Source organism: Ananas comosus, linkage group 1 (assembly GCF_001540865.1).
Source record: "Ananas comosus cultivar F153 linkage group 1, ASM154086v1, whole genome shotgun sequence".
Classification (NCBI taxonomy): domain Eukaryota; kingdom Viridiplantae; phylum Streptophyta; class Magnoliopsida; order Poales; family Bromeliaceae; genus Ananas; species Ananas comosus.
Window position 1 is genome coordinate 10,137,090 of NC_033621.1, and position 124,811 is coordinate 10,261,900.

Consider the following 124,811-nt stretch of genomic DNA (forward strand, 5'->3'; position numbering starts at 1 on the left):
ACCAACTTTTCTTATGTGCCCTTAGGTACTGTAATTTTTTGTCAACTCTGATAGAAATTTAATCCGAATTTAATGTAATAATATAATTTAATAGGTACTAATAGTAAAATTATTTTTAAATAACGGAGATATATGTGGTATATATATTTAAAATAAACATATATATAGAAATACATAAAATATTTTAAAAATTTTTAGACGTATAAAGATTGTACCTTTTTTAAAGTAATTTTTTGAATGTCGGAATTAAATACTCCTTTCAAACAGGAGATTAATCATATCTACATTTTTATTTGACAAAAAAACAAAAAACACAACCGTAGAAAATTCATTGGTGGAAGAGTCATCCCAACATGCGACGACACATGTTGCGACTTTTTTTTTTTTTTTTCCACATGATGTGATGACTCAACTTTTTGTCCCTTTTTTTAAAAAAAAGTAATCCAACCTTATCTCGAATTATTTTAGATCCAAAGCCGCTGAAGCCGGCCGGCCTTTTCATAGTATTAAAAAGAAAAAACCAAGAGCTGTCAGACTAAAATATAGAATAGTTTGCTTTCGGCCGTATTCAGATAATTTGGATTTGATAAAAATTCGGTACAGATATAATAAATATAAAATTTATTTTTAATTTTTAAATTTGTTGAAAAATTTGGCTTAAAAAACGGATTCGATAATTATTCGGATATGTGATTTGTATGAAAATTGTACGTTCATCAATTAAAAATTCGGAATAAAAAATTCGCCTATTAAATTTGAATTTTTTTTCTAGATTTATACTACTATCGTAAACAGTTATAATTCTTAAAAATAAAAAGCTATAAAATAAAGTAGATTAATCCATTAATAATTGTAAAATATATATATAAATATTTTTTTTGGGAGGCGAATGAAGAGAGAACTCATATTTAAATATAAAATATAAGATAATCTATATTTAAACATAAAAATTATAAGTTTTTTATTCAGATTTTTAATAATTCGCGAATTATTCGGCTGGCCCAAAAATTCGCGAATAATTTTCTTTCTTTGGAAAAAATTCGTAGACAAACCGTTTAATTCGGATCTTCAATAATTCGCGAATAATTCACAAATTAAATAACAAAGCTTTTAGCTACCATATTATCATGTCAGGTGTTAATCTGTCTCTCGATTGGAGCTAAAATGTAGCACGTACTGGTATATTTGCGACGCCCCACTTCTAAGGGGTTATCTATTTTAGGATCCTAACAAATTTAACTCTTTTAATCTCTTGGTCCTAACCACCACCCAAAATACTATAATCGGGTTAAAAGTTTTTAGCCCTATTATATTCTATATATAAGATTATTTGGGGTCTTACACTCTCCCACCTTTTAAGCCTTAACGTTCCTGTCAGGTTCAAACTCACAAGTATTAGACGATATAAAACTCGTCTCGTTAGTCTTAACCGACCTTGTGGGGAAGCCGCACTCTGCCTACAGCAATCGTCAGCATAAGAGTCTCGCTCTCTCTGCTGTTTAATCTGGCTCAATTGAGATTCATTTTACACTTTCGGATAGTAATTTTCTTTGATACCAACTGTGACGTCCCACTTCCCAGAGGATTACTTATCATAGCACTACTCTAGTCCTAGCACGTTTAATTTTCTTACTCTCTTGGATCTATCTGCCTCCCAAAATGCTCTAGTCGGGTTAAGAGTTTTTAACCCTATTATATCTTATATATAGGACTATCTGGTGTCTCATAATTTTTATGTCGTACATCTTTGCTTCCCGGTTAGAGCTTTCACCCACCACGCCGTAGGGCGTTGGAAGCTCAGATATAGCAATCGACGAAATAGATATGTAGTATCAATTTTGTCCAACTTCTAATTAACCCAGCTTCTCCCGTGATAAAAGTTCTACTAAAAATGGCCATGTTTGTTAACACGGTGAGTAAAAATACTAGTTTTATATTATGAAAGTCCTAAAGAATTTTAAAAAAAAATTGTTATTTATAGGATTGTACATCTAACACACTTAGATTCAAAGGTTCACCAAACTTTTTTGAGATTTTACTAAAAGTAAATAAATATATTATAAGACAAGTGATTAGATCCACCACAAAAAGGATGGATGTAAACTTTACACCTATGTTATAGTTGTACCGATAGTATTATTCAAAATTTTAGAATAGTGCTTTTAGTCATTGTAATACAAAACGTACTACAATAGAATTAGATTATAGGGACACATTTTTAAGACACATTTATGTAAGTGTCCCATCTATTCCAGAACTTTTTCAAAAATCTATTAAGGCCTAAATATAAAGCTCAATTCAATAAAAAATAAAAAAATTTTCTACTCAATCAACCCCACCCAGCCCACTTGGCTAGATTAAAAAAAAAAAAAAAAAAAAAATTGATCACCATCTCCTCTTTTCCTCTTCTGCCGCCTCAGCCGACGAGGTAGGGTTCCGGCGGCTAGAGTTCGGTCGCGAGGATCTTGCAAGGTACGTAGAGGGCTACGGTCATCACGTGTCCCTCCGCCATAGGTCGCTAGAGGACTGGACGCCAAACATTAATGCAGCCCCACATATAGCGACCCCACTGTTACACCTGTCAAGTAGTAAAGGAGGATTAGGAGCAGTAGTAGGAGGTTTAGCTAGAATAATGAGAGGAGAGGAGGCTTAGCTTTTCTCTGCTTCAGGTCTCCGGTTGGGGGAAGCGTCGGCCGTTAGCTTGGGAGTGTGGAGAGCGTCGGTGGGGTGAAGGTCGCCGGTGGAGGAGAAAAGGGGTGAGAGAAGCGGGGAGCGAAGAGGTTGATCCGAGCAAGCCGACAAAGGACTTAGAGCGTTTGACGAGTCGACTCAAGTTCCAGACGGTTCTGGCGGATTCGGGCGTATGGCGGATTCGGGCACAAGGATGGGAGCGACTGATCCAATATGTCTTGGGAGCGGGCCGAGGAATAAGCCCATGTGGGAATTTGGGCAGCAGATAGTAGGTTTAGGGAGTTCAATTAGAATTAGGGTTTGCTTTAGGTGAATAAAAAGGGCAGCGTGTAACAGAAGGTTTTTTTGATGCGAATTAATGAAATTTTCTTCTTCCTCATCAACTCCTAATTTCTCTTAATCTTTCTTCTTCTTCTTAATTTCCCCATCCATCTCCTTCCCTCTGTCTTCCCCCCTCTATTCTCTCTTCATCTTCTTTATCGGAATAGCTCAATTCTGATCTGATTAATCCGAGTCAGGCAGTTACGGGAACCATCATCCTCGACGCCGTCCTTCGTCTCAGCGAGATTTCATCATCGACGGGTTGCGCCGAGTCAGGTATGTAACAATTGGTATCAGAGCGGTACGATCTCAGGGCGTTGTGTGGTGAATTCGCTTCCTAACTCCAATCAAGTATTGTCGAGTTTAATAGCGAGGGGATTTCTGCGCTGCCAAATCTGATACGAGATCGGGTTTGGACAAAAGAAACCACCACAGTAACATCCCTGAACTGTATCACGCTCTGACCGCTTTTAATCATCCTCGGATATTAGCAAGATTGGGGGCAAACGAGGCAACAAGTTTCGATTTAACCCAAAAGAATATCTGGATGAGATAGAGATGGCTGAGGGGACTAGGTTGAGAGACCTGAGTGATCATATACGTACGCTAGAAGAGCAGTTCCAAAAATTGGGAGCTGAGCATCAAGCCGAGATTGAGGTAATCAACCATCAGATTGCCGAAGTCAAGGAGTCCGGGCAGAGGCAATATGAAGCGATACAGGTCGAGGCAAATAAAAGGCACGAGGAGCTGCTCAAGCTGTTCGCAGCTCAGCCACCTCCACTCAAGAACCAGGCACCGGTAAGCCCACTGGAAGGGAAGCCTCCACATGCGGCAACCCTGGGATCAGTAGAACACCATTAATTACCAGAGCAGATAAAGGCAAAGGGATTCTACCAACGCCACCAAGACAAACAGAGGAGGAAGAGAGTCAGAGCTCACCATGGGTCAACAAGCATAATCATTATCAGTTACCTTACTCGAAGCTGGATTTCCCCTTTTTTAACGGAGACGACCCTCGAAGTTGGATCGAGAATTGCGAGCAATATTTTGAATTATATCAAATACCCCAGCATCAGTGGTTAAGTGTGGCAACCCTACACTTGATCGGCAAGGCAAGGACATGGAAACAAGGGTATTTTATCAACAAACAACTCGTTTCTTGGGACGAGTTCACTAAGGCCATATGTAGAAAATTTTCGCAAGCGGGCGAGAGGTATTTAATTCGAGAATTTAGTAACTTGAAGCATACGGGGACTTGTGAAAAGTACCAAGAAAGGTTCGAGGAGTTGAGGTTCCAACTGCTCCATTACAATCCTCATTTATCGGAAGAATATTTTATTGCTTGCTATATTAATGGACTGAAGAAGAGTTAGTTCCGTTTCTCGACATTGCTCACCCGAACACACTAGAGGAAGCATATGAGCAACCGCAGTTACATGAGAAGGCCATTGCTGTGATCAATCGGAAGAATAGATATATTCCCAAGACCTATCAATCCAACTCGCTGTATAAGAGTTCGGAGGGGAGCAAGTAGCCAACCCAAAGTCAGAACAAGACTCCGGTAAATCCCTATCCGATCAACAAATAATTAATTGAACAACGTCGAGCCGCTGGGTTATGCTTTCGGTGCGGCGACAAATACCATCCGGGACACGTGTGTTCCAACAAATCGTTAAACATCCTACAAGCTACTAACAATATTATGGAGGTTTATGATGAAGAATGTTTACAAACAGGACAAAGCGAAGGGGCAGCCAATGGAAGAGAAGGCAAGGAAACTGAAATCATACCTGGGGAAGAGGAGCAGCAGGAAATAGAGGTATCAGTGCGTGCCTTAAGTGGAGAAATACCCCAAGAGACCATTAAGATAAGGGGTGAAACCAACAATCGGACTCTTACCATCTTGATAGACACAGGAAGCACTCACAGTTTCATCGACCTGCTAGCAGCCCAGTGTAACGCACTGGACCTTGCAAATTGTAGGGTTCGAGTGATTGAGTGTATTCTGAACTTTTCCAGACTTTCTGGTAGGTCGTTGACTGTGTTCCGACCTATGGTTCGAGTCCCGAGAATTGTGGTTTAAAACCTTGCATCAAAATCTAAAAAGTTGGATTTTTGGTCAGCTCTCGGATAGCCTTCAGCAGGCCGTGTACCGGTACGGGTTCGCTTGCTGTACCGGTACGGGTTCGCTTGCTGTACCGGTACGAGGTTGATGGCTGTACCGGTACGGGCCCGCGTACCGGTAAACAGGCAGTTTTTCGGCCAAACCCGAGGCTCGGGTTTGCGTTTTCGTGGGTTGTGTACCGGTACACAAACCGGTGTACCGGTACGTAGTGCAGTTTGGGGCTGTTTCGTGGAGGGGTGTTTTTGCAATTGTTACAACACCTTTATATACCACCCCAGCCCCCTTGGCTGCTCTCCTTGAGCTCCAAACAGAGAGAAACAAGGTGAGTCTTCCCCTCTTGGTTTGATCTCCATTTTTTGGTGATTTTTATGGGTTTTGATCTTTTTCCCTTCTCTCCTTCTTGCTTTTGTGGGTTTTTTCACCATTGGAGAAGCTTGGGATCTTGGTTGGAGCTTGTTTGGAGATCAACCTTCAACCCTAGAGGACTTGGAGCTTGGTTTTGAGCATCTTGTGAGGTTAGTAAACTTAATCTCCCATTTGGATTAAGTTTTGAAGGTTTCTTTTGAATGAAACCCTAGATTTTGGATTCTAGGGCTAGAATTGGGGATTTTTGATTTGTAGCTTCTAGAACCAAATTGATTGGTTTAGAACTTTGATTTAGGTTGGATTTGAAGGAATCTAACTCCCTTTTGGAGTTCGTGGGGGATTCCTTAGCGTTCGGTGAGTTTTCTCCAACCTAGCTAGAGAAGCTTAATGTTTGAGCTTAGCTTTGTTCGTAAGCCTTGTTTGACACTTGTTCCTACATCCCTAGGGTACTAGGAGACTAGAAGACACCCTCGTTGGAGCAAACGAGGAGTTCCGTTGTCAACTGTGGGTTTGGCTTCTTTGACATAGGGGGAAAATGCCCCCTACGTGGTTAAACGTTTTCGTATACCATAAATGCATGCATATTTATGTTGAGTAGAATTATTATGAATTTTTGGATGCTTAAAACGCCACCATTATGTGTAATGAAAATTTCACTCTATGTAGTAGAGCCATGTGAATGACATACATGCATGAGCTATGTAATCTGTAATTGCAACTTGGAAATATGTCTCTTATGTGGGGAAATGACTAGAATCATGCAATCTTAAGCATAATTGCCATGTTATGACTTAGTGAGCAAAAGTGTCATAAAGGGGAACTTGAACTAGAAAACGGTTGAAACTGCAACTTAGAGACATAATGTTAAGCCATTGTACATCTGCTATATACTCCATGTAGAGACATGATGACATAGAGATAGACCTTTGGGACATTCGATACATTCCATGTTATTAGACATGAGAACTGGGTACTTGTGACAGGACATATGACTACTTGCTATTGTGCTCATTCGCACATGCTTGTGAGGGTCGCTCCCTACAAGTCGGCACTCCGGAGATGACCATCGCGATTTATATTCGCCGTGCGGGATTCGGCGCCAAAGTGGATTGCCGTGAGCCAGGCTCATTCCTAGGGTGGGGATGATGACTACCACGGGGCCACTAGGCTCGGCATCGGCCAGACAGCCTACGGGTGGGTCTCAGGGCCATAGACAGTCTTCGGGTGGGTCTCTTCGGATTTGACTTTGAGTATCCACTATGACATGTGGACAGATGATGACTTAGTATATTGACTGGACATCGACTAGAATAGTAAACAACGACATCTTTACTAATTGCATTGAGGACATCGCATTGGTTGCATACCTATGGGTATTCATGTATACACATCCATGTACATTTATGTTATAGTTGCTTACTATTATGCCTATCATGCTAAGTAGAGACATCTGGTTATAGTAAGTTATACTTTTACTTACCTTTCGCTTTATTGCTTTTATAGCTACTTACCACTTTCTTTGTAGCTTTGGGCCTTGTGGTGCATTCACTGAAGTCAGTAATTGCCCACTGGGAACTATTTTTAATAGTTCTCACGCCTTCTTTTTTGTGGTTTCTTTCAGAGCCTTCTGCACCGGCGGAGGCACGGGATCGCGGCAAGGGGATCGCATAACTAGCTAGCGAGGAGCGGTTCTTTGCCTAGATGGTTTGCTTTTTCTTTTTGTAGTTGAGAGAGTGAGAGATTTTGTATCCATGTATAGAGACCACCTATGTATCTACTTTTAGCACTTGTATTTGGAATTTTCTTTGTATTACTTTATGCTTTTATTAGTGGATTCCAGCTTTATGCTCTTTTCTCTATTGTAGAACTTAGTATTATATCATGCTCTGATACTCCTAGTTGTCTTTTATTACCGCTTTATTTATTGTTGTTTTTAGACGCCTTATATGTTTTAGACGTATGGCGGGTCTGGGCACGCGCTGGGCGGGCTTCCGCTGGGTCCCGGGGCGTGACACCCAGGAGGTAGGAGCACGGATGGAAGTAGCTCTACCCCTGATAGTGACAGTAGCAAACGGGCACAAGGTTTTGAGCAAATTAAGATGCCCTGGATTCACTTGGACTATGCAGGGACAAACTTTTCGAACGGACTTGAGAGTGATCAGGATCGAAGGCTCTAACATGGTACTTGGAATTGATTGGTTAAAGTCTTATGGAGTGGTGACTTTCGATTTCGTATCCAACTCGGTGGCGATCAGTAAAGATGGACAGAAGTTAGAGCTAAAGGGGATTGCGGAAGGGGCTAGATTAAGTCTAATATCTGCAGCTCAGTGGAGGCAAGAAGCAGAGAAAGGAGAATGTTATCTCCGCAGGCACCAATCAACACCAAAAGATAATGAACAGGATGCTGACCTACTTCCGGAGATCCAAAGGGTGCTGGATAAATTTCAGGATGTGTTCGAGGAGCCAAGGGAGTTACCTCCAATCCGCATTCAAGACCATAAAATTCCTCTACAGTCTAACACAGCTCCGATTAACGTTAGGCCCTATCGGTACTCGCATGATCAAAAAGAGGAGATCGAAAAACAAATAAAGGAGTTATTGAGCCACAAGATTATTCAGCGGAGCAATAGTCCTTTCGCCTCACCCGCTTTATTGGTTAAGAAAAAAGATGGGAGTTGGAGAATGTGTATAGATTATCGCCAGCTTAACAAATGCACGGTGAAGGACAAATTCCTTATACCAATTATAGATGACTTGCTTGATGAATTGGGCGGATCGAAGTATTTTTCCAAGATAGATCTCAGATCGGCATATCATCAGATCCGGATGAATCCGGGGGACATTCATAAAACGGCATTCCGGACGCATCAAGGGCATTATGAGTTTCGAGTCATGCCGTCCGGCCTAACGAACGCACCCGCGACGTTTCAAGCCGTAATGAACTATACCTTCGAGTCATACTTGAGGAAATTCATCCTGGTTTTCTTTGATGACATTCTAATCTACAGTAAGAACATTGAGGATCATGAACAACATCTGCGCATCGCTTTGGAAGAATTGAGAAAGAATAAATTTTACGCCAAACGAAGTAAGTGCTATTTTGGGCAGAACCAGGTGGAGTATTTAAGTCACATAATATCTGACGAAGGGGTAGCCACCGATCCATCCAAAATTGAAGCGATGATTAATTGGCCGGTACCAAAATCTATGAAGGAATTGCGTGGATTCTTTGGACTTACCGGATATTATCGAAAATGCATAAAGGGATATGGAAAGATTACCAAGCCTTTGACTGAGTTGTTGAGAAAGGATCAGTTCGACTAGAAGGAAGAAGCACAAGTAGCTTTTGAAGAATTAAAGTTGGCTATGACAATGGCTCCAGTACTCGCTATGCCTAACTTTGGTGAACCCTTCACGATAGAAGCGGATGCTTGCGGCATAGGGATAGGGGCAGTACTGTCCCAAGGAGGAAGACCCATTGCCTATTTGAGCAAGGCTATTAGCGGGAAGCACCTGGGATTATCAACTTACGAAAAAGAGTTCTTAGCGATACTCATGGCGGTTCAAAAGTGGAAGCATTATTTAGGTACAGGTACATTTGTGATTAAAACAGATCATGAAAGCCTAAAACACCTACTCGAGCAAAGGATATCCACCCCGATGCAGCAGAAGGGCATGCTTAAGATGATGGGGCTTAATTACACGATTCAGTATAGGAGGGGTAGAGAAAATGCGGCAGCCGATGCACTATCCAGAAGAGAAGAAGGGGGAGTTGTATTGGCAATCTCAGCGGCAGTACCAACTTGGGTACGACAGGTGGCGGAAAGTTACAAGGGGGATCCATATTGTGAGGGGATAATAAAAGAGCTAACGTTGCGGCCAGACACCCCAGGATATTACTCCTATGGCAATGAGTTGCTACGCTACAAAGGGAGGCTCTATGTTGGGCAGACTGGACCTATACGGAAGAAAGTTTTAGATCAAATGCATAATTCTGCCTTGGGAGGCCACTCCAGAATCCAGAACACCTATAGGAGAGTTAAGCAACATTTTTTTTGGCAAGGATTAAAAAAGGATGTGGAAGATTGGGTCAAGGGGTGCACTGTTTGTGCTCAGAACAAAGTGGATGGAACACCATACAGTGGATTGTTGCAGCCGTTGCCTATTCCTCACCAAATTTGGGAGGACGTAAGTTTGGATTTCATTGAATCATTACCTAAGTCAGAGGGGCGCGATACAATAATGGTTGTAGTTGACCGGCTCACCAAATATGCTCATTTCATATCTCTTAAACATCCCTTTTCAGCATCGGATGTTGCTAAGGCCTTTATGGGAACCATCTATAAACTGCACGATTGTCCCAAGAGTATCGTTTCCGATAGAGACAAGATATTCGTGAGTCAGTTTTGGAAGAAGCTTTTCCAATCCATAGGAACCAAACTGCACATGAGTTCGGCGTATCATCCGGAAACTGACGGGCAAACGGAGAGGGTCAACAGGTGCTTGGAAACCTATTTGAGGTGCTTATGTTTTCAGCACCCAAAAAAGTGGCATTCTTGGTTAGCGCTAGCCGAATGGTAGTATAATACAAACTTACACTCGTCATTGGGAATAACCCCATACGAGGCGTTATATGGGCAACCTCCGCCAAATTACCTGGTGGCCGCTGTGGATACAGCTACCTCGCAGGAGTTTAAAGGGTGGGCTACAGAGAGAAAGAAGCTGACTAGAGAATTAAGGGATCGATTGCAAATAGCACAGAGCAGGATGAAGCAACAGGCAGACAAGCATAGGGTGGAGAAGGAGTACTCGGTGGGAGATTGGGTTTACCTTAAACTACAGCCCTATCGGCAAACCACGGTGGTGATAAGGAAAAATATTAAGCTTTCTTCATGATTTTTTGGTCCCTTTAAGATACTGGAGCGTATCGGGCCAGTCGCGTATAGGCTAGAGTTACCAGAAGGGTCAAGGATTGACCCGGTGTTCCATGTTTCTCTGTTGAAGAAGAGTCCCCCATCTTCAATTCAGGCATCTCTGACGGCACCATCTATCGGGGAAGAGGATAAGTTGCGGGTCGAACCAGAGGAAATACTTGAGAGGCGGACGGTGACGCGCGGAAACATGGCCGCGACCGAAGTTTTGGTGAAATGGGCAAATCTTCCAAGGGAGCTCGCAACATGGGAAGATCGTGGGTTCCTCAAAAGCCAATATCCATCTTTTGATCCTTGAGGACAAGGATCGACTTAAGTAGGGGGGATTGTTACACTTGTCAAGTAGTAAAGGAGGATTAGGAGCAGTAGTAGGAGGTTTAGCTAAAATAATGAGAAGAAAGGAGGCTTAGCTTTTCTCTGCTTCAGGTCTCCGGTTGGGGGAAGCGTCGGCCGTCAGCTTGGGAGCGTGGAGGGCGTCGGTAGGGTGAAGGTCGCCGGTGGAGGAGAAAAGGGGTGAGAGAAGCGGGGAGCGAAGAGGTCGATCCGAGCAAGCCGACAAGGGACTTAGAGCGTTCGACGAGGCGACTCAAGTTCCAGACGGTTCTGGCGGATTCGGGCGTATGGCGGATTCGGGCACAAGGATGGGAGCGACTGATCCAATATGTCTTGGGAGCGGGCCGGAGAATAAGCCCATGTGGGAATTTGGGCAGCAGATAGTAGGTTTAGGGAGTTCAATTAGAATTAGGGTTTGTTTTAGGTGAATAAAAGGGGCAGCGTGTAACAGAAGGTTTTTTTTATGCGAATTAATGAAATTTTCTTCTTCCTCATCAACTCCTAATTTCTCTTAATCTTTCTTCTTCTTCTTAATTTCCCCATTCATCTCCTTCCCTCTGTCTTCCCCCCTCTATTCTCTCTTCATCTTCTTTATTAGAATAGCTCGATTCTGATCTGATTAATCCGAGTCAGGCAGTTACGGGAACCATCATCCTTGACGCCGTCCTTCGTCTCAGCGAGATTTCATCATCGACGGGTTGCGCCGAGTCAGGTACGTAACACCCACATATAGCGACACTTTCATATAGTGTCGCTAATTTAGCCAGCAACACTTTTTTTTATCTGTACCTATATTTAAAAGTGTCGCTATATAATATTTTTGTTATAGTGACGCGACCGCAAACAGTACTTTTACTAAATTAATTTTCAAACCAAATTAAGCATGCCCGCTAACTTGCCACTCCTTTTTTGCCCTATTTATACATCCCTATGTAGCGTGGACATATCACACACTCACACACACCCTCCCTCAATATTAGCTAAAGAGATTTATAACTAAAGGTGTCTGTGGACCGAGTCGGGTCGGGATAGTTAATATACTATATCCGTACCCTAAAAAAAATTGGTTAGAAAAAAAAATATATATATATACCCTATCCATTTAACTTCAGGTCGGATCCGGATCTGGATATTTAAGTTACTAATATACCCGTCGGGTCTATTTGGGCGGATCTAGGTAGTGACTACCCTCCGTATACTATCCCTTTAAGATCGGGTACTGGTCGGATCTAAATCGGGTACGGGTACCCGTATACATATATTTTTTTATAAACTTTATTAAATAGTATGTGGACAAACTATAAATCTTTCCTTATAAAGAGAATATAAGTTATAATAATTATTAATATTACATACTAACATTAAAAACAATAAAAAAATAAAGAAGAATTTGAAAATTTACTAAATAGAATATTCATTAGAAAAAACTAAGTTGTCGACTTTGATTGGAAAAGGAATTTGGAAAAAACTTACTTGTGCAATGCCTATGAGGAGTAATATCGCTAATGATGATAACGATGTAAATATTAGTTCATAAAAAACTCATAGGCGAAAATGAAACAAAAAAAATAATAAGTAAGAAATAAAGAGTAAAAAAAAAAAAGAAAAAAAAAGGAGTAAAAGAGCGGCTAATGTTTCATTGTTTCACTAAGATGAAAATTTTTAGAAACCCTTCATATATAAATTCTATTAAAATTGATCCTTCAACTTTAAAAGTTCAAATCTTTTTTATTTACTATCGGATATTTCATCGGGTCCGGATCCGAGTCCGGATTTGAAAACTATTCCGGACCCTACCCATTTAAAAGTTGGGTTCGGGTCGGGTCCAAATCGGGTATGGGTATAAAATATCCAGACCTATGCCCGAAACTTTAATGGGTAATTTTCTTTACCCGTATACTATCCATTTTTTATCGGGTCTGGTTCGGATCCGGATAGGGTCCGGATAGGGTCCGGATAGGATATGGTATATCGAATATTTTGGACAGCTTTACTTATAACAAAGATGTCTCACCCTCGTGCCACCGGCTTTGATACCACATGTGGATATAACCACAATTCCAAAAACACATGTGATAGAAAGAACACACCCATCACACTTAAGGGCTCAAGTATAGCGCTTACGAATTTCAATCTGACTCAATTCATCTGAACATTAGATCTATTATTGGGTCTTTTACCGTTAGGTTTATTGTGGACCGCAACCTCACTTAACTTATTTAGCTCACCCAATTCAACTTACTAATCTTCTAAGTATGTTGTTATGGTACAAAAAGCTGAATATATTTTAATCAACAATAAATAATCAACAGTAGGGACCGTGCGTAGTGGGTCCCTGCTAGAATTATTTAGCATGTGCTACAGGCACTTACTGACATGCCTAGCTAATTTAATAGCTGGTCCCCGTGTTAATGGTTTGGGCCAAATCATGTGCCTTCTAAACAATTGGAGAAGTCAAAAATGGGTTTTTATTGAATTGATTAACCAAAACCTAATCCATCAATTTTTTTTCTTAATTATATATAGAATATTATGTCGAAATGAGTCATGAGTTGTTAGCACAAACTTCTAATTTAATGCAAGATGACTTAATGGGTATTAAAAATAAGGTTATTTTTGAATAACGGAGATATATCCGAAGGTATATTGGAAATAAAAAATAGGATTAATTACATACAAGTTCCTATAAATATAGTAAATTGTAAATATATGTACAAAATTCAATTTTTATATATTGTCCCTACAAAAGTCCTAATTAATATTTTCAAAAATATTCTTACTGTTAAAATTTGTTAGAAAATTTTATTTAACTATAGGTTAAATACTTAACCCTGCTTAGTTTATGAGATAATTTGACATTTTTACTCCTTTTATATTATACTGTTGTGATGGCAAAATTGTAAATATAAATAGTTCTCTAATGGTGACAAATCAGAAGGTATATTTAAAAATATTAGAACTTTTGTAGGAATAATATATAAAAGTTGAATTTTTTTAAAATATATTTATAATTTAATATATTTGGAGGGACCTGCATGTATTCAAGCCTAAAAAATATAGAAGTATATAAAATATTTTAAAAATTTTTAGACGTATGTAGGTAGTTATACTTTTTTTTTAACTAAATTTTCAAAGGTCGGAATTAAATACTCCTTTCAAACAGGAGAGTAATCAAATCTACATTTTTATTTGATAAAAAAAAAACACAATTGTAGAAAAGTCATTGGTGGAAGAGTCATCCCAAAACATGCGAGTTCACATGGTGTGAATTCTCGATTTTTCCACGTGATGTTATGAGGCTTTCAATTTCTTTTTCACTTTTTTTTTTTAAAAAAAAATCCAATCCTTATCTCGAATTATTTACCATCCAAAGCCGTTGATCGAAGCCGGCCTTTTCATAGTCTTAAAAGGAAAAAACGAAGAGCTTTCAAACTAAAATATAAAATGTTGCTTTTAGCTACCATATTATCATATTAGGTTTTAATATGTCTCTAGTTAATTTGGAGTTAAAATGGGACACGTACTGATATATTTGTGACGTCCCACTTTTCAAGAGTTCATCCATTCTAGCTAGAACTATTACTGTAGTCCTAACACGCTTAATTCTTTTATTCATTTCTCGAATCTGACCATCACTCAAAATACTATAATCGGATTAACACTAGTTTTTAACCCTATTATATATTATATATAAGATTACCTGGGGCCGACCTTTTTAAGTCCTGACGTCTCCGTCAAGCTCAAACTCACAAATATTAGACGATTTGAAACTCATATCGCTAGTCTTAACCGACCTTGTGGGGAAACCGCACTCTGCTCATAACAGTCATTAGCATGAGAGACGTCTAGCTCTTCCTGCTGTTTAATCTGGCTCAACCGAGATTCATCTCGCACTTTCGGCTGGTAATTATTTCTGATACCAACTGTAACGCCCCCTTCCTATGGGATCACCCATTATAGAATTGCTCAAGTATTAGCACGCTTAACTTTCTTAATCTTTTAGATCTATCTACCATTCAAAATGTCATAGGTGGGTTAAAAATTTTAGTCCTATTATATTGTATATATAAAATTGTGGAAAAACTTCAAAAAAACCCCCTGTGGTTTCATTGTTTCTCACTTTAGTACCCTGTCGTTTAAAGTGTATCAATTTGCCCTCATGTGGTTTCGTTTTTATCTTTTCGGTAGCTTTTTCGTTAATATTTCATTAAATTATATACAAAAAACTTTATATACCCATCTAGATTTATCAAGTATTCACTTTAGTACCCTTTAATTTTAACTTTATCACTGATTTAAGAAAAAAAATAATAAAATTGATAAGAAAAAGAGAAAAAAGAAACCACAGGGGGGCAAATTGATACATTTTAAACAATAGAGGGGCAAAGTGAGAAACTACGAAACCACAGAGGGGTTTTTGAAGTTTTCCTTAAAATTATTTGGGTTCTCACAATTTTTATGTTGTACATCTTTGCTTCCTGGCCAGAGCTTTCGCTCCCCCACACAGTAGGGCGATGAAAGCTCAGATATAGCGATCGACAAAATAGATATGCAGTATCAATTTCGTCCAACTTCTAATTAATCCAGCTTCTCCCGTTGATAAAAAGATTCATAGTTTTTCTTGGATTAATTCTACAAAACTAAGATCTTCTAGTGAAGATCATGACCTAGCTTTCTAAAAGTTCTACTAAGTATGGCCTTGTTTGTTAACAAGGTGAGTAAAAATACTAATTAATTTTATATTATAAAGAATTTTTTAAAAAATGTTATCTATAGGATTATACATCTAATACACTTAGATTCAAAGGTTCATCATACTTCTTTAAGGTTTTAGTAAAAATAAACAAATTATAAGACAAGTGAACAGATCGGCCACAAAAAGAAGATCAGGCATAAATTTTACACCTATGTTATAGTTGTACAAGTAGTATTATTTAAAATATCATAAAACGATGTTTTTACCCATCGCATTACAAACCACGACGGTAAACAGTATTTGTACTAAATTTTTTGTTTTTTTTGAGAGATGTACTAAATTAATTTTCAAACCAAATATTAAGCATGCCCACTAACTTGCCACTGATCCTTTTTTGCCCTATATATACGTCCCTATGTCGTGTGGCCATCTCACACACACACACACACACACACCTCCACCTCAATATTAGCTAAAGAGAATTATAACAAAGATGTCTCACCCTCGTTATCTTCTACTGCCCTTGAATTTGATCACCATCACCTTAGCCTTGCTCTCTCAAAGATCTCAAGCCCAGCTGAGCCCCTCCTTCTACGACTGCACCTGCTCCGACGTGTCGGCGATCGTTCGCAGCACGGTGCAGCAGGCGCAGACCTCCGACCCCCGCATCTACGCCAGCCTCACTCGCCTCTTCTTCCACGATTGCTTCGTCCAAGTAACTTTCTTTTAGTTATATATATATGTATTTCACTTCTTTTCCTATTCTAATCTCAAAATCGAGAACTTATAAGTTGTACATGAAGAAACATCGAGTTAATGTCCTAATTTCGACATTAATATGCACCACATATAAGTTAGTTAGGATATATAGTACTCCCCGTACTATGCGTTTACTTTTTTTCTTTTTTTTTTTGAGAGAAATATAACATGCTACCGCTTTATTCAGTAAGAAAATGAATTTAGTAATAAAGTGAAGTATCGTGGCTTTGTAAGAGATCGAAAAAAAAAAAAAAATCACTAAACACAATAATTAATGATCCCATATATTCTTGAGTGCGTATACTAAACACAATAATGTCTATGCGTTACTTTTTATTTAAATATTTTGGTCTCTGAACTTGTATGCATATTGTGCTTTCAGTGGCAATAATCAAGAAGTTTTATTTTTATGAATTATTATTTTAATCCTTTTGTATGCCTAACTTAGTTTAGTTTGCTCTAATCAAGATTATGATGCTATCAATTTTACAACTAAAATCAAATATGTTCTTTTTAATATTCAAGAAATGAAAGTATAGCATGTGTGTACAGAAACTAAAGTGTGCAAATAATTAATGAAGGTTAGTACCAATTTGCAATATTCTACCCTAAAATTTTTTTAGGTTACTTATAGAAATACTGGATTTCTTCATCGACAAACTTGTTTGATCAACTTTTAGGGTTGCGACGGGTCGATTTTGCTGGTCGATAGTTCGACGATTCAGAGCGAACAGGATGCGCGACCAAACAAGAACTCGGCTCGAGGTTTCAACGTCGTCGACGACATCAAGACGGCCGTGGAAAATGCTTGCCCAGGAGTCGTCTCCTGCGCCGACATTCTCGCTCTCGCTGCTGAAGCTTCAGTTAACTTAGTAAGCCATTTTTTCCATCTCTCTCTCTCTCTCTTCGAGTCTCTATAATGGATTCTCAATATTCGTACAGATGTATCGATACGAAGTTTTATTTATCAAATATATTCCTCCGGAGGTGCATAGCCTACAAATATATTTCTCTGTTAGTTAACCAGTAAAAATTATTTTTTCTACAAAATATTTTTAATTATATTTTAACCTTATTTATCATTTTTGATATTTTTATTTTAACTTTCTTAATTTGTTGGATTTTGCACTGATGTACTAGTCACCATATCTCTCTATGGATCTCTGAAAACAAGTGGTAAGAAGGTGACAGGAAGTACTTCTCCTTAAAATGAGATATAATTCATTTTCAAAGCTGCAACCACTTTTTTATGAACTTGGTCTTGTTACTTTATTATCTTTTGACTGGTGAACAAGTGAAAAATTTATTATCGGAACTGTGAAGAGAATTGATAGTTCTAATAAACAGGCTAAATTATAAAATAATAAATTAATTTTTATCTTGTATCTTATTTCCATCTCAAAGAGATCCAATTTTAAAATAATTGTTTAATTCTGCTTTAAAATGTTATAGTTTTAGTAAAATTTACCTCTATCAACTTATTTTGGTAAAATTTTACAATCAAATATAAAAATTATATATTCCAACGTTTGGGATGTTTTGACACAACAATAAAGTGTAGGGGAAAGTTAATGCAATTTTTAATACAAGAAGGTATATTTAAGAAATGAGCTAAAGTGAACAAAAAGATTTCGTAATCTAGGGTAATAAATTAATATGCCGACATATATAGCTTGTAGACACTCAACTTCTTAATGAGGATTAGTTAGGAGAAGGTATTTTAATGAGGGTTAGTTAGGATAAGGTGATTTGACAAGTTCTTGGTGCAATTAATAGCACTAAGCACTTGGTGCTATCAAGTTTTCCGCCGTTAGATCTATCATTTTGACAATTTCCACCAATTAGATCATACTATTCAATAACCATCCACTCAATTCTAAGGCTTCGTTTGGTTCGCGGTTAAGTAAGAACTAGTTATTCTAGTGATAGGGTTAAGTTCAGGGTTAAACCTAGAATAGATCAATTTTGTTTTTGGATGATAATTAAGCTGTTCTTGGAATTAAGAAAAATAGAGTTTGGATAGATAAGGTGGAATAAAAAGAATAGTAGGTAGCTATAAATAAAAAATAATGATATTACCCCAATTATTATATTTGAATTTAAATTTTTTTTATTTCATATTTAATTTTCAAATTTAAATAGATAACTTTTACAATTAAAAATTTAAATTAATATCTATATTTTTAAATCTCAAATTTAAAAATTTAAAGTTATAAATTTTAATTTTAAATTTTAAATCAAATCTAACAAATATAAAATTACAAATATAAAATATCAAATTTAAAATTTAAATAATTAAAATAATAATTTAAACTTTAAAATTTCAATAATTAAAATAACAATTTAAATTTTAAAATTCAAAATTAAAATCTATATTTTTAAATCTCAAATTTAAAAATTTAAAGTTATAATTTTTAAATTTTAAAATTTAAATCAAATCTCAAGTTACAAATATAAAAAGTTAATTTTAAAATTTAAATAATTAAAAATAAAAATTTGAAACTTAAAATTTTAAAAAATCAATATAAATTTTAAAATTTAAAATTATATAATTTTAAAATTTAAAATTTAAAATTATATTTAAAAATTAAATAGGGGTGGGAACCCCTGTTCCAGGGGTGGGATAGGGTAACTCCACCCCAAATGGGTTATCGCGAATAATCCATTTGGGGTGACATTAACTAATCCCACCCCCTAAAAATTGTGTTTGGGGTTAAATAGGGGGATAACCCCTTCATCCCCCTCTTTAATCCCGAACCAAACGAGGACTAAGGGACCACTATCATACTAACCGAACATCCCTTCATCTAAATTAAGGGCTAAAACCTAATAGCACAAATGACTTGGTACTATTAATAGTATAGTAGTCTAATTCTAAATATATGTACATATATATAGCCCTGTGACCATTTCAACTCCTTAGATCATACTATTCCATCAGCCAATCACTAAACTCTGAGGAACCGCTGTCATCCTAGCTAACCGCATTTCTTCATCCACGAGGCGAAAACTTTCACCTCCCTACATCGTAATTGACTTCGACCTGCGATAAGCAGAAGTTTTTTATTTTTTATCTTTTTTTTTGAGAGATAGGTAGCACGCTAGCTGCTTCGTTTATTTCATTTAGAAATAAAACTTGGCTGGAATTGTGAATCAACTAGGATTCGAACTTGGGTCTCGGGTACCAACCTCCAAGCCCTTTGCCACTTGCTCTAGGGACGGTCGGTACGGGCCAAAAACCTTAATACCAATGACTTCGTGCTATTAGCAGTATTCTAGCCTAGTTCTACACACACATACACCTTGTTGTGTGCTATTATGAATATTTTTGTGAAACAAATATAGAAAGTGGAGAGCATAAGTTTTGAAGCCACTAAATGAATAACGGTTAAAAAAAATAACTTTTACCAGAACTTTAATTCGATTAAAAGTCATTTTCAACCTATAAAATAGTTACAAGCACAAACAACTTGGACCCTTCTAGTGGAGTTGAGCTTGAGCTAGGCTTATTGAACATCTGACCAACTTAGGCCCCCTATGGTACTGAGGGTTGTTTAATGCTATTGGATAAAAAAGATTGCTAGGGCAAAATCATATAAACATATGCTACCCCATTTTATACGGACAATGAAAATTATATATTGTATCTGGATCATTGCATTTACAGCGTGATATCTTTTATGCAAATAATGAATGATATATTTTTTCATCACACTTTCTGTCTGTACATAATGCATCGTCCATTTATTCCAAATAGAAACTTAGATGGTTAATGATCCAAGATAAAACGATTGTCTTTTTTAAAATTTGTTATTCTTTTTAATCCTTGGGTTGGAGTGCAACTAATTTGTATCATAATAATAATTGTAATAGGCCGGGGGACCGTCATGGACTGTGTTATTGGGGAGAAGGGATAGCACCACTGCAAACTTCACTGCAGCCGGCAATCTCCCCGGCCCCTTCGATAACCTAACCACTCTCCAAAAGAAGTTCTCCGACGTCGGCCTCCATGACATCGATCTCGTCACATTATCAGGTATCTGCATAATCATCAAATATCAACACTTTGTTCTATTACTGTCGTTGTTCTCATTCAATTTCTCTACTCGAAATGCAAAAGTTAAACGTTCTAAAACATACACACAAAACTGGAAGAAATTATGGTTTGTTTAGCTCCCAGTAAATTAAGCCCTAAAAAATTTTAGAACTTCTACTTTCGCCAAGTGGCATTGCTGGGTGTTGCCATATAGTAATGAGTTGTTTGCTTGATCATGTATTTAATAGACTCAAAATCAAGATCATGTCTTCTGAATTTCTTTACAACTCAGTGCATAAGAAAATTTTATGCACGAGACGAACCTGCCGCTCATCGAGGGTAGAATTTATAAACCTATTTTAAAGTGAGACATGAACTCCTAGCTAGCTCAATGTAGAATGCGTAGTTGCAACTATGACAGAACGAAAAAGTAAGTGGATTTTTCTTTCTTTTTCTTTCTATTCTTTGTAGGTAGTTAGTGATGTTCTCTTATGCATTCACTTTCGTCGATAACAGGAGCTCACACATTCGGCCGAGGCCAATGCCAGTTCTTCAGCAATAGTCGGCTCTACAATTTTAATGGCACCGGGAAACCAGACCCGACCCTAAACTCAACCTACCGAACTATACTGGAGCAAAACTGCCCCCAAGGTGGGAACGGATCGGTCCTGAACAATCTCGACCCGATCACACCGAACAAGTTCGATGGCAACTACTATATAAATCTACAGAACCACAGAGGGCTTTTCACATCCGACCAGGAACTCCTGTCGGATCCCAACGCGACGACGACCGCCTCGATTGTAAACAATTTCGCCGGCAACCAGCGCGCATTCTTCAATAGCTTCGTGCAGTCGATGATCAAAATGGGGAATATTAGTCCCTTGACAGGGAGCAGTGGGGAGATCAGAACCAACTGCAGTGTGGTGAATAGTGGATCCGGTTTGGAATTGCATATTCAGATTCGACACGATTCAGACACGGGTTCAGCTGCAGAATAAGAAATTAAAAGATAGGGTAAATTGCATGTTTGGTGCTCAACTATGAGGTGGGTGACTTTTTGGTCCTCGATCTTTAATTTGTTGCAATTTCTGTCACAAACTTTCCGAATTATCACAAGCAAGTCCTGCAACCCAATTTAATTAATTAAATATTCATATATCGCTAAAGTAGAAGTGATATAGCATTGATGTGATTGACAATACATCAATAATTAAGATGACACATCACTTTTACATCAGCGATACATCAACATTTAATTAACTAAATTAGATCGTAGAATTTGATTATAATAATTCTAAAGGTAGAAGCCAGAAATTACAACAAATTATAATTTGAGGACTAAATGGTCACCGGCTTCATAGTTTGAGGACAAACATGCAATTTATGGTAAGAAATATACATGGTTGCTGAACTTAAATCTAAATTTCGAACTCTTTGTGATCACAATAATATGATTTGAGACATATCCTCCTTTTTCTCTCTCTCTTCTATCTCTTGCTCTCTTTCGTATCTTACTTTTTCCTTATCCACAACTGTACTCTAATAATGCGAAAAAAAAGTCTAAAATAGAACAGTCGCATAGATAATGTGGTATTTGTTGGATTGTTCGTGCTAACCATTAATTCCAAAAGCACTACAACAGAATTAGGTTATAGGGACACATATTTAGGACACTTTTGAGTAAGTATCTCATTTATGCTAAAACTTAAAAACACATCTACTAATGCCTAAATATAAAGCCCAATCCAACCAAAAATAAAAGATTACTCTACTAAACCCACCACACCCAGTCCATTTGGCCCGATTACAAACAGAAAAGAAAAAAAAAAAAGAAAAATTAATTACCATCTTTTCTTCTCTCTTCACTTAATCCACTGAAATTCTAGACGAAGAGCCTTTACTGTCGTCCTCCTCCGCCACCGCAGCCAATGAGATAGAGTTTCGGTGGTTGCTAAATGCTTAAATAAGTATTGATAAATTAGCAGCACTCTTTTAGGTTATAGCGACACTCTTTAACTGTCACTATATACCTAGCGACCCCACATATAGCAACAATTTTTAAAAGTGTCGGTAATTTTAGCTAGCAGCACTTTTTTGACATGTACCTATATTTAAAAGTGTCGCTATAGACCATTTTTGTTGTAGTGAAGCTCGAACTGTTAGAAATACGCAATCAATTCACTTAAAGCGTACAGATACAGCGCCCATGGATCTCGATTGTGACTCGGTCCAACCAGCCTTATGTCATTTCGAACATGACTCCGCCTACATGACCTCCCGCCGTAGAATAGGATGCTGGCCCATTTAAACCAGCAATATTATCTTCAACCAATCACATTTGAACCCTAGAACTCACTCATGATTCGATCACGGGGTTTTAGAAAAATATTTTCTTTTGTATTTTTCAATAAAGTATGGTCTCACCTTGCTTTCAATAAAGTATGTTTTTCCTCAAGTACGAGTGCCCTCACCTTTCTTTCAATAAAGTATGGTCTCACCTTTCTTTCAATAAAGTATGTTTTTCCTCCAGTGCTAGAGTCCTCACTTTTCTTTCAATAAAGTATGTGTGTGTGTGTGTGTGTGTGTGTGTGTGTGTTTTATATATCGTTTCTCCCATTTCTTCTCACAATAAACAAGATGCATAGGCTTTCATCATGCTCTCTCGATCTCTTTCCATTATGGTGCCTTATCTTAATCTACTCGTTGTCCCCCGTTGATCGAAGCACTAGTTTGGTCATCATATTGTCGAGCACTAGTTTGGGCATCGTGATCAGTATTCTAATCATAGTGGTCCGCGGTGGATTCAATAAAAGTGATGTCGCTCACCAGCTGGGTGACTGCTTCCATGGGTGTGTTTGATTCGCTCATTTTTCACACTCTTAAATTAGAATTGGAATAAACGAATCTGTTTGTTCGTATTTGGTATATAAGATTTTCATTCTAATTTTTATTTCTCGGTGAATGCGAATCCCTTAATTACTTCTTTTTCCAATCCGGATCCGGACGGAATGGATTTGTTCGGATTAAATTTAATTTTTTTAAACTTATTTTTTAATTAAAATATAAGTTCAAGTTTAAAAATTATGTTTATAAATTTAAATTTAAATTTGAACTTAAATTAAAAATTAAAATTCAATCAAGTATTTCGAATCTAATTTATAAATTTGAATTTGAATTTAAATTTAATTTAAAATCTAAAATTTTCTTCCAATTTTATTTAAAATTTAAATTAAAATATATGAATTCAAATTGAAATTTAAATTATAATTTTAAGTTTGAATTTGAATAAATCGAAATTAAGTTTTATATTTTGAATTATCCGTTCAATTTCTAATTTTTATTTTTTAAAAAATATATTTAAAATTTTGACATTATTTTAAATATTTGAAGTAAATTATTAATATTTAATTTTTAGTTTGAATTTAAACTAATATATTATAAAAATAAAATTGACATATTAATTTGCTTACATTTTTGATATCATCTATCTGAACCAAACACCGACAATAGAAATGATTCATTCCGATTCTGATTCAGGTGGCAAACTATATAAAATAAGATAATGAATCATTCCAATTCTATTTCCAATTTATTCTCATACCGTTTTCGATACTAATTTCGATCTTGAATCAAACACACCCTTTATGTCCCAAGTTTGTCTTTATAGTTTTTTTTTCCTTTATTTCTCATGGGCTTTCACGATTATGCCTTTGATTGTTCTGTTAACTTAGTTGCTTAGATTTGGGAACTAATCTATATATCTTTCTCATCTCTATTTAAATTAGGTTTGGGGACTGTCTATTGTATCTTTCCATTTGTTTGGTTTTGGAATTTTATGTATGTTTTCTTTTTATATCTTTATTGTTCAGGACTCTGCTCAAAATTTTTCTTGAAAATTAATTATTGTCATAATCAAGTCCTACTTCAAGGGAATGCCTACGGTTTTTTTCTTTTAAAAAAATATATATCATTTTAGATATATATAACTCATATATATATTTTCCAAAGTGAACTATTTACAAACCCAAAAAAAGGTGAAATAAAAAGTTAGTAAATTTTTCCATTTTTTTTAAAAATTATTTGTTAAGTTCATTGAGGTTAAAAGCGTTAGGAATGGCTTCCATTTCGCTGTTAATTGTAGATTGTTTAAAACTTTGTAACTGTTTCGTGTCAAAAATTAATCAAGAGTACTATTTTTTGTTTTTTTGTTTTGAAAATAAGTTTGCAAACTTACAATAATATATAAAAAAGAGTATATAGAGAAGTCCATCTCTAGTTTCTTGAATAAAGTAGAACTTGAGCAAAGCAAAAATAATATACACAAACAAGGGCAAATACAACATTAGCTATTTAAAAAACAGGGGTTATTTTTATAAATTTTAAATTTTTTAATCAAAATACTAAATTAAATGGAAATAATTTATTATTATTATTTTTTAATTTTATATATTTTTAAAAAATTAAAAAATTAAAGGGCCGGCCTGGGGCATGGCCCGGCCCGGCATGGCCCGTGACTTCTGGGCTGCAGGGCTGTGCTGGGCTGGGAGCTGGTTAGCTCTGGCCCAGCACGGCTCGGCCCGAATTTGACGACGGGCTGGGCCGGGCCGCCCCATGGCTCATTTCAGCCCGACTAATGAGGGCCATGCCGGTCCGGCACGGCTCATATTACACCCCTATCCCTAATCTTTATTATTTTGTTCATTATGGCCTTTGCCATCTAAGCATTACACAGAGTAACTAACTCAACGCAACTTCTGTGTTTACGACCCAAAACTATGATGCTAGATAAAGTAAGTCTTGTGTGATAACCAAACTCGGTAATATCGATCAAAATGCTTTTGTTTAGTTATTAGTATCAGAATGTTTATTGCTTATATACTGGCAATAATTTCTTTTTATGCAATACGAAACTAGTTGAGTACTGTAGATTCTCCCTTTTTAAACTTTGACGGTTAAACTTTGACACTCAATCAATTTTACACACAGAGACTCTCTTCGTTGCAAATGGCGCCCTTGTGAATTCTAGCCGAACACATAGTCCAAAATAACTAGCTAGACATGAGTTCTTACTTTAAGCTTATAACTGCTTTGGTAACATCTGTTATACCCAGTCCACTAGATCCTAAGCAAGAACCATAAGCCAAGTTATTAATATTAGAGTGCTTGGTCCTTGCATACCCAGAGGAAGTTTCGTTTCAAGCCAATATGAAAATATTGGAGTGTCACATCTTAATAAGTGTCACGCATCTTGTTACCAAAACCTATGGCTTACCCCAAAAAAAAAAATTCTATAGATGAGATTTTTATCCATATATGTGAAAAAAACTACAGTTGCATATTGTTTCCTTTAAATTTGATATTAGCACATAAACTAGGCTGAGATTGCGACGCCCTAATAGTCCCACATTTTGTGGGAAGGAAATTATGCATGAAAATTTAAGGACCAATTAATGCTCTAATAGTAATAACTAAGCTTAAACATTTTAGGTTATGTTGGTTCATAATTGAAATATGGATAGAAAAAATAATTGGGTTGTATTGGAATAGAACATGAAATAGCAAATCATGCAAAAATATTTGTTTTATTATTGGAATAGATATTAAAATGGATATCTAGAATTAGGGTTTTGCTTAAGAGAGAAGGGAGTGAAAAGGGAAGAGAAGAGCGAAGTGTTTGAGAGAGACGGCTTTGAGTGATTTACTTTGGAATGGACCAATCCAGAATTGAAAGCCGGATAGAGCTATAAATGGATATGGTCATTCCCATTCCAAAATGGAGTGCAAATAGAAATTCTTTTTCTGTAAAACAAGTAACAATTATCAGAATCAATAAAAATCTCATTTTGATCCAAAGTCTAAAATACATAAACCAAACAAGTCTTTAGTTTCAGAGTCGGTATCGATATGCTAGTCGATAGTGTGAGATAAGATGACCTAATAGTCCCACATTGGATGAAAGAGAACTATGCATGGAAACTTAAGGACCAAGGCTTAGTACTAAAACTGGCCTTAAGCATTTTGGGCTAATGGTTTAGGCCGAATGAGTTATTAGTTTAGTGGATTTTAGTCGTTATAGAGATGTTGCTAGGCCTTGGTGCTATAGATTCATTTTTGACGATAGGGCTTTCGATTCAATAACCGACACGGCTAAAAATGGTTGAGGTACTTTGTAAATCGTATAAACAAATTTTGGAATAATTTGATGCCATTCATGTAGTGATCAAGCAACCTCAAAATTGAAAGTTTTTCATTTTTGTTTTATTATATTTTTAAGAATTTTTAAATTGGCCAATTTGCATAAAAAATCCACTACTTTTGTGATTTTTAAAAAGTGGGTCATTATTCTGATTTTGTAAATTCGGGCAAGATTTTCAGAAAATTAATCAAAATACCTTTATTCTCTTTTCTCTCTCTCTCTTTTTTTTCCTTTGTTCTTTTTTTTTTTTTTCTTTCAGACCCTCCTCTACCACCTCCGCGGCCCTCAACGATGGACGAGGGCAGCGCTGTCTCCTCTTCCTCCACCTCTGCCTACGCCGGTATCAACACCGAAGTCGGCGCCAGAGGAGAAGAACTCGGAGTCGCCTCTGCCTCTGCCTCCGTTGGCATCGGCATCAACACAGCGCTAGAGGCGAAGAACTCAGAGTGGGCGTGGATGAGGGCGAAGCAAATGGAAGCGATGAGCTCGTGGCCGATGAGGTGCTCACTGCCCGTGAGAATGAGGACGAAGACGTGTCCATCTCCAAGGAGCGAAAAAAGATATAGAGGGTAGAAAAAAAAAGTAAAAAAATAAGAAAAAATTTCTCCTTAAAAGACCATTATATATCATCGTATTACAGGAAAGGCCAAGAATCAGAGAAGAATGAAGAAGAAGATGATGGTTGCACTATTAATATAAAGTTACACTGTTTCACAAAAAAATACACTATTTAAGATGAATGTTGTACTCTTTGAAATGAAAATTGTATTCTTTAAAATAAATTTGCATTCTTTCGACAAAAGCTATATTATTTTAGAGAAAATTGCACCCTACTTTCTATGGCAACCACTCTCGCCAGTGCAAAAATGGGTTGTAGCTCGGCTTCTTCCTCTTTTCATAATCATTTTTGAACTACGAAACGCTTGGTTTCCATTTTGGTTGTAGGTGTAACCAACCTGCTATTAAAGATATAGTAGAAATAGAAAAGGACTTTCATTTCCAGTCTACCATTATTTAATATTTTATTTATGCAGTGATTTCAAATCCAGAAGCATCAAGTAAAATCATTCTATTCGGATTCAGCCTCCCCTACGCGAGGCTCGCCTTATTCCCACGCGGCAGCGGAGATCTGCTACCGCCACCGCCACTGCCACCACCGGCGTCGGAGCCATGTTCAACAAGATCATCAAGCACGGCGGCCGCAAGATGCCCAAATCCGAGTCCTCCTCCCTCGACCCCTCCTCCCCGCTCCCTCTGCTCTGCTCGTCTCCATCAACCACACCTCCCGCTCGACCACTGCCGTTGCCGCCGCATCCCCGCTCTCCCCGGGCTCTTCCTCCATCGCCAGCCGCCGCACGAGCTCATTGAGTTCATCCAATCCGACTCCTCGGGGCACGTCCCAGAGCCCCTCTAGGACGAGCTCCAACACGACGCACGGGGTGGAGAGGCTCGCGCTAGCAAGGGTGGTCGCCATGGACTGTAGAGTGCAATTTTCTCCAAAACATTATATCGTTTGTTGAAATAGTGCAACTTTCATTTAAAGAGTATAATTTTTATCTCAAAGAGTGTAACGTTCATCTCAAACTGTGCAATTTTCTTATGAAACAATATAATTTTATTTTAACAGTGCAATATTCATATTCTTCTTTCTTCTCTGATTCTTAGTCTTTTCTATAACAACGGCGATATATAATGGTCTTTTAAGGAAATTTTTTTTTATTTTTTATTCTTTTTTCTATCCTTTATATCTTTTTTCTCTTCTTGAATATCGGCACGTCTTCATCCTCACCCTTATAGGCGTCAAACACCTCCCCGGCCATGATCTCATCGCTTCCGTCCCCGCTGTCCTATTCACGCGCACTCCGAGTTCGCTTCCTCCAACACCGGTGTCGATACCGGCACCGGCGGAGGGGGAGGAAAAGAAGGCAGCACCGCCCTCATTACCATCGCCGAGGGCCGCGGAGGTGGTGGAGGAGGGTTTAAAAAAAAAAAAGAACGAAAGAAACAAAAATAAGAGAGAAAAGAGAATCATGGTATTTTAGTCAGTATTTTAAAGATTCGATCCGAATCTGCAAAATCTAGAATAATGGCCCACTTTTACAAAATGGCAAAACTAGTGAATTTTTTATGCAAATTGGCCTTTAACATTCTATACGAGGCGTTTTCTCTTTTAATAGAGTAGAAATGCATAACATGAGTTGAGTTGTGTATAAACAATCTTTTCACTATGGAAATTGAAATATGTTATTGTGAATTTTCCAATGAAAGAATTTAATCCTCTAATTTTAGAAGGTTATTGATTTTTGACTATTTATTTTATGACCTTTCGATGAACTAAATTAAAAATATTTTTTGAAAAATCATATAAAACATTTAATTAAAAAAATCAACTACTCAAAATTACTTAGATGATGCCCATGTCATTTCAACCACTCTAACCCTCTGACATTGAAAATGAGTTTATAGCATCAATAATGATAACTTAATTGTTAAAAAAAAAAAAAAAAAAAAAACTTCAAAAAACCCTATGTGGTTTCATTTTTTATCACTTTAGTACCCTATGGTTTAAAATGTATCAAGTTAGTACCATGTGATTTCTCACTTTATCACTTTAGTACCTAATGGTTTAAATTGTATCAAGTTAGTACTCTGTGTTTTGCACTTTATCACTTTAGTACCCTATGGGTTTAATTTTCTATCAAGTTAGTACCCTGCGGTTTTTAAACCACAGGGTACTAAAGTGAAAAAGTGCGAAACCACAATGTACTAAACTGATAAAGTGCAAAACCACAGGGTACTAACTTGATACACTTTAAACCACAGGGTACTAAAGTGATAAAGTGATAAATCATAGGTCCTAACTTGATACATTTTAAACCACATGATACTAAAGTGAAAAAAAGTATAACCACAAGTAGGGTTTTTGAAATTTTCCCTAAAAAAAAAAAAGACATATGCATTAATACCATTTTTTTTCAGGAATTAATACGCCTTTACATTGTTAAAATATTATCTTGAAACTTAAATCACAAGTATTAGGATTGTTTCCAATCTATATTGCTTAAAAGATCGATATCATAGAAAATAACTTAAAAATATATTTAACGAAAAAAAGCCTCAGAACCCAATTTAATTATGTCATTATAAACACTACCTATTTTTGTTTGCTCCTTGCGTAAAAGTCCAAAAAAAATAAATAAAAATTGTGAAATAACAAGTTCATGATTCAAACAAGCCCACAAATATAGCTCAAGAGGTCACCTTCACTTATCTATTAAACTCTACTTTGGTGCTATTTCAGTTGCCATATTATAGTGTTTGTTCTTTTCCAAACATGCATCATTAATCATCATTTTCTCATCAATCTATAGGGATATCTGTAATATCTCTGGAGTTCAGCATTTGGGACTTGACGACAGCTATGGAGAGTGTCGGGACAAATTCGAGTCATATTGGCGCGAAATAGATGTCAACTGGACTTAGTGGGATGCGAGGGCAGGAAATTAGCACTGAAATATGCAAAATAGCAGATTTTCTGCATTGAGAACCGGTGACAACCAGGGGTGTACCGGTACCCTGTGTAATATGCACGCAGACCTGCTCTCGGATTGCATTTTCTGTTGCGGGGTATTGGTACAACATCGACTTGGTACCGGTACTCCAGGGTAGGTGAGGGGCTGTTTGGTCTTTTGGCTATCTCGTTGTTTTCACCCTCTCTCCCACTCCTTCATATACGTGTAGAGAGGCCAGGAAGGGGTTTTGCTGATATTCTCTCCCTCTCTCTCTAAGATTGAGCCGTACGTGGAGGAGGCTTCGGGTGGAGTTCGGGTCTACATCGACATTGCGCCGCGGTGCCGTTCGAGCGTGCGTTCGTCGTGGTAACGTCGTTGGGAAGCCGGGCGAGCGTGTGGTTCTGCTTCTAGCGACTTCTCGCCGGTTTTGGAGTAGCTTTCGAGGTGGGTCAAAGTGATTCTTACCGGATTTCGTGGATTTCCTCCTAATTCTATATGTTGACAGCATGTGCTTTTTAGCTTCGTTTAGCATATTGTTTAGCTCGATTTTTGGATTTGTATATTTTTTATCTTGAATTGGAGCTTAGAATACTAGCTAAATAATACATGTTAGACTTGGATTTGACTTAGAAGAAAACTGGCTTTCTACACTGTCATATGTTCAAACTACTAGATTTAGTTTTAGGAACCGTAGTTTGTTTGTATCGCCGCAGTTTGTGGGCGATAGATATCCGGAATAGTGTAGAATATATTTACGCTCGTGCTGAGGTGCCAAGTGTATTTTACGGCAGTGTTTAGACTGTTCCGGATTGTCGGTTGCCGTTGAGGTTGACGGTGAACCCAGATTGCGGTTTTTGCATCAGATTGTGCCGAGGGCACATAAGTACAGTTGTTAGACCCTGTTTACTTGACTATAGCCTGTGAGAGCCTGGTTGAGCTTGACAGAGACACGCTTGCATACTCGGTTGGGTAGCGCCTACTAGTGCCACTCCGGAGTCGGGCTTTGTGCTCTTGCGTTGGTGTCGTTTTGTCCTGATTGGACTTGCTCTCCACTGACGATCTGGTTTGGTGTTAGTTAGTGTAGCTTCGACAGGCAGGACAAGTGAGTTCACAGTCCCTAGTGAGATTGGGTCAGGTTGTACTTTTCTACAGATAGTTGGTGTTAGACCGAGATAGTATAGATGCATATAGCTGTAGATTTATTCCAGCTTTCTTACTATACTTGTTTACATCTGTAGACTTAGTGGGTGAGCCGTTGAGGTCGGTAGCGGTACCCACTGAGGACTACTTTTTTTTGCAGTAGTTCTCACGCCCAGTTGTTGGAATCTTTTGCAGAGCCTTCTTCTTCAGCTGCTGCTGCTGCTGATTCGGACCGTGGAAAGGGAGTCGCGTGTTAGATCCCTTCTCAGTTGCTGTTGAGCTAGAGTATACTAGCTACAGGTAGTGATAGTTTTTGAGTTCATATACATACTTATGTTGTATCTTGCTGGAGCGAGCTTTTTGTATACATGGATGTGATGTATATATGTATAGTGAACTTTTATTTTTCTTATGTATGCTTTCTCTTTTAGCAGTTCTACACTACTGGTTGTAATGTTGTATGATTACAGGTACAGCTTTCGCTTTGTATACAGAAAAAATTTCTATACATACGACGGGTCTGTTAGCGTGTCCGGGAAAACTAATAATCCGGGGCGTGACAATATCAACGGATAGGATTTGGGGTGGGTTTTCAAAAACCTGAACCCTAACCCAACTACCCACCGGAACTCCAATCTAACAGATTTTAAAAATTAATATCCAAATTGAAACCCAATTGAAAATCCGAAATCTGAACCGAACCCGAAAACCCAAATCCGAAAAAATTGCTTTTCTGGTTTGGATAGAATTTTGAATAATCTATACCCATTGATATTATCTACATTGTACCTTAAGTATATTTTTTTATTTGCTACCCTAGAATTTTTACTTTTTTCAAAGTCACCACTAAATTACCATATTTTGGCTAATCTCTATATTATTATCAACAAATATATTGTTTTACACGGAAGCTAACAAATCCATTAAAAAACACTAATTAGATAATGAGAGAAGGACAAAAGCCTCAAAAATAGATTCATTTATAAATTAGTTCTCACCTATTTTTTTTGCTAATTTCTAAATTTTTTTCAAATTAATTATATACAGAGCCCTGCAAATTAATATAGTGAATTATAACTATATCACTACAATGTTCAACTTTTATATATTGTCTCTATAAAAGTCCTAATATTTTCAAATATGTTCATGTCATTAGAAAATGTTAGAAAAATTTAGTCGACCATAGGTTAAATATACTTTGTGAGATAACTTGATATTTTTACCCTTTTATATTATACTGTTGTGACTTTTGGAGGAACATATTTGTGATGGCAAAATTGATATTTCACTTATTTGCTGTTAAAATATAAATAATTTTTAATAGTAATAAACCAGAGTGATATATTTGAAAATATTATAATTTTTATAAAAACAACATATGAAAGTTGAACTTTGTACTGATATATTTGCAATTCACTATATTTGCAGGTACCTGTATGCATTTAACCTTTTTTACTTAATTAAAATAGGGTGAATGTACAGATAAACAACATATGAAAGTTGAACTTTGTACTGATATATTTGCAATTCGATCACTATGTTTGCACGTACATATATGTATTTAACCATTTTTACTTAATTAAAATAGGGTGAATGANCCTTCCAAAAAAAACAAAAAAACCTCCCAAAAACAAAAAAAAGTGGTGTTTCTTGGAGAAAAAAAAAAAGTATTCATAGGAAATGGAAAAAAAAAAAGAAGAAAGCCCTAAACTGCTATGTAGTATAGAATAGTCTCTTTTTTCGCAGTTAAATAAAAACTAAGCAGCTTTTGTAACACCAAAACCACTAAACCTACCTAATTAGTTTACAATTTAAGGTAGGGAATGGAACCTACCCTAATTTATTAGGATCTGATGCGGCTAATTTGGCAATTAGATTTTATAGAGAAACTTGATATAACTAAGTGGGCGAAAATCACATTGAGTTAAAAGCAATTCTTACAAACAGACTCAAAAGTTTTTTAAACAGTTATAACTTTTCACACGTGTCCATTCTTAATGTGCAGTCCCAATTCGTGAACAATTTTTTAAGATCTACATGTTGAACTGCTTCACTGTTCAGGCAAGTTTGAAATCCAAATTCATGCAGGATATTTTGAGTCAGATTGAAGAGTCAGTTGTGATCAAATTAGATTTAGAGATATTTTAGATTCTGTTATTTTCTTTCATTGTAGGATTCTAATATTGCCTACATAAATATATGTTGTTCGATTATTGTAAGCGGTTTTAGAATTTTGATCAGTAATATATTTGTTTTCGTTTTTGAAATATTATCTTCTTCATGTCTTTTTTCTTGCTTGCTATGCTTCTTCTTTCTCAACACGGTTTAGACCTGCACTAGAATTTAAGAAAAACACCGACCGTCCCTAGAGCAAGTGGCAAAGGGCTTGGTGGTTGGTACCTGAGGTCCCAAGTTCGAATCCTAGTTGATTCACATTGCTAACAAGTTTATTTCTAAATGAAATAAACAAAAGCGGGTAGCGTGCTAACTATCTCTCAAAAAAAAAAAAAAAATCTAAGAGAAATTTTTGTTCTCTTAAAGGAGCTAGCATTCTGTTTTGTGGCGAAATGTCAAGTTGAATCGAATCACGTTCGAAATGGCAGAAGGTCATGTAGGACAAAATCATGTTCGAAGCAGTAGAAAATTAACTGAGTCGAATTACAATCAAGAATGTTGTGTTTGCATACTTTGAGAAAATTAATTGTAATTTTTTAAAAGCAATAATTTTTTAAATTATTAATTTGCGCCACCCTAATATATATATATAACTGTCATACCACAATGCATTTATATAGTCTAAGCTCTACACAAAGGATGTAAAGTCCCACTTAGCTGCTGGCATTGCATGCCACAAATGAAAAGCTCTAGAAGGTCAAAAAGATTAGACATATTGTGGGATAGAAAAAAAAATAAAAAATTACACTATCAATGCCTGTTTTTTCCAAACTTAGTTGACCAAGTCACATCATCAAGAGAGGTTGTTCTCAAGGAATAATAATAATAATAATAATAATAATAATAACAAGGGCAATGCTCCTATATACCAAATAAACCTTAGTCCTTAAATTTTTTAAAATAGATGGTAGTGATGCATCTTTTATAAAGGGATGACCGGCTCTTGTTATAATCGGTACCAGTCACCCTCCCTACCGAAGGCAAAAACTTCCTCATTATATGGAGTTGCACTGAGGGTATTTTCGTAAATTCTCATCCTCATAACATACCATTCTTGTAAATGTAGAATATTTCATCTTTTTCGATTCTTATCCTTCAATATTTCATATATAATTACTTTTCTTAAATTAAATTTTCTTTACTAATGAATCATATTCAAATTCAAAATATAAAATGATGCATTATTGAAAGAATTTAGCCTATCCGTTATTCTTGAGTCTAACTTGAACAAGAGCTTGAAAGGTTAGCCAGTTTTAAATTTATTTGTACAATTTGAGTATTAAATAAAAAATTAAATTTGTCGCAAATTTAAATTTTTGTTGCATCCAAAATTATATTCAAATATAAAATATTGCAAATAACAAGTTATATTATGTAATCTCTTAGTAATAGAATATGAAATATTGTCCCTACGTCAATGTTTAAAAAATTTTGAATTTGACCTTGTGATCAATAGTTTTAACTAATTAAGTTCATTACCTTAATTAAAATAATTAAAACTTTTATGATCTTCATAAGTTCCGGTATAAATTATATATTTTCTTCTCAAATCATGAGAAACGTAACACTTTGGTAGACTAACTTTAGTAAATTGTAATTTCAAATTAAATCTTTTTGATTATTACATCAATTCTAATGGTCCAATTTAGATAGCCGAATTATGATTTGACGTTGATGTGGTAGTGATGTAGCATTTTAGCCATTCTCATACCATCAATTATAAGTTCAATTTAGATTCAAATTTAAAAGTTTAATATAAATTTCAAAATTAAAATTTTACATTACAATACCAATTTCAAAAATTAAATTTAAATTCAATATTTTTTTGAGCTGGATACTTAACAAATTGGGTATCATCTAATTTGGTAAGTTATTAAAGTAATAAGATATTTAATACTTAAAGGATGCTGATAAATTTGGTATATGCTAATTTTTTTTCCAATATTGTCATGTTAACTTATTCAAATCGGTAACCTGTTCAACAGGTTACTTCATGTAAATCCCAATTATACCTTTTAATATTTATGGTGTATTGAAGCATTCCTCTAATAATAATAATCTATAATCTATAATTTATAATCTTCTATAACACTAATGAAAGGAGAGCCTAAAGCGGCTCTCCCCGCGTTTTGTGGGGGCCGGTGGCCCCCACTTTTTTTTTTTTTTCCCTCTCTCTCACTCTCTTACTTTCTTTTTTTTCTTTTTTTTTTCTCTCAACACTCTCACTCTTCTCCCTCTCTCTCTTACTTTCTTTTTTTTAAATTTTTTTTTCTTAACATTTTTTTTAAATTTTTGCCTACATTAAGTATAAAATTTTATCGTATGTATCAATTCTATTTTTTAATAGTCAATATAACAAATAAATATAAAATTTTATTGCATAGATCAATACTATTTTTTAATAGTCAAGATAACAAATTCATATGGTTTTTGTCCTTATTTTTTTTTAGTCCTTTCTATAATTTATTCTTATATTTTTATTGCAGCAGTAGTTACTTATTCTTTAGTTGCTTCCTTTTTTATATAATTTTTTGACTTTTTCTACTTTCTTTACTTTATTTATTTATTTATTTATTTATTTGAAATCATTCCGCCGCAACGTGCCGTCCTTCACTAGTAATATATAANTTTTTTTTAGTCCTTCTTATAATTTATTCTTATATTTTTATTGCAACAATAGTTACTTATTCTTCAGTTGATATTTATTTATTTGAAATCATCCCGCCGCAACGTGCGGTCCTTCACTAGTAATATATAATGATAAAGCAAGTTATCTATGAGATTTTGTTGGTGAGTTTAGTATCTTTGTGCATTAGACCAATGGAAGTAGGGGGGAGCACTATTCAAATCGAATTTTCGAACCGAATTAATTTAGTTTGATCAGAAAATTCAACTGGACCAGTTTTTTGTTTTAAGCACTTCGATTTGATCTAAAATTTTAATTTTTAATGTTCGATCTGGATATCTAACTCGAAATCCAAACCAGCTGAATTAAATTATGTGCTATATTTTAAAATATTTTAAAAAGTAAAATAAAATTTGAAAATTTTGGTTCGGTCCACTGCTCTACTAAAACCGATCGAACCAACCAAATGCTCTCAGCCTCGATGGAAATAGAAAGGCTGTTTTAGAAGAGCTTTGTCACGCCCCGGGGTCCCTTTTCGGTCTGGAAAGACAGCGGAAACGACTAAAATTTTTTTTTTTTTTGAAACACCTGACCCCAGAGTATGTCAGATCCACCACAATTACAGGGAATCCACTGTTCACACGGACAGAGTTTCCCCTGTATTTGCACGGCGTCGCACAAGTACAGATACACAATCAGAGTACAACCAGAATACAACCACAACCATATGAACACACAATCACAACTGCACATGCAGACGTTCATACATTCACCATTCACAACGCGACAGTATTCCAAGTTTTAAACATAAATCCAGAACTATCATTTAAAATGTTTCCCACACAAAAACTTTTATCTTTTAAAACGCTACCACGAGGGGTAGAAAACCATCGAAAACTGTATTGAATATGAAAATCCTTTTTCTTTTTAAAACAAGCGCTACCACGAGGGGTAGAAAACCATTTTACTTGAAAAGCTCATAAATCTCTTTTTATTACGAAAACCCAGCAGAAAACTGAATATTCAAGTACCGAATGAAACTGAACCAAAATGAAAGTTTACTATTTATTCAAGCAAGGAAAAATAGATAACCAAACGGGACGGAGCTCTATCGCGCGCTAGACTCGCTCCTCACCTGCCGTCCCACTCGGACCTGCGACGTTACCTGTAATGGGGGCGGGGGCTGAGAACATGTAAACATGTCTCCCCTCCCAGTGGGTACCGCAAGCCGACGAGGGCGAGGGTACGCACCAGCAAAGGAGGCTAAGCAACAGTAAAGGTAAACAACTACAGTAGCTACTATGATATAAGAACAGAAAGTACAAGTAAGGAACTGATGTACAAGTAATGAACTACTGCTACTGTATGTATGCATCAACTGGTAGATAGTCCAAGGATACCCAATCTAAACCTGCCTTGTTGGTCCNGAGCGGTTGAAAACGAGCTATTGGAAGGCTATATTCGGAGTCCGATACGCGTCGAAAGTCCACTTTACTTGGCGGCCTCTCCGGAAAACCGGAGTTACTATTCACTTAAGTCAGACTTCCGGGTCGCGTAACTTCTCCGTTTTAACTCGTTTTCTCCTGAAATTTGACGGGTACACTTATAATTATATTACACACAAGAACATCATCAAACAAAAGGGTTTAATCAATAAATCAAAAATCTCAGTTATTACAAGCTTTTTAAGAGATTTTAGAGTTTTAGGTATTAAGAACTATCAAATATTATTAATTAGGTTAAAAGGAGTAGGGAAAAAAATATTTAGTAATATGCTTCTACGTACATTTCTGGTGAGATCGCAAAAATCATATCGTAACTGGATTATTGCAATTACGCAATACAACATTTTTTATAAATTTTTCATCGCACTTTCTCAACTTATGTCACGTATTCTCTTCACGAATCCAAATGGATCGTAAGGGTTCGTTTAGAATTACGGTGCGGTATATCTACGGCTCTACAATATCTATATCCCACTTGGGAATAAGCATGGAATCTATACCTACATATGAATTTTCATTGCTAAATCCATATGGAAGTGCCACCTTCATTTGAGGGTGGTGGGACCTACTATTATTTTTAATCTTTTTTATTCTCTTTTATTTTAGTAAAACTATTTTCTCTCTCGCAACCCTTTTTCTCTCTCTCTCTCTCTTTTTTTTTTTTTACTTCCATCTCTTTTTTTTTTAATCTCTCGAACCAATAAAGGTGTCTCTCCCTCTCAATGTATGATTTTAGGTTTTTCTTTTTCTCTCCCCTTTTTTGTCGCTCGCCGCTCGGAGCCCTTTGGCCCTCACTCGCTGCTCCTCATGTGTCCTTGACAAGAACGACTTGCGGTGCCGTCACCAGCTGTCCTATTCTCAACAATTATGGAATATCTATATTCTTATGTTTTTATTTTTTTTTATCAATTATCTACCTGTCGCATCACGCAGGTTATTTCAGTAGTATATCAATATATTCTCTATAAATCTAATCCCCTACTCTCTACGCATTTAATGCAATCACTCTTAGAAATATTCTTATTCCTTTTTTTTTTGTCTTTTGGAGGAAACATCAGTATGCTGCCGGCTTCGTTCCTCAGAAAAGATGAATTAGACTAAAAAATTAATAATAATAGGATAAAAAACTATCTCTCAATTTATTTTTTCTTAATCCTTAGTCTATGATGCATTCAGTGCACCTGATTATCATGTTAATTTAGTTATTAGCTCTAATTAATCCCAATTGTTCCAGAGATTAAGCATACCCTAAAATGTGTATTAGAAACCATATGGATCCAAATCAATAACTAAAATACATATCCTTAACTATGTTACGCAAAATATCTATCTCATAGGAAACGTACTAGAATTAGCTTTAATACCTCTTTTATTCTCATTTCAGGCTCACGTGCATGGTAGATATCAGGCAAATGTCATATTAGGTTCACATGCGTATGGATATCACGTAAACTTTAACGGGAACCTCGTATCACATGCACTGATACTAAAGGTGGTAGATTAATATCAGATCAACCTCATATCAAGTTCACATGCATGATAAGTATCAGATGAACGACACCACATGCACCAGCCAAAGAGGTAATTAATAGAAGAAACAATGAAATGCTAATAAATAAGAATACGAAAATCGAACTCACAATCTCTTGGAACATACAGAGCTTCAGATTATCTTAAAAAATCAATCTCATACGAAACGTTTGAGAATTAGTCATAGTAAATTAATTAGGAGCATATCATGCGCTTTGTGATTCGATCAGCCTAGTCTACTTGAATATATAGGACTTTGCAACTTCCCGATTCCCAAGTACTGCTACTGTATATAAGTTGAAATTATGAACAGACATTAAGAATAAAATACCACATAAATGTATCAACATATTAATAATTTGTGGAGATATTATTTTGTGGGACACCAAAAGCAGTTCCCCATGCATGTTAATTTTCATTATATTTTTATTACGAAGGAAAGCGATAAAATTGTAAATCCCAAATTGGATGCAAATCAAAATATTCTCGTCTGTATATATTGTGAGGAATTTTTTTATTAATCAGCTTAAACTTTTAGATTGGCTCGACCCATTTAACGTGGTATCAAAATTTTTAGAATTTATCATATTGCCGTATCCATACTTTGTATCTGTATCTGTATAACATAGCTATCAAGTTAAGCGCATCTGGAATGGATGTAAGCTTTTGGAGTAAACACTTAATTGTCAAGGATGGAAGGTTCGCTGGCTAAGCAGATCGATCCCATGCAACATGTTCCATTAATGGGAAAAATAAAGATTCTTCTATTTTTCTCATGATCTCGTGTACTTACATTAAGGAAAAGCCCTCTTTATTGACTTTACACATGAGAAGCCTACAAAATTAGGAGGTGGAGGCATGCATGTGTAGGGTATAAGATGAAAGGAATGCTAAGCTAGTTGGCTTCCTCTCTTCCACGCCTTTGAATTTGGAGACAAAGCGTAGCTTCATTTAGACTTTTTCAAGAGAAGAATCAGTTATTATTTTTATATTGAAGTACGTTTACCCTCACTTTCATGCATAAGCTCACAACTTTGACTCTTCTTTTACCCTCTATTTTCAACAAAGAACCTCTTGATTTGGATAGGAATTAGAGCATGGGGGAAGCTTCCAATTTGAGGGCAAAAAGGTTTACTTTAGAGAATATTTGGTTGCATTTTATTGCTATTCGATCTATCGTTTGGATTGTTGCATGAGCATTAATTAGATTGCTTCAGTAGATGGAATTATGTACAAATTAACTCTAGTTCCAACTGCATTAGCTGAAGAGAGTAATTTTCAATAAAAAGTAACTAAAATTATCTATCTAATAAACTTTAAATGGAAAATTTTTAGTTTTTCTTCTTCGTTGGAGATAACTTCAATCCTTAACTATATGCATCTTTCAATGTACTGCATTTACAGTTACATCTAACTAAATAGGACCCCAGATTACTTTGTTCATTTTCAAGATGAGCCTGATCACAAATAGAATTCACGCAAGTGATTCGAAACTCAAAATCTTCTGTTCACATACCATGCCTCTAAATTGCCATATACCTGTTCAGTTCTGTTTTTATTTTTGTACTAAACAATAGCGGATTATATACTAGATCTCATGGAGCATATAGAGCGTTTGAGAAATAACATTCTAAGCTCGAATAGCAAAAGATTCAAATTGGTGCTTCTGATTCTACCGCATAAAGGATGTATAATTATTATTTCGAAATTTTGAATTGCGAATTAAAGGTAGTGCATGTTGTAGTCTCCTCAATTTGCTCCTCTAATGAGGGGGAATCTTTGAAACTTTGTAACACTTTTGTCTTTCTAAAAAGAGACATAACCAAGATCTCCACTTTGCAATTAAGGACTTGTTTGAATGTGCGTAACTTGTGCATGAACTCGTGCTGTTGACAAAAGTCTAATCGAAATGCGTGTTTTTAATCCACAAAGATGAAAGGTGGAAACTGCCCGGCATGTCCTTTGTTATATATGGAATGTAAGAGAAGGCATGGAATTTTAGTGACGATCTCGATCGACTTTGTGCCAGAAGTTATCTATCAAATATATATATATATATATATATATATACACTCATGGAAAACTTCTTATATATTGGAATATGCTAAACTCCAAGATGGTAAAGAAGAATTAATTAAATGCTGTAGTTGGATTTTATATATATGCCATCCTCTTTATTCTTTAGTTCCTTTTTAAATGAAAGGGGCATTGAAGCTAACTGATTAATTATCATATATAATTGATCAAAATGATTTGTTCAAAGGCAACTGGGAATATCTTTCACAAGCTTTATTTATTTTTAGTTCTTTATTTTGAGAAATTTCAAGTACTATATAAATAATATCAAAATTTTAAAAAAATTAATTTTTAGGTGATTAATTAAAATACTCTATATTAAGTACTGTAATATATACGATCGTGGATCTAAAAGGTGCATTATCCAAAAAAAAAAAAAAAATTAAAAGTACAAAAACTTTTATACTTTAAAAGCACCAAAGTTGGACTTTAGAACTTGGATTGAATTGAACACCCTCTAATACCAATATAAATGAGAAACATACATAAAAACAAGAATATGCTATACAACCACTACAACAGAATTAGGTTATAGGGACACATGTTTGGAACAATTTTGAGTAAGTGTCCAATTTATACTAAAACTTAAAAAAACATCTACCAATGCCTAAATATAAAGCTCAATCCAACCAAAAATAAAAGATTACTCTACTCAACCCACCACACCCAGTCCATTTGGCCCGATTACAAACAGAAAAGAAAAAAAAAATGAAAAATCAATTACCATCTTTTCTTCTCTCTTCACTCAATCCACTGAAATTCTAGACGAAGAGTCTTTCCTGTCGTCCTCCTCCGCTACCGCAGCCAACGAGATAGAGTTTCGGCGGTTGCTAAATGCTTAAATAAGTGTTGGTAAATTAGCAGCACTCTTTTAGATTATAACGACACTCTTTAACTATCACTATATACCTAGCGACCCCACATATAGCAACACTTTTTAAAAATGTCGGTAATTTTAGCTAGCAGCACTTTTTTAACATGTACCTATATTTAAAAGTGTCGCTATAGACCGTTTTTGTTGTAGTGAACGATGTGATAAATAGAGATTTAATACATTAACCATATCGTGACAAATTGTTTTTGATTTGCTAGTACAGAAAATAATACGTTTTATAGGTTATACACTACGCACGTCGTTACCTATATTAATTTAGTAGAAAATTACTTAATAGATGGTCTTGATCATATTATCTGCAATTAGCATGCTATAGAGAGACCACTTAACTATGAGATATTCTGAGTTAAATTGATCACCCGGCCCCTCAAATTTTTTTCCTTTTTTAATCTAGCTAAGTTATATATGTTACTACTTGAATTATAATTTTGTTAAATACAATATAACTCTGTTTTATTTTGCTCTCCTGATCACTTTTCAGAGAATGGAATTACAGATTCTGTTAAACTGTTAGTAGCTGATAAGTTAACTAAGCCACTAATAATTTAGTGAATCCCCAAACTAGTTAATTGTGTAATTTAGTGAATCCCCAAACTAATGTACCGACCGTCCCTAGAGCAAGTGCTAAAGAGCTTGGTGGTTGGTATCTGAGACCCAAGTTCGAATCCTAGTTGATTCACATTTCTAGCTAAGTTTATTTTTAAATGAAATAAACGAAGCGGATAGCGTGCTACCTATCTCTCAAAAAAAAAAAAAAAGTAAAAAAAAAATGTGGGGAATCTAGTTTAAAATGGCAAATAGTGAGGGGGTCTTCATATAATTTTTACTAAGTATTTATGTGGGCTAAATTGCACCTTTTGGTTCTCAAACCACTGCAACAGAATTAGGTTATAGGGACACATATTTGGGACACTTTTGAGTAAGTGTCCCATTTATGCTAAAACTTCAAAACACATCTACTAATGCCTAAATATAAAGCTCAATCCAATCAAAAATAAAAGATTACTCTACTCAACCCACCACATCCAGTCCATTTGGCTCGATTACAAACAGAAAAGAAAAAAAAAAAAATCAATTACCATCTTTTTTTCTCTCTTCACTCAATCCATTGAAATTCTAGACGAAGAGCCTTTACTGTCGTCCTCCTCCGCCACCGCAACCAACGAGATAGAGTTTCGACGATTGCTAAATGCTTAAATAAGTGTTGGTAAATTAGCAGCACTCTTTTAGGTTATAGCGACACTCTTTAACTGTCACTATATACCTAGCGACCCCATATATAGCAACACTTTTTAAAAGTGTCGGTAATTTTAGCTAGCAACACTTTTTTGACATGTACCTATATTTAAAAGTGTCGCTATATACTGTTTTTGTTGTAGTGAACTATGAGACACACCACACATGGCATTGGTTTTCAACTTTAATTTATTACAATTTCTAACTCAGATTTTTTAGATTGTTGCAATTAAGTTATGCGATGATAGAATGAAGCTCAAAATGCTTTAGTTCTTTGTTGGCGAACGTCAACGTCCTCTTTTAGATAGAATTCTCGTTTCTCCAAGAACTCTATGCAAGTTGATCAACTAGCTAATTGGGGTCTGTCAAACAAAAAATATACTGCATGGTCCTTTTTTGATCGAAGACTTTTTTCAATTCTCTATCGTACGTCTTATTTTATTTAAATTAATTTTCGCTCTCGGGTGATTTCCCTCACAAAAAAAAAAAAAATTCTACGATGCGATTTAGTTGGTTGAATGATTTATTTGCTGCTGATTTCGTAGTGTTGTGGCATTCTAGTCATTTTTTAAATTCATGCCATCTACTATAATACTGCTATGTTACTATCAAGTTAGCGACACTTCACTATTTGGTCAATTAAATTATACTGTAAAACTCGATTGCAACAACCTAAAAAGTTTCAAACCTAAATTTATAACAAATTAAAATTCGGTGATCAAGATATCACACATCTCATAATTTTGAAAACCAGAAATGCAATATTTCAGCCATTTGCCTGCATGCATATATATTTCCCACAAATTGAGCATGTATAGCCACCATCTTAAATGCTTACTTGGGACCAAGTCAAACACTTATCCAAGCCATGGGAATTGGCATGTGTGGTATATAGAATTGATTTGAAACGCAACCACACACCAATTTGTACTCGATCTATCATTTGAAAATCGGGTCAAAGTGGTGAACCCAACCTTCTTAAGCTAAATTAAGATCCTCACTGCTCATGATTTTAACTAACTACTGGATAATTAATTTGTAAGCACGAAGACATTTTCGTATGCATAAAGATATATACAGTAACGTTATTCATATGTATATATACATATATATAGAGCAGGGCTGTTGTGCTCTCAGGAGCACGGAGACCTCCGTGCTCCTGAGCCGTTTTCGATGATGGAGTTTTCGAATCGACGATCGGCTCCGTTAAACTTGATCTAGCGCATTTAAAGTTTCTAGAAAATAATTTTTGCGATTTTTCGATATCATTTACCTAGCAATCGAAAGGATTCAAAATCAATAATTTTTAACGGCTGAAAATAAAAATACTATAAAAAGTAGTGATATAGCACTAAAATTTTCGATCAGAAATATAGATCTTGTTGTAGATAGTATAAAGAATTTTCTATCAAAATTTCATCTGATTTGAATACTTCTACACCGTTAAACTTGAAAACGGCAAATATCAACCATTAAAAATTATGGATTTTGAATCCTTTCGATCACTAGGTAAATGATATCGAAAAATCGCAAAAAATATTTTCTAGAAACTTCAAATGCGCTAGATCAAGTCTAACGGAGCCGATCGTCGATTCGAAAATTCCATCATCGAAAACGGCTCAGGAGCACGGAGGCCTCCGTGCTCCTGAGAGCACAGCAGCACTGCTCCATATATATATATATATATATATTATAGGGAAAACTTCAAATACCCCTCTTGTACATGGTTTCACTCTTTCTCACTTTAGTACCCTGTGGTTTAAAGTGTATCAAGTTAGTACCCTATGGTTTCGCACTTTCTCACAATAGTACCCTGTGGTTTTGCACTTTCTCACTTTAGTACCATGTAGTTTACTATTTCATTAAGAGAAAAATAAAATCACATGGTACTAACTTGATACAAAAATAAAACCACAGGGTACTAACTTGATACAAAAATAAAACCACAGAGTACGTACTAACTTGATACACTTTAAACCACAGAGTACTAAAGTGAGAAAGTGTGAACCACATGGTACTAACTTGATACATTTTAAATTACATGATACTAAAATGAAAAAGTGCGAAATCACACGGAGTTTTTCAAAGTTTTTCCTACATTATATTAGTAGATGAACGAAGTTCAATTCTCCCAATAATAATAGAATAATAGAAGAGTCATCCAAAGAGGACCAATAATGCATGCCAGCTTGTCAAGCTTCCATTCCATTACGACGCAGTCTCAAGCCTCAACTAATTACAACTTAATTATACCGTTCTACTACTTAATTAGGATATAGTATTGTTAAATAAAATATCATTTGAGTGGTGATTTTATTAAAAAAAATAATACTATGGCATTTTCTTCATCGCGAAAGCAGAAATATGCAATACATGCACTTTGAGCTTTTATTTTCAAGACTCGGAATCTCATTTAATTTTTCACTGCAGTAGAAGTTTCAGAATTTTATATATATATACTACGTTAGATACGGTCACTGAGCAACTAAAATAGAGATAGAAACAAAGACATTTAGGCTTGTAGTGTGTGTTATATATCAGCTTCTGATTAGACATTTAACAACAAATGTAGTCAAGCCCTACAATATAAAGGTGTAATTTAAAATTAACCACTTGTACCATAATGCCAATTAAGTAGAAGAAACAAATAAAGAAACCAACCACGTAGCTTACCAACCTCAATATTCCTTTAGCCCTATAAATATGTGTCCCTTGTAGCCAACTTAAACCACAACAAACCCCATACTTATTATCATAGCTAAAGAGGAGAAAATGGCTCACACTTCTCTTCTACTAGCCTTGAGTTTGATCACCATCCCCTTAGCTTTGCTCTTCCAAGGATCACAAGCTCAATTGAGCTCCACCTTCTACGACACCTCATGCTCGAATGTGTCAGCGATCGTTCGAAGCGTAGTCCAGCAGGCGCAAACCTCTGACCCTCGTATTTATGCCAGCCTCACTCGACTCTTCTTCCACGATTGTTTCGTCGATGTAACAACACTTTTTTTCCATACATATCCATCCTTATACTAGTAGTAATTAATTAGTGACTTAAAAGTACATAAACATACATTCTAATTATATATCTTTAACTATTTTGTGAACTTTGTATTATTAGGGTTGTGATGGGTCTCTCTTGCTGGACGATAGTGCTACCATTCAAAGCGAGAAGGACGCGACGCCGAACAAAAATTCTGCTCGAGGATTCGATGTGGTCGACAACATCAAGACGGCCGTCGAAAATGCTTGCCCCGGCATCGTCTCCTGCGCCGACATTCTCGCTATCACAGCTGAAGCTTCAGTTAACTTAGTAAGCCATTTTTACTCACAAAAGAAATTTGTTATACAATCCCTACATAAGCCATATTTCACTTTGGATACATATACATATAAATATTAATTGAGTTTATGAGTTAGATATTAATGCTATGTTTTATGAAGAAAGAGGAAGATAATTAATTAATTAATTAATATTTCCAATATTTGAAGAAGCATATTATGTAGCTTTGAAAAGAAAGGCTAATAAGACATTTAGGAGTAGTTTTGGCTTTATGTGGGTATATATCTCTTAGAATCTTTGAAATTTGGTGAGCATCATTTATTGTAAATACATTATAAAATTTATTTCCAAAGTTTTACTTCGTCTTACTTGAGGATCTTTTGACTTCTAGGAAAGTGATCGACAAGTGTATTTTTTGAACAAATAAAACCTTGCGAAGCCCCCAGTTGACTATATATGTTAGGTTTCTCTTGTCATTATTACTTGGTTTCTAAGGAATGATGAGCTGTTCATAACTAGAAAATTAAGTAGTAAACAATTGAGATTCTTGATTAAGATTGATTAATATAAGTTGATATATATGACACAATACAAGGGTCAACACAAAACATTGTATTGTATTATTATTATTATTATTATTATTATTTATTTATTTATTTATATATCTTTGGCTAGCTATGTTCTCATTTTAGAAGGGAAGTTCCAATCCCATAAGGGCACAATCAAGATATTGGAACTACCTACTTAATATCAAGGATTTAAGTTCCTGTCGGCCTTTGCCTATGAGACCATTTCATACCGATAAAATATCGACACGATGATCTCTATGCTATTGGCAGTGCTCAGAATCTTTTTTTATAAAATTAGTGTAAGTGCAAAATATAGCAACCATGTCTAACGCATTTGGCAAAAAGCTTAATGGTTGATACGCAAGATCCCAAGTTTGAGACTTAGTTGCTTCACATTTCTAGCTTTCATGCTATAGTGTGCCGGCACACGTATTTTTATGACCAGCACGCATCGACAAGATATGAAACTAATATATCAATAAATTTTCAACACGATCCCGTAACACAACACTTAAATCTATATATATTCAATATAGAAAATTAAAAGTACCATTCTCTAGCGGCTCAAGTTAATTTCCGAAGTAATCGATTATTTCACAAGATTTCTAGACATGAAAGGCTGAGTGGAACATTTGAAAAGTCTAGCCACGAGGGAGAGTGCTGTACACAGCATAAATTTTTGCTAACATGTACTTGCAACATATGTTAATATGTAGGCTGGAGGGCCCTCATGGACTGTGCTACTGGGGAGAAGGGACAGCACCACTGCTAACCAAGCTGGAGCCAACAATCTTCCAAGCCCCTTCGATAGCCTTAGCACCCTTGAATCCAAGTTCTCTGCCGTCGGCCTCGATGACACCGATCTCGCTACGTTATCAGGTAATAAACATGCACCAAAGATTTGCTAACGAATTAATCGACAAGTTATCTATTTACTCAAGAAGTATAAACCAAACTAACAAGTTGTGACAAAACCCCTCATGAACAATAAGTAGAAGCTTCGCCGCAGAGCTTTTGCTTTTGAGATACAATTAAGAGTTTATAATAGCTCACGGTTCAGCCAAAAGCTCTAGACTTTTTGGCTTCCATAATTTCGTTCCCTGCAATTCTGTTTACATGTCCTAAATGAGCTTTTCGGCCTATGAAGAGTAGTTAACTTAATTCATAGGTTTTTCATAATTATTGTATCTATAACTTTGCACACTGCAGGAGCACACACATTCGGTCGAGCCCAATGCCGATTCTTCAGCAACCGACTGTACAATTTTAGTGGCACCGGGAGCCCAGACCCAAGCCTAAACCCATCCTACCTAACCACATTGCAGCAAAACTGCCCTCAGGGCGGGGACGGGACGGTCCTGAACAATCTCGACCCAACCACGCCCAACACGTTCGACAACAACTACTACACCAACCTCCAGAACAACCGCGGCCTCCTCCAGTCTGACCAGGAGCTCCTGTCGACTAGCGGTGCGTCGACTGCCTCCACGGTGAATAGCTATGCTGGCAGCCAGAGCACGTTCTTTCAGAACTTCGCGCAGTCAATGATCAACATGGGGAATATCACCCCCCTGACTGGCAGCAGTGGGGAGATTAGAAGCAACTGCAGGAAGGTGAATGGGAGCTGATTTGTCTATTGTTTCAAATTTAATAAGACCTGCAAAATGTTGCATGCATGGTTTGTTATTTGCTTGTATTTGTTTGATGGTTAAAAGAAATGAATTTAAGATTGTTTTGGCTTTTCTTTTCCAACATATTTTTCATGTTCCAAGATGTACATGAATTATCTAAAAGGAAATGCTTTGCATGGCTCCCCCACAAAGGATCCTATACATGATCATGTATATATACAAGCTTATGCCAATTAATTAAAAACTCCACAATATAAAGTACTCTTTTCTAGGGTGGCAATTGAGATTGATGGATCAAAAATATATGGATTAAGAAATGGGTATTAGAAACGTATAAGTAAATCCAAACCCAAATTGGATGTAGTATAATCACAAAGACTGAATAAATTATTCAACAAATTAACAATTGTGATAGCTCTACTAAATTAAGAAGAATGTATATTTTCTTCTTTCTTAGACCTATTATTTAAGTTGGAAAGCAAACAGATATTCGTTAATATATAGATAGGATGTGATATGCCAAATCATTCTAGTAAAAGTTTGCATCTTAATTCAATGGTCTTCTTAATTCTTTTTGACATATTTGAAATTAAATTTGAATAAAAAAATTAAAATATGAAGTCGTACTCAAATCCGTCCGAATATACACTACAACAGAATTAGGTTATAGGGACACATGTTTGGGACACTTTTGAGTAAGTGTCTCATTTATGCTAAAACTTAAAAACACATCTATTAATGCCTAAATATAAAGCCCAATCCCACCAAAAATAAAAGATTACTCTACTCAACCCACCACACCCAGTCCATTTGGCCCGATTACAAATAGAAAAGAAAAAAAAAAAGAAAAATCAATTACCATCTTTTCTTCTCTCTTCACTCAATCCACTGAAATTCTAGACGAAGAGCCTTTACTGTCGTCCTCATCCGCCACCGCAGCCAACGAGATAGAGTTTCGGCAGTTGCTAAATGCTTAAATAAGTGTTGGTAAATTAGCAGTACTCTTTTAGGTTATAGCGACACTCTTTAACTGTCACTATATACCTAGCGACCCCACATATAGCAACACTTTTCAAAAGTGTCGGCAATTTTAGCTAGCAGCACTTTTTTGACATGTACCTACATTTAAAAGTGTCGCTATAGACCGTTTTTATTGTAGTGATAAAAATTAAAAACCAAAATCTTGTGCTAAAAAAACCCGAAAACCGATACGTACCCAAAGCCGAAAATTCAAATTAATCTGATTGTTTAATATAGTACATATTAAGTTAAATCATTAATACATATATATATATATATATATATATATATATTAATTATTAGAATAAAAATATTTTAAAAATTATATTTTATATGTATAAAATAGGTTATTATACGGGTTTGGTGTCGAATTCGGGTTCGCTTTGATTCCAAGAAAAACTATAACCAAAATCAAAATCGTCAATTTTTTAATTTTAATCCCCACAATGGAAATGACAAAATTTTGTGGCCTCCCAAAAAGAGTGTTAAATCTCACATTTTTTTTAGTCCAATAACTAATAATGCCTTTCTATCTTGTCAATTTTTTTTTAAAATATTAAAAATTTATTGAATTCATGAATCCTAAAAGTGTAAAAGCCCCCTCTTTGTAGGGATGGCAATTTTTCTCGTGGATCCAGATCCTTACGGGGATCCCGCAAAATAATATATTATAGTATTGCTACGAGTAATCCATTTGAGGTTCCCCACAATGTTGTAGATGATTGACATCATCATTATTATACTATAAACATCACTACTAAATTCCAAACACTGTCACTAAACCCGCTACCGTTCGGTTCGGGGTTAAGAAATAATTAGTTATTCCAGAAATAGAATTAAGTTTAGGGTTAAGGTGGAGTTAAAGTATTTTTGTGTTTGGTTGGAAGTTAGAGTTAAACCAGGATAGTGAAAAATAGTGTTTGATTGGAGTAGGTGGGATAAAAAGGATAGTAGGTTATTATGAATAGAAAATAGTGTTTGGTTGGAGTTTGGTCAGGTTAGGTGGGATTAGCTAACCCGGGATAACCCATTTGAGGTGGGATTAGCTGGGGGTTAGCTAATCCCACCAATATTTAGAAGTATTTAGGGATAAAATGGGGGTTAAGAAGTTATTCCACCCCTTAACCCCCAACTAAACGGAGGTTTTTAATCATTATTACACCCTAAATTCTAAACTCTAAACCCCTCTATATAAGCATTCCACCAAATCAGCAATATTATAAGGTATATATTTTAAAGTACATAATAGATTTCTCAATACATTATGTTATTATATTATTATTATATTTATTTATAAATATAAAAATCTAATTTTAGTACTTTTAATATATTTTAAATTTAATTAAATATTTTAAACATATTTACTTTTTTTATACAATATATTAGTTACATAATTTTTGATTGCTATATATTTTTCGTAATTTGATAAGTCAAACTTAACAACCTGACATTAAAAACATAAACTTAATAATTGAATAAGATTTAAGCTAACTTAAATTATAATTAAAATGAAATTTTATTAAACTTTAAATAAAATTAGTTTAGTGTATTTTAGATATTCCCGCAGGGAAGGGACGGGGACTAACTCTTCCCCATAGTGCAAAACCCTAATTTTCCCTTCCTCACCCGCCACATCCCCAATCCCATACCCTCTTTGTATGTTTCGGCAATAATGGACACCAATGTAATTCCAAATGAGATTCCTATAGGTATATGCTCCTTTGTTTTAAAGGATTTTGCAGTAATTAATGGCGACACAACCATATGAAATTCAATGTGCTTGAGATGATAAGGTAGTATAACTGTGAATTGGAACATGAAATTGGGTTTTTGAGGGTATTATAATAGTTCCTTGTCTCTTTCTTTTTTCTTTGTGTGTGAAAGGCTTGTTTGGACCTGCTTTTTTTTCTTCTTTTTTTTTTTTTTTCAATTCAGCGGAGTGCTTGGTTAAAAAAGAAGAAGAAAGTTTAGAGCACTTATTGTAACAGCAAGCAAAAATGAGATTCTGAGCATCAAGATTCTGAAAATACAGCAATTACAATAACATACATCTTGTTTGGTTGGATGTAGTAGAAAATGTTGCAAGTATAAATAATTTGTCTGGTTACATGCAGTTGAGAAGTGCATTTTTAAAATTTCATCAATTTATATGTATAATGGCGAGATTACCTCCAATATAAAAAAAAAAAAAATTTAAAAAATAATTAGGAAGGTAAGTTTATCTTTTATTTAGAATTATTCTTTTCAACTACTGTAGTTGGAACTGCAGTCGTTTGGATGTAGTTCCAACAGTTGGATCTCCTCATGCAGTTTCAACTACAGTAATTGAATTCAAATTTATCAAACCAATCGCGAGAGTTAGTTTTGTGTGTAGAATTGCAGTGCAGTTGCAACTATATAGATCCAAACAGCCCTTAAATAGACATTTTAGAGAATCTTTTGTAGCTCTGGTTGCTTTGGCTTCAGCATGCAGATTGTAAAACTCCACAACAGCTTTATGAAAGATCTGAATTAACTTCTAAAATTTTGTCCCTTTTGAATTTGCGCCCGGTTGGGAGCTCGTGAGGAGAGATTTCACCAAGTACGTTATAAAAAAGCTCTAATATGACGCTTCTGTTTTTTCTGTAGAATGAAGTTGTTGAGGATACGATTTATGTAGTGATCCGCCTAACAGAACTTATGCATTGAACTCTCTCCTTCCTCTTAGTCTCTTTCTTGATCATTTATTCTGTGCTTATCGTTGTCTCCTTTCCCTCACTCTTGTTAGAAATGCACTTCATTTTATTATAATTACTCTCCCCATTTATCACCCTTTTCTCAATGAGATATGGAAGCCAACCAAGAAGATTGTTTATTGCATGTGTGTTGGTGCCAACTTTGCTATCTTTCCAATTCCTTTTACAACTTGCAGCAAGCAAATGGTAGAATAAGAACTGATACAGTTGGTGTTATTGGGATTTTATGGCATGGGAAGAGTCAGTGAAACAACTCTTCTGAGATTCATCAACAATGATTACTGGGGCAATTCTGAACTAACTGAATTTGAGGATAGGAGCAGCTGAAGCAGGAAATCTTTGCTCTTATCCTATTTCAAATAATTTCTTGATGGATTCAAACCAACGCCAAATCATTTGTACGAATTTCTCTCTTATTTGAGTATTGTGCTTGAAGGGAACTATAATTATGCCATTAGAGAAATTCTTACTCCTGCTTCCACTGCCTCTTCATGCATGCTTCTGTTTGCCTCTATTCTGGTGTATTTGAGTATATACTCTGTTGATATCTGGTTATTTTGAAAATGTTGATCCAACTGATTTTTTTTTTTTTTGATATATGTTCTTAAAATGAGAATGGTTATTGCCACAACTTGTGAGTTCTGACCTTTCTGCTTGAGTTTGCTGTTTCCGCTCTTCCTATCCAAATATGCTGCCATGCCAGAGTGCAGCCTGTGAATTTGAGAAGCTGCTTTGCAGATAGTGGGAAATCATGTATATTAAACTATTGTAGATAAAGGCAGGACTTGACGGGCCCAAATATGCCCTTTATTGTATTTGTGAATATAATATTCTCGATCGGCTATTACTGACACCAATAAAAGAACATTATGCGAGTTAGAGTGCCTTCTCAAAAAGAAAATGATGCTTGATCTCATTATCTTTCGTTTTTGCGTGACAAGCTCGACTTTTAGATCCAAATTCAAATACTGTAATTTATTAGGTATTATTATTACCATTGTCCAATTTGATGTAAGATGTCATGTCACAATTTAGGTGAGATTTTTGAAATAGAGAAACAAAAGAGAGAAAAATTTGGGTGAATCAACTTTTGGGTCCTAAATAAAAATGCTATTTCCAATTTTAACTCGATAGGCGATTGAATGCTACAAGTCGTAGAACTAGATAATTATGATTGATAGGCGATTGAATCCTACGAGTTGTAGAACTAAAGAATTATGATGTTCTCTATTTGCTTATTCTAGTTCACAACACATAATGATGTTTGCATATGTATTTGATTATTTTAGTGAATTTTCTATTGATGCAGAATGAGACATTTTGTTTGACTGAAACTGGAAGCTACTCTCCAACTTAAGGGTTCTTTTGTAAAAAACTGCATTTTTTGGGTGTTATGTATGGGAAGTTCCGATTTTGCAGGGTCGTCTGCACGTAAATAGATGAGTTTGCATGGATATATATCGAGAATACCATGTTTTTTACGCTAGTTTCTCACCATTTACTGTTGGTTTTAGTTTTAACTTGAGCAGGACTTGTCCAGATGGGCGAGAAAAAGGTAAAGGACGGAACCAATGCTGTGTGGAAAGATGCAACGAGGAAACCTCTTCCCGGTCGAAAGCCGTGCAAAGACGTAAGAGGATACTGCAGCAAAGGATATTGAAAGAAAGGTTTGGCTAGCGTGACTTGAATCAGAATTTTTTTTTTTTTAGCTCAAAGAGAAGTTGCTTTATCCCAGTGGTCTGGTTTGTATAAGTTCTTTTACTTCATCTAACAGTTGAGTAGGACATGATGGTTTCCGTTTCCGCAATCCAAAAGTTTACTTAAAGTAACAAGCAAGTAGAGAAATGAGTCAGATTTCTTATCGGTATGTTATTTTCATGTCAATGATGTATGGATGTTTCAGTTATCTCCTATCTGATTTATGCTCTGACACTGTTTGCTTGTCATCAACCTAAGTTCTTTTTCTGTAAATAAAGCTTGGCAGGTAGAAGGACTAATTTATAGCTTATTATTTTAATGACACTCAATATGGTGATAGCTATTTGATATGGGTAAAAGTCAAACAGATTACTAAATTGCTCAAGTTAACATCAAGTGCAACTACCACCTTTTGTTTATCTTTCTGTAAGCAAATTTGAGTGGCTAACAATGACTTTTATGTATATTTTTCGTTATCGTTAGCTGCACTATCCCTCTCTATTCCACTATTTCAGAAACTGGATGAAATAGCAGATAACTTTTATCTACATCTGTGGGCCACTTTGTACAATACACAACATACCAATATTCTGTTTATACGTACATGCAGGTGAAAAATACAGCAAGTTAGCCACCAATTCTTCTTGCATTCCTGTTTTGTCCCTAATCTGCCTTTGAAACAGTGAAGTTGCTGATCTTTTGAGGGATTACAGCACTGATCTTTTGAGGGATTACAGCAAGAAGGCAAACTTGAAAGTGCTTCTGAACTAGCTCAACTCATAGTCAGAGTTTCTGATAACACTATTGTCAGGTAATCTTCTTGATATCCTGCATATTTGTAAGGTGTGTTTGAGTGCGTCAGTTTCATTGTTATCTATTGCATTAGAAATTTGCATTCCTATCAGACCATCACAGATTAGTTGAAATTATTGCATTACTAATCCCATGGCATCTAGAAAATCATCCCTGCAGGAATATATAGCTAATCAAGATAATGTTTGTCTCTTAAATCATATGCTAAGTTGCCTACAAGTTGCAAAATTGGTTGCCTAAATGAGCTTTACATACAACATGATGAATTAGTTCTTAAATGCATAATGATTTTGTATAAAGGCCTTGTTGGTGTTCTTAAGTAGTTAACTTTAGGTGGCTTAAAAGTTAAAACTATGATTTTCAAGGTGAAAGGTTATTTACTTTAGCAATTTATGCGGGTAAAGCATGTTTGTGTAGCAGATTATTTAATGACCTTATTAGTGAAATGAAATAGTTGACTAATTGATGCAGATTGATCTGAACCCATCAGGTTGATCGATTTAAACCGGTTGAGTATATAATAGATCAGTTAATCGTAACTTTTAGTTACTTAAACGAGGATTTTTAGCTTATCCTCTTATTTGATTTTATCTGTATTTATTTTCAGATTTTTATTGTTTAGATAATGTCTAAATAAGGTTGTTTTAGTTGGTTATTTGGGATAAGGTCAAATCCCAGGTTGGTTATGTGTAGCTAATACTAAAGATATATAAATGGCATAGGGGTTCATTGTATGATGATGAATAAGACTCATAAGTTTTTAATGAAAATGAATACGTTGGCAATGATGTTTTTTTTCCTTCGCGAATGTGTAGCTCTGGAGTGAGTCTAACTCTGAGCGAGCTTAGTTCATGAGCAAGGCCTAATTATCTTTTATACTTCTTCTTTTTTATATTTATATTTTTCAAAATTTTCTTCCACATTTTTTAAATTTTCGTAATTTTCATATTTCTTTTTTTTAATTCCAAATTTCTAAAAATCAAAAAAATATTAAAAAAATATTTCAAAAAGTCAAAAGCTTTCGATATAAATTCTATTGAAGCCCACAAAACATAGGGTCCTATATCTCGTCCTGCATCACTAGTTAGTAATTTAAGATTCCAAATGCTTTGAAATTTTCAAGGTGGGAAGTTACTTAATTAGTGGTGTTAGAATTAAAACCTAAAAGATCTAATTTGTCAAGCGTGAAAATACCAAAAGAGAATCGAAAAATAGATAAAAAATTTAGAGAACACAATGTTTATGTGGTTCAACCACTGGCCTACGTCTACGGGTGAAAACGGAGCAAAACTTTATTACTGTCGAAGGTGAAATACAAAATTAATATGTCTCTCAAAAGATCCAAATCCAAAATATACCCAAAGCACACCACGATGTACGGGCGATTTATCAAGTCACGTCTGCACAGTCGGATTACACAGCTCGGCATATACCAATGTACGGCTAGGATTGGTCTTTATAATCCCAATGCACGGCTTCTCACGTACGGCTCCTCTTGGAGCAAGTCTGTACAACGCCAGCTCTCGCTCTATGGCACTGCTAATGTTGCTGTAGAGACCACGTATGGCTTAGTCCACCTGTATCTCCGTGCATATCTTATATAGGCCTAAGCCAAACTTAATTAATTTAGTATTCCCAAAGGGCAACATAATAGGACTCAAAAGAACCAATCCTAGGCTGACTAGAATTAACCTTTCTAGGACACAATAGATCCCGTCTACCAACTAAGGTGTAAACCAATTCAAAATTCTAATCTATTTCTAGTAGAGTTAGGATAACTACAACTCATGAGTCTACTTAATTTTGCTTCACAAAATTTTAGGCCGCATCACAAAGCAATTTGGGTCGAAGAAATTCAAGACATATTTAACAAATCTCCACCTTGGCTCGAATTTCTGTCTTCTCCACTAAAACCCCAAAGAGGTTCTCAAGTGCTGCTGCAAACACCGACCAAGTTCATGCAATACTTAAAATTAGTCACCGGAAGAGACTTAGTCAACATATCCGCTGGATTATCTGTAGTGTCTATCTTCTTCACGATAATATCACCCTGTGCTATCACATCACGAACAAAATGATACAGGATATCAATATGTTTCATTCTCTCATGAGACATTTGATCTTTAGAAAGATGTATAGAACTCTGGCTGTCACAATGGATGACAGTCGCCTCCTGACCAGAAGAAAGCTCTTCATATAAGCCTCTCAACCAAATAGATTCTTTTACAGCCTTCGTTATAGCAATATATTCTGCTTCAGTGGTGGATAAAGCAACAATAGGCTGCAAAGTAGCTTTCCAACTAATAGAACAACCACCAAGAGAAAAAACATATTCTGTAAGTGACCTCCGTCTGTCCAAATTGCTTACAAAATCTGAATCAACAAAACCAACTAAAGAGTCAGGATCTCCCAAACTCCAGACGTATATCAGAAGTTTCTCTTAAGTATCTAAGTATCCATTTCACAGCCTGCCAATGTGACTTACCGAGATTAATCATCTATCTACTCACAACACTGACTGTATCTGAAATATCTTGACGGGTGCAGACCATTGCATACATAAGACTTCCAACTGCGCTAGAGTAGGGAACATGTGACATGTGCCTCTTATCCTCAACTGACTGTGGTGACAAAGTGGCTGAAAGTCTAAAATGAGCAGCAAGTGGAGTACTTACGGGCTCAGCATTTTTCATTCCAAAATGCTCAAAAACTTTCTCAATATATTTCTTTTGAGTCAAGAACAATCTTCCGGACTTTCGGTCTCTAAGAATCTCCATACCAAGAATCTTCTTAGCTGCTCCCAAGTCCTTCATCTCAAATTCGAAACTTAACTATGTTTTTAATCTGTTAATTTCAGAGTTCAGACATGTATTTGGAGGCAATAAGCATATCATCAACATAAAGTAACAAATAAATGAAAATGCCATCATCAAGCTTCCAGAAATAAACACAGCTATCTCGCTTACTCCTTGAATAGCCACAACCGAATCATAAACGAGTCAAATCGCTTATACCATTGCTGGGGAGACTGTTTCAAGCCATATAATGATTTCTTTAATAGACAGACATGATCTTCCTTACCTACCTTCAAGTTGTCGCATATAAATTTGTTCTTCAAACATGCCATGCAAGAATGTTGTCTTCACATCAAGTTGCTCCAACTCCATATCATAAGTAGCAACTAAGGAGAGCAAAATACGAATAGAGCTATGTTTAACAACAAGTGAAAAATATCATTAAAATCAACACCCTGTACTTGACTATAACCCTTTGCAACCAATCTTGCCTTATAACGAGCATCTTCAATACCTAGGGTTCCTTCTTTCCTTTTGAAGATACATTTACAACCGACGATTTTCTTTTCTTCAGGTGATTTCATAAACTCCCATGTGTGGTTCTTATGAAGAGATTCTATCTCTTCATTCATTGCAACTAACCACCTGTCAGAGCCAGCACTAGAAATAGCTTCTGTATGTTTGGAAAGCTCACTAGTATCAACGGTCTCCTCAGCTACAGATAAAGCATAAGCCACCATATCTTTATATCGTTGTGGTGGCTTTATCTGCCTTCTCTCTTGCCCTGTAGCAATACTGTATTGCTCCTGTGTCGAAATTTCTTCTGCTTTGGAGTTATCATGTAATTGCACTGGATTAGAACTGGAACTTTTTTGTAGAGATACTTTGTTATCACTTTCAAACTCTACTTGCTTCTTGGCATCCTCCACCTTTTCTAAAGTAGTGTCAAAGGAAGACTCCTTTTCGGGTGAAGCATAGCAGATTCATCAAAAGTAACATCCCTACTGATAAGAAATTTAGATACTTTGGGATCAGGGTACCATAATTGTCAGCCCTTCACCCTAGATGCATAGCATAGAAAAATACATTTTAGAGCTCTAGGTTCTAATTTACCATTATTAATATAAGCATATGCAGGGCATCCAAATACTCGTAAAGTAGAATAATCAGCAGGTTTATGAGACCATACATCATCTGAAGTCTTACACTCGAGAGCTGTATGTGGAGAACGATTCACCAAATAAGAAGCAGTGGAAATTTCCTCTGCCCAGAAGTCCTTTGATAAACCAACATTCAAAAGCATACAGCGTGCTCTTTCCAAGAGGGTTCTATTCATACGCTCCGCCACTCCATTCTGCTGTAGAGTATGTCTCACTGTTCTGTGACGAATGATACCCTCATTTTTACAAAATTCGTCAAACTCAGTTGAGCAGAATTCTAAACCATTATTTGTTCTAAGTCGCTTAATTTTCTTCTTGGTTTGATTTTCAATCATAGCCTTCCACTGTTTGAAATGCTTGAACACCTCATCTTTATGCTTCAACATAAAGACCCAAACTTTTTCTGGAATAATCGTTGATAAAAGAAAGCATATATCGAGCACCACCTTTCGACGGAACACTTGAGGGTCCCCAAAGATCAGAATGAATATAATCCAGAGTGCTTTTTGTCCTGTGAATTGCCGTATTGAACTTTAACCGTTTCTGCTTGTCAAAAAAACGTTGTTCACAAAACTCCAATTTTCTTGTACTCTGGCCATATAAGAGACCTCTCTTGCTTAATTCCATCATCCTGTGCTCGCTCATGTACCCCAAACACATGTGCCATAATTTTGTAATTTCATAATCCGAAATGGAAAATGAGGAAGTAGCCACAGAACCAGTGACAGTAGATCCTTGCTATATATATAAATTTTCAAACATCCTTGCTTTCATCAGAACAAGAACACCTCTACTAACGGTCATAACTCCACCTTCAACGGTATACTTGTTTCCATTAGCATCATGGAGACCTAACGAAATAAGTTTTTTGTTCAAATCCGGAACATGCTGCACATTAGATAGTGTCCTCATCGTGCCGTCATCCATCTTAATTCGTACCATTCCTATCCCAATAGTTTTGCATAGAGAATCATTACCCATCAAAACCAATCCATCTTGAATAGATTCATATGTGGAAAACCAATCCCGACTGGGACATGTTTGAAGTAAAAATATATATAGGATAAATTAATCCTAATTAAAATAAAAACCAATTAAACTTGGACTCATACAATCCTAATAGGCCTCATGTTAACCAAGAAATTTTGGGGCCAATAATAATAATTTAAATCCATTCAATAGGCCCATTCATGAATACGAGTTCGTGGGCTTTATGAAAGTTTGTTGAATTTTTTAAGCCTATGTAATAATTCGGGCCTCATCTCAGCCTAAAGAATGTTATTTGTACCCAACAAACTTCATCAAAATAGGCCCAATCTCAGTCCAATCCATGGGATGATAGCCCACATTTACGCCTACATTCGAAAATTCAATTTCAAAATTTTAGAAACATTATGTTCAAATTCGATTTCGAATTTTTAAACCCTCAACCAATTAGATAATATCTCCTAACAATCTCATACATACCATTCAAAATTCAATTTCAAATTTTAAATCCCTAACCAACTCCCAAAATATCTCCTAACCAACCACATCCATATCCCAATATTCGATCTTTGAAAATTCAAATTTCGAATTTTTAAACTCCCAACCGACTAGAAAATATCTATCCCTCTAACAACCAATTCAAAATTCGATTTCAAATTTTAAATCCCCAACCGACTTTTCAAAATATCTCTTGCCCAACCCCACGAATCGCTCCGATTTCTCAGATTTCCCATTCTACTATAAATAGAGGATAAAGAAAAATGATACATAAAGAGGATAGCGATACAGAGAAAGGATAGCGATACGGAGAATATGATATAAAGAAGAGAGATAATAGCAATTCTACCCTTGCTGCACGCATTCTTACGTAAAAAAAAATCCGCACCACTATGCCGCTTCATTCAGACCATCATAGTATGCAGGCCGTGTTGGCTACCTAACCTCTCTTTAATAGGTTATCTGCTGTAAGAACCCTCTTCTTAGGGACGAGCCAGGAGAATACTTTCACTTTTAGGGGTACTCAGAGTCTCCAAATCTTGTTGGCATAGCCGTTCCCTCGCACCCCCATCACTCGGCGCGGAATAGGCAGATTTCACCGTGAAGCACCCATCAGAACTCCATCGCCAATGCACACTGTCTGGCCTCTGTTCAATTCTGGAATCGAAAATCCTTTCTCTGAGAGCTGAATAGTTAGGATTCGACTCGTCGACATTAACATTGATGTCGCCTAGAATCTTGCCCTAATTCCATCCATCGCTACTTAGGTAGTCGCTGATATTCAGATATTTGCGATTCGATAAAAGATACACCTCGGGAAAGGATGATTGCAGAGTGGTTTCCCCACACCAATGGTCTGACCAGAAGTCGATAGACTGCTATCGCCCAACTTATAGTAAACTCCCATTTAAAGATATCTTTAAGGCTTAGGATTCCCTTCCACCAAAAAGAAGAAGGGCTAAATGATCTTCCCTCCCTCAAAGATCTTCTACGGTAGTAGAAGGCATGGATGATCTTGTTCCACTGGAGCAGAGGTGCAGTGTGGAATTTCCACCACCATTTGGTTGGAGAGCTCGGTTCGTCGTGGAGATATCCAAAATTCCCAGTCCTCCCTCTTTCTTGCTCTTACAAACGTTCTTGCATGTTATCAGACATTCCTTGCCCAGTGCGTTGGCTCCTCCACTCCAGAAAAAGTCTCTACGTAACGTCTCAATCCGCTTGATTAGCCATTTGGGCGCCTTGAACACGGATGAAGTAAAGAGGCAAGTTAGTGAGGACAGCATTCGCTAGGATAAGTCTACCCCATCTTGACAGGAGTTTAGCTTGCCAACCGTCAATTTTGCATTGTAATTTCTGGATGATCCCCATCTAATCCTCCTTAGAAGGTGGCCTAGTAGCATGAGGCAGGCCAAGATACCTAGTAGGCAGGATGCCAACTCTACACTCAAGAATGTTAGCTAATTTTCTCGTTTTTCCCTCAGTTTGCCCAGTATAATAGAGTTCTGACTTTTCCCTGTTGACCTTCATCCTTGAAGCCTATTCGAAGAGATGCCATAAGAATTTAAGGTTTCTTATGTACCTTTTCTTAGTCTCACAGAAGAAAAACGCTTCATCCGCAAATTGAATAAGGGTGGCCCTAGACGCATCCGAGGGGCCAAGTCCATTAAAGAAGTTATTTGCGATAGTCTTATTTGTCATCCTAGCAACTCCACCAAAAAAAAAAGAGGTAGGGAGAGAGCGGGTACCCCTGTCTTATCCTCCTCTTTATCTTAATCCATTTGTTTGTCTCATTGTTCACCAATATTGATACCTTGGCATAACATACACAGTTTGATCCAACCACACCACTTTTCGTCGAAACCCCACAATTCTAAGATACGAAAAAAGAAAGGCCAATACATTCTATCCTAGGCCTTTCCAAAGTCTACCTTAACCTCGACTCCCTCTATTGCCTTCTTACTTCCCTATCCTAGCAGCTCACGTACTGCTGCATATGCATTAGAGATGTTTCGCCCCTTCAAAAATGCCAACTATGAGGAGGATATCAAATCATTCATTAATAGTTCTAGCCGGTTAGCTAGAACCTTTGAGAAGATCTTCTGGATTCCATTCAGTAAGCTAATAGGTCGAAAGTCACTCGCCCTCTTGGCCCCTTTCTTCTTCGGGATTAAACATAAGTATAGTCAATGGGACTGGTAGATAGTTTCCTCTTGAACAAGTCTTGAAAAAGGTTTGAAATATCCTCCTGAAGGGTGTTCCAGAAGGTTTGGTTGAAGCTCACCGGAAAACCGTCAAGACCCGGCGCTTTATCACTCCCAAGTTGGAAGACCACTTGTTTAATTTCATTTTGGCTAAAAAATTTGGTTAATATGACATTTTTGCAACCAGTCAGATGGCTCGAAGTGAATAGGTCACTCCACTCCCCAAAAGAAAACAAGGCCAACACATTTGGTGAGAAAAGCTCCTTAAATTTAAAGTAAAAGTAGTTCTTTTTTCCGCTTCCGAATAGTATACTGCACCATCCTCAACAATATTTAAAACTATTCTTAAGTACTTTAAGAATAGAAAAAATTGAAGAGAATCTAAATCAACTCACCTTTTTCTTAGTAGGGTCCTGATTGTTGGGCGCCTTCTTGTTGGTAGAAGACAATGGAGTAAAGGGTGTTTTCCTGTCTTCTGTAGATAGAAGGATAAAAGGCAAACGAGAGGATTTTTTTTAAGGAGAGAAAAGGAAGGTAAAATGAAGTGAAAAAAAAAAACTAGGGTTAGAAGTTTTAGAAGGTGAATCTTTAAGCAAGAAAGGTTGGCAAGATTAGTAAATATCTAAAAAATTGTTTTTAGGTCCCTCCAACCTATAGTTTATTTTAAAAGGGTCCCCTTTTCATGTTTCCACTTATTTGATTTTTTTTTACTTTTTAGAATTAAGTAATTTTTGTCCAATAAATTAGTAGTATTTTCATAATTAATTGATGATTGCATAACTTTAACAGTTTTTTATTTCTTTTTAAATAAAATTCAAACAATTAAGGACTAATAGCAAATAGAATCATTAAATTTATTAAAATTTAAAATTAAAGTAAGTAAATAACTTAGATAAAATATTTAAGAATCTACTAACGAAAAAAAAAAAAAATCAAGTTGAAGTTCGAAACAACCATACTAGATCAAAATATATTAAATCATCAATATTGCATAAGTTTTAATAAATAAAATTAGAAGAATTAAAATTAAATAAAAAATTTAATTTAACCAAACATAATAACTTAGATTATATTTTTTTTAACATATAACAACAAAATACTTCATCATGGACCTTTAATGTATTAGTGACCAAACATCAATGTGTTGCTAAAAGTAGAGTTTCAACAACCACGTACGTGGTCGCTAATTATAGAACCATATAGTAACGTCAAATTTTGTCGCTGTTAATTCTTGTTTGTCGCTAAAATAGACTTAGTGCACAAAAAATTGTCCCCACCAAACTAATAGCGACTAAGTTTTAGCAATGAAATTACTTCGTCGTTAATGACGTTCTACAAAATCTACAATTTCCTTATTTTGCAACGGGCATTAAATTTAGTTGCTAATTATTTGCTTTTAACAACAAAATTATCTTCATGCTAAATGTTTTGTCTCCATATCACAATATTGTTGTAGTGTTAAGGTTCTTAAATCCTAACATGTGGTTGCTACATCCACTATCCAAAATCCACAAACCAGCACTACTAACATTAGAATTCAGATAGGTAAGAAACAGTTTAGCTGCTTCTTCCTTCTTTTCTGCATAGTTAGCTTGTTGTTTTGCTTTGGTGCAGGAATAAGCTTCTATATGACCATATTTTTTTACAAAAATGACATTGCTTACCCTTATAACCTTGACTTTGATTGCTTTTCTCATTGTCATCTTGTTGATAGTTTGTGTCGGATCTTCCTCTACCATGGCCTCGAACTCTTCCACGACCTTAAAAGCCACCTCTTCCACAGCCTTTTCCTGTATTCTTTTGGTTGCCTCTTGACTTTGAATTCTCACTTGATTCAAATGCATTTTTTGCACTTTTCTCGATCGACCTATTTAGTAGCTATTCATGAGCTAAAAGAGAACACATGACTTCATTAAATGAATACTTTGATAAGTCCTTCGATTCCTCTATGGCGGCGACAATATGATCAAATTTAGGAGGAAGACTTCTCAAAACTTTTTCAACAACTTTCTTCTCAGAAATATAATCACCAAGACTTTGCATACCTTCGTCATTTTTTATGTAGAGATTTTCAAATTCTTTTTGGTGAGTTTGTAGCCTCACTGTTCTTATTCGGTCATTTCCTTGGTATTCTTGCTTCAAAATGGTCCAAGCTTTATTTGATTTGGTAGCATTTGCATTTCGAAGAAACATGGTGTCGTGCACTGCCTACTGCAACACAAGCAATGCCTTGGCATCTTTTTTGCGGAGCTCTTTTTGAGTTGTTGTCTTATCTGCATTTTTTGAACTTTCTGCTTTTGCATAACTATACTCAACTAGATCCCAAAGATCTTGTGAAATAAAAAAGTTCGCATTTTGATGCTCCAAAATTCATAATTTTCTTCATTAAAAAATGGAACCAAGGATTGAGAGAAATTAAGTGCACTTGCATTACTCATGGTGCAAACAAGTGTAATGAGAATATCTTAATGAGCTTTCCAACTCACTATATCTTAACGAGCCTTCCAACTGCTTCTTGCTACAGAGGACACCACAACGTCCAACCTTGATCACAACTGGGCTCTGACACCAATTGTAGGTGAAAGAAGCTTTCCAAAGTAAATTGATGCTCACTAATAAAATTTCCTACAGCAATGAACCGGAAGAAATAAAAACTTTCATTCAAAAACTTGGTGAATTACAAGCTTACGAACAAGGATTAAATAGAAGAAGAAAAGTTGAGGGTCAGGAGAACCCAACTCAACACGTGTTCTCCACTACACCCACTACACATGTGCTCCTAAAAACTAGTTACTGTGAACTCCAGAACATAAACCCACTACTTACACAAATTAAGCCACTGCACTATTTACATAACTTACTCAACTTCTAACTTAATTAGCCCACTATTACCACTGCTTGCATCCACTACTTGTCTATTACTATATACTAAAGTGCGTGGGGTATTGTTCTTTGCTTGACACGTGTCTGATTCAACGACTCGGTACACCTGATACACCGTAGACCATTGATTGTGAGGGTTTGGGAATGACGCGTGTCTCCCAAAACCCTCCCCTTCTCTCTCTCCCTATATATATATATATATATATATATATATATATTATAAAATTTCAAATTTTGGATATCGAAATTTTAATTTATTTCCAAATTTTCAACTTCAAATCTATTACTATATACTAAAGTGCGTGGGGTATTGTTCTTTGCTTGACACGTGTCCGACTCAACGACTCGGTACACCTGATGCACCGTAGACCATTGATTGTGAGGGTTTGGGAATGACACGTGTCTCCCAAAACCCTTCCCTCCTCTCTCTCCTTACCTATATATATATATAGGGTCTTAAAATGTTATATTATAAAATTTCAAATTTTGGATATCGAAATTTTAATTTATTTCCAAATTTTCAACTTCAAATTTTAAAATTTTAAATCCTAAACTATAGAAAATTTTGAGCTATTTTTTTAAATTGGTTTGCTTCATTGCCTACCAACTATTAAACCAATTAGAGTACTCCATTTTTTGTTATTTATCTATTGTAAGTCCAAACTGTAGAACAAATTATATCTAATTTCTTCACGTTGGTGCTTAATTATGCTAAATTTTAAAAAATTTTATAAAATTAAATATTTGTTCATAAATTCTAAAAAAATTTATAAAGTCAGTCAATTAAAAACCTACGAACCAAGTAACTTTTTTCTATTTTATCGTAATATTTTCAATTCTCGATATTGCTTACATGGGTCAACAAAAAATGATCTGAATAGAGTTAGAAGAATAAGAATTAAAAAAAAAAAAACAAAAAAGCGGATTGGTATCTTTTGAACAAACTAGCCTAAAAATAAGCGTATTACAAATTTTTCCTTTTTTGCTTCAGAAAATATTGAAAGTTTACGGAACCCCAAGAATTTAAATAGAAACTATCAAATACCTAAAGACAAAATCTCTAATAAAATTTTATATTGTGGAATTAGATGTTGATACAAATATGTGTTTAATATATATATTTAATAGAATCTTATATTTTATAAATATAATTAACAATATACCTATTGTACCTGCGGCAAAGCGCAGGTACATCGCTAGTATAATCATATGACCACTAACATCATAAACAAATTTGCATCATTTTCCAATACAAGTTTAAGGAGTTTTGAAACGATTGGGAATGCTCAGCAGAACAAAAATTGCCTCTCTCTTTTCCTCTCTCTCTCATTTCATTTCTCTCCTAGTTCTCTATTTTTATTTGAAAATAAAATATATAGAGCACTCTTTGGAGTAATCTAGAGAGAATAAGTCGATTGGAATGGATGTCGGTCATGGTGGTGGAACCAAACCAACTTTATTAAACCGGCCTTGGACACTTATATGAATATGGGTGTGTAGTTTGTGGTAGAACAAGAGTGGAGTTGTTTTCTGGGGGGTCCGCATGAGTCTTCCACAAATTTTGGGTGTGTGTGTATGTCTGTGAGTCCACCGCAAAGAGAGTAGTTGTATGTGATTGCTCGTATAGGTGTCTTTGCATATTAATGGAAAGGGTTTTGTTGTTATTTTTTGCCGCGCAAAAATTCTACACGTCTTATCTGAGAAACACTCTAGTATCAAAAATCTTTGGTAGTCAATTCCATTGAAAGTACGAATCTTTGTTCGGACAGTCTTGAAATACAAGGATCTTACAGTGGACAACCTTTGGAGAAAGGGATGGCAGGGTGAGGTGGGTTGCGTGTTTTGTACGGAGGATCCTGAGACGTTAAACCACATTTTTGTTCGTTGTGAAAGTACTAGATCTCTTATGAGGTGCTTAGTACCGAACAAAGTGCTGCTTTTGAGCTGCATTTCAGTTGACAGTTTCTAGGACGAGAGCAGCCGCAAAGGAGGAGCTCTAAGGGGGAGGGAGTTAGCGACAATAGCTGCGTCTTGGTGGACCGTTTGGTTGGAGCGGAACAGAAGAATCTTTGACAAAAAGTAGAGTTCCCCTAGTCAACTGTTAGCAGATATCCGTTCGCTCAGAAACCTTTGGTTCTCATTCTGTGTTAAGTAGTAGTTTTTTTTTTTTGGTCTCCCAGGGCCTAGTTGCCTCATCCTTGTGCAAAATTCACCTTCCAATTGAGTGAAGCAGTAGCATGCTACCTTACTCTCAAAAAAAAAAAAAAAAAAAAGGAAGAATTTTGAGACATCATCAGATAATCGTGCAGATGGTTCCATGCCATCTTAGCTTGATTACACAAACAAAAGTAACAAAAGGACTTAGATTGCTACATCTGCTAAACTGTAGAAACTTAATTGTGAGATTTGAACATGTAGGAATGAAATTGGTTAGACCAAAACTTTAGGACCTAACAGGATAAATTGACCATTTTTGTTGTTTTTTGTTCTTTTCCTCCACTCCATTCCAAGTCATGCTTCCATTAGGCTCCTCGCTAATCTCTTTTTTTCTCAATGAGATATCGCAACCAATTAAGAAGCAGGTTCGCTATTGCTTCCATCTCGATGCTAATGTCACTGCTCTTTCCGAATCCTTAAAGGACTTAGAATGTGCAAAATGTGGAATAACTGAGAAAATCCAAACTGCTGAATCTGAGCGGCGGAAATGCACACAAGAAGTGAAGGATTGGCTTGACAAATCTCAAATTGTAGAAGAGCAAGCGAAGGCCATAATTGAGAAGTATGAGAAGAGAAAGATGAGTCTTTGCGGCTGCTCTTGGAATTGCTTTTTCAACGTCACTGTCAACAAGAATGCAACAAAGAAGAAAACAAAAGTGAGTGAGCTGATAAATAAAGCACCTTCCGATGTTGCCAATTCACATTTTCTGGTCGATCCTATCAAGGAGATGCCAAACACTTACGGTGTTGTGGGCCAAGAAATGTATCTGCGGAATGTAATTGATTACCTGCAAGATGATAAAGTTGGCATCATCGGGATCTATGGCATGGGAGGGGTCGGTGAAACAACTCTCTTGAAAAGCATCAATAATCATTTATGTGACAATGCCGAACTTATGGAGTTCAATCATGTGATCTTCATAAAGGTTGGCAAGAATCTGGATCTGATGAAACTCCAGGATGACATAGCTCTTGAGGTAGCTTGCTTCTAAGGAAAGAAGAAAGCATGCTATCAAGAGCCACTGCTATTTTCAATTTCTTGAAAGGTAAGAAGTTCTTGTTGCTTTTAGATGACCTCTGGGGATCTTTGGATCTGGAGGAAGTTGGAGTGCCTAGGCCTAATAAAGGTACTCATGTGCGACCTAAGCAAAAAATAATATTAACCACATGTTTTTCGGATATTTGTGGCAAGATGCAAGCAGACAAGGATGTGAGAATTGAGTGTTTGAATGAGGAAGATGCCTGGAATCTATTAAAATCGAAGGTTGCTGAAGCAACTATGTCTAACAATAGAATACAAGTTCTTGCAAGAAGGCTTGCCAGAGAATGTTCCGGTTTGCCATTGGCTCTTACTACCGTTGGACTAACTATGTCTATGAAAAAGACTCCTATGGAATGGGAAAATGCAATAGGATTGCTTAAGAAATCATCATTCCCCGAAATATTGAGTAAGGACGATGATTTGTTTCCTGTCCTGACTATTAGCTATGATTACTTGAAGGATGATAGAATGAAAAATTGTTTCCTCTTTTGTTCCTTGATTCCAGAAAATATTATGGTGCCTTCAGAATACATCATTGATTGGATTCTGCGCCTTCCAAGTCTCCAAGAATTGTATCTATATGATTGCAAAGGACTAGAACAAATGATAAGTGAAGAAGCAACACCATCATCATTACCATCATCATCATCAGCTAATCAGCGGCCCACGTCTCAGTTTTCGAACCTTAAATTTGTTTTGCTTGATAGCCTTGAAGAAATGACAAGCATATGCAATGATAGCTTGCAATTCCCGTCTTTGGCGCGCATTGGAGTGTTTAACTGTAGGAAGCTAAAACAACTATCGATGGGGCTGTATACTGAAGGAAAGGACAGAGATATTCATGGGGAGGGACAATGGTGGAACAGCTTGGAATGGACGGATGAGAGCATCAAATCTCTGTTCTCACCCCTTTTTATCGAACATCCCGATGGATCTAGACCAAGGCCAACTCGCCTGCACGAACTTTTGTAATGGTATTTTGTCTGCTAGTTGCAATATTTGATTATTGCAAGCTCTTATTGACTTTATATTGGCTGCCTATTTTGAGTAGAGCATCTACTTTGTGTTTTCTTACAACAGTAGCATTACCAATTGCTTCTGCTTTTCTTTTTCTCTTTTCTGGGATGTAATTCTGCTTGGCTTTTGTTTTTTGGTCAGATTTGTTGTGCTATCTGATTCATCTATTTTGTTGAAAGATCCAACCTGTATAGCCATTTTATTGGTAATACTTAATTGTTCATCTGTACTTAAAATGAATATGATTATGTGAATCATACAATTGTCTTCACGAAATTATGCTTAAGATCTGTCTTCTTTTACATCTTACTTTATGTTTACATTTTCTGTAGGACAGTGCTTCTCTTTTTCCAACTTAGTTCTATGTTTGCTGAAATTTTTCAGTAGTATCATAGGATGCACTTCTATAACTCTAAGCCGATGGACCGATAAAGTTATTCTAGGTCACTACGAAAAGTTTGATAATTTCCTTATCATCATTGTGGTGATTAACATATCATTTAGATGGTAAGGAATTGATAACATGCAAGGTAACTTTTCCATGATCAGCCAAAAGGATAACCATTAAATTGCAAGTGTAGGTAATTTTTTGTTTACTGATGAGCTTTTCTTTGTTTGTTTCTGTGAAGTCCTCGATGAGATTTCGAGGAATCTAATCTCAACTAGAATTCAGTTCACACAAAATGCTGGAAACTATTGAGATACTGACAAATTTTTGATATCCAGAATGTTAAACAGATCTTGATTGATGAATGAGCGAAAAAGGTCCAATTAAATTTCTCATTTAGTCTATTCTTTAGCACGGTATTTAAGTGTGAAATGGTGCCCAAAATCATTAAAGTTTTAACATTATTTATTCAATTACAGTTGAGAAAGATTTGAATTCTGTCAGACAGAAAACAAATCGCAAATTCGGGAATTTCTTTCTTGACACTACTAAGAATCACAGATTTGGAAAATTTTGGTACTGTTGGATTACCAAAAAAAATCCAGTTGTGAGCAGAGAATCTTTGACCCATCTCAGATCTGTAAAAATATTTCAACCCAATTTTGATGCTTAGTCCAGTGTCTGAGTTGTAATATGCTCGTAAACTTCTTGTTTCAACCCAATTTGATGCTTCAGGACCAACAAGATGGACTATAGCATAACTAAAATTCAAAGATAGCATGTTTTACATAAATAATATATTGTCGATCACTTAGGTTTTAAGACCTGGCAATTGATCCTTACCCACCCATGACAAACCAGATGCTCGCGCAAGACAAGAAATTGCGGATATGCTGTACTAAGATATGTAGGCTGCAGAATTGCTCCTTTGAGATCTTATCTTCCTATGTATACATTTTTGCAGGTATCCTGCTCTCAATTTGGTAGTGAATGTATACCTAACAATCTTTGCTTCCTTATTGGAAAGTATCCTGGTAATGCTTGTCTTTATTCTTTTTGAATTAATGTAATCGATCACAATACAGAAACAATGCTCTTTCTCACTGTCATGAAAATGCAATGATAAGCTATGTGTGTGATCACTGCTGTAATAGAACCCACTGATCAAGTGTTGTGACCTAATAGTGGATGGTAGGCAAGAGAAAGGCACCATCGTACATCTTCAAGCAGAGACACGACTCAAACGAAAATGAGGATATACTACTGATAGATAAGAAGGGATATACTAATGCGATCCCTGATGATGTTATTCTTGGCTTAGAATAGACCATGATGCATGTTTGTTGTCCAGGTACCAGCATAAGACAGTACTTTTAGCCTTTAAAGTATGTTAATTTTAAGCATTACTTCCAAGAAGTACTCGTCAAGCAAGTATTTCACTGTTAAGAGGTGGCTTACAGTTTGGTAGTTAATTCTGTGTACAGATTGCATGCACCACTTTCTACATGTTCGCTTGTATTGGCTATATATGCATTCCATTTCGGCTTTTTGGTTATGTTCGCCTTTTGCGCATAGAGTGGTTGGTTCTTACGGTTGTCTTATTTCACTTTCATCCTATAACATCTTGTTGTATACTATCCATTCCAGCCTGTACCTGCTTGGTCATTTCTGGAATCCCTACCATTATATTAATTATTTTGAATCCGATGAAGCGCGCATTGCTAGGACAAAGCACGGATAGTAACAAGCTAGGTAGGGCCATTGAAAGCTATAGCAGAGGAATCGGTATAATTCATACTCACTACTTGTGATCAACTTTTTTGACCTTTTCTGATAAACAGGTTAACCTCTAGGCATCTGGATTCACCTAAATTTCTATTTACTGCACACAAAAAACTTCTCGATTCATTGATTCCTAATCCTAGTGCTAATCTAGATTTAATACCTAGCATCACTGAAAACTGACCTTATGATATCTTCAGAATTTAATGAGAATCATATGCAGATATTAACACTTGATTGCTAACCATATGTATTTAGATTCAAATCCTGTCTGCGTTCAACTCAAACCCGAGTTTTTTTTATCTTTTATAAGGCTTCTTGAGTTCTTGTAATGGCCGGGAAACAGTTAGCTTATCTGTGGAAACTACTAGATTTGGAGTCATTGCTGAATTCTAATACTCCTTTCGGAATAATGGGAAGTAAATCATTTCTCATTTGGAAGCTTATCCATCTGATTTTTATGGGAAAAACCTGCTTTATATATGTAGCCCTTCTTTGTGTTAAATGTAATTTGTAATTCTTAGAATACTAAAAGTCATTTTGGAAGTCTAAGAGTCACAGTTTGAAATTCTAAAGGTCATTGATCTTGGAATTCTAAGAGTTTAGAAGTCCAAGAGTTAGTGAAGATTCAATGAGGAAGCTCAAGGGTCATTTAGAAGTCTATAAATAGGTTGTGATGGCAATAACATGTAACCAACCTAAAAAAAGCAGAGTTCTCTTGTTCTAAGCCAAAATTAATAAAAATTTTCCATTTCCACTAAAAATAGTTTTAAATTCTCTTAGCGCCCAACACTTTGAAGCATCGAGATATATCCCCGAACAAGGATATGATTCTCTCCCGGTAAAATTTCTTAGACATACACTTGCGATGTATAAAAGCATAACATATTTTCTATGGAATTCAGCCATTGTCTTGGGTTCAGATCATTTTAGTGGCTTAGTGCATACTTAACCTGGGTCCTGGAACTGCAGTCAACCGTTTGGTGAACAAAAAATAATACACTCCAAGTAGCAGCAGTCAACCGTTTGGTGAACAAAAGAAAAGAAGCTTCTACCCAAAATCAGGAGCTCCAATTATTTGGTGTTCGCTTAAAGGGGCCAACATCCTGCTTTTTGGTGAGAGGTCAAGTCACCTTGAGTTATGTTTAAAATGACATGAGGCTGGTTTAGGCTGAGCCATATTCGAAGTGGTGGGGGGCCGGTTGGGCCGACTAATAAATCGAGATCTGTAAGCATTGTGTCTGTACGCTTTAAATGAATTAGACAGCTTGAGTTTTTGAGATTAATGGTTAGTGTCAACGATCTGACAAGCGGTATCGAAGCTACAAGTCACCGATTCTATTCCCACATGCTGCAATTACATGTGTTCGAAGTGGCGGGAGGCCAATTGGGCTAAGTCACAAATCGAGATCCATGAGCGCTGTGCCTATACACTTTAGGTGAATTGGTTATGTCTTTCTAACAACTCGAGATTTTGAAATTAATTGTTAGCACCAACAATCCGACATTTGAAACTTTTTCTTCTTCTATAGCTAGAAGCTATTAGGGGAGATTTTGATGAAAAATTGCAATCTTTTTGTACAATTCTACTTAAATAATACTTCAGCAAAAGCTAGATCTAGGCCAAACATGCTGTTGGTGGGGTCCACTGACACCCTAACCAAAGAAGAATATTATGTATAATCTGCTGCAGGTATTTTATGTTTATGTTTTCTGAAAGAATGCTCTTTGCCTCAAAGTTGCACATCTACTTATGCATTTGTCCTTCCATGTGCAGGTATTCTATGAGCTACACATCCCTTTATTTAAATACAATTGTATCATAACTTACATTATTGAGAAATAGTTATGAAGAACAATTATTATATGCAAGAAGTTAATATGCCCTAGAAATCAACGCGCTTACGTGCATGCATGGTACTATATTGCTAAGCATGTAGGTTTGGTGCTTTGTTGCTTATGAACGACAATGCCTGTGATCTTAATATAAACTATTGTTACTCCTCTGCATGACTCAGTATCTACCAATGTTTATGGACAAAAGCTTGCTGATTTTAACAAAACCTTTTGTTGTTACTCATTTGCATAACTTAGTTTTCTATTTGGTATAATATTTCAGGCACAGGCTACTTTCTTTGCAATGTGGATCTTTTAATGCTCCTTTATTTGCCAGCTGGGAGGTTTTTTTATTTATTATTGTTATTAATTTTTATGTTCAATGGTTATGCAGCTTACCTTGAATTTAACAGAGTCCATTATTTTTTCAGATCCAAATTGTTTCAGCAGGTAAGTGGAGTTCATTGCACCCTGACTAATAGAATCTTTTCAGCTTTTCTGATGCAGGTTTTCTCTGTTTATGTATTTTTTTTAATGCAATTATGCATGTCTTTGGTAAGTTGGACCATATCTCCACTCATTTGTATAATATAATTTTTTGTAAAAAAGGGTTAAATGCACCAGAACCATCTAAACTTCAACTCATCTGTTAATAGCCACAAACTTTAAAAATTTCATATTTGCTGTCCAAACTCTTTTTTTTTTTTTTTTTTTTTGCCTATGTTTGTATATTGTCAACTTAAAATGACTAGCGATATCTAAATGGTCACGCTACACGAAGGGTCTTTTTGGCACTAAAATTCAGTCTTGCAGTAAACGAGAATTTTGTTTTATAATTTAGTTGTTAAAAATTAAATGTAATAATAATGACCAAATTTATGTAAGAAAATGATTTTTGGCTTCAATAGTGTGTGTGTCCTTTATTGTTTCTTTTGTATTTGGCTAATGGTAATCACCTTAAATTGATGAGCTACTATAGATCTGGCTGGCTAATTGTAAAAAAAAAAAAGGTTTAAATGGCAAAATTGAAAATTTTGAAGTTTGGGTGGCTATTGTGCAGACAGGTAAAAGTTTGGAGGATTACAGTACTTAAATTTAACCATAATTAAAATTGTTGAGGAAGAGTAACTCTGATAACTGCCACAGCAAAATGTCAATGTGCCTGAGATACATGCCTGCATGATATACATACTACTGTACAGCTAAGCATGCCTAAATATTGTAATTGTTAATAAGATGCTTAAATGTTATACCATTTACAGCTTGAAGGTGTTATTAAGATAAACAAATTCAACTTCTTTGCATGACTCTTTTCGTCATGGATATATTATTTCATGCATGGACTGGACTGGTGAACATATTCAGCATTCTCTACCAGTTGCCTTTCTGTTGAAACTTAGATAATTAAATGCCTTATTATTTGCAGGCCAAAAGTTCTTTCAATTGTAAGCTTGTTATGCATAAAGTGTATTGTACCAGTTAAATCCAAATTGCGCAAGTTTGATCGTCAAGTTCGAAAGCGAGAAGGCCATTGCTATTTTCCTCGGCATTTGCAATATCTCGCTTTCGCGTAATTTCCACTTTCTGATTCCTGTCCCAATGCTTCCTTCAGGCTCTGCGTCGGATTATTTCCTTTTTGGCCATTACAATGCAGTTGCTGCTTTCTCTTCTCCGCTGTTGATGCTCGACATCCAGTACATTCCGCTGTTCACTCCGGTCATCGACGTTTTCATCAAGAAGATATGTAAGCCCATCAAGAAGCAGATCGGCTACTGCTCCTGTCCCAGTGCCAATGTTGCTGCTCTTTCCGGCTCTATCGACAAATTGCAACGCATGAGGGATATGATCAATGAGAAGATCCAACTGGCCGGCATGGATCAGCAGGGGTGCGCAAATGAAGTGAAGAATTTGCTCGACTTGCTTCAAATAGCTGAAGATGAAGCAAAGATTATCATTGGCAAGTACGAGAGGAAAAAGAGGCAGAAATGTCTCTATAGCTGCTCTTGGAATTGCTTGTTCAACACCGCTATCAGCAAACGCGCAGCGAAGAAGAGAACTGAAGTAATGAAGCTGTTGAACAAAGCACCTTCTGATGTTACGTATTCAAACTTGACGGTGGAAACTGTCGAAGAGGTTCCTACGACACATGCTGTGGTTGTGGGACAAGAGGTTTATTTGAAAAAGGTTCTTAGTTACCTCAATGACGTGACAGTCGGTATCATCGGGATACATGGTGTAGGAGGAGTCGGCAAAACAACTCTTCTGAGAAGCATCTATGATCGGTACAATGGAAATGGCAAGGGAGCCGAGTTTGATCATGTCATCTTGGTAAAAGTCGGAAACAATCCGGATCTGATGAAGCTTCAAAGGGACATAGCCAACGAGGTCGGCTTGCTTCTAGGGAACGAAGAAAGTGAGGTATCACGAGCCGTTGCTATTTACAATTTCTTGAAAGAGAAGAGGTTCTTGTTGTTTTTAGATGACCTCTCGGAGTCGTTAGATCTCGTGGAAGTTGGAGTTCCATTGCCGCATGGAGATAGCGAGGCCCAACAAAAGCAAAAGATAATACTAACTACACGTTTACCCGAGCTATGCTGTGAGATGCAAGCGAAAAAGGTCATCAAAATGGAATGTTTGAATCGGGAGGATTCATGGATCCTGTTCAAATCAAAGGTTGGTGAAGCAACTATATCTAACACTGGAATACAAGGCCTCGCAAAGAAGGTTGCTAGGGAGTGTGGCGGCTTGCCTTTGGCTCTTACCATCGTCGGACTAGCTATGTCTAGGAAGAAGACGCGGAGGGAGTGGGAGAATGCAATCAAATCACTCAAGAGATCATCATTCAACAGATTATCAGGTACGGAGGACAAATTGTTTTCCTTTCTCCATATGAGTTATGATAATTTGAAGGATGATAGGATGAGAAAATGTTTTCTCCTTTGTTCCTTGATACCAAGAGACAAACTTATGCTTTCGGAGTTTGTTATTAGAACTTGGATCGGACTAGGAATAATGGATGACATCGACGACATGGAAGATGCTAACAACATGGGGCATTTTATTCTAAGAAGCCTAAAGGAAGCTTGCTTGTTGGAGAGCCATGCCAAATTCGATATGTATGTCGGAATGCACAACATCATTAGGGACTTCGCCTTGTGGATAGCTTCTAACTATCGGCGGGAGAAGAAGAATTGGTTGGTGCAAACAAACATTAAGGAAGTGAATTCCGACGAGTGGAGCGACGCAGAAAGGATATCAATTATCGGAAACCAGGAGTTAGAGGTACTACCTGATTCTTGTGATTGCCCTCATCTTAAATCCTTGATGTTGTCTCACAATCCGCATCTTTCGAAGATCCCAACAAAACTTTTTCCAGGAATGCCATCTTTAACATACTTGGATTTATCACACATTTCTCTCAAGCAACTTCCTACGGAAATTGGTACTTTGCTAAATTTACAGTGTCTCATCCTTTCCTATTCATCCATCTCATCGTTGCCTGAGGAGTTGAAACAACTTGTGAATTTGAAGTACTTGGAATTGGAAGGTATCGTTGGACTTAAGGAGATTCCGAAGGGTGTAATATTGAATCTGCTTCAGTTACGGGTGCTTAATCTGCAAGGTTCTAATTTATTTCTCGGTGATCCGAACGGATTGCAATTTGAAGAATTGAAATGCTTGACGAGACTTAGAGCAATCGGAATCGCCATAAGAGATATTCCCTCTCTCGAAATGGTCTTCGGTTTACTGTACATTACGCAATATTCTCTCTCCATACTACGTATAATCGGTACAGTCTCTCTCCATTTATCACCAAGAGTTCTTCACGATACCAAAGCAAGAGGCCTTCGGAGATTAACCGTGGGATTAGCTGACAGTTTGAAGGAGTTGGTCGTGGGCAAGGAAAGTGAAATTGAGGAGAGCGAAGTTGATCTAACTTGTAGCCTTTCGCGTTTGCAAAATTTACAGCTGCTATTCCTCCCTATCTTAGAAAAGATCATTTGGAGAGGTATTGATCCTCATCAATGTCTTCCTAACCTCGCTTGTTTGCGCATCTTTAGATGTGATAGCCTCGAAGATATTAGTTGGGTAATGCGACTATCGCGTCTCCAAGAGCTATACGTATCGAAGTGCAAAAGATTGAAGCAAATCATCACCGAAGAAGCAACGAGCTCGTCATCGTCAGCTAAGTATCGGCTCACGCCTTCTTTTCCTAGCCTCAAGTTAATTTGGCTCGATAATCTCGAACAACTTACTAGCATTTGCGGTGACGAAATCTCCTTCCCTTCATTGGAAAGCATTGCTGTATATGACTGTTTGAAGCTGAATAAACTGCCACTCGGGCTATGTAGCGCGGGAACGAAAAGAGAAATCTTCGGGGAGAGAAAATGGTGGGATAGCTTGGAATGGAGCGACGACAGAAGCGTCGGGGCCTCTTTTTTCTTCGTCTTTTAGAGAAACTACTGATAGATCTTTACCAAAGTTCGGTTATTCATACGAACTTCTACAATGATTTTCTCTACAATTTTCTTCTCTCCAATTTTCCACATTTTGATCATATTGTCTTTTGTTTTGTTTTGTTTTCTTTTTTTGGAATGTCTTGATTGAATTGGTCTATTTTGGATTCGACAAATATACGTATATCCTTTTCATATTACTTGTTTGTTCTTCAAATCATTTTTGATTATGTTGATTACTGCTGCATTAATCCTTGTTAATTAATCTCATTGTGCTAGATACATACAAATGCAGGTTAATTCACTGGTTACAGCATTTTCTCCTTGACAATGCACCAAGAAATGAAATGAAGGAGAAGAAACTGTGAGCCAAATTAAGGTCAACTAATTTTATTTAGCAATTAAAAGATACTAATTTTCGCTTAGTCGTGTCGATTTGAGGCTTCTAGATGTCTATTAGTTGACCTTGATATTCAAGAAAACAAATCTTTCATTAATTGTGTCATTTCGTGTCTTTTTAGCCGTCAGATCGATTGATGTTATGTTGATTTTCGACTTCTAGAAAGATTTTGTTGTGCTTGACTTGTGTTATCTAGTCGTCTCTGAATATTCATGTGCCTTACACATTAATTTAACATGATAACATGCATATGATTGTCATTGTGAACTCACATTAATTTCCTCTGCCTTTTGTTAATTTAGCAGCTATAATACTTTTACAATTGATATCAGAATTCAACAATTTGGACTTTTAATGATTCAACCCACTAACACTAATAACTCGTTAGTCAAAATCATCGGACCATAATATTTAGACCAGATAGGACATCACAGACTCCATTTTCAGACCATGACATCCTTCTCAAGGCTAATCGTACGCGTAGCCTAAAATCATTAGGTGGTGTAAGATTATCTTATGCTTCGATATTAATTATTGACACTTAGGCAATCTTGTTTTCGTCAATAATATCATTTTATAATTAAAACAGTTTCAAACTATTATGAAGAGAGTTAAAAGTAATAAACAAATTTGCTATGTAATCAGTATTTCTGTTTGTGATAATATCTACTGCATGATCTTACCCAATCATATTTAAAAAACTTATTTATGTAAATACTTAAGCCCTAATTTCTCATAAATTTTCATAAAATAGATTGTTTTTTTTAACTAATTTATTATCTTTTCAATAAAAAAATACTAGTGTGCAATACATGGGTTAATGAGATGCTTATTTTGAAATTAATCAACCCAAAATATTGAAGCAAAGAAGCCCCAACGCTATGCCTTTAACTTGTTTTAAAATATGTTCGCTTCCAAAGTGACAAGTTAAGAATCATCTTTCGTAACAGAATCATCTACTTTTGCCGAATAGCAATCCAAATTATGGACACATTGCAATATGAATTAAAACAATAATATTATTTATTTGTAACATACAGTTTAACGACTAGTTCAGTTTGAAACTGATCAACCCAAAATTATCGTAACAAAGAGTCTCCAACATAGGTCTTTAATATGCTTTAAAATGTGTTCCTTACCAAAGTGGCGAGCAAAGAATTATGCTTTTGTAGTCGAAGCTTCTGCTTTCACCCAGCGACTGTCGAAATTTTTGATATGTGGCAATCTAATTTAAAACAATTATATTTTTTATAATTAAAAAGGTTAAAACTAGAATAGAAAGAGTTAAAAATAGCAGAGAAAAATTGGGCTAGCCATCAACATAGTCTTATCCAACCTTCTTTAATTAAATTATCTCTGAAAATAATTAGGTTTTAAATTTGTTACAAAGTTTTATGAAATAAATTAGTTTTCTTCAAATTAGTTTATTATTTTTAAAATATCTGTGTGCAACGCACAAGTTATCAAGACAGAGTCTCCAATTCTTTATCTTTAATTTGCTTTAAAATGGGTTCAGTACCAAAGTGGCGAGTAAAGAATTATGCTTATGTTGCCAAAGTTTTTGCTTCCACCAGTGACAATCGAAATTATTGACTTATGGCAATATGATTTGAGGCAATTATATTATTTATAATTAAAAAGGTTTAAACTACTGTATAAGGAGCTGAAAATAGTGGGAAAAAAAATTGGGCGACAATCAACATAGTCTTATCCAACCTTCTTTAATTAAATTATCTCTAAAAATAATTAGATTTTTAATTTTTTATAAATTTTTATAAAATAAATTTATTGTTTAAAAAATTAATTACTATTTTAAAATTATATATGTGCAACGCACGAGTTAGAGACTAGTTTATTTTAAAATTAATTGATCCAATATTGCAAATCAAAGAATCCCAAACTCTACTTCTTTAATATGCTTTAAAATGTGTTCTTTTCCAAAGTGGCAAGTAAAGAATGATACTTGTGTAGGCAGACCTTCTACTTTTGCCCACCAGCATGCCAAATTGTTAACATATGATAATCTTATTTAAGGCAGTAATATTATTTGCATAAAAGATTGAAACTAGAAAATGAATTTGGTATGCACTCAGTAAATCTATTTGTAGCTGCAAATATCTTTAATTTAATTTGTTGGAGTGGTGAACTTCTACAATGGAATGCATGCTTGTTGCTTCAATGGAATGCACAAATTGNTTTTTTTTTTTGAGAGAGAGATAGGTAGCACGCTACCCGCTTCGTTTATTTCATTAAGAAATAAACTTAGCTGGAAATATGAATCAACTAAGATTCGAACTTGGGATCTCAGGTACCAACCACCAAGCCCTTTGCCACTTACTTTAGGGACAGTCGGTGAAGCTTCCTGGCTGAGAATCTCATCTAATTATGTGTACAATTTTGAGGTAAAAGTGAGCAAGACAAGTATTGTAGCTTCTGTAATTGTAATGAAAAAGAGTTAAAAATAGGAACAATTAGTGCACCTTGTGCATGTGCATTGGTACAGGAAGATTCCTTAGTAGAGGTATATACATGTACTAATTAATCAACCTAAGGATAAAGAAGCAAAGAATTTCGAGCCGTACACCTTTAATTTGCTTTAGAATTAATTCCCTCTTAAAGTGGCAAGTAAAGGATCAAAGTTTCGTAGCTTAAATTTCTGATTTCACCAAGTGGCAAGCCAAATTATAGACCATTGAAGTCTGTCCGTCTCACCAAAAGTGGAGAGCAGTGAATTCATTTTTACCATAAATGTTCACTTATGTTGTTTTGTTTACTATAACTCCACCTTCAGTCGAAACTCAAAATTTTCAAAGTACCCTAATTGACTTTGACCTACTTTGGGGCAAAGTCAATTATGAAAATCAAAAGTGAGAAAAAATAATAAAATATTAACTATGGGAAACTTTAGTTTTTATGTCATTAACTTTCTACCGAAAACACAGCAAAACTTGAAAAAAGAATTAGTTTCACGATTATAAAAGTAAATTGTATATAATTAGTATGTCTATCTATAGAAACAAATTAGCAAGCAAAAAATTATGCTTTTGTTGCCAAAACTTCTAGTCCAAGCGGCAATCGGAATTATTAACATGTAGCAATCTCATTTAAGATAATTATATTTTTTTTATAATTAAAAATGTTTAAGCTACATAGAGAAGAGTTAAACATATAAATGAAATTTGGGCTAGCAAGCAACCTATATATCTATCTATAGCTACATCTAATATATATATAATCTTGTTTAACCTTAATTATCTCTGAAAATAATTAGATTTTAATTTTATTTTAAATATTTAGAAAACAAATTAGTTTTCTCAAAATTAATTTACTATTTTTTAAAAAATAAAATTTAAAAAATATCGGCGTGCAACGCGCATGGGTTAGCAACCAATTTATTTTGAGATTAATTAGTCAAATACTATGTAAATCAAAGAATTCCAAACTCTACATCTTTTGTTAGCTTTAAAATAGGTTTTTCTCTAAAGTGACAAGTAAAAAATGATACTTCTGTAGGCAAAGCTTCTACTTCCATCTATTAGTATGCGAAATTGCTAACATATGATAGTGTTATTTAAGGCAAAAATATTATTTGTATAAAAAGTTAAAAGCAGGAAATAAATTTGGTATGTAATTACTAAATCCATCCCTATCCCTACATGCATCTATAGTTTGCATGCTTTAGATGTTCCTTTCCAACATAACAAGCAAAGAATAAGATTTTTGTTCTTTTTTTTCTTTTTTTCCTCCTACCTGCCTATAAATACATTCTGTTCTTGTTGTTCCTTTAGCAAGTTGAAAGTCTTTAGAATTCTCTCATATGGCAATTAAGATCTATACTATGGATCTGCTGAAACCGAGTTGAGTGAATGAGTGCATGAAGGAATGCTTTTGAAAGTGGTAGAAAGATACAATGTTGGATATTCACCTGGATAGGCAACCAGCTATTGGATCTGTATGGTGCTCTTTCTTCTTGACGCATAGATAGACATTTGGTCATTCGGGTTCTCTCTGGTGCTCTTCCTCTTTAACGCACAAATACACATTTAGTCATTCGGGTACGTACATATTTAATTTCTTACATATTCTTATTACTTATCGTTTGATGTTTCGTTATTTTTCTGATTATATCATTGGTTATTGTATTTGCGGTTTAAGGCTCATTTTTATTCAATAGTGATTAAGCCCCTTAAATAACACAATCATATGACTGCAAAAAGAAAAAAAAAACTCCTAATAATACAAGGTAACTATTCAAATATTAAATCAAGCTCAGAAGGACAGAAATAACATTCTAATATGATATGTAATTAAAAGAATTTGTTAGACTGTATGCTTGAACAAACATTATAATATAATATATACTATATACTAGTTAAGGGGTCCCGCGCGATGCGGCGGGAAGACAATATAACAGTAAATTATTATAACTATTAACATTAATTACTTTTTTTTCGATTATGCATTAATATTTTTAAATATTATTTATCTCAGTATTGAATAATTAAAAATTAAAGAATAAATTAAAGAACGAAATTAAAGTTTTTTCTAAAAATATTTAAACCTAATAAGTAAAATAAATAAATCAGTTTAAAATAAAATAAAAACTCATTACAGTTTGGGATGGAACTGGGCACGCTTGGGTCAGGTAATACTATGCCCAAGCCTAGCCCAAAAGAAAATATTGGCCTTCGGGTCGGGCTTTTATCTATTTTTTTCTGAAAATTAAGGCCCGGCCCAAGCCCAAGCCCAAGCCGGAGCCCAATGCAGAATACCCATCAGGCTTTGTGGAGGCCCATTTTATACATTTATCACATAATACATAAAATACTTTTATTGTATAAAATTAAAATAAAATACCTATTTTTACTGGGTTGATCACATCAAAGAAATTAGTATCTAACATTAAATATAATACTATTAATATCTATCAATAATTATCCATCAATGAAATAAGATCAAACAAAAAAAATTAATAAACTAAAACTAAGACTTAGACAAGTAGAAGATGTGTTTCAGTAATCTTGGCGGCAACGTCTTCAAATTGTGCCCTCGTTAATTTTTATCGTCACATATACACCTAATAAAGTATTTGATTTCTAATTTTAAATTAGTGAAGAAATCAGTAGGTAATTATCAGAAGCACAAAAAATAAGACTAATCAAAAGACATTCGAAATCAAAATAGATCTTTTTTTACATTGTAAAACGATTCGACTACCAAATAAATATTATAATATTATATATTAGAAAAAAAAATAAATTCTGTAGCTCATAATTAAAATTAATAACATATGAATTAATAAAATATTACTCACATGAACTAAAAAATATAATTTAACTGGAGAAAAAAACTAATAGCAAAAAATCATATAAGAGAAAAAAAGCCAAAAGTTGAATTCTCTCATTTCAAGACACTAATTTATTAATTTTGAAACTTTTTTTTTTTAAAAAAGCATTAACATTATCAATCGAGTATCATGAGTAAATAATCACAATTTTAAGAGTCTTAATTTATATTTGAATATGTGAACACCCTAATATATAAAATACAATTATATTGCTAAAGGCCTTATCATAATTCTTATTAGATGCAGCTCGCTAATAGCCTATTATCTTATATCTACTCTTATATAGTAAAGCATCTGAAATAAATAAAAAATAATAAATCAATTTGATAGTCCAAACCTAGTTGTTTTCATTTGTTTAAATTTAAATTAAATTTATAATTCAAAATTCGAATTACTAATTAGTTGAAAATTTTAATTTTAAGATTAATTTCGGATTTAAATTCAAAATTTTGAATTTTTTTTTTGAGGACTTAAGTGAAAAATATGCAAAGTTTAGGGACTAAAATTAATTGACATTGAAAAAAAAGCTAAATAGGCGACGGTATGATAATATTATTAATTCTAAAATATCTTTTAACAGTGCTATTTTATTATGATAAAATCAATACATTTGAAAATTTGATAGCAAAAAAAAAAAAAAAAAGGGACCGAAATAAAAATAGTGGAAAGGTTGGGCACCAATGTGCAATAAAAATTTTAAAAATTGTATGTGGCCCCCCAACGCACCCCCCAAGGGGGAGGGCTTCAAACCGGTTGGGGATTCATATATTTGATTCTAAATTTTTTTTTAACAATGCTATTTTATCATGATAAAATCAAGAGATTTGAAAATTTGATTGCAAAAAAAAAAAAAATGGCTGGGGCGTTACATCATTCTTGAGAGTGAGTCTCACTTGATAGGTTCTTCTTTTGTGTTCGCTCAGATTTTTTCTTTTCTCTTCATTCTTGGGTTCAATCCAATAATATTTCCTCCCCTTTGAACCGGGATATACATATACACTTGAAAAAAAACCAAAATTTTTATTCTTTTGAACCATCTTTACATGCCAGGTTCTCTTTGGATTTGGTCCGGTTTTTCTTTCCTCCTTATTTTTGGGTTCCGTTAAGTAATATTTTTTCACATTTGAACCAAATTTTCTATTCACTGAAAACCAAACCAGGTTTTCTATAACTATTGACTTTAATCATATTGAAATTTCTATTTAAGCTTTGAATGTCTACGTTTACTTGGACAATAATATTAACAGCAAGTAAAAATTAATACCAATGCAAACCCTAAAACAAAAGTATATAGAATTCGAATATGTCCCTATCATTAGAATTCGTTAAAAAAATTTAGTTAACCATAGATTAAACACTTAACGTTGATTAATTTTTTATATTTTTACCTCTTTATGTTATACTGTTATGGCTTTTAGAGGGATATATTTGTGATGACAAAATTAAAAATATAAAAACAGGTTTCTAACGGCAACAAACCAGAGGGATATATTTGAAAATATGAGAACTTTTGCAGAAACAATATATAAAAATTAATCTTTGTCGGGATGTATTTGACATTCAGTATGTTTATAGGGTCGTGTATAAAATTAACCTTTTTTCTATTTGATAGTCTAAATTAATAGTTGTATTTACAAACTCTGTCATCTTTTTCGGTCATTTTTCTTTATGTATATAAATAAATAAATGAGTGAATAAATATAAAACATGAGGGCATAGGTTTGAAGTCTAACCAAACGGACAGAACAATTTTGGTGCAGTTCTACTGTTCTATTATTCTTTTTAATTTGGCTTAGTTCATTTAGAGAAAAAAAAAAGGTTCATTTACAAAAAAAATTCAAAAAAAATCGAACTATCCGTATTTCACCCCTAGTTTGATATAAAAATTTTCCTTATATATATATATATATATATATATATAAATCGAACCAANTATATATAAATATTATTTTAAAGGTGAGTGAAAAAGTTTTAAAAGATTTTATAAAATGTGAAAAAAAAAATTATTTATTAACGGAAAATATGAAAGGTTACAAAAAGGTTTAAATTTGGATTTATCTAATTATATTTATTAGTGAAATATGTGAAAAGGTTTAAGTTTTGATTTTTCTTAATTGATAGAGCAATTAATAAAGTGTCTAAAACATATTTAGCACTGCACAAGTGTAGTTTATTTAATTTTTTGTTTTATAGTACAATGTCGACGTAGATATAGACCTTCAAATTTGCGCTTGCGATGCGCGTTTAGAATGAAAAATTATAAGCAAAACATAAACAGTTTAATCAAAACTATGCGAAAAGAAATAAAATTAAGTTACTTTAAGGTGCATTTGATTTCTCATAAAACTTATCCAAAAATATGGTCGTAAAATTATTTTACGTGAAAACACATTTTACGAATTTGCATGGAAAGTTGAGTTTTTGTTTTCCGTTTCTTTCACGCCGAAGACGGTACCTGCCTCCTCAAAATCATGCAGCTCAACGATTACGTGCTCGCGGTCCACCAGAAAAGCCAATTCCCGTAGACCGCGTGAGAGGTCTCACTGTGGACCGCCTTAATAAACCAATTCTAGTTAAAAGAGAGGGGTGTATTTAATTACTAATTAACTGCTAATTGGTCTAATTAGCATCTAATTTTCAATATTTAGTTGTTCTTGGCTTATTAAAGCGGTCCATGGGGAATAGGCTTTCTTCGTAAACAAGTTAAAGTTTAGGGAGTCTTTGTATATTTTACATGTGGTTATTGTCCGGTGAAAATGTACGGAGTCCCCCCAACTATATAGACCATTCTCAAATAGACTCTTCGCCTTTTATTTTTTTTTGATTGAGACTTTTTGATAAACATTTTGATTTGAGTTTTTCTACTTAGTTAATTTAAAAATTTTGTTAAATTTGATAATTCTATTAATTACTAACTGCTAATTGGTCTAATTTTACGTACTAAATAGTGATTAAAACTATTTAGCTTGTCGAAATCATCAAGCAATCTAATAAAATTAAATAATCCTTTTTTTTTTCTACAGTACATGGTTATAAAAAGAATCAAATAATTAGNGCATAATTAATTGGTAGAAATGCTGCTGAAAATTTTAGTTCTAAAACATGATTAGTAATTAAGGCTTGTTTAATTAGGACTTTTGATTATGACACGTGATTAATAGATAAGAAATATTCGATAAAGTATGGCACTATGGGCCTGTTTGTTTCGCTACTTTCGGATCAGCTAGAGTTTAAGTAAAAATTATTTTTTTTCCACTATTTGTTTAGCTAAAATATTTTAGTTCCCCAGGTTATTTCGCAGAAAGTAAATGATGCAAAAGCTGAAGGTATAGGAGATTGATTATTGGTTACTATTTTATAATTTTTCCTCACTTGTTTTTTTGTAATTGACTGTGGCCTGGTGTAGGACAAAGTAAATTATGACATTTTGGAGTGTTCGTGTTTCAATTGAAGGTGAAATTATGATGAGCCAAACAGCGAAAATAAGTATTTACGTTTGAAAATCACTTTACTTCTCTTCACTTTCGGTATTCTATGTGGAACTCTAATAAGAGAGAAAGAGATAGAGAGGTTTTTGCTAGTTGATATATAGGTATTTTGATTAAACTATTATACTTTAAAAACAAAATATGTATGCATATATATATATATATATATATATATATATATATATATATATATATATATATATATATATATATATATATATTTATATATATATATAAAATACAAAATAAATTCGGGTTCGGATCGGGTTCGGGTTCAGGTTCGGATCGGATACAATCAAAATTCATATCTGTCGGATTTCTATTTTTGATATCCATATCCGTAAAATATATCAGTTTCATTCGAATTCGGATTTAGATAAAATTTCGAATACCCATACCATTGACATCTCTAGTTATATATGATATATTAACTATTAGTAGGGGAGGAGCTACCCGACTCTACGTACGTACGTTGCTACTTTTTTTTTTTTTGTGAATAAATCATAAAAGGAGTGTACCTATGTAGCAGGAATAATTTATTAAGATAAAAGAAAAGAAGGTACAAATTAACTCGATCGGTGAATATTCCCTTCAGAGATGGAATGATTAAAACCTAGGTATCGCCATGAGTATCAATTCATTCGGATACGAGAATGCAAAGTTGTTTGTGCTTGGAAGCTTGCTCGGTGGGTTCTTTCAGAAGATCTACGTGGAGGCATGGAACGGAGTTGGGGCAATCGCCTTACTCCGAGAGGTGGCGGTCGAGTCGAAGAAGCGCGAGTTTGACACAGTGATCAGGGTGGTGCGGCCCGCACCATTTCAGAACCCCAGGGAAATCCAGAGGGCGGTGGTGGAGCAGCTGAATCTACTATCTCCTTCCGTGAAGGCCGCGTTCGATGCAGCGGACGAAGACGACGACTTCTCGGGTGTGGAATTCAGCTCAAGAGACCAGCTTTCGGAGGTCGCAGACGAGATCTACAGAGCTGTGGAGGGTCGTAGAGTGCTGCTCATCCTTTGCAATAATATTGCGGATGCCGGATTAATTGACCCTAATGATTTGGGTATTCCTATCGTAAGGCGGTGGATCCGTAATGCGGTCATGTGGACCTCTGGAATGAATATTAGCAGGGAAGCCGCGTCAGCGAGTGCGGATTTGACCGTAATGATTCAGCCACCAGACAAAGAAGCTGCACTTGATCTTGTGTACAAAGAGGCTGTCGAGATTGCCCGTTACATTGAGGAGAGCAGCGGTGGGAGCTTGCGGACCACCCCGCAAGTAGTCCTCCGCTGCTTTTGGTATTGCCTGCTGTTGTTGCGTAGAGCATTTGATCGATCAGTGCTACCCAATGATCGGCCGTGGGAAGCTGCTGCCAACTATCTTGCGTGCGACGAAACTTTAGAAGAGGATGATGCGGCTTGGGAGATTGGGAAAGCACTAGCTGCGCTGATTGGACCCATAGTAAATGATCAACAACTGCAATATTGGCAGGAAGCCTTTTCCACTTGGACGCCAAGGGCGTTTGAGTTGTTGTCGTTGCCCCCGAAAACTTTATTGGTCGACTCTATCACACAGGAAGATTGGGTAAAGTCGTCATCGCCATCATCATCGAATGAGGAGAGTTACGGTTGGATCTCAGTACGCTCTCCTCACAATAATATTCCAAAACCATGGGATTTCTTCTCCAAATTATATTGCACTTCAGTCTTGTCTGGCGTTTCATCCTTTTTTGGGCATTTTGAGAAAACACACGAAGCTCTACCGAACGACTTCTTTGACTATTTCAGCAACGTTCGAGTGTTGGACCTTCTCGGCTGTTTAGTAAGTCCTATAAATCCTTCATTCCTTCGTCTTCGCAACCTGAGAATGCTTAGGCTGGAGCGGTGTGAAGTAACTTCTCTTGATCCTTCTCATCCGTCAGCACCAGAGAGACTTCTTTATGACTTACAGGTCCTGAATTTATACAACTCAGATGCTAATAAGTTTCTTCTAGCAGGGGAAGCCTTTGAGCTCATGCCTAATCTCCTGGAGCTCAATCTCACAGAACACATCAACACCGAATTTTTGTCAAGGAGCTTGTCAATGGCAATCAACCTCAAAGAGCTTATTCTCACTAATTGCGAGGGGTTAGAATATCTAAACTTCAATCTCCCTACAACAATTGAAACAATCAGCCTACAAAGGTGCGCATCACTAAAAGAGGTGGAGCTTGTCAACCCTGCAGCAGCTCCTTTGCCCAACCTCAAGACCTTCCACCTCAGTGGCTCTAAGCTGATCGCCAAGCTCTCCCTACAAGGATGCCATAAGTTGGAGAACGTAGACCTGCAGGAATTGAAGGGGCTCGAGGTGCTCGATCTTTCATGCACCGCAATAAAAGCGGTGGATATCAGCAAACTCCCACAACTGAAGCAATTATTTCTCCTCAAATGCGAGCAACTCCGTAGAGTAGCCTGTCGCGATGAAGGACCACAACAACTAGATGTGTTGTACTTGGATAACTACAAGGGCAGCGGTGCTCGCGACGTCGATCAGTGCCTTGATTCCTTTCGAAATCAAAGACAAAGTGAGTTAACCAAGGGAACTAATGATGCTGATCAGAGACTATTCCATGCTCATGTGGTCGTGAAGGATGTTAGGCTCTTCTTGTCACTTGGTTATGCCTTCTATGGTTTAAGCAGAGAAAAATCTAGCTCCCACATCCATGTCAAGGGTTCTTCAGCTATTAGGAGAGGCACTAATAGTGGCACTACCACCAGATCGAATGTCAAGGGTTCTTCAGCTATTAGGAGAGGCACTAATAGTGGCACTACCACCAGATCGAATGCTACTACAACATTAGCATTATGTTATGCAGATGTTTCAAACACTATGACAGGTTATCACCGTCGACATCACTCGTTGCCACCTACTATGCCCCTAAGTAATCACATAGAGGTTGATGGAGGTCATGATTCCCGAATAGTAGAGGTACATGGATTTAGATACATAATGGAATTTGTTAATTCTTTATTCGTTCACAGCAACACATCTAATTTTACCATGGACATTAAATTCAGAGATCTCAAATGTTTACGCATTGAGAGGTGCCCTAATATAAGGTTTATCTTCGAAACTGTGAGTGTGGATGATCATGATCTGGTGAAATTGGAAAGCATATGGCTCAGCCACCTTCCGAGGCTTAAAGCTTTATGTAAACAAGTAAGGATTGGGCAACTGAAGCATATTCACTTGGAGTTTTGCACGAGGCTAGAATATGTATTTCCCTCACTATCAGAGTTACACGACTTGGAAACAATCAACATCCGTTATTGCAATGATCTAACGGCAATATTCATATCTGATGATGATAGCAAAGATAAAAGAGGAGCTGCTCCAATGCTACTTCCGAAACTGAGGTCCATCCATCTACAAGAGCTTCCGAAGCTACAGCACATATACAAGGCTAACATTTGTGCTCCGTCCCTAGAAGAGCTCAAGTTTAGGGGGTGTTTCAATCTCAGAAAACTTCCTCTTTTCAGGCAGCCAGAGGCTTGTTTAATGAGAGCTGTGAAGATTAGCTGCGAGCAAGACTGGTGGGATAAGCTACAATGGGACAGGTTAGAATTCAACCACCGCTCTTCTCACTTCAACCCAAAACATTGTCCTTATTATAAGAAGCGTATGAAGGCTAGATGGTTCTGAAGCACAAATCTCCTCCAATGTTGGAAACCAAAACGTACATGCACGGTAAACCATCTCTCTCTCTCTCTCTCTCTCTCTAAATATTAATTGTGTGTTTATGTGTATACATGCACATGTGTGATTGATCGTGTGCATCCATAAATATGGATGTTTGCCAAACTCTTTACATGCTTTTGAGAAATAAGCTAGCCATAGTGCAGCATGTCCTTTGTTTTCTTATTACGTACAGGTGTGCATTTGTCTATGTGCATAAAAATATTGTGTGTGTGTGTGTTTGTGTGTGTGTGTTCGATTCCTTGACACTTGAGTACGTAACAAAAAAAATGTCTAAGCGTGTATTTGACTCTTTATTTGATGACAACAAGGACAACATTTATTCATTTTTTGTATCTTATTTCATACTCTCCATCACAGGTTGTTTTCTCCAAGTTGTGTGAACAAATTCTATTTGCATTAATTTATGTTACACAAGGGATAAATTACACAAAATAATAATTAATGGTGAAGGTTTTCTAATACTTTGCATGATTATTTTGGTCTTACATTAATAGCTGGATAGATTTGAATTGAATTGGCAAAATATGTGTAAATTTGTGAAACTCTTTCTAAAGATTGGCCTGCTTTGATTCTAGAGAGCTCCAAAGAATAAATAAATAAATGAATAAAATACTTTCAAAGTAACACGAAAAGACTTAACATTCTTTATTACATCCTATGAATTAGCACTTAACATTCTCTATTACAAGTCTGCCTAGAATAATATCAATAGTAGATAAATAGTATTTACTATGTACTTTCTAGCCCTTCGATTAAATACTACTCTATAACATCTGGTAGTAAACAATATTCCTCTACTATTGATAGTTTCTAGCTTTACTCCTCTATAACATATGGTAAATTAATTAGTAAGTTGTGAAAGCCATTTTATCTATTTTATCTATTAAGTAATATAACGCTCCGACCCGCTATTAATAATAACTTGTTGGATCCAAATCACCGGCCCAAAATATTTAAGCCCAATTATTAATACTAGTATCTATGGTCTCTTATATATCTAATCACAAACCCATTCTTATTCGATGTGGAACTATTGGGGTGTCACAAACTCCCCTCCATTTAGTTTCTGACGTCCCTATTAGCCCAAACACACACACCACACCAAGCCCAAGCTCACCAGGTAATATGAGACTTGTTGCGCTAGCCTTATCATTTAGACAATGGCTTACCTTGTCATTCCCCAACCTTGGCTTAGCCTACTCAGTCGAGACTCATCTCACATTTCTGACTGGTGATTGGCTCTGATACCAAACGTAACGATCTGACCCGTTAGCAATAATAACTCGTTAGGCTCGAATCATCGGCCCAAAATGGTTATGCCCAATTATTATTACTAGTGTTTATGTTCTCTTATATATCTTATCATAACTCCATTCGCATCCGATGTGGGACTTTTGGTGTGTCACAAGTAATTAATGTTTTGAAGGTCTTGTTTAAATCATTATTATTAGCTTAAGTTTTTGGCATTACTTGTTGAGAAATTTTGGCATTTCATATCAGAATTACTCAGAATTGAAGTCCATTTGTTGGCCTTTTCTTACTCCATAAAGAAAGTTGGAATTAATGGATGTTTCTGTTTATTGGTTTGTGGTATGTGGGAGTTCGATTCCAACTCTGATTTACGGGTAGAATGAGAACTTCCCATTCACGCTTTTCCAATATTGTTTAGAAGGCTGAATTGAAAATTGAATTCAGGCAAAACGAAACTGGTTCTTAAACCTTTCTTCAGACCATGGCTGAGAATGGCGCCTTGGCCTGTAGGCTTTATTCAAAATGTGTTTCTTAAATTCAAGTTGCGGCCTGTAAATATGAACTTCCAATCAAATTATAACCTTAGCTTATACATTGGAGGAGGGAAAATTAAATTTTAGGGAATATTTGTTTCACCGAAATTAGAGTGGGGTGAAGTTGTTATCAGCCATAAATAACCACTTTCGTTATTTGATTCCTTGTAAATTAAATTCGTTTATAACTCTATTTTTTCTAAACACTATAATTGACTTCGCCCTGGTGGTGATGACGTCAATTACGGAAGAATTAAAGAGATAGAAAGTGATAATGAAAAATTAATTATTGGAACATTTTTCACTCTGTTATCTGCTAATATGAAAATTTTCATATAACAAATGGTAATGAAAAAATAGTTGGCTAAGGGCTTGATGGTTGGTGAGGAGATTTCAAGTTCGAAGTTCAGTTATTTTATATTTCTAGCTAAATTTATTTCTTAAAAAAATATAAAATATCTTTCTATCACACTACAATAAAAACGGTGTACAGCAACACTTTTAAATATCGGTATAGGTTAAAAAAAATGTTGTTGGCTAAATTACCAATACTTCTTAAAAGTGTTGTTATATGTGGAGTCGCAATATGTGGGGCCGCCTCGATGTTTGGTACCCATTCCTCCAGTAACCTCTAGCGGAGAGACACGTGACGATTGTAGTCCTTTACGGTCCCTGCGAAATCCACTGCGAAATCCACGTGGCCGAACTCCAGCCGCCGGAACTCTACCTCGTCGGCTGCGGCGGCGGAGGAGGAGAAGTGGAGATGGTGATCATTTTTTTTTTCTTTTAATCGGGCCGAGTGGGCTGGATGGGGTTGGTTGAATAGAGAAACTTTTTTTTTTTGGCTGGATTGGGCTTTATATTTAGGCCTTGTTAGATTTTTTTAAAAAAGTTTTGACATAAATAGGACACTTATACAAAAGTGTCGCAAAAATGTATCCTTATATCTAATTCTGTTATAGTGTCAGAAAAAAAAAAGCAAATAAACGTGTAGGATAACTATATATATAGTTCAAAAACCATTGACTTCTAATTAAATAAACAGCTACAGAAAAATGATTTTGACTTAGATTTTAGTTCAACTAAAAGTTCTTTTTAATTTGAAAACCAACTGCGAGCAAAATCAATTAGGCATTATGTCAAATTCATTAGTGATTTTGTCAAATTTAATGACTTTAATCACTTTTCAACAAATAAAATTAGGTCAATCAATGGTTAATAACTAACACAGTCATTAAATTTGATAAAATTTTTAACTTAATAATTAAAGTATAAAAACTGAAATGGAAAAATTGAAAAGTTGAGTGGGTCTTAATTGAGAAAAAGAAAGTTAATGAGGCTATGTCATAATGCCCTACAGTAGAGGGGCTCTTCATACATTTTTACCAAAAAAAAAAAAAACGAAATGCTATATATCGTGCATGAATAGAATTTCTCAAAAACTAATAAAGAAACAAAGGCACAAAGCACTTCACTTTCTATAGTAAGGTGTCACACCCTAGGCCTCTTTGGAAAACATTTTTGAAAAAAATTATTCCATTTTGAAAACAGAGTTTGTAGAAAAGTGTATAATTTTTTTTGAAACCATAGAGATGCGCACGAACCGCCACACGTACAAAGTTCTCTCTGTCCATGCGGATAGAGTCTCCCCTTTACATGCCTAGTGTAGGAGTACAGATAATACAACTACAATGAATAGGGAGGAATCAACATAGTAGTCACAACTAATCAAAAAATCCAGAGTCCAGGAATTTTACAATAGGAAAATCCAACACCACAAACTAATCTCAATACTACAAAATCTCAACATAATAACAATATAACGAATAAAAGTAAATTTGGGACTAGCAACCGAGATCCACAGTACAAGCTAATTAGGCGCTAACTAACCATGTCCTTACACTGCGCCTTGATCCACACTGTCAGCAACACTTGTAAAAAGAGTGGGATAAGGAACATATTTATATATTTTTCAGTATGGACAACCAGCCACTGAAGGCAAGCCGCATTCATTGGTCAACAAAAGAGTATAATAAGAAAAGGGAAAACTTCAGAAACCCCCCCTGTGGTTTCGTAGTTTCTCACTTTGCCCCCCTGTGGTTTAAAATGTATCAAATTGCCCCCCTGTGGTTTCATTTTTATCTTTTCGGTAGCTTTTTCGTTAATATTTAATTAAATTATATACAAAAAACTTTAGATACCCATCTAGATTTATCAAATATTCACTTTAGTACCCTTTGATTTTAACTTTATAACTGATTTAAGAAAAAAAAATAATGAAATTGATATGAAAAGAGAAAAAAGAAACCACAGGGGGGCAAATTGATACATTTTAAGCCACAGGGGGGCAAAGTGAGAAACTACGAAACCACAAGGGGGGTTTTGAAGTTTTTCCATAAGAAAATAACTACAGATATAGAATAATCCATTATAGTAGTATAAAGATAACAGATAATATCATAAAGTGTAATACATAATAACCACTACAGGAAAAACTGCTTGTAGAGTCGGTTTAAACCGCCTCTACGAATTGTAGAGGCGGTTCCAACGACCGCCTCTAAACCGCGGGCGTAGACAGCGCCTCTACGAATGTAGAGGCAGTTTGACCGGCCGCCGAGGAATAATAGAGGCGGTCCAGTAGGGGCGGTTTGAACTACCTCAATATAATTTTTTATTAATTTTTTTATAATTCAATTTTTATTTTCTAATAACATAGAGGCAGTTTAAACTGCCGCTATTAATGTCGTACCATAGAGGCGATTTAAACCACCTTTAATTTTATTATTTTACAGAGTTGGTTTAAACCGCCGCTAACCGCCGCTAAGCAAAACCGCCTCTACTATTTTATTTAGAGACGGTTTGCTCTTTAGAGGCGGTTGCTACTGCCTCTATAGGTAAGCAAACTCATAATACTTAGAGGCAGTTCGTAAGAAATAGCATGAAAAATTTTAATTAAATAATTATTTGTTGCACATAACATTACAATTTCATTGACAAACATATTACTCAAATAATAATGCACATCAAACTTAACATTTAATTTACAACATACATTAGTAACACAAGCAAAATAATTTTCAATGCGAAAAAAAGTTGACATTCACAAAAAATTCATCATTCAAGATATTGTATAATCCAAAACATGTCCTCATTCAATATCTAGTATAGAAAGTAGCAATGTAGATAATAAAAAGTTTAAACACTTCCAAAACTAAACACTTGAGTTGTCAATTGTTTACAAAAACTTAATTACTTTTTTTATGTCCTCCATTTGTAGGCTCGTGACTCGCATTCGATGAATGATTGTTCGGAGAAAGTACATCAATCAAATTATTATTGCCCACAACCACCTAAAAGAATAAAATAATATAGAAATTATTAATTATATGAAAAAATCAATAAAATTTGTTGAGGATAAAATTTTAGCTTACTCTAGAATTGAGCAATATTGTATCCGAAAATAGTGTTTTAAGTCGATGCAATTCATCTCGCATCTCTTGCATTTCTTCTTTAAGCTTTTCTACTTCTCCTGGTTGGCCTTCTCTTCTTTAAGCTTTAACGATGTGCTTGAACCCATGATTTTTCATCCAGTATAATATTTTCAATCTTTCCAAAGAGTACCAGCACTTGAAAATAAAGGGCAAATTGCATTGTTACCCTCTGAACTTTTGGCGAAGTTTCACTTTATCTCTCGAACTTCTAAAATGGACATCTAACCCCCCAAACTCTAATATTTCGTTCATGTTACCCCTTCCGTCAGTTTTCCATCAAGCTCCGTTAACCATAAACTGATGGAAGGGGTAAAACAAATGAAATATTAGAGTTTAGGGCGTTAGATGTCTATTTTAGGAGTCTGGGGGGCTAAGTGAAACTCGCCAAAAGTTCAGGGGGTAACAATATAATTTACCCTAATTTTTACTATAAATTATTTTTATATTTTTAAATTAAAAATTTCTAATTGGCTGAAATGAAGTACAAAAATTTTATTTAAGTATATTTTATAGAACAATGCTTCTAAAGATAAAAGGGACAAACGAGTACTATAGAAAACTAACTGAGAATTAAAATCTCTATATCCGAGTGAGGACACCTATTGTAAATCAACCATATTAGCGAGTACACCAGGATTGTAGAGTGTTCGAGCATCGTAGGTAGTTAGTATCGCTCATTTTTTTATATTTAAGCCATTCTAATTCATTTCTTTCACTTTTATTTTATTACAATAAAATATAGGATAAATCATGGTATGATTTATTTTAGGATTAAAAATATATATAAATTCAAAATCAAGCATGATCACTAACTTGAGGATTAATAGTCAATTCATAAGTAACATATTATAATAAATTAATTTATAGTCAAGAATCCCTTACGGAGTAAATTGCACTACTACCTCCTGAACTTTTAGCGAGTTTCACTTAACCCCCCAAACTCCTTAAATAGACATCTAACACCCTAAACTTTAATATTTCATTCGTTTTACCCCTTCCGTCATTTTCCGGTTAACGGAGAGCTTGACAGAAAAATGACGGAAGGGGTAACATGAACGAAATATTAGAGTTTAGGGGGTTAGATGTCCATTTTAGGAGTTCGAGGGGTAAAGTGAAACTTCGCCAAAAGTTTAGGAGGTAACAGTGCAATTTACCCTGAAAATAAATATAACCCTTCTGTTCTCTTTTTAGGTGGATCGGGATTCCTTATGGGTCGATTAAATCTTGTTTCAACACCATCTAGATATCTTGAACAGAATGTCAAGCATTCTTCGGCTATATATCCTTCAGCTATTGACCCTTCAGGATGAGATCTATTAAGTACATATGACTTCATTCGTACAAAGTTCCTAAAATAATAGAGAATATAAAAGTTAAGACAGCTTATATCTTTATTAAGCATAATTAAATTAATAAGAAATAAGTAATTAATTAATATTTACCTCTCCGAAGAATACATCCATCGATATTGTACCGGACCACCTAATCTTGCCTCTTCTACTAAATGAATCATTAAGTGAATCATAATGGTGAAAAATGTGGGTAGAAAGATTCTTTCCATGTGGCAAAGAGTAAGTGTAATGCGGCTTTGTATTTTGTCAAGCTCATTCACATCCAACACCTTCGAACATAATGATTTAAAGAAAAACACCAATTCAATTGCGATCGAGATCACTTCCTTAGATGGGCTTGATGCTCGTAATGCCAATGGTAGTATATCCTCAATCAAAATATGACAATCATGACTTTTAAGACCACTAATCTTACACTCGATAACATTCACACATCTTGAAATATTTGAAGCATAACCATCGGGCGTTTTAATATTCTTGAGAACTTGACAAAGAATTCTTTTTTCCTTTTTAGACATCGTGAAGCAAGCCGGAGGTAACCTTGTCTTTCCATTAGCAAGTAACTGGGGATGGAGTTCAGATCTAATGCCCAATTCTACTAAATCTAATCGTGCTTTTGAATTGTCTTTTGTTTTGTTGTCAAGATTCAATAAAGTGCCAATAAAATTGTCAAACACATTTTTCTCTATGTGCATCACATCTACATTATGACACAACAAATTATATTGCCAATATGGTAATTCAAAGAAAATGCTTTTCTTTTTCCGCCACCTCAATGCGCCACTAGATTTTGAACTAGAAAGACATTCGCTTGTTGTTGTATTGTCATCATTTCTCGTCTGTCTTTTCTTTTTGGATCTCTTACTATTTATTCCTTTGTCATTTATTGTAGGTAGTTTACCAAATTTGAATTGCATGCCATGCATTTGCCTTAATATATCAACACCAGCTATCCGAATAAGTGCACTCCTTATCTCCTCTGTGCCGTCAAACAAGTCTTTTTGATAACGAAATATATGTCCCTCAGGTAAACAACGACGAAGACCCATGTAACAATACTTCCCTCCATGGCGTAACCACCTAGATTGTGTTTGCTCCGCAAAACAAGGACATGCAAACTTTCCTTTAGTACTCCAGCCAGACAAAATTGCATATGCAGGAAAGTCATTTATAGTCCATAATAACGCAGCCCGCATATGAAAATTTTGTTGGCTTGAAGCATCATACGTCTCAACGCCCTCCCATAATTTTTTTAATTCCTCAATTAAAGGTTGTAGAAAAACATCAATATCATTTCCCGGACCTTTTTCACCCGGAAGAATCATCGTTAACATAAAAGATGATTGTTTCATACAAATCCAAGGTGGTAAATTATATGTAATCAGTACAACCGGCCATGTACTATAAGTAGTACTCATTGTTCGAAATGGATTGAAACCATCACTACAAAGAGCAAGCCTCGCATTGTGGTAATCAGAGGAGAAATCTACATATCGTTCATCGAATGCTTTCCACGCTTCACCATCTGCAGGATGTCTTGATAGCCCATCCTTCCTATGACTCTCGTTGTGCCATCTCATATCATTTGATATTCTCATAGAGGCAAAAAGTCTTTGCAGCCTTGGTACAAGAGGAAAATAATATAAAACTTTTACTGGAATCTTCCTCTTTTGTTTTGGTATGGCAGATGCGTTAGAAGTATTTTCTTCATTGTTTGAAATGTGATCGTTTTCCGTACTAGTAGTTTTCCAACGAGATGACCCACACACATCGCACACTTCCTGATTTTTTTTTTCACCGTGAAATAATATGCAATCATTTGGACAACAATGAATTTTTTCATAACTAAGACCTAAGGCCTTAATAATTTTTTTTGCTTCATATGAAGAACGGGGTATTGAAGTACCTTCAGGAAATGCATCAGCCAATATCTCTAGCAACATAGTAAATGATTCTCTTGACCAACCATTTAGACATTTCAAATGGAACAAATGGAGTATAAAAGATAGTTTTGAAAATGTCTTACATCCCGAATATAATTCTTCATTTGCATCTTTTAGTAGTTTATGAAAATCATGATTTCCATTAGTCTCTTCATTAGATTGTTCCATGCGAAGTTCTTCTGTAGATTGTTCTGGGCTCGCCCCTTCATCAAATTCGTTAGTTGGTATATTTGTTTCATTAGTTGGTTCATCGGCTAAGCCAATAGCATCATGTAAAAGTCTATGCATGTCATTTGATCTTCTAAAGTTTTGGGTAATAGGGATGCACTCTTGCACTTGTAAAGCTTCTTGCATATGTAAAGACTGAGAAGCTGAAGAAGACGTGGCAGTATTAATTGGGGAATTAAAAGATAAAGCGTCTTCTCCATGGCAAATCCATCTAGTATATCCCCTTAGAAAGCCATCACATATCAAGTGTATCTTCACATTCTCATATGTTTGTAATGAATAATTAACACAGCATACACAGGGACACATTATTTTGCTACTATAGGATGCATTACAAAATGCAAATTCTAGAAATTGTAAGACTCCATTTTTATATGCATCACTATTTCGAGGTTAGGTCATCCAACTTTTATCCATTATAGAAAAATAACTAAAATAAAAAGATCATTTGCATTCAATATAGTGCAATATAAAATTTATAAACTCGACATAATAGAACAAAATGAATTGTTAAGAGACTTTCATATGAGATATAACAAGTGTTCCAAACACAAAATTGATCAATCATATGATGCCGAGCAACTCATTTCTTCTCTTCTTTTATTGCGATGTGGATGCAAAATAAAAAGTTACTTCACTAACATCTTGACAACAGCACGAATTCAATTAGAATAGAGAAATATTTGTACATTCAAATATGGGACATCATATGATGCGGAATAAAAGTGGTGATTAGACTAATTTGAAAATTTGGACATCATATGATGCGGAATTTACACCCACCTACTTTTGGGTGTACGACACATTAGAACATGCTGACTAAAAGAACTTGCTAGTAGTGAATAAAAGCTAAGATATCGGACTAATTTGCACAAATGAATATTACGCACTAGAGGCTGCAATTGAATTTCAATTTCAATTTTAATTTCAATTTCCTTCTCGACTGAATAATAATTAATAAATAGAAAAGAAGATTCAATTCTTCAAACTAGGTACCTGGCAGATTTAGCACTGTACGAAAATTCAAACAAAAGAATAGAGGAGAATCATCAAAACTCCGTCACGCACTCTAGCGCGAACCAGCTACTGCACCTGCGCTCACAGCTAAGGTTCTCCGCGGCAATAACGCCTTGCTCCGCTCTGCATCAAAATCATCCATTTCAGTATCAGATTCAAGCTCAGGCTCATCATCGCCAGCATCCGAGAGGGCCCGCTGCCAGGGAGGGGCGCGGTGGCAGGGGAGGGTGCGGGGGTGGTGCGCGGCGCCCTGCAGGGAGGGGTTGGGCCTGCTGCCAGGGAGGGGCGCGGTGGCAGGGGAGGGTGCGGGGGTGGTGCGTGGCGCCCTGCGGGGAGGGGTTGGGCCTGCTGCCAGGGAGGGGCGCGGTGGCAGGGGAGGGTGCGGGGTGGTGCCACGCGCCGCTGGGGAAGGGGGGCGGGATGGAGGGGGGCGTCTACCATAGAAGGCGGATCAGGGGGGGAGCGGGGGTTCCACGTTGCAGGGAGGGCCACAGTGGCTTAGCGGAGGGCTGCGGGGATGGTCGCGCGGGGCTCCGAAGAGGGCGGGGGAGGGCGCGGCGGCCCTGCAGAGAGGATGCGGGGAAGGGCCGCGTACTGCGCGGGGGGAGGGGGGTGGTGCGGGAGCGCTGCCAGGATGAAGGGCAGAGGGGGAAAGGGCAGCGGTGGGGGGATTGGAGAGGGGTGGTGCGCTGCAGGATGAAGCGGAGGGCAAGGGGCGCGGGGGGGGTGGTGGGTAGGTTGCGTGGGTGGAACGGGAGGGGCAGGGGGGCACTCGCAGGCGGGGGAGTTGGCCTGCTGCCGGAGAAAGGTCGTAGGGGGGTGCGCGGTAGGGGAGCGGCGTACCTGATAACTTTGACGGGGAGAGGTCGCCGGAGCTGACGTGGCACCTCAGCGGACGCTGCCTGGGAGTGGAAGGAGTGCGGTAGCCGTCGGGAAGAAATCGGTCATCACCGCCGGGGTCTGGGGAGGAGGTGGCCGATTTTTTAGGAGTAGAGGGTTGGAGAGGAGGGTTTTTTGGGAGGAGAGGGTTGGAGAGGAGGTGACTAGTTTTGGGGGGAAATAGATCTAGTTAAGGGTTTTTTTAGGAGTAGTGTCGGGGGGAAAAAGATTTTAGATTTTTTTTTTCGGGATTTTAGAAGAGGGTTTCTAAAACCACCTCTAAAATGTCTCCAACAGATTCCGCCGTAGAGGCGGTTGTTACAACCGTCCTTGTACAACCGCCTCTACAGAGGCTTTAACGCCGCCACTGTAAACATGAAGCAAGATACTAAATGCAAAGAATATAATCAACGACAGTAGCAGGATAATAAGTGAATAATGTCATGAATAAACAAACAAAGAGATACTGCTACTATAAACGAAAGTCATATATAATTACAATAGGATCATCAACTGTGGTAGCAAGATGATACATAACAGAATATCATAAATCACTGAATAAGGGATCCCGCTACTGTAATCCAAATAACTACCTGAATGCCATGCATAACTCAAATAGAGATACTATGCATCAATCGGACAAATAAATCGTCCAAAATATACACAACCACCACACCCTATCATAGAGACCTGGCCTAAGCTTGCTCACTAGGTCACAAAGACCAAAAAACATGTTTCACTCTAGAGGGAAACAACAAACCACCTCCAAAGTTGCTAACTGTCTAAGAGCGGTGAACATCAAATCTAGGAATGAAATACTCAGGGTGACGAACGTTGTCTATGAACAACACCTCCAACTAGATTGGCAAACTAAAGATCTCAATCTCAAGGTTGTGAACTCTGTCTAAGAACAATAGTGCCATCGTAAGTTATAGTCATATGTATATGCTCAAAGCTTTAACAAACTAGACTCAACAATCAAATCACCGTACATAGGCAATAAGAGGAGCCAAGAAGAAATTTCAAGGAATGTCAAAGAAGATGAGAAGATCCATACTCTCTAGTATAACCATAATCCCAAGGTCAACTAGCATACGACACTTCATGAGTATCTAAAAAGGTGAAGGCAATTCAAGTAACCAAGGTGAATGTAGAAATCGAAATTTTTAAACATGCAAAAATTGAATTAACCGGATACAATTTGAAAAGGGATAGGCTATTTCTTAGTAAAATGGTATAGTTTTCAATGAAACGAAAACTACTACCCTCAAGGTTTAGCAGTGCTGGAAGTCACGGTTGTTACCATATATATTACATACCATATATATATTATATATGTTACCATATATAATATATATATATATATTACTATGTATATTACTTTCTTATTAGGATAGTATTATATTACTTTCTTATTAGGATAGTATTATTTATTTCTTTGTATAACAGGATATAATCCTGTACTTCCATGTAAAGCTTTTCCTCTCTCTATATAAGAGAATGGATTTAGATGAATAATATACAGAAAATTTCTCAAATCTCTTGTTTCATGGTATCAGAGCCCTTCTAGGGTTTTATTCTCTTTCGACGACTTTTTGCTCATCTCCTCAGAGGGCGAATTGTTCGTCCAGATCAGCACCACGTCCGAGGACGACACGATCCTGTTCTAGTGGTTAACTGGGGCTGCGATTGTCATCATCACGTCTGTGTGGCTGCGCATCATATCTCGACATACGTCTGACCAAGTTGCTAGGAGTCTCTAGCAAGCCACTTCTTCAGATTTGTCCATTCTATCTCTTCTCTTTATTTATTTAAGTTATGACATCTTCTACCAATCAATTTCCTCAACTAGATGTCAAATTATCTGGTTCTAATTACCGGGAGTGGTCGGTGTCTGTAAAACTTTTACTTGATGCCCTAGACTTAACAGATCATATTAATGACACTAGCCCTCCTGCTGATGAGAAGAAACTCAAAGAGTGGAATAATGCTGACAGACGTACTCGTGGAATTATATCCACGTCTGTAGAAATTGACATCAGAATGCAGTTGGTGAGTTTCACTACAGCTCAGCAAATGTGGGCTCATCTTCAAAAACTATATGAGCAATCTAGCCATGCTCAATCATATGCTGAATTCCAAGAGATCACATCGGCCCATCAAGGTGAACGCTCCATTCAGGAGTTCTATAGCTTTATGCAAGCACGGTGGCGCCAACTATCCATCATGGACGAATCATTATGCCAGACTTGTTTGGCTTGCACTTGTGCTACCAAACAAACGCAAATTCGTGATCAACAGCGTCTTTTTCAATTTATTATGCGTCTACGGCCAGAGTTCGAGGCCTTACGAGGCCAACTTCTTCATCGATCTCCGCTACCCACCATTGATGCTGCACTTGCAGAGCTTATTGCAGAGGAAACTCGTCTTCGAGTATTGCATTCCTCCAGTCCTTCAACACCGACTGTACTTGCTGCTCCCAATCAAGTTCCTCCTGAGCCTTTGAGTTCTACTAATTCGTTTGTTCCTCGAAAGAACAAACGCAATATCCAATGCAAATATTGCCAACTCTGGGGGCATCATATTCAAGATTGCAGGAAAAAGAAGTGGGCTGATCAACAACGACATTCTCCACGTGGTTATCCTGCTGCTGCTTCTACTTTGCAGATCGAGCATCCTTTCAATACTTCTTCTAACAACGTAGGACATCACACTGCTTCTACTCAACTCAGCTGGCCTCAACTAATGCAGCTACTTCAACAGAGCAATCTGAATAACTCGACTCCAAAAGAGCCAGAATCCAGTCCTCAGACATCATCAGCACCACCAGGTTTTGGTTCCCTTTCAACACCTAGCTTTGGAGGTAATTCTAAGAATTCCTGGGTTCTAGACTCAGGTGCTTCTTTTCATATGACTCCACATGATTCATTACTTTCTTCACCTTCCCTATTGTCTTCTCCGCTCAATATTTTTACTGCTGATGGTACACCACTTCCTGTTACTCATTATGGTACATTATCACCTACCATTGGTAATTCTGCCAAATTTTATGTGCCCTCTGTTTTACACATACCAAAACTTTCTTTAAATCTTTTATCTGTTAGCCAAATTACTGATCATGATTGTACAGTTACATTTGACTCATCTTCTTGTCGTGTTCAGGATCGTCGAACAGGGACTTTGATTGGACAGGGCCATAGGCGTGATGGCTTGTACTACATGGATCATCTGCATCTACCATCCAACCATAACTCTGTTAACGCCACCACTACTTCAACCATCTCTAGCTCTACTTTATGGCATCGTCGCTTAGGTCACCTTTCTTTCGAACATCTTAATGTTTTAGTTCGTCGTGGTGTATTAGGCAAATTTTCTGTTTCCAATAATCTTAGTTGTATGGGTTGCAAACTTGCTAAACATACTACTCAACCTTTTCCTGCTAGTAACTCTGTCTCTCATGCTGCTTTTGATTTAATTCATTCTGATGTTTGGGGTCCTGCTCCTATTTCTACACGTATTGGTAATCGATACTATGTGATCTTTGTGGATGACTATTCTCGTTTTACCTGGATATATTTTATGAACAACCGGTCTGAACTATTGCAAATATATAAAAATTTTACAGTTATGATTCAAAATCAATTTGGCACAAATATTAAAATTTTTCGTTCAGACTCTGGTGGTGAATATATCTCTTCTGAATTCAGACAAATTCTTGCAAGTCAAGGCACCTTACCTCAGCTTTCTTGCCCATATGCTCATCAACAAAATGGGGTTGCTGAAAGAAAGCATCGTCATATCATGGATACTGCTCGGTCTCTTCTTTTTGATAGTTCTGTTCCTTCACAATTTTGGGCTGATGCTGTCAATACAGCTGTTTACTTAATCAACATTATGCCTTCCAGTGTCCTTTCAGGTGTCTCTCCTAGTGAGCGGTTGTTTGCCAAGCCTCCTTCATATGATCATCTACGAGTCTTCGGTTGCACTTGCCTTGTTTTGCTACCTCCTCACGAACGAAATAAACTGTCTCCTAAATCTGCTATTTGTATCTTTCTAGGGTATAGTCTTGAGCATAAAGGGTATCGTTGCTATGATCCTAACACGAGACGTCTTCGGATTTCTCGTGATGTGATTTTCTTTGAGCATCTTCTCTATTATGCCCAACCCACACCAGCCACTGCATCTTCTTCATCTGCCCCTATCGATCTTTCCTTTTTGCATGATTCTTTTCCAGAGCATTCCTCTTTTCCTGAGGACTCTATCTCTCCTAATACCTCTCCTGCAGATGAAAGTGAAGTTCATGCCTCTCATGATGGTCCTTCTGTCGAAGCTCCAACCGACGATCCTCCGACATCCGTGCGTCGCTATCCCCTTCGAGAGCGCCAGCCCAAAAGGTTCTTTGGTTGTGTTACCTCACATTCTCTTTCTCCCCATTTCCATTCTTTTCTTGCTACCATCCATACTCACCAGGAACCACGAACATACCGCCAAGCTGCTACCATTCCTGAGTGGCAAGATGCTATGTCTGACGAACTTAAGGCTCTTCACAACACCGGTACCTGGACGCTTGTTCCTCTTCCTCCAGGAAAGGTTCCAATCAGTTGCAAATGGATCTACAAAGTTAAGACGAAGTCTGATGGTTCTATTGATCGATATAAGGCTCGCTTGGTTGCTCGCGGCTTTACTCAAGAGTATGGCATCGATTACGAGGAGACATTTGCTCCGGTTGCCAAAATGACCTCTGTTCGCGTTCTTATTGCTGTTGCTGCCTCTCGTGGTTGGCCGTTATATCAACTTGATGTTAAGAATGCTTTTTTACATGGTGATCTTCACGAAGAAGTTTACATGGAGCCACCTCCTGGTCTTAATCATCCGCCTGGTCATGTCTGCTTACTTCGCAAGGCGTTGTATGGTCTTAAACAAGCTCCTCGTGCTTGGTTTGAGAAGTTCTCGACTGCCGTTATCTCTGCTGGTTTTCGTCAGAGTGAAAATGATCATGCATTATTCATTCACTCTTCTGCTCGTGGTACTACTGTTTTACTTCTCTATGTTGATGATATGATTATCACTGGTGATGATCCCGATTTTATACATTTTATCAAAGCTTTCTTTCAACGTCAATTTGAAATGAAGGATCTCGGGCTTCTCCGTTATTTTCTAGGTATTGAAGTAGCCTACGGTTCTAAAGGCTATTTGCTATCTCAACGGAAGTACACAGCGGATCTCATCTCTCGTGCTGGTATTACTGACAATGACACAGTCAATACTCCTATGCAACTTCATCAAAAACTGACTCCTACCATGGGTGAGCCACTTTCAAATCCCACGCGCTATCGGGAGTTAGTTGGAGCTCTTATTTATCTCACTATCTCTCGTCCAGATATTGCTTATGCTGTCCACATAGTAAGCCAATTTGTTCAGGAACCAACTTCTGTTCACTATGCTGCTGTTCTTCGCATTCTCCGCTATCTTCGTGGCACTATTAACCAGAGTCTTTTCTTTTCTTCTACCTCGGAACTTGCACTTCGAGCTTATTCTGACGCTGATTGGGCTGGGGACCATACTGATCGTCGATCCACCACGGGTTATTGCATCTTTCTTGGTGATTCGCTTATTTCCTGGCGAGCTAAGAAACAGAATATTGTCTCCAAATCTAGTGCCGAAGCTGAGTATCGTGCTATGTCTGCTACAGCATCTGAGATTGTTTGGCTTCGTCGTCTTCTTGGTGATATTGGCATTACTTGCTCTACTCCGACACCTCTGTATTGTGACAATCAAAGTGCCATCAAGATTGCTAATAATCCGGTATTTCATGAACGCACTAAACATATTGAAATTGATTGTCACTTCGTTCGGCATCATTTTCTTAATGGCACACTGGCCTTACCGTTTATATCTTCTCGTCTTCAGCTTGCCGACTTCTTCACAAAGTCTCATACCACACAACGTCATCATTTTCTTTTATCCAAACTCTCGGTGTTTAACCCACCTTGAGTTTGCGGAGGGGTGTTACCATATATATTACATACCATATATATATTATATATGTTACCATATAATATATATATATATTACTATGTATATTACTTTCTTATTAGGATAGTATTATTTATTTCTTTGTATAACAGGATATAATCCTGTACTTTCATGTAAAGCTTTTCCTCTCCTATATAAGAGAATGAATTTAGATGAATAATATACAGAAAATTTCTCAAATCTCTTGTTTCAACGGTGAAGTCCATTTTCATGTTTTGAGCGGCAAAAGCATAGTTTAAAACAAAATGTGGCAAGTGGTTGTCTTGAAAACATTGGGTTTTTGGGCAAAAGGAGGAATATTTTATGTGTTTGCATGAAAGTTCGGACGATAGTGCCACTATGCAAAACATATGCAATGGTGAGTTTTTGTTAAGAAACTCAAAGCTTCGGGGACTTAAATGCAATTTTTGCAAATTTTGAAAATGGAGCACTTCGTGATGGGGCTATCATTTCATGTGAAAAATGTTACAGTTCTGGCAAGCGAAAGAATTTACATGAAGTAGACTCGGAGAGGGAATGCACAACTCAAATTTCGCAAAATCTCGAGTTATCTGTGCAAAATGACACTGAGTTGATGTCGAGAGAGAAAATCCAAGTGGGGGCATATTCGTAAAATGCATGGTATTTCATGTGCGAAATCGCATGAAATTTTTTGGAAAGGGACTATTGCATGAATTTAACGGGTTGTTGAGGACTGTCCAATAAAATGTGTGTATCACTACTACAGGTACAAAATTTAGTGGCGACAAATGTCGCCACCATAGCCAGAATTGTAGCCACGAAAACCTTTTGGCGGCGATAAACATGTCGGCGCATACCGCTGCCTAAAACCCCGTCGGTAAAACTATTTGGTGGCGACATGCCGTTGCCGCTAAAAATTAATATAATTAGCGGCGACATGTTGTCGCCGCTAAAAGTTTAATAATTAGTGGCAACATATTGTCGCCGCGAAAAGTTTAGATAATTAGCGGCGACATTTATCGCCGCAATATAAAATAGATATTTTATGTCTAGTTTTTATGGTGGCGACTATTGTCGCCAACTATTTTTTGATCTAAAATTAATTTTTTTTAAAAAAAATGGTAGTAATAGATATTATTGATTTAGTATAAATTGCTAAAAAGTAACCTATAGTTTATAAAAATTTCAATTACTCTCCTTTTTAAATTTTAACTTTTAATTTTACTCTATAAAGTATTTGATCATAAAATCCACACAAATAAACAAAACTGAATCAAATTATAAATGTTAAGAAGAGCACAAATAATCCTATAAAGTAAATAAGAAACTTAGATTGTCTCTCAAGAATCATGTTAGAGTATCACTCTCACCATGCAATCACCCAACACATCCAAAAAACAAACGCAATAATAGTACTTTTGCCATTTTCACATGATATCAAATGTAAATTTATCAAAATATGTCTAAATTCTTAAACTTGATTTAATACGTTGCCAAAATACTACCAAAATATTTGTCGTCACACCTCTTATAAATCTGCAAATAAAAATAAAGAAAAATTAGCTTTTCAACATTTGCTGACCTTTAATTGATGATAGAAACAATATAAGAATAAAAAGGCCAAGTACATAGATAACAATGTTGGCTATGAATTATATAACAAACAGAAATCGATCACATTAATTCAGTTCATGTAATCAAATATTCAGCATTAACAATAACAAAGAAACTGAGTAACTTTGAGACTCTATTTTTCCTAATAAAATTATGTCGCCGCCATATCTTTTACATTCATGGCGACAACTGTTGTTGCCACGAAAAAGTCGCCGCCAAATTTGCTTCATCTTGTAGTGGTAGTAGAGGGGCAAAACTACTTTTTTCCAACTCTACATATATGTATATGTGTTTGTGTGTATATATATAGAGTTCGACTACTGTACTGTTAATAACACCAAACACTTGGTGCTATCAAGTTTTTCACTGTTAGATCTATCCCTTTGGCTATTTCCACATGTATAGTAGCCTTATTATCTGATTATAGGATGAGGTTTGACACCTTTTGTCACAACAAATGGGCTACAGGTGGTTCTAGTGCCAAAATAGGCATCTCGGGGCCAAACTGGTGATTTTCGGGATTCCAATTCTCCGTTTTGGCACACTTTCATGCGCCTATCCCAACAACAGCTTAAAATTAATATTTTGGGATGAAGGGCAAGGTGGGCTAAGTATTTGACATGTTTGGGACATCTTGTAGGCTGCAGTGGTGTTCTGGCTAGCTGGTACGACGATTCGGTGAGTATTCGGTGACGGTTTAACGGGATCTAGAAATCCGATCCTAGCTACCTCAGTTTGGGTTTATGACTTGAGTCATAGGTATTAGTAATTAGTGAGTTTGAGTTAATTACAGATTGGGTTGGACTTTATATAGGTCTGAGCAGTAGCAAGTGTTGGGCCTGTCTGAAATAATATATAAAAAAAAATGAGGCCCAACTTAGGCTAGTTTTGATCCAAACCGGACTACCTAATATATATATATATATATATATATATATATATATATATATATATATATAAAATAATATTTAATACTACATAAAAAGAAAATATTATATGAATATTTATATAAATAAAAAATATATATCAGCGAGTGAGGTGCACTGTGGACCTCTCACGCGGTCCATGCTGTTGGCGCAATTCCATGAACAAAAGAGGTTTTTCTTTTTTCTTTTGACTTACACTACAACAGAATTAGATTATAGGGACACATGTTTAGGACACTATTGTGTAAGTGTTACATTTATGTCAAAACTTAAAAAAAAACTACTAATGCCTAAATATAAAGTCCAATCCAATCAAAAATAAAAAGGTACTTTACTCAACCCATCCCACCCAGTCCATTCGGTCCGATTACAAATAGAAAAGAAAAAAAAAAGAAAAAGAAAAATCGATTACTATTTTTTCTTCTCCCCTCACTCAGTCGACTAAAATCCTAAACGAAGATCCCTTCCTCTCGTCCTTCTCTGCCACCGCAGCCAACGAGATAGAGTTTCGGCGGTTGCTAGATGCTTAAATAAATGTTTGCAAATTAGCAGCACTCTTTTTACATTATAGCGACACTCTTTAACTGTCACNTATATATAGTTAGTAGAGGCGAGCCGCCGCCGCCGCATCAACCACGTCCGCCGTTGCCACCACCGCGTCCGCCACGCCCGCTACTGCCGCCGCCGCCACGTACCCTGCCGACGCCGCCCGAGCCGCGTCCCCTGCCATCGCTGACCGAGCCGCTAAGCCGGAACCCATCGCGGTCGTACCCGTCGAAGCCGTCGACGCCATACCCGTAGCCGTCGTTTTGAAGCCAGCTAAACTCGCCATCAGCCGCTGTTCACCGGAGCCCTCACAGTGAGGTCAAGGATTGGAACCCAACCATTCTTGCCTCGGGAGCAAGAAACAACAAAATCAAGAAAAGGTGTGGCTTTCCTATTTAGTATCTTAGAACGGTGGGGTTAGTATCTTAGAATGGTGGGGCTTTGACGATAAGTGGTGTGGCTGGATCAAACTCTATGTGTGTTGTGCCAAGACAGTTATACTGGTTAATGGCGAAGCAACCAAATGGATTAAGATAAAAAAAGGGGGTAAGACAGGGGGACCCGCTTTCCCCGTTTCTCTTCCTCCTAGTGGCAGAGTGTCTTTATAGGCTGACGAGCGAGGCCATCTCTAATAATCTTATTCAAGGACTCGGACCCACCGACCAGACAAAGATCACCCTTATTCAGTTTGCGGACGATACCTTTTTCTCCTGCGAGGCTAGGAGAAGGTGTATGCGAAACCTCAAGTTCTTATGGCTCCTATTTGAATGGGCTTCCGGATTGAAGGTCAATAAGGATAAATCTGAGCTTTTTTATACGGGAAAGGTGGAGGGCAAAGCAGTTAGCCTTGCTAATATTCTTGAGTGCAGGGTAGGTGCTCTACCTGCCAAATACCTTGGGCTGCCTCTCTCTATCAGACCCCCTCTAAGTGCTCTACCTACCAAATACCTTGGGCTGCCTCTCTCTATCAGACCCCCTCTAAGTTGGATTTGAAAGAACTTATTTTTAGAATACAAAGAAGAATCGACGGATGGCAAGCAAAACTCTTGTTTAGAGGGGGTAGATTGATTCTGATGAACGCGGTGCTTACCAACCTGCCCCTTTACTTCTTGATCGTGTTCGAGACCCCCAAATGGGTACTTACACGCATTGAGGCATTACGTAGAGACTTCTTCTGGAAGGGAGGAAGCAATAATCCTGGTAAAGGATGTCTGGTAGTGTGGAAGAAGGTTTGCAGGAGTAAGAAAGAAGGAGGACTAGGCATCTTGGACTTATCCTTAATGAACCGCACTTTACTGACTAAATGGTGGTGGAAATTTCATACGGCACCCCAACTTTTATGGAACGTTCTTATCCGAGCCTTATACTATCGTAGAAGAAGACCTTTGAAGGAGGACAAATCCTTTAAACCATTCTCCACGTGGTGGAAAGGCGTCCTATGCCAGAACGAGATCTTTAACTAGGGCTTATCCTTTAAGGTGGGGGATGGCTGTTCTGTCGACTTTTGGTCACACCGGTGGTGTGGGGACTCTTCCCTACAAGAGATCTTCCCTGAGGTATATGCTGTGTCAACTAGTAAAAATTTAAAAATTGCCCAATGCCTGGGGAGCAACGGCTGGGATTGGAGGAGGATACTTGGGGACACTGTCACATTGGGCTACGGCCTATGTCCTAGCATCGCAAATCTCGTGGAACGAATAGTCGATTTCCGACCGGAACAGAGACCGGACAGTGTTGTGTGGTGCCGGAGCCAAAACGAAATCTTCACGGTAAAGTCGACCTATAGGATGTTGAGTGATGGAGGCATTAGAGACGACCTATCGGATAAGATTTGGCACCTTACTATCCCCCTCAAAGTCAAAGTCTTCTGCTGGCTCGTAATTAAGAAAAGTCACCTTACCGCTGATAACCTTCTTAAACGAGGTTGGACCGGAAATACAGCTTGCGTGTTATGTAGGGCGGAGGAGGAAACGGTGGACCACCTCTTTGCGAGTTGCGTGTTTACCAGCTTTTTGCTTGCATCCACAGTGGATGATCTCCAACCTGATGATTTGGGGGATGATGTGCACTGCATCTGGGGTAGGTGGATGGAAAGGAAAGGAAATCGGCCTCACCGGACTAGATTAGTCAGACTGGCAGCTGGCTGGTGGTCTGTTTGGAAGGCACGAAACGATGTTATTTTCAGAATGGCCCGGGTTGACCCCCTGGCTGCGATCCACTCCTGTACCCCTTGGACGAGGTTAGGGTTCTACCCTCCGTCCCCCCCCCCCCCCCCCCATTTTGCCGTATAGTAGCCAGCTAGCATTTACTTTTTTTGTTTTCTGTTTTTGGGGCGGTTCGCCCTCTTTGAGGCCCACCGTTGGTCTCCAGTCTGATTTCACCTAATTGCATCTTTTAATGAATGAAGTGACGGTAGCATGATACCTTCCCTCAAAAAAAAAAAAAAAAAATCAAAGAAAAGGGGGTGGTATCTTATCCTTTGCTTACTTCAAAATTACCCATACTTTTTGTTTTCCTTAATAATTTGTGGTTTAACAAATAGAGAATTGGAATGAGACTTGTTTACAACTAAAAAATTTTTTTGAGAGAAAAACTAATTAAGTACACAATATAATTCAATTAAAAAAATAAAAAACCTTTTTTCTAAAACTATTTTATAATATAATTTATAATAATAATAGCTAGTGTAGCTTTCATAATAAACTATATATATAGAAGCAGAGAAGTTGACTGTGGCTATTCTATCGCGTAGTTAAACTGCTCGGTTTACATACCAGAATTTATTTTTGGTGATAAGCTTTCCAAATCCGACAATCGGCACCGATTAACATGATCTAGACCATTTACAATTAGTCTAGAAATCAAATTCATATTTTTCTTGGCAATCCAACTAACTGAACGATCATACGGTAAACAAAATCTATAATTTTATGCCGATATGGTGCGTTTTGCTCGTTAACCGATATAGAAAGTCAAATCATCTAAATTTGTGTTAAAAAATTCTTCTTAAACTATTCTAAAATAAGAATCTTAGATTCTAGACTCTCAAATATAAAATTTGTACATCACTTTTTGAAGCGAATAATTATTTCCATGTCATTCATTTTTCACTGTCTCATGATGGACAAGAGAACAATATCGAAAATGTGGTGAAATTTAATTCCAGATTTTAGTAATAGTTTAGAATCATGTTTAAACGGGTCGATCATCAATTTGGAAGGCCCTCTATCATCTGGAAAACCCAAAATTCGGCTAGTAACGGCTCGGTTTTACGACCGATAGTATCGTAGCAAAACTTTCTCCCCCGCACCTCTCTTTCTCTCTCTCTTACTTCTCTCTTCGTATATAATATTATTTACTATTAGAGTTGGACTGGGTTACTAATTAATAGAATCATATTTGTATAGCTACCAGTTTTGAGGCTTTGGATCAACTCTTTTTCATTATTTTCTAATATTGCGATTAAATACTATAACGGGAGTGGGACACTCAACCCTAGCCGGACCACGTTCAACCTAATAACGACTATATCACCTGACCCTACAATTTTCATCCAAGCCTTAAAAACTTGCATAGCAAAACGAGCGTTTTACTATTAATAGTATTTCCAGCCTAATTCTATATATTATATATATATATAATATATATATATATATATATATAATATATAAATATATATTATCATATATATATATATTATATATATATATAGTTAGGGCGTACTGGCTATTAGGAGCACAAGCAGCCCTTGTGCTCCTAAGTTCTTACCGCCATCAAATTTAATAGTGGTCTAGGGTGAAAGGGAGTAAGAGTAATTAGAGAGAAATGAGTTTGTCAATTTTTCTTTCTTTGAATTTTGCTCTCCACATTTTCTCTTTCTCCCATTCACCTAGACCACCCATCAAGAACTTGATAGGGCGGTTTAAGACTTTAGGAGCATAAAAGGCTGCTGTGCTCCTAACAGCCACAGCAGCCCACTATATATATATATATATTATATATATATATATATATATATATATATATATATTATATATATATATATATAATTATAGTATATATATTATCTGGTGTGTGTATATGTTAGGTACAAGTATATGATGAGTACCTAGTTGGTATCGACTGCTACTATTATTATTATTAAAAAAAAGGGTAATAAATAAGATTATTATTAAAAGACTAGGGTATTTTATTTTTTATGACCAACTTAATCGGGGGTGGCCCGCATGTACTAAAAACAGCGTAATTAATTAACCAGGTACCTAAGGGTACCCGGGAAGCATGAACCTTCTTATCTCTGACGACCGTTATTTATTGTACTATATATTTCTTTACTCATTGTTAAGTGATATATAGTAAAAAAAAAAAAAAAAAAAAGTTTAAAAAAATTGCACCCCTAATAAATTCCACTTCCACATCTCTTAATTATTTATTTAAATCTTCTCTTTTTTCCATTGGTTCATTTTTCGGGAAAACAGTAAGAGACACCGACAGAGGGGCTTGACGACCCAGGTCACGGTTACGGTAGAAGTTGTAAAGGATTTTATAGGTTGGCGGATTTCGTAATGTTAAATGGAGTCTTGAAGAGTTGATCGCGGAAGTTTGAAGAAAAGATTCAAAGTGAAGAACAAAGACTCATTCGGAAAGCTCGGCACCTCAGGTATGAAGAATAGATCATTTGTGGTGAAGGTATTTCATTGTAATAAGTTCAGAAGGCTTAGCTTGCTTTAAAACTCTTTTACTGAACTTTTCTGTGTTCTGGGACCGGTCCCAAAGGTTGAGAGACCGGTTCCCCTAAGGTCCTCACTGCGTAAATGTTGAGGCAACCGGTCCCCTGAGATGAGAGACCGGTTCCCGAACATTGGTATTTCTGTCGCGCAGCGAGGGACCGGTCTCTGGCTTGAGAGACCGGTTCCCGAAAGTTGTGATTTTTGTCACGCAGCGAGGGACCGATTTCTCACTTGAGAGACCGGTCTCTCACAGATCGGTCTCCTCGAGAGGACCGATTTTTGAGGACGACACAAGTTTTTAAAAAAGGCTTTTTGCAATCCTAGTCTCCTTCTAAGTCTTCTAAACATATAAATAAGCCATGGGGGTCATCTTAAAGTTTAAGACTTTGAATTTCTACTGATTCTAAACCCTAGAAACTTGTTTTTCCCGTTCTTATGGATCTATTCTAATAACAAGTTTCTAATAATCAATATCGACTTGATTCTTCGTTTTTACTCGAGATCTTATACGAGAATCAAGTAGATGTTTAATTAAAAGGTAGACCCTCATCGCTTATGGGATTCTAAGGCTTAATCACCATAAATCTTCGATTCTCCAAGCTCCGGAAGGAGATTCGGCGCGTGGATCTCGCGTGAAGCCGAGGATTCGGTGGACGCTTCGAGGAGTTGAGGCGTTGAAGTTGCAAGGAGTTGTGACGAGGTCGATTGGAGGATTCCTATCGATCAAGGACTGGCGAAGATCACCATCAAGGGGAATTCGGTAAATTGAGTCGTGTATTTTTGTCAAAATCACTTGTACTCAAGTTTTCTTAGTGGATTTTCTTTGCGTGATCGGTCCCGTGGGTTTTTCACTCCGGTTTGGAGTTTTCCCACGTTAAATTCTCGGTGTGCTGTTTTATTTTCCGCTATTTCGTTTTATTTGCATCGAGATTTTTGTGTTTGCCGTTTTTACACCTATTCACCCCCCTCTAGGTGTTACTTACCTTTTAGATCCTCGGGATCCATATCTTACAGAAGTTGGTGCTTCAAGCTGGTACTCAATGAGCCAGTATTTACTCGACTTTCTATTTTCTTTTACTTTATGAGTAAATTACTTTATGGTAGTCATTCCCTCTTTACTTTACATGATGACATCTCTGTTTTATTCAAGACATTTATTTATCATTATCTTGCACAAGGGTAGACAGTTAACATATAGAGTAGGCCTCTATACTTCTTGACTATCTGTGGACCTTTAGGTCCAAGCAATATGGCATTTTTCTATATCATCAGGATTCAACCTATTTAGTGACGGTCGGCTACGATATCAGCTTTTTGCCAAAGGTTGCTTGATTTTTCCATATGATTGGTCACTGCACTTGGGTGTATTTATAGACACCGAGTCAACTTGGCCATCCACGAAGGGTGCACTTATCCGGATAGGTCGTCCAGTGTGACATATGCATCAGGTCGATGCATTATAGTGACGGGCAATGCTTGAGGTCGACGGACCAATGTGGCAAGTTACGGATTTGGCATTGATGTCGACTACTTGTTCCTTATGGCATCTTAAGTGATAGGCTTCTTTTTCTACGGTAGTGGCACTTGGGTTTCCATTCTCTTCTTATACACATTTAGCTACTGTAGGCTTATTTGTAGCTAATCATATACGGCATGTTAAGGATTGGGTACAGGATTTGGATCATTCATCTATTTGGCATATATACAGTGGATAGGTTTTTTTTTTACAGTAGCGGTATCCCAGTATTCATTGTTATTACTTGCTTCTATTGCTACTATAGGTTTACATTCCATTTCATATATATCTCATTATATATATCTCCACTATTTTCTTTTTCGGTGAATATGGCTTGCCTTCGTGGCTTTGTCATATCTACTAGAAAATCTCACATTTTCGCACCCCACTATTTTCCACAGGTGACACGGGTGAGGAGGTAAGTTAGGGCGCAGCGTGAGGTTCCTAGTTTGCTAGTTTGCACTAATGGTCCCTTATACTTTGCAACTTCCATTATGGTTTACTTGTCTTGCCTTATTACTTTTATTGCTTAGTTATTAGATCCCATGGTGGTTCAATTAGACTGGTGATGCTTAAATGGTTTTATGGCATATGAATATGTATGGTTTTAGGATATGGTATCGACTTTGGTTTTTGAATGGTTTTTGATTAATATGGCTTTGGTATGGTTTGGTTTTTGATATGGCAACAGTTTTGTCTTTATGGTTATTGGCTTTGGTTTCTCGATTTTTATGTGGCAAAAAGATTTTCTACCCTTCGTGGTAGTTGGTTTTCAAAAGGTAAGATTTTCGTATGGAAAAAAGTTTTCAAAACAGCTTTCATGTTAGTTTTCATCTTTATTGAATATTAGATTTTCAAAATAAAATTTGCGAATAGGAAACACTTTCAAAGGATAGATGTGATTGAATGAATGTAAATTCACATCATCTTCGGTAAGGACCTTGTAGTAATAGGGCATGCATTATGTTCATAAGGGCCGGTTAGCTTATTGTGCATATGCATTATGTTTTTATGTATGCGGGTTAGTGTACGTGAAAATTATAGGTTGTGTAGTGTTGTAGTTGGCTAGCACGTTGTGTAGATGTAGAAAAGACTCTGTTCGCGTGGACAGAGAAAACTCTATATTTGTGGTGGATCTGTGCACTCCGTGTGCAAGACAAGTTAAAAAATAGAATTTTTTACAAACTTTGGTTTTCAAACGGCACCTTTAATATAAAAGGTTGTAGAAAAAGGGCTCCGGGGCGTGACAGATTAAGATGGAACCATAGCGGCAACAACCATTATTTCACTCACAAGCATCTAACTAAACCGCAAGCTAGGCTGACCATTGGAAGACCTAAGGCTTATAGGGATGTGACAACGCAGGGTGGTTGGGATTAAGTCTCTATTGTTTTGGTGAAGTCTTATTAGTCTTGAGGTATATGGTTATTTTATTACTCTATATTTGTGCTATGGTTATGGCTCGGACTCGTGCTTCTGCCAAGGAGTGGTGGCGGATTATCAGGTAGGTATCAAGTGGCAAGGTGATATTCACCATATATACTGCTCATTGATCAGGTGGTGGCCATAATAGGCCAAGTTACGGCACTTGCTGGGCCTATAGAGTTGATTCAGCTGCTACTTTGCAGTCCCCATTTCTTGCTTAGGGCATAAGAGCTACTATGGACACCTTCACAGAGATAGCAAAACGGAGTGGCAATGACCACGGCTACTATAGTCGCTGCTAGGGTGTAACCCGAGGTTATGGTAGCAACCACTTAGCCGGCTGCGAGGATGGTTGCTGCTGGTGCTACATAGGTGGCTGTGGGTGTCGCTCCTTTAGACATCGTGGGTACGGTTGTGACACCTACTCCTCCTAGTTTCATTGGTGGCACAGATTCATAGATGATGGAGCTAACCCAAACAAAGGTGAATGTGGCTAGTTTAAGAAATATAACTCACAAGAGTTCATAGGCGAGACTCACGACCCATAGATTAGGAGGCATAGGTCGATATAATGGAAGGCTCGTGAAAAAGTCTAAGGTAGGGTGATTGGTCAGTACTGGAGTACAAGTGGGGGTTCACCCGGTTCGTTAGTCATGTTCCGTTTGTGTTGCTGAATGGGTAGCGCAAGGCTTGGCTTTTAGTGGGATGTGTTTCGAAACATTTTCCCTCATTGAGATCAACAACATTGGTGTATCTACCTTCTGCTGGCTCATACGTCAATTTGGCATGCATTAGAACTTGTTGAGCACAATATTGGTGTCAGGTCTCAGTTGGTGCGCACTTCATGTGCCGCCATTCCAACACCTAAAGTGGTGTGTTTTGGGATGGTGGATGGTCTATGTAGACCTATGGCATATCACGAGATACTCCATGGGGTTAGTTGGAGGTCTTGGCACGTTAGGTGATGGTTAGGTGAGATTCGAAAATTGGTTAAAGAAATTGTGCTCCGATTGCACTTGTTCAATCGGTTGTTGCTGGGAGCCAAAGGACTCTTTTGGAGTTGGCTCAAAGGTTGGCCTAGTTTGGAAAGTCGTTTTACAAAGCCAAAGTTTCGACTATGTTATGGTGAACTTTTGTGCGGCATAGGTGACAAGTAGGATGCCAACAAGGAACCGTGAGAACATGAATAAAGGAATTTCGAGAATCCTAAACAACCCACTGCCAAGGTGTGTGAAAAGCCACCTAATGCCACTTGATGCCTATGTGCCAACCGTCGGGGGTGTGTAGAATGCCGCCTAATACCACAGAGATAGGTGGGATGATTGGACTCGCTCCTAACAATTCCCATGATCGGGGGTGTGCGGCATGCCACCTAATATCTAGGAGTGGAGTGACTTCATAAGTTGAGGACATGTGGCCGGCGGTGGGCGACAATCTCACCGCCTAATGCCATGAGAATGGCGGTGATGCTCTTTATTGACTCAAGATTGAGTCGGGTGACATATGATAGGGTAATGAAATGGTAAGTAGAACGGTAATAGACTTACATGTGGCATTTCATTATCATGGATAGATGTATAAGCATGTTATTTCCTATATGTTTATGTATATTGAGCTAACCTATACTTATGTGTTTCATTTGGACTTGGTGGATCGAGTTTCTAGCTTAGGTGGCCGTACCCATTGGAAATTATGTTTATAGTTCTCAACCCTATGTTTTTCAGGTCCATCCACAGGTGGCGGCGGAGCGAGGAAAGGGCATAGAGGAATAGATTGCATCCTCCTCTTTTGTTTTGAGTTTTCTTAGTTGGACCCTATTTAGGAGATATGTAGAAAATGGAAACATATGAATGTAATATTCTTTTTGGGTTGTAAATTTTTGGTGCTAAAATGATGTATGTAATAGAATGTTTCAAGTTGTAATAGAATAGTTTACTTCATGCCTTGTGATACTCTCTTTATGCTACCCTTGTATTTAATTCCTGCTTGGAATACGTGAAGTATACATATTTGTGACGCCTTTGGCGAGTAGAGGAAACTCTGTCCATTCGGCGGGTCTGGTGCACATGCTTGAATTTCGCTTCCACTGTGGGCGTGGGGCATGACAGGCTAAGGTGGTATCAGAGCGTAGAAATGGTCTAGGTGAACCTTGGAGACCATAGAATAGAAACCTTAAGGACCTAGGCTCGTGAGTGATGAGGATCTATGAATTGTAGTGAAAGTTGAATTAATTAAGTCAAGTTATGTATGTCTCTAATAGGATGTTGGAGGTGGATTCGATGTGTGTTTTATTCTCAGCCGAGGGTGTTCATATTGGCAATTGACAATATGAAACCAAGTGAGAGGAATAAGCACCCTTGTGTAACTTTCACCTAAATTGGGTTCGCTTTTGAATTTTATCTTGCGTTTGACTTTGATGGTCATGTTATTGACCAAGGTTGTTGTGTTTCATAAAATGATGACGCGCGGTAGACCTCCGACAAGGGCTAGACCCGAGGAGTCGAGCAGAGCCCCCGAGCAATTCGGAGCGGGCGGGGACATAGAACTCCGTGGGCAATTGACCGCACTCATGGGGATAGTGCAGCAACAAGCCGAGATCGTGCAGCGCCAAGAGGAGTAGATTAGGAGTCTCCAAGATATCATGGTGCAGCAAGTGGTTACAGCCTGAGCGGGCTATAAGCAACATGCACCCCCGACCGCAGTGTCGAATATAGCAAAAGAGGTGGCCGCGGCGACAGTACCGGTAGCGACACGTCCTACACCATCAGTGGTCCTGACCGATTTGGGCATTGCGGTCCCCAACCATGCGGCGATAGAGGCGGAGAGGGATAGAGAGGGAAAAAGTGCACTTTGCAGTGCATTATTTTCAGAAGTCGGCGAAGGTGTGGTGAAAAAAGGTCAAGCGGGGCCAGATTTCTAGCCTCCATCCTGTAACTTAGGAGAAATTTTGGAGATTGATATTCACTACCTCTTTTTCTGACAGCAAGAAGAAGAAGCTTCATGATTGGTTTCGGAAGTTGTGGCAAGGGAACAACCGGTGAGAGAGTATGAGTGCGAATTCTCCCACATTAGTAACTGAGTCCTGTATGTGGTTTGGGACGACAAGTATAAGGCAGACTACTTCGTGTGCAGACTGTGGCCAAAGATTTTCAAAGTCGTGCACTCTCTCAAGCTGCAGACCTTTGCTAAGGTTCTAAATTGGGCCATGTGGGTGGAGCAGGATAATGCTTTCGTACGAGAGGAGCGCGAGTCCTTTGAGAAAGAGAAGGACAAAGGGAAGAAGCAACCGTTGGGTGGCTCGGGTTGTTAATCTAGTTCTAAGCGATCACCAAGGCACTTGCACTCGCAATCCTGAGCACAGGGACCCCAGCCCACCCGGTCCATGCCGAGGTGCAACATCTGTAGTGGTACTCATCAGACGCAGGTGTGTGAGCAGTAGGAGGGGAGGTCCTATAGGTATGGGCAGCTAGGTCATATGCGGTTCGAGTGCCCACAGGGTAACGGCCAGGCTCCATCGGTGGCGTCGACACGCTCCTCACCGAGATGGCTAGTGGGCATCCCACCGGCGGTGATGCCTGTGGGGTGTGCGCCGCCGGCAAGACAACTTAAGGGGTCACGGCAGGCACCAAGCGGCCGTGTTTTTGCGACTCAGGTGGAGGATCCTACTATTTCAGAGGACATCGTGCCAGGTATTATTTTAATTAACAGCATAAGATACAAAGCATTATTTGACACAAAAACATTGTATTCATTCATTAGTTGGTTGTTTGCACTACTCGTGGAATAGACATAGTATACACCAAGCAATTTAGATAGGTATAACTGCTCGAGCATGCATTTAGTGTTAGGAGTATATGTCGTGCCTGCCCTGTCACAGTAGGGGATTGGATCATGCCAACAAACTTGTTAGTCTTGAATCGGATGGTCGAGTTTAACCTAGTATTAGGAATGGATTGGCTCGCCAGGTACTAAGCTACCATTGATTGTGAGAGTCGTTTGGTGACCTTTAGGGAGCTGGGTCACGAGGAGCTTGTGTACTGCGGGTGTAAGAGCTCACTCTATGCCACTATGGTATCCATGTCATAAGCGAGAAACCTTATTGCTAATGCCTGTGTTGCTTTTCTAGCGACGGTAGTGGATGACCGGAAGGAGAGTCCGGCACTCAATGAGCTTTCAATAGTCCGAGAGTTTCTGAATGTATTTCCGACGGAGTTGCCCGAAATGCCACCAGACTAGGAGATTGAATTTGCAACAGATCTTGACAGCAGCAAATGGCTTAAAATTGGCTATTTTAAAGGTTTGAGGCAAAAAGGGTTCTCCATTCCAGAAAGAGTAGTGGCACAAACTCCACAGCGATGACAAGTCAAGTCAGAATGAGAAGAAGGACTGAAGAGGTATGGTACTCTAATAGAAGTTGAAAGAGAGCTATAAACCAGACGATTTCCTGACAAGCATCATCGGAGAATAGTCTGCTATTGAAAGATGAATCCTCCTCTAAGGTGAGACTGTCTTCTGTAGTCGGTATTTCCACTATTGGCTTTCAAGTCAAGTGCAAGAGTGGATGTGGGCTCCTATTTGGTCTTGTTTCCTTTGTGATACACTTTTCATCGAAATAGTTTTACCAATTTCAAAAAATTGGACTTTTCAAACTTGTTCTGAATTTGAACCCTTCAATTTAGAATTTATATATAGTGAGGATATACTTACAAAGTTGGTCTAACTTATTGTAAGGACTGAGATTTTTTGACAGTGCAACTAAACTCTCTGTTGATGATGTTTATGTGTGTAATTTAATTACATAAGCACTCGTCAAGTTTCCAAATTAGGTTCCGGGCAGAACAAACTATGTCGAGCCAAGAGCATCTTCATTACTATAGAAGACGGCGGATGTCAAAATCCACAGCCGATCATGTCCTTCAAGTCGCACGTTGCTTTCTACCACATCGTTTCAAACGAAGTTTTACCATAACATTCCTCTAATTGAAATTTCAAAGCGGTATGGAATTGATTCAATATAAAATCATGAATAGTCATTGGTTCAACCGGTATATAATAGTCCATACTTTCTATCTACGGTACGGATAAATAAGTATTTATCCGGATAAGGGTCAGCAAGGATCGAATTTATTTAATTTAACCCCATATTCTATCATATGAATGAAAATATTTATTTATATTTATAAATAAGACGAATAAACGAGTTTGCTTAAGACTTATTATTTACATCTTCAACAGATTGTTCGAGACGATCAATCATGAAGGATCCAGTTTTCTCGAACAAATAAACTATAAACCTCCAAAAGAGGTTTCTATAGTAGAATACTAATGATTTCCAATCCCGAAATCAAATCAATTAGTAACCAAAAAAGCTATTCCAATGACCCGAAAAAGTCGAAATTTTGATAATATAGATTTCTCATACTTCTTCCAGTACCAATTCCGGTACCAATCAAAAAAAAATGAAGTAAAAANTACAGGTGGGTACTTCGATCCGAAGTCGGTACAGTGGTGCACGCTCGGTGATATTTCTTCTATCTCTGTTCTCTGGTTGCTATTATCGTATTGTCTATTGAGCTGGCATCCCAGTTGATTTTATTATACTCTACTCGTATGTTTCTATGCTTAGTATCATGTGTAGGAGTAGAGTAGTTTATCCATATGTGATTCCAGTGACCTGATTGGTCGGTTCTCCTACCTCGTTCGGTGACCTGATTGGTCGGTTCTCGCACCTTGTTTCGGTGACCTAATTGGTCGGTTATCGTACTTCACATTTGTAACCTGGTTGGTCGGTTTTGGCTTAGCACTGTGACCCTTTTCGGTCGATTCATTGACTCCGTCGTTTGATGTCCTATGAGGTCGGTGTACCCTGAGGGGTAGGATTGTCGGCTGGTGCTGACGGTAGTTCCGGACTATATCGAATACACTCCTGTGACCTATCGGTCGGTTCTTGCGTTCGTACTTTTAGTTGACATCGAGCAGTATCTACATACTATCTTTGTTTACTCTGCCTGGTTGTTCTATGTGTACTATCCTGTATAGGGGTAGAGTAGATGGCATTCGTATATACTATACTTGTGACCTGGTTGGTCGGTTCTCCTATTTGCATCGGTAACCTGTTCGGTCGTTCGTTACTTTCCGTACATTGACCTATCTCGGTCGGTTCACGCTGTTACTTGATGACCTACACGGTCGGTATGCCCAGAGGGGCAGTGATTGTCGGCTGATTGCCGA

The 124,811-nt window shown here is 36.7% G+C and overlaps 6 protein-coding genes across 8 annotated transcripts; 5 read left to right on the forward strand and 1 right to left on the reverse strand.

Moving 5' to 3' along the window:
• LOC109711607 (peroxidase A2-like) lies at window positions 15,900–21,745 on the forward strand. Its single transcript, XM_020234750.1, has 4 exons — window positions 15,900–16,178; window positions 16,903–17,094; window positions 20,096–20,258; window positions 20,775–21,745. Exons 1-4 carry the CDS (start codon window positions 15,957–15,959, stop codon window positions 21,257–21,259), a joined length of 1,062 nt encoding a protein of 353 aa, XP_020090339.1. The 5' UTR covers window positions 15,900–15,956; the 3' UTR covers window positions 21,260–21,745.
• On the forward strand, window positions 45,897–48,755 carry LOC109713292 (peroxidase A2-like). Its single transcript, XM_020237299.1, has 4 exons — window positions 45,897–46,143; window positions 46,271–46,462; window positions 47,718–47,880; window positions 48,211–48,755. Exons 1-4 carry the CDS (start codon window positions 45,925–45,927, stop codon window positions 48,627–48,629), a joined length of 993 nt encoding a protein of 330 aa, XP_020092888.1. The 5' UTR covers window positions 45,897–45,924; the 3' UTR covers window positions 48,630–48,755.
• On the forward strand, window positions 63,562–78,328 carry LOC109712466 (probable disease resistance protein At1g12290). The gene is given in 5 exon segments (XM_020236077.1): window positions 63,562–68,617; window positions 68,620–69,649; window positions 71,051–71,120; window positions 74,099–74,154; window positions 75,171–78,328. Coding segments are annotated over 5 exon segments (4,827 nt in total). The 5' UTR covers window positions 63,562–67,935; the 3' UTR covers window positions 78,160–78,328.
• On the forward strand, window positions 82,366–91,455 carry LOC109707875. 3 transcript variants are annotated; one of them, XM_020229411.1, is made up of 2 exons: window positions 82,366–82,616; window positions 87,923–91,455. In XM_020229411.1, the coding sequence occupies exon 2, from the start codon at window positions 88,022–88,024 to the stop codon at window positions 91,073–91,075; it is 3,054 nt and encodes a 1,017-aa protein (XP_020085000.1). In that variant the 5' UTR covers window positions 82,366–82,616; window positions 87,923–88,021; the 3' UTR covers window positions 91,076–91,455. The 3 variants fall into 3 exon arrangements, with proteins under 3 accessions (XP_020085000.1, XP_020084992.1, XP_020085007.1); XM_020229403.1 differs by having other exon boundaries at window positions 87,926–91,455; XM_020229418.1 differs by having other exon boundaries at window positions 87,992–91,455.
• On the reverse strand, window positions 97,558–99,357 carry LOC109712543. Its single transcript, XM_020236181.1, has 2 exons — window positions 97,850–99,357; window positions 97,558–97,756 (listed from the first exon to the last, which is right to left on the reverse strand). The coding sequence occupies exons 1-2, from the start codon at window positions 99,355–99,357 to the stop codon at window positions 97,558–97,560; spliced, it is 1,707 nt and encodes a 568-aa protein (XP_020091770.1).
• Window positions 101,368–101,826, forward strand: LOC109712608 (chromatin target of PRMT1 protein-like). Its single transcript, XM_020236301.1, has one exon. The coding sequence runs from the start codon at window positions 101,368–101,370 to the stop codon at window positions 101,824–101,826; it is 459 nt and encodes a 152-aa protein (XP_020091890.1).

What these genes read in the sequence shown, in the direction of transcription:
- LOC109711607 (XM_020234750.1), top strand. Translation starts at nt 15,957, where the DNA reads ATGTCTCACCCTCGTTATCTTCTACTGCCCTTGAATTTGATCACCATC. An exon ending in TCCACGATTGCTTCGTCCAA is followed by an intron (nt 16,179 to 16,902) that starts GTAACTTTCTTT and finishes ATCAACTTTTAG; the next exon opens with GGTTGCGACGGGTCGATTTT. An exon ending in CGATCTCGTCACATTATCAG is followed by an intron (nt 20,259 to 20,774) that starts GTATCTGCATAA and finishes CGTCGATAACAG; the next exon opens with GAGCTCACACATTCGGCCGA.
- LOC109713292 (XM_020237299.1), top strand. Translation starts at nt 45,925, where the DNA reads ATGGCTCACACTTCTCTTCTACTAGCCTTGAGTTTGATCACCATCCCC. An exon ending in TCCACGATTGTTTCGTCGAT is followed by an intron (nt 46,144 to 46,270) that starts GTAACAACACTT and finishes TTGTATTATTAG; the next exon opens with GGTTGTGATGGGTCTCTCTT. An exon ending in CTGAAGCTTCAGTTAACTTA is followed by an intron (nt 46,463 to 47,717) that starts GTAAGCCATTTT and finishes GTTAATATGTAG; the next exon opens with GCTGGAGGGCCCTCATGGAC.
- LOC109707875 (XM_020229411.1), top strand. Translation starts at nt 88,022, where the DNA reads ATGAGTATCAATTCATTCGGATACGAGAATGCAAAGTTGTTTGTGCTT.
- LOC109712543 (XM_020236181.1), bottom strand. Translation starts at nt 99,357, where the DNA reads ATGAGAATATCAAATGATATGAGATGGCACAACGAGAGTCATAGGAAG. An exon ending in TGGATGTATTCTTCGGAGAG is followed by an intron (nt 97,757 to 97,849) that starts GTAAATATTAAT and finishes CTATTATTTTAG; the next exon opens with GAACTTTGTACGAATGAAGT.
- LOC109712608 (XM_020236301.1), top strand. Translation starts at nt 101,368, where the DNA reads ATGGAGGGGGGCGTCTACCATAGAAGGCGGATCAGGGGGGGAGCGGGG.